Source organism: Lynx rufus, unplaced genomic scaffold, assembly GCF_022079265.1.
Source record: "Lynx rufus isolate CCGP_SWC_20201006 ecotype Redwood Valley unplaced genomic scaffold, mLynRuf1.p SCAF_8, whole genome shotgun sequence".
Taxonomy (NCBI): Eukaryota; Metazoa; Chordata; class Mammalia; order Carnivora; family Felidae; genus Lynx; species Lynx rufus.
The window spans coordinates 67,838,606-67,982,784 of record NW_025814896.1 but is presented as its reverse complement, the minus strand read 5'-3'; the positions used below and the strand labels follow the sequence as shown (position 1 = coordinate 67,982,784).

Genomic DNA, 144,179 nt, shown 5'->3' with positions numbered 1-144,179 from the left:
TCTTGGTGCAAAAAGCCATATGTTTTCCATCTTAGCATACATTTGAAAATCAAGAACTTCTTTCAAGCTTCAAAGCTCTATCTTTTGAAATCCTACATTCTATTCATAATAACCTGCTGTATGTAGCAGCTCCCACAACATTGAAAAACCAGCTAACCCCACCCACATTTCCCCACACAGACGTTAAGATAACTAAGTAACGATTTTCTCTGGTCTAGTTTCACAATTCCCATGGCTCCTCACCCACCACACCTACTACTAAGATAATGAACAACAAAGAGACTGCATGGGTGAATGTAAGGAAAGGACTAAAGAAGGCGACCTTTGGGCCTTTTGTTACAGCACGTTGTCCTTGTGTTTTCTATGTTTTTAATCCAGTGGGAAAATGCATATCACTGTACAGTGAAATTAAAGAAGTGGGGGAGAAAGAAAAGAACTTTCTTCCACTTAATTTTCTCTTGAGCAGCTAGCTCCAAAGTTCAGGTTTTGTAATGAGCACTTAGTGAGGCAAAATCTGAACAGAATCTGATAATTTGCAACTTTGAGGAGCTCTATTAAAAATAGGAATTCTGGACTTTAAGTTTTGCAAGTCTTTCCTTTGGTGGTGCCCTAAGGCTTTGCCTCCCTCAGTCACAGTAAGACAGAAGAAAGACAGAATAAACACAGAACCCTGTGACGTAGCTTGTCCAAAGTTACATGGCAGGCACTGGTAGAATCATGACTAGAATCCAGGTCCTTTGCCTCTATTACAGGCTGTATTTTCTGTAAGGTTAAGTGAGACATCTTTTACTATTTATCTTAAACAATCAGAAGGTGAATGAGTCCTAAATTAGGCGTGAGGATGCCAAAGGGTGCATTATACTCCTTCCTTGGTATTTATTTGGACTTGTGCCTTCATGAAATAGATACCATTGGAGCTCTTTAAAGGGAAGGGGCAGAGGTTGGTCTAAGAATACAGGGGTTTGCACAATAAGAACCACCTCATATCTGTCAGAATGGCTAAAATTAACATCTCAGGTAACAACAGATGTTGGCAGGGATGTATAGAAAGAGGAACCCTTTTGCACCGCGGGTGGGAATGCAAACTTGTGCAGCCACTCTGGAAAACAGGGTGGAAGGTCCTCAAAAAATTAAAAATAGAACTATCCTATCATCCAGAAATTATACTACTAGGTATTTATCCAAAGGATACAAAAATGATAATACAAAGGGGCACATGCACCCCAATGTTTATAGCACTGCTATCAACAATAGCCAAAGTATACAAAGAGACCAAATGTCCATTAATCGATGACTGGATAAAGAAGATATGTGGTATATATACAATGTAATATTACTCAGTGATGAAAAAGAATGAAATCTTGCCATTTGCAACAACGTGAATGGAACTAGAGTGTATTATGCTAAGTGAAATAAGCCAGTCAGAGAAAGACAAAAATATTATTTCACTCATCTGTGGAATTTAAGAAACAAAACAGATGAACATAGTTGAAGGGAAGCAAAAACAAGATAAAAACAGAGAGGGAGACAAACCATAAGAGACTCTTAAATACAGAGAACTGAGGGTTGCTGGAGGGGTGTTGGGAAGGGGGATGGACTAAATGGGGGGATGGGCATTAAGAAGGGCACTTGTTGGGATGAGCACTGGGTGTTTCATGTCAGTGATGAATCACTAAATTCTACTCCTGAAACCATTACTACACTATACGTTAACTAACTTGGATTTAAATTTAAAAAATTAATTTAAAAAATAATAAAGAAGAAGAAAGAGACAACCTCTGCTCTTAGAATTAAATTCTTAATTATGTAAAAAAAAATAATAATGCAGGGGTTTGTTTCATAATCCAAGGACAAAGTCTGGGGGCAGGGAAGGTAGCAGAAACATTTTACTTCTCATTCCTTATATCACCCCTGCTCCCCTGTATCTTGGCTTCATTATTGTTTTTTCCCTTCTCTTTTTTAAAAAAAATTTTTTTTTACGTTTATTCATTTTTGAAAGACAGAGACACAGTGCGAGCAAGGGAGGGTCAGAGAGAGAGGGACACACAGAATCTGAAGCAGGCTCCAGGCTCCGAGCTGTCAGCACAGAGCCCAACACGGGGCTCAAACCCACAAACCGTGAGATCATGACCTGAGCCAAAGCCGGATGCTTAACCGACTAAGTCACCTAGGCACCCCTTTCCCTTCTGTTAAGACTGGTTTTCTCCTTGTCCGAGTCTGATGGGAGGAAATGGTCACAAACACCCAGATTTCTATAAATTAACCTACTACATCTTTTTTAAGTTCGTGACTTTTTATTATGGACAGTTTTACAAACACATACGAAAGAAGAGAGGATAATATAATGAGCTCCCATGTATCTATAACATAGCTTTAACAATGATCGACTCTGGCCTACAACCCCATCCATGTTCTCCCACCCCACTTGATTAACTTGAAACAAATCCCATTCATCGTATTATTTATGCCTAATGTTTCATTATGTACCTCTAAAAGACTCCTTAGTTTACATTATTATTAACGAAAGTGCGTACTTTATTAGTATTCTTAGTCTTTACTAATGTTCTGTTTTTGTTTGTTTGTTTGGGGTTCATATAATAACTTTTTATTTACTCTTCCAGATGGAGAGTTTTCAAATTCAAACACAAATCTTTTTGTTTTTTTTTTTTTTTTCATTGAAGTATAGGTGACACAATGTTACATTACTTTCAGGTGTAGGACATACTGACTCAGCAAGTCTATGCATCCTGCTCTGCTCCCACCAAGAGTAGCTTCCATCTCCTGATGTCCATTTTCTGGTCCTCTTGGCTGTAACAGTTTCTTGGGCTTTCCTTGTTTTTGATGACCTGGACAGTTTTGAGTAGTACTCCTCAGGTATTTGGTAGAGTGTGCCTCAATTGGGATTTATCTAATGTTTTCTCATAATTAGACTGGAGTTGGCTAGGTTTTTGGAAAGAAGACCAAAGAGGTAAAGTGCCATTCTTAGTGCCATATCATAGATCACATCAAGGGCAATACAAGCAACATGGTAATCTTGATCATCATGATAACCTACTAGGTGTTAATCTCAATCATCTATTAGACTTTGGCATTAGGGAGTTCCATTTACTTAAGCAAGGAGCCTCTTCTTTCTCCATTCTTCTGCCTTTAAATTCTGATTTTGCTCTTTCTCTGGAGTGTTGGCCCATACACTGGCTGTAAAACAAAGGATATATGTTGAGGGACAATAGGTGATAAAACCAGATATGGGAAAGCAGGATGTACTGACCTTTTTCATTTTGTTTTTTGAGTAACTTCTATGCCCACCTTGGGGCTCGAACTCATGACCCTGAGATCAAGAGTTGCATGCTCTACCATCTGAGCCAGCCAAGTGCCTCACATATTAGCTTTAACAAGTTTGTCCTTGGGGCGCCTGGGTGGCGCAGTCGGTTAAGCGTCCGACTTCAGCCAGGTCACGATCTTGCAGTCCGGGAGTTCGAGCCCCGCGTCAGGCTCTGGGCTGATGGCTCAGAGCCTGGAGCCTGTTTCCGATTCTGTGTCTCCCTCTCTCTCTGCCCCTCCCCCGTTCATGCTCTGTCTCTCTCTGTCCCAAAAATAAATAAACGTTGAAAAAAAAAAAAAGTTTGTCCTTTTGGCAAGGGATGGAGGGGAGGTAGAAGAGATGGAGAGTAAAGATTTAGCTTTTACATTTTTCAAAGTCCACTCCTGAATTCAGTAGTATGGGCATGCTCAGTGTGTGTGTGTGTGTGTGTGTGTGTGTGTGTGTGGTGGTCATGGTGGTGGTGGTAGTAGAGTAGAACACACATCACATAAAATTTATAATTTTAACCATTTTTAGGTGCACATTCAGTGGCATTAAATATACTCATATTTTTGTGCAACACCATCCAGCTCCAGAACTTTTTCATCTTTCCAAACTGAAATTCCATATTGTTTTAGTATATGTGCTGCCGAAGCGAGCACATGAAATTCCATATTGTTAAACCCTAACCCCACACTTCCTTCTCCTCCCAGGCACTGGCAACCACCAGGCTATTTTCTTTTCCTATGAATTTGACTACTATAACATCTCGTGTAAGTGGAATTCTACAACCCTTGTCCTTTTGTGCCTGGCTTATTTTACTTAGCATATGATCTATGTTGGAGCATGTGTCCAAATTTCATTCCATTTTAAGACTGAATAATACACTACATCCTATTTATCCATTCATGCATAAATAAACATTTTTTAATTAATAGCCATCCTAATGGGCATCAAGCAGTATCTCACTGCGGTTTTGATTTGCATTTTCCTAATGATTGTGATGCTGAATATCCTTTCATGTGCTTATTGGCATCCTTAATTTTTAAAGATGCTTTACCCTTGCTTATTGTTTATTTGCATACTGCACTGCAAATTTCACCATCTTGCTCCTTGCCAGTGTCACACAGAGGGGCAGAGTAAGGACACAAGCCTCTCTGACTCTGTAAGTGGCCCTTTGGGGACAGATTTGAACTGCCTTTCTCTACAGCTCTACAAATAGTACCAATCGGCAGGCCTCAGCTGAAGCAACGGGCTACCTAAAAATGGCCTCCAAACTGTCCTCTCTGACTCTAGCCCACCCTCCTTGTTGCCATAGATTGCTAGCTTCACAGATTAGGAACGGTTTCCTATTCCCATAGGAAAACACCTAATCCTTAGGCCCTGCCCACCTTTCCCACACTGCTTCACTGCTCGTGATTTTCTTTTCTTTCTTTCTTTCTTTCTTTCTTTCTTTCTTTCTTTCTTTCTTTCTCTCTTTAGTGTTTATTTTAGTTTTGAGAGTGAGAGACAGAGTGTGAGCAGGGGAGGAGCAGAGAGAGAGGGAGACACAGAATCTGAGGCAGGCTCCAGGCTCTGAGCTGTCAGCACAGAGCCCGACTTGGGGCTTGAACTACGAATCATGACCTGAACTGAAGTGGGATGCTTAACTGACTGAGCCACCAAATTCCCTTCAATGCTTGTGATTTTCAATCTGCCTCCTCAACACCCTTCCGCCTGTGTGTGCACCCCTTCTCTTGCTCTAAATGGCTTCCCTGCTCCCCGCCATCTGGACAAATACTTCACCATAGTAACTCCTCCTCCTTCTCAGTTATCCTTTCTCTGAAGTCCTTTAGCACTTTAAAAATCTGGACTATTATTGGCATTTCTTTTCTTTACATTATTATTATACCACGTTTTAAGACATGTGCCCTCAACTAAACTGCAAAGCTTTAGGACAAGAACTGTATCTTACTCAGAATTTTACATTCAGTGATGCCTGGAAATAAACACATGTCCAAGTTTGCCCCCAGATGTGCCTGCAGCACCTGGAGGGGTGTGGGGGGCAGTCCATCATCAGAGGGAAAGCAGTCTCATCATGCTCCCACAAACACAAAATGCCTCCTTACTCTACCCATTGCATTTCTCCCGGTTAGACTTGTCTTGGATGGGTTCCCAGTTTTGTCCTCCTGCTCTGAGCCGTCTTCTTCTCCTCTCCTTCCTCCACCGCTCCTCCTCCACATTTCCACACTTTCTCCTCTGCACAGCTCTTGGTTCCATGACAGAGGTCCATCCTCCATTCCATGAGCTCAGTGGAGTCTTTTGGCCTGTCAGAATCTTCAGAGCAGAGTACATACAAGGCAATCTATTTTTTCTTTATTTAAGAAAAAATTGCTTATGTTGAATGCATCCCAAAACATAACTTGAGTGCTTGTTGGGCTACCAAGTCTCTGTCTCTTTTCTTTTCCTTGCCAAGAATTCCCCCTCTCCACCAATGGCACAGGAAAAAAAAAAAAAAAAAAAAAAAACCCTGACTTGCCACATACAGAGTACATATATTTATATAGCCTTGCATTTCAAGAAAAAAGATTGTTATACGCTATGTCCTTTCCAAGCCAATCCGTTAGCAGGACCCAAATCTCTCCACTATTTCCCATCTCCATTGCTGTCATCTCTTGTCTAGATGCCTGAAAAAGCTTCCCAGCTGGTCTTCCTGCTTCCATGCTTGCCCAACTACAATCTTTTCTCCACACAGCTTCCAGAATGATCTTTTATTTACTTTTTTAATTGTTTTTAACGTTTAGTTGTTATTGAGAGACAGAGAGAGACAGAGCATGAGCATGGGAGGGGCAGAGAGAGGGGGAGACACAGAATGTGAAGCAAGCTCCAGGCTCTGAGCTGTCAGCACAGAGCCTGACGTGGGGCTCGCACTCACAAACCGTGAGATTGTGACCTGAGCCGAAGTTGGATGCTTAACCGGCTGAGCCACCCAGGAGCCCCTGGAGTGATCTTTTAAAACATACCACTCTTCTGGGGCGCCTGGGTGGCTTGGTTGGCTGAGCGTCCAACTTCGGCTCAGGTCATGATCTCACGGTCCGTGAATTCGAGCCCCGCGTCGGGCTCTGTGCTGACAGCTCAGAGCCTGGAGCCTGTTTCGGATTCTGTGTCTCCCTCTCTCTCTGCCCCTCCCCTGTTCATGCTCTGTCTCTCTCTGTCTCAAAAATAAATAAATGCGGGGCGCCTGGGTGGCGCAGTCGGTTAAGTGTCCGACTTCAGCCAGGTCACGATCTCGCGGTCCGTGAGTTTGAGCCCCGCGTCAGGCTCTGCGCTGATGGCTCAGAGCCTGGAGCCTGTTTCCGATTCTGTGTCTCCCTCTCTCTCTGCTCCTCCCCCGTTCATGCTCTGTCTCTCTCTGTCCCAAAAATAAATAAAAAATAAATAAATAAATAAATAAATGTTAAAAAAAAAATTTTTTTTAAATAAAACATACCACTCTAATTAAAACCCTCATGATTTCCCAGAGCACTTAGAACAAAATTCAAATTCCTTACCGTGCTAATAAGCCTTTATGTGATCTTGTTCCTGTGACTTCCCCATTTCATGTAACAGTTATCCATTGCTGCATAACACAACACCTCAAAACTTGGTGACTTACAACAGTAATGCTTTATTATTTCTCATGAGTCTGTAGGTTTTTCTGCTGGTCTCTCCTAAGACCACAGTTGCAGTCACATTGATGGTGCAACAGTGGCCAGTGGGTCCAAATGCCTCATTTACCTGTCAGGAAAGTGATGTTTACTATTGACTGGGCTCCTCAGTTCTCCCCTTGTGGCCTCTTAGTAAGCTAATAAGCTTAGTGAGCTTCTTCACAGCACAGAAAGGTTCCAAGAGCATGATGGCAAAGCCTCAAGTCTCCTTAAGGTCCAGGCTCTAGAATTTGTACATCACTTTTGCCATAAGCTATTGATCAAAGTAAGTTACACAACCAGAGCATATTCATGGGGTGGAGAAAGACACACTACCTCTCGATGGAAGGAACAGGAACATTCATTGCAAAGGAACGTGGACAAAGGGAAGCCTGATCCACTGGGGGCCAATATTAGAGCAATCTACTGCCCCTCCTACACTGCTCTCTTTCTGTTTCTCAAAACATGCCAATCTTCAGAAACTTTTACTTTTTTTTCCTCCAGTGGCATGCTATGTCTCTGTAGGAAGAATGTATGAGGATAGATGTGGTTGAAAGAGGGAACTGGATAGGAGACTTATTTCAAGTTGAGTCTGAACAGTGAACACATTGTATTTATTTGGGGTAGTTTGAGTATGCTAACCCCTGATCCCCCACCAGCTCTTCCTTGGTTCTGCTGTTCATTGTACATGGCCAGCCTTTCCCAGATCTGGGCACGGTGGCCTCCTTCTCATCATTCAGGTCTTAGCCCCATACTTTACCTTTTCAGAGAGACATTCTATGACCACCTACTAAAATACCTGCCTTCATCTCTCTCTGCTTTATTGTTATATTTCCTTTATAACACTTACTGCCACCTGAAATTACTGGAAGCAAATTAGTAGCTTTCATGAAATCCACCTTGTATCTCACCTTCTAGGGCTCTAAGCACCTTCTCCGGCGGGCCTCTAGGGCTGCAATCTGTTCAGAGCTAGCTGCCAATATCTCTCAACATCCCTGCGCTAGACAGAATAATGGCCTCCCAGATGTCCACATTCTAGTTTCTGGCACTTATGTATACGTTGGGTTACATAGCAAAGGAAAATTGAGGCTGCTAATCAGCTAGCCAAAGACAGAACCAGAAAGATGGCAGTGTGACAAGGCACTGGCCCAACACTGCTGGCTTTGCAGATGGAGGAAGGTGGTCACAAATCAGGGAATGCAGGTGGCCTCTAGAAGCTGGAGAAAGGAGAAAAAAGATTCTCCTTGGGGCCTCCAAAAGGAACACAGCTCAGGGTGCCTGGGTGGCTCAGTCAGTTGAATGTCCGACTTCAGCTTAGGTCATGATCTCAAGGCTCATGGGTTTGAGCCCTGTGTCTGTCTCTGTGCTGACAGCTTGGAGCCTGGAGCCTTCAGATTCTGGATCTCCCTCTCTCTGCCCCTCCCCTGCTCGCACTCTCTCTTTCTAAAAAATAAATAAACATTAAAAAATTAAAAGTAAAAAGGAACACAGTTCTGCTAAACCATTGAATTTAGTTCAGTGAAACCCCTCTCTGACTTCTGACCTCCAGAACAGTGAGATAATAAATTTGTGTTATTTTAAACCACTTAGCTTGGAGTAATTTGTTATACCAGTAACAGGAAATGAAATAACCCCCACTGCTGAGATAAGGAAAGAACTCATAATGCTACACCTAGTTCCTTTCTTCTCCTGTGCCCTGAGTCCATTGACCATCCCAGGCTCAGAGCATCATCAAAGCCATATCATTCCAAGTCCCCAGGCACATATTGTATATCACAATGTCTACACTGCAGTATTACAAAGGGTGAAGCAGTGGTGTGCTAGAGCAGGCTCACACTAACTTGTCAGAGCCGGCTGTTAAATGTTCAGAAATTGTGCAAGCCAGTTATTAAACACAGCCATTATTAAAAATTAAATTATATAAACATATAATTAAATAAGTTATATTACAAAGATAAATACTTAAAACTCATCACTTCTTTATTTCACTGTATTTAACCAGTGTCTGTGCTTTTGAAATTATTTACTCTCATTGTATCTGTATGATGAAGATACCGTATGATGGTGTACAAGGCATAGGTTTGTAAATTCTGCATTCAGCGACCTCATGCAGGTAGCTTGAAACTGGCCACTATGGGAGTATTTACCATTTATGATGGGAAACAGGCAAATACTACTAATCCGGGCTTCCCCCTGACACCAGAGCCAGTTATACATTTGCCACCTGTGCATAGGGGCAGGTGGTGTCTGACTTTAGGGTGTTGCCTCCAACTTCAGCATTTTCCTTGTATGTCTCATCACAAAGTCTGTTAACGTCTGTGCAAGACAAGTCCAGGGAACCACTGAGGCAAAATTCATCTGCTAGGCCCTTTGAGACCTCATGGCATCAGGGTCTAATTTATTTTTGTTTTCCTAAAGGAGTGGGGGCTTAGTAAATGCCAACTGAACACAGAAATCAATCAATGGTTTCGTCAGGGTTAAAGAGTGAAACCTAGAGGGGCCTGGGTGGCTCAGTCAGTTGAGAGCCCTACTCTGGATTTCGGCTCAGGTCACGATCCCAGATCCCAGGGGCGTGGGATGGAGCCCCATATTGGGCTGGGCGCTAGGCATGGAGCCTGCTTAGGATTCTGTCTCTCTTTCCCTCTGCCCCTCTCCCTTCCTCCCTCTCTTTCTCTCTCTCTCTCTCTCTCTCTCTTTCTCTCGAAAAAGTGAAACGTAACTAGAATAAGGCCCCTTGGGTTGCACAATGACTGGCACTATTATTTTCGGTGTAACTATTTACTTATTATGAAAATGAGTTAAATTTCATTATTAGTTCATGAACTTAAATCAATAGGAAATGTTCCTTAAATGTTAGTAACTGTTATCACTACCATTGTTACCCTTTAGCCCACAATCTCTCCAAGTCCATTAACACGTGAGTGTTCCTGTATATCAGGTTTCTGTTTCTCTAAGCAAGGTGAGGGGATTCTTATTTGTATGCTTGGAGCAGTATTTGACTGGGAGAACTTTTCTTGTCTCGGGCTTTTTAAAAGTTTCTAACAATCAATAAGCCAAACTAAAAATTTTCACTAGAAAATTAGAGACAAATAGTTAAGTATTTTTCCTGCCTGTCCTATACAACAGTGAGATAACGTTGTTAAAGGAAGTCTCTTTTTACAGAAGAATTCCATGCAATAAATGTGGAGGGTTGATAGAATTTTTTTAAAAAGCAACATTCTGCAATTCCTAACAAAAATTCAAGGCAAAGATCATTTGAAACCATTAGATGAAGGGCTAATGGGGAGGATCAGGCCACCACCCTCCTGGATCTACTGATCAGTCTTTTTTTTTTTTTTTAATGTTTATTTATATTTTTTTTTTAATTTTTTTAACACTTATTTATTTTTGAGACAGAGAGAGACAGAGCATGAACGGGGGAGGGTCAGAGAGAGGGAGACACAGAATCCGAAACAGGCTCCAGGCTCCGAGCTGTCAGCACAGAGCCCGACGCGGGGCTCGAACTCACGGACCACGAGACCGTGACCTGAGCCGAAGTCGGCCGCTCAACCGACTGAGCCACCCAGGTGCCCCAATGTTTATTTATATTTGAGAGAGAGCGAGAGAGAGAGAGAGAGCGAGAATGAGTGGGGGAGGGGCAGAGAGAGGAAGACACAGAATCTGAAGCCAGTTCCAGGCTCTGTGCTGCAAGCTGTCAGCACAGAACCCAACATGGGGCTGGAACCCACAAACAGGGAGATCATGACCTGAGCCAAAGTCAGATGCTCGACCGACCTAGCCACCCAGGCACCCCTCTACTGATCAGCCTTAATGTCTTAATTAAGAGTGAGGAAACTGTGTCACTTCTGTGCCTTCCAATGAGATGTAAGATGGAGCACACAGTGCCAAATCTGAAGCATTCAGTATTTAAACTGAATCTCATCCAGGTTTTAGACCAAACGTCTAGTTTATAGGCAACCCAGGAGTGAGAGGGACAAGTTAAGTGACACCTTAGGGAAGCTGCTGGGCATATGCAGAATGCAGAACTACTACTACTAGAATGTGGTGAAAAAGGGAGTGCTCAGGGGGAAGAGACTGGGTTTTCTTACAAAGTTAAACACACACATTCATTGTGACAAGTTATTCTACTCCAGGGAAGTTACCCAAGAGAAATGGAAACTTATGTCCACAGAAAGATTGATGCAAACATATTCATAGCAGCTTTTTTTCACAGTAGCTCAGGTTGGAAACAATTCCAATGTCCAGCAACAGGAGTGTGCATAAGCAAATTGTGGTGCATGTGTACAAGGGATGATGAAGTTTTAAGATATGATAATGGTATGTGGTTATTAAACAAAATGCCCAGTTTCTAGAAGTGCATACTGAAATATTTAGAGTAACATGATATCTGGGGCAAAAAGCAACTAGAAAAAATTAATGGAATCTATAAAGTGAGTATGACAAAACCTTGATAGCTCCAGAACCTGGATAATGAGCATATGGGGATTTATTGCTCTTTTCTCTCTATTTTTGCGGATATCTGAAATTTTTTATAATACAAAATTGAGTTGTTCTAAGTAAATAGAGAGTAGAATGCCCACAATGTAAAAGCAGAGAGTTAAAAAAAAAAAAAGCAGAAAATATATGGAAGCCCTCAAAGTTATGTTCTCTTTTGTTAGCAGGCCAGAGATCACTATTTCCCTCTTTTTTGCCTTGGCAGATTTTTTTGCTTTGATTAAAATTCACACCTTCGAAGATCACAATTACGAATAGATTATACTAATCACATTTACTTCATATTTCAATCAATAAATAGCTATTGAGAAATAACATTAATATGCCCTGCTGAGAACATTCCAAAGGCAGCACCTAAGCCCAGCTGTTCTCCTACCCAAGGAAGGGGAAGGAGTCACTTGCTACCCAGAATGATTCTTCTGCCTGGCATAATCGCATGTTACCACCAGGAGGCGCGCCCTCACCGAATTTCCTTCAGGAGAGAGAAAATCAGACCAACAGTCTGAGTAGCCGGTTAGCAGTCTTTTGGCACACCCATGACCAGTGTTTGTAATTGTTTAGGCATGTCTCTGGTGACCTCATCCCACTACACCTGAGCCTTTTTGAGGAAACAATTAGCCTGTTTGAACAGAACAGGTAAGGCAAATTAGTAACTGGAAAATTACTAAGTTGTTCTACAGGACGTGTTGGGACTTCCTGTACTCCCTTGAGGCTTAGAGTTAGGGTGTGGACGCTTCTTCCCCACTTGATGGCTGGGAAAGGAAGAAAATCACTCCTCTCCGCACAGCATAGGCCCTTCATTGTCCTGGAGAGGCTGGGCCAGCAGAGCAGAAATTGAGCCGGACTTTATGGCCAGGGGCTTCACAGAGACAGAGAAGCCTTCCTCCCCACCCCTCCTAGGCTCCCAGCTCTTGAAGCCCAGACATGCAAGTTTCAGAAGCCTCTGCCTGGGGAAGACCCCAGGCTGGAAATTGCTCTAAACTGCCATGTGCTCTACAAATCCTGGGAGCTGAGTCTCCTGGGCCCTTGGTTCTGTCTAGCCATTTGTGGAGAAACCAGTGGGTTCTCGGCCACTTCACTTATATTCGGAATCCAAAAATCAAAACCCTAAACTCATGAAAAAGAGATCAGAGTTGTGGTTAACAGGAGGTGGGGTAATAGGGTGGTTGGAGAAGGTGGTCAAAACGTACAAACTTGTAGTTATAAGATAAATTAATACTGGGGATATAAATTATGACATGATGATTATGGATAACACTGTTATATATGTTTGAAAGTTGTTCAGAGAATAAATCCTGAGAGTTCTCATCACAAGAAAAAAACATTTTTTCTTTTATCTTTTTTGGTATCTATATGAGATTATGGATTTTAACTAATTGTGGTGATCATTTCATAATATATGTAAGTCAATTCATTAGGCTGTACATCTTAAACCTATTCAGTGCTGTATATCAAGTATATCTCAATAAAATGGGAAGAAAAAGAAAAAAAAAAAAAGACCCAAGGAAAGTGGCACCAGAGTGAAGCAAGTATTTGGGAACAAGCCACTGCAGTGGCCCATCATTGCTTTGGACAGTTTTGAGCAGAGGTATGACAGGATCTGACTTTTGTTTTAAGAAGGTCATTCTAGGGGGGCATCTGGGTGGTTCAGTCAGTTAAGCATCCAGATTCTTGATTTTGGTTCAGGTCATGATCTCATGGTCATGGGATCGAGCCTGGGATCGGACTCTGTGCTGACATCTTGGAGCCTGCTTGGGATCCCCTCTCTCCCTCTCTCTGCCCCTCTCCCATGCTCTCTCTCTCTTGCTCTCAAAAATAAACATTAAAAAAAAGAAGAAGAAGGTGACTCTTGCTGTGTTGAGAGCAGGCTGCGGGTGGGTGGGAGGGCAAGGACAGAAGCCAGGGGGAAATTTAGGAAGTTAGTATCATGTTCAAGGTGAGAGACAGTCTCAGAGATTAGCAGTAGTGGAGACAGTAAGTCCTAGACAGATTCTGGGAGTATTCTGAAATAGATATATTGAAATCTTGGCAGAGCGGATGCGGGGTGTGAGAGAAACAAAGCAGTACAGAATGGCTCTGAGGTTTAGTGGAAGATTTGCAAGGGAATATGAGGAAAGGCATTCCAGGCATAGAGAACAGCATGTGAAAACCATGTATGTAAGCACACACTGTATTTAGGACAAAGAAAAAAGGTCATGTGGCCAGTGAGCCAGTTATGTGGGTGGAGGCAGCAAACAGGGCTGGAAAAGAGGCTCCTAGCCAGGTGTACCATGGAGAGGGGCCAGGACCCAGGCTGTGGCCATTGGAGAGCCATTAATGGGGTTTTAGCAGAGAAGTATGTGATTAGGTTCATAATGTGGAGAAGCTGGAGGCAATGAGACCAGCCAGGAAGCTGTATCACTGGTCTAGGAGAGACATCAAGAGTCTCATTGGGACAGTGGTGGTGAGGCTAGAGAGAAGAGGAAGAGGTGAGTCTAAGGGTCATGGCAGGTCATGGCACCAGTTCCAAGGCCAGCCTTGCACCTGGATCATGGAACACAGCAGACACACTGTCCATGTTTTTTTCAATAACTAATCATCCAATTGATGGGAGTCTTGTCCTTAGAGACCTCTTCCCATCCCCCTACTTATCTCCCAATGTGAAATGTCTTTTCCAGAGGACAAATACATTTATTATATAAAAATATGGTTCAAATCCTCATGCCAGTGTGAAGGTCCTGGAAGTGTTCTTACTTCTCAGTCTAGGGGGGTGTTTGCATGGGTGTACCCATGCAAAGTTTCTTCAAGTTGCACAGCACACACTAGTGTACCTCACTGGATGTATGTACATACCTATCGACTGGCCATATTGATTCACTTTACCATGTAAATGACAGAGCACAGAGCCCTTCCTTAGTCCAAGCCCTCATTTCTAGGTAGAGGAAGAGACCTGAAGAAAAAGGAAAGGCGAATAGACAGAAAACAACAACCTGTAAACTTTACCCACCAGTTTGCTGTTGAAAATCCATGTGGCTGGGGGTTATCTGTAACATCCAACCTTTTAACTTAAGTAACACCTTAAAGTGTACGTGATGGGAGTAGGAGGAACCTCATGTTGGTGGCTGCCCAACACAAGACTCACAAATTTTTCTCTTACCAAAGCAATGCAGGACCATCCCAAGACACCATGTTTTATAACACCATATACCTCTGTCATCAGCCACCTGGTCCTTCTCTCCCAGAGGAAGCTGACTTTTTTTGTCCTTTAAATTGCTTCTGATCTCATGAGTGGCTTCTCTTCTCCCCCAAGGCCAGAGCACATGTGTACCTCTTCACAAATCCTTTCTTCACTTGTAGCACAGACCCATAGACTGTTCCAAATGGATCATGAAGTCCAAACTCCAACTACCCTGCAAAATCCAGTTGTCATTCAAATGCAATCTTGGATTGTTGTTCACACTTACGAAGTTTGTGTCCCAAGTTAGCCTGGAAGTGTGAGTTCAGGAGCTGACCTAGGCAGGGCTGGACTCTCAGGGGCACTCAGGGATATTTACTCATCTCACATAATGGACACACCTCAAAGGCAAAAAATAGAAGACTACCTGTTGTGCTCACACTCTGAAGAGAGTATCCATCCATCTCTACCAGTCGGACTGTCTATAAAAGAATCAGAAGAGCGTCTGTGTGAGTGTGTGTGCGCGTGCATGCATGTGTGCCTGTTTATAGCTGTTTTTGAGGGTATAAACATATTAATAAGTATCATTTATTAGATGCCTATTGGGCACCAATAACTTGATACTCTTATTGAACCATCACAACAGCCCGGTGAGGAAAATGTTATTATGGATTCTCCGATGAACAAATCTGTTACAGGTTAGTGATGGGAATAACATGAAACTTTCTGATTCATTTTCTCTTTGTAGCTATTTGATGATTTTTGCAGCGAGGCCATATTATTTTTTACACTTTACCACTTTTATGAGATTACAGTGTGTATAATTCAGACTAAATTATGTGTGATGACCAAGCTTAATAAGAAAAATACTAATGCATTTCTGAATTTAAACATTTTTAATGAATGGTAATAATATTCATGAATAGCTCTAGGTCAAATGATTTCACTGAAAGAAAATGCTTACTTATATAACTGTTAAATATGAGAAAGAAATTTTGAGCAAAAAGCAAAATAATAAAAATAATAATGTCTGTTACAAATGGGTATCCGAGGTGCTTTGGTAAGTTGTCTGCAAATTTCCTTTAAGAATACAAATTATTGGGGCGCCTGGGTGGCGCAGTCGGTTAAGCGTCCGACTTCAGCCAGGTCACGATCTCGCGGTCCAAGAGTTCGAGCCCCGCGTCGGGCTCTGGGCTGATGGCTCGGAGCCTGGAGCCTGTTTCCGATTCTGTGTCTCCCTCTCTCTCTGCCCCTCCCCCGTTCATGCTCGGTTTCTCTCTGTCCCAAAAATAAATAAAAACGTTGAAAAAAAATTAAAAAAAAAAAAAGAATACAAATTATTAAATGCCTCATTTGCTACAATGATACTCAGGGAAGTGAAGAGACTCACCCAAGGTAACTCAAGCTCAGTGTCTTGACTGCCTTTGTCTACCACTTATGGGAAAGAAAAAGTCAGGCAAGAAATGCAGCTGTCTCTGTCTTCAATGTGGGAGTGAACTGGGGCCTGGCTCCTTGCTATTCAGGTTGGAAATCCCCAGGAAACAGTCATCCTAAACCAGCACTAAGCCAGGAGCAAAATGAGAACAAATCTTGTGAGAGGAAATGCTGTTCTAGAGTTCACACTGGCCAATGTTGCTGACCGACCCTCCCTCCCTTTCTGGACCTAAGCACGTTTCACAACAAAGGGTTTTCTAAGAATGAAGATTCCAAAAAGTAGCTAGGAAAGAGGACTGAGAGTCACGGGATGGTCATCAGGTGAATACCTCACTTACCACATCCTCAGAACTGATGACACCTTCAACAGTGTTTGCTTTCTGTTGTCCTGGCAGCAGCCCTCTCTAACCAGTCCCTATCCTGGGCACTTCTGAAAAAAGACTGGTCAAGGACTGGGTCAGGAGGTTTGACCAAGATATCTCCCAGCCTGAAGTAAAATTAGGTTGAGATATCTGGGGAGAAGGTAAAGGATAAGAACCGCACCTCACCGCCCCCCGCCAAGGATTGTTCATATTTGTGTCACACCCCCCCTACTCCTGTGGGTGGGTGAGTGGAGGGTGTGGAGGAAGCAGGCGCAGCCCCAGGAACAATTCTACCCATGAGAGGAGGCATTCAAGCTGCATCTGTGGATCGGATGGGACTGAGTGACAGGATTTTAAGGGGGACTTTTATTTCCTAGGTTGTTTCACAGATGAGGAAACAGACACAGAGAGGTTAAATTCCTTGCCCAGAGTCACAAAGCAGCCTAATCACTGAGCCCAGTCCTACAGCTCCTGACTGTCATCTGCTCCAGCGATCTTCCCAGGAAGATCCCATTCACCCTCTGGTTTGCACAGGGCTCTCTGTCCCCCAGCTTTGCCTGGGCCAAGCTCCACAGGAGACACTGCTGCTTTGTGTCACCCTCCTTGGCACAAGATGAAATCAGGTGGTCCCTATTCTTCCTGTTCCACTCTGCCAAATCCAACCGCACACACTTCCTGTGCACAAAGCCAGCTCGCCAATTATCTGCTCCAATTAAGGAGTGTGAGATGTAGTTAATTCAGTCACTCCAGAGCAGTGACCACGGCCAACGGTGGGCTGCCCATGCTGGCTGCAGGTCCCCTCAGTGGTCCTGGCCGTGCTGTTTCCCCTGGCACTCTTCCCCTACCCCCAGATGGCCACTGTGCTTTCTTTACCTCTCCTCTCTCTCCTCTCTGAGTCCCTGGAGTTCTAGAACTGTATCTTGCTCTCCCTCCCTTTCTGTCAACAGAGAGTTCTGTCCTAATTCTGTGTCTTCTGATAAACTAATGTGTACAGAGTTGTTGGTGGTGGATCATGGATTAACACTCAACTCTCTCAGAGATAATTGGCTCTTAAATGGCAATGTTGCATGATACATCTTCTGCACTTATGCCTAAAGCCAGGCTTGTCACAGACAAACGTAAAACACATGCCTGTTTCGCTTGACGTGCAGACCCCAAACACTCAGCTCTCTACTGCCGGTCCTTTCTGCTTCTTCACGCTAAAGCAAAGAAGGCAGATGGAGGCTGAGTGTGTAGGAGTCTCATCAGTGAGGACAACAAGCACTGTCAAGACCAGTTCCCTCCTCCCCACTTATTGGAACGCACCTTATGATCCTGATGTGAAATGTATAGATACTATGACCTTCTCAAAAGTAAAATTGGCATAATGCCTTGACTGGAAAGGTTCAAAGGGAAATAAAAAGGAGGTTATTTGTAATAAATTAATATGCATTTCAGCATGGAAATGCTTGGGCCCAACTACTTTAGAAGATAAAACAAAGGAGCCAGTGCTGTAATTATTCGTACATTCACCATGAATGGGACAACTATAAACTTAGATCAATATCATGTGTTACATTGCATGCAATGAGTGTTGCTATTGGTGATGTAATTTTGCAAATAGTGAACAAATCTTTGCAAAGTTCAAAAAACCAGTACAAAACTCTTATTTTACATGGCAGTTGCATTCCTGGAAAATTGGGCATGTCAGAAACCATGCAAAAAATACATTTTATTTATTTGTAAAATATAATTATGTTTAAGGTGCAGGTAATTATAAACATTTTATTGTTGTTGTTTTAAATCTACATGAATACCTGGGACAAGACATGTCAGGCTCTTGTCTACTAAATACAAGTAGTGCCATTTATTGTGACAATAAAAAATATATCCCCAAATTTCCAAAACGCTCCTATGGGGTACTACTGTGCCCTTCACCCCATAGAAAGTCATTCCACTGACAATTACCTTTGGCCTCTAGTGAAGAGTCCTCAAGTGACAGTATCGGGGTTCGCTTCTCTCTAAAGTAAAATAAATTTGGAAGCAGGCAGTCTTGGGCTGGTCTGTCCAAGTCTCCTACCCTTTCTGCTTTAACATCCTCAAGCAAAACGGCTGCTGGAGCTCCAGTTATTGTGTCTGTGATCTGGGTATGAAGAAGAAAGAAGGGAGGAAGTCAGGAAGATGGATAAGTCTCCTTTAGGAATGTTGCTAGAAGTCCCACCCAGCAACTCCCTTTATATCTCACTGGCTACCCTTGTCCTCAAAGCAGGCCTGGAAATGTAGTTTTTTAGCTAGGTGCTTTGCTGTCTCCAATAATATTGGGTTCTACAGTAGAAAGCAGGAGTGAATAAACATTGGGTAGGCAGCCAGCCGTTTCTACCATATTGCTTTACCCATTGACAGTATCCAGGGAACCTACCAAATGCACATTCAACACACAGGTCCTAGGAGAGGTATTCAACCTTTTGATTTGTTTGGCTCAAGGTCTCAAGCTTTTAATGGCTTCCATTTTTGTTTGCTATTTCACACAAGGGAGCAGAGTGAAGCTTCATTATGATGATCAGTTCTGACTAGACCCTAGTACTGAACAAATCTGGGGACAGCAGATCAATCTGAGAAAGGGCTCAGAACCCAAAATCTTCCTGAGCTTCTAGTATGAGAGCTCAAGATGACAGTGGTTTAGTGTCTCACATTTGATATTAGTTATTCAAGTGTATGTGTGTAAGTTTGTTTTCCAAAGTTTGTGCCAATCCCTCTAGAATTTTCCTAGGAGAGTTTTGTTCAGTTTCACAAACATGTACTGCATCTACTGCCTTTCTCCTGCTGTGTGCCAGGGATGCAAGATGAAGTCAACAAACATTCTTCCCAGGAGAGCTTATAGTCCAGGCATGGGGGACAGTGGGAGGGGGCGGGAGGGTGGCAGAGCCAGGCCACTGCACTCCAAAGTGGTCAGTGCAGTGCCATACTTAGTAGGTGCTCAATAAATAGTTGTATTTTGACTTGTAATTCTTCACTGTGATGCTTGGAGACGAATCTGTTCTCTTCCAAGCTGAGGCTTCCTGGGCTGAGGAGTTACTCACCACGCTTCTACTGGCAAATGCTCTGTTTTTCCTTCCATTTCACTCAGTCAACTATGCCCTAGAATAAGTTCCTGAAATATGTTTTTATTTTCAACCTTGAAGAAACTCTTCTTGTGTTGAAGCCATGCCAAAACTCTTGGAACTGGGAAATATCCAGAGATATGCAAAGATTAAAAAAAAAAAAAAATCTCTGTACTTGGAAATTCCTAGTTCTTCCTTAGCCTCAAAATCCCTCCAGAGGGCAATTTGGCAACAATTTTCAAAGTTTTAATGAAACATTTATACCCTTTGACCCTGTAATTCCTCTTCTAAGAATTTATACCAAGAAAATAAGTAAGGATCTACACAAAGATACAAAACTAAGGATAATTGTGAGAGGCTAGTTTATAACCATGAAAGACTGGAAAATACCTAGATGTGGTCGTTTCCAATGTTTTCTAACCAATAATAAAAGATCAGTAACTATAGTACATTCCATGCAACAACACTGCAGACACTTGAAATAATTCATTTAGCAATTATGTATTGATTATTTGCTATGTGCCAGGCACTGTTGTAAATAGAAGGATACATTAGTGAATAAACAGACAATGCAGATCTCACAGTCTGGTAATTGTATTTATTGATGTGAAAATATATTTAGGATACCATTAAATGAAAAAAGGAAGGTTAAAAATCACTATTATTAATAATAATAGATAATACATTAATGCATTTATTATGTACTAGGAGCTCTACATGTATTAGTCATTTTATTTATATAAGAACCCAATAAGATCCAATGATTATTTAAAAATGATTTTTAGGGGTACCTGGGTGGCTCAGTCAATTAAGCGTCCAACTCTTGATTTTAGCTCAGGTCATGATCTCATGGGTTTGTGGGTTTGAGCCCCATGCTGACAGTGCAGAGCCTGCTTAGAATTCTCTCCCTCTGCCCCTCACCCACTTGCACTCTATCTCTCACAATAAATAAATAAATAAATAAATAAATATACTTAAAAAATAATCTTCATGTTCATTACTATTTTGTTGAACAACATGGGCACAAGTGCAATAATAAAGCAACTGTGTTCTTTCTCCCACATTTACTTCAAACCTGCTCTCTGGATTTGTCCTTTTGTGGCCCATGGATGAAATTTCATGGAGGTCTCAAAGTTTTTCTGGGTCCTTTCAGTCAGTTGGGCAGTCTTACTTCAGTAATTAAAGCATCCAGTGCAATCTGAACTTCTCTCTAGTGGAAGGGAAACTTCTCCAGGCAGAGCTGCTGTGAGCTTGGAATTCTGGAAGGGTTAGTCGTGTCTTCCTTCTCATAGCCGCTCCTCTTCCCTTTGCCTTCCACCCCTCCAAGGCTGAGCCCCTGGGATGGGACTGTGGAAAGGGCAGTCCTCAATGGCAGGCACAGTCCTGGACCGACACTGGCTCCTGTGGGTGTGCCACATGCACCTTTGCAGCCTCTTTCTCTGGCAGGTGCTTTTGCAGGCTGTTCCCAAGATTCTTTGTGGAGCATGCCACCTCTCTCGCAGCTGGAAGCTTCCAGTTCTTCCCTCAGCCCATGTGGTCTCCAGCAGCTAACTAGCCATGCTAACTTTCTCCTTTGGACCCTTTTCCCTCCCACTCAGGAGTCCCGTGGTGTTGTTCCCTTTTAAAACAACCCAGGCCAGCTCCCTCCTCACATTCCATGGCGCCTGGTGATGCTCACATATCTTTGCCTGCTACTGAGGAAGGGCAGTCCTTTCTCCTTTCTGTTGGGCAGACTTAGGCTTAGCTACAAGCTATAATCTCTTACCTATGGGCATCTCTAGGTAAAAGGCAGATACCAGTCCCTAAACTCTAAGAGGCACACATTTAGCTCTCTGAGTTCTCTGAGTGGGTCTCCAGAAGGGTCTTTCACTTGGCTTGGGATGAAGGGATGCACTCCTCTCCCCCTGGGAGGGGTGGCATGGGACCCAGGCCACCAACAAGGCTCTCCATGGAATTTTCTCTCACTGCAGTTCAGCCCTCACTGTTACAAGCTAGTAGAGTGATTGCTCAATCTGGCAGAACCTGCTTCATAATCTCTCTGTCTACCCTGTATCAGTTGAATAGGAGCCACAGCATCTCAGTTAGGATATTTGGGATATGTGGTCCTTGGGCGTCTATTGTATTGTTACCAGCATTTAGGGCTTCAGTCAAAAGTAAGTACAAAGAGCCCCATTTTAACATCCTGTTACATTCATACATGTGCGCACATGTCTGAAGGTTTCACTTCAAAATGGTATCAGTTATCTTCAGATATTTCTTCTTTTGCTTATCTATACTTCATCTGTACCTTCATTGAACATATAAAACTATCTTAAAAGGAAAATATTTTCCACATGCAAAACACACACACACACACACCAAAAAACCCTAGAAATAGATAACATGCTTTTCACAAAAATTAACTCAAAATGGGTCACAGGCCCAAATGTAAAACACAAAGCTGTAAAACTCCTAGAAGAAAACACAGGAGAAAACCTGGATGGCCTTGGGTACAGTGATGACTTTTAGATACAACCCCATGAAAGAAATCATTAACAAGCTGAACTTCATTAAAATTAACACCTTCTGTTCCGCAAAAGACAGTGTTAAAAAGAATGAGAAGACAAGCTACAGACAGGGAGAAAATAGGCAAACGATACATCTGATAAAGGATTGTTATCCAAAATATACAGAAAACTCCAGCCAAGATGGCAGAACAGCATGGAAGTTTTTTGGTTTTTTTTTTTTTTTTTTTTTTTTTTTTGCCTCTCTGGTCTCTGAAATGCAGCCAGATCAACACTAAACCATCTTGCACACCGAGAAAACTGATTTGAGGATTAACACCACAATCTGCACAACCTGAACCACAGAACTCATCAGGTACATGGCGCAGAGAGGGAAAGTGGAGGAGAGAGGAGCCATGGAGGGCAGGGAGCTGTTTTTGTATGTGGAGAGAAGATGGAGACAGGGGGTTAGTACGGGAAAAACACTCCCCGCCAAAAAAAAAAAAAAAAAAAAAGCAGCTGGAGAGAAAGTGGAAAAGTGGAAACAGACACAGGAACTGAACAAAAAAGGGAGAAAGGAGAAAGGAGAAGGTTTAAATTCCATTAAGACTCTATAAACAGGGGGAGCACAGAGTCTGAAACTCTGCAACTTGATACCTGGTGGTTCTCTGGTGGGAAGGGTGAATCCCCAAGAGCAGAGATTGAGGTCTGAGGGATCCAAGGGCCACACGGGGAGAGGCAGTTCTCTGCTGGGAGTACATTTGGTGGAGGCTGTGCAGCCACCCCATAGGCAAAGGTCCCAGCAGACCCTGGAAAACAACCACATTCACTGGTGCTGGAACAAGGACGTGAAGAGGGAAGCCTGGTGCCGGATGCGTGTTGTGATTTTCCATAAACCCTGGAATGCTGCTGGTACAAGATCGTGTGAACTTTTTCTGGGGCGGGCTGGCACCCAGCTGCTGTCTCTGGGCATCAACAGCAGCACAGTCTGGTGAACTGTTCTTGGTGCTGGGCCAGCACCTGACCATTGCTCAGCAAGACCCTCCCCAAGAGGGTCTGAATGGGTCAAAGACATAGTCCCTCAGAAGTGAGGGGTTGGGAAACACAGCCACATCTGAGATAAAACTCAGGAGGAAGGTGCCGCCTAATGGCTTGGTCACAGACAGTGTAGAAGTGGGGAGTGGACGGAAGCTGGAGACAAAGGAGGGGTGCTTGAGTGCCAGTCGTGGAGAGCACAGAGTTCCGATACTAGAGACTGGGTAGCTGGGTGATGCCATTTTCACTCGTCCCACACACGTGCATACATGCCTACATGTGCCACAGCAATCCACCCCAGTAAGCTAAGCAGCACCACCTAGTGGAGAACAGAGTGTTACACTAGACTCTGCCCAACTGTGCCAATAACACTCTTGACAAACACAAGTCTCTCCACCTGCTTAGTTTACAGACTAAAATGCTTCATATTTTGACTTCTATGGGAAACCAGACGTAATTTCAATCATACTTCATTCTGTTTTCTCCCCTTTTTATCCAAATTTTCTTCTTTTTTTTTCTTTTCTTATTCTTGAATGCAGAAAGAAAAAAATCTATTTTTATTTTCCATTTTTATTAAAAAGATTTTTCTTTAATTTTTTCTACTGTATTTTTTCTTTTTTGTAAATTTCTAAAATCCTATTTTACTTTCATCATTTCATTTTATTCTATTTTATTGTATTCATTTTTTCAAATTTTCAAATGTTTTCCCTTTTTTTTCTTTTTCTTTTCTTATCTTTCCCTTTTTTCTCTAATCTGTCAAGCTTCTTTCAACAACCACACCAAAACACACCTAGGATCTAGTATATTTTATTTTATTTCCTTGTGTTGTTTTTAATTTTTTAATTAAAAAAAATTTTTTTTTACTTTATTAATTCCTTTTCTTCCTCTAAAAGGATGAAACAAAGGAATTTTCCCCAAAAGAGAGAACAAGAAGAAATGACAGCCAGGGACTTAATCAACACAGATATAAGCAAGATGTCTGAACCAGAATTTAGAATTACGATAATAAGAATCACAGCTGGGGTTGAAAATAGATTAGAATCCCTTTTTGTGGAGATAAAAGAAGTAAAACTTAGTCTGGATGAAATAAAAAATGCTAGAACTGAGCTGCAATCTTGAATGGATGCCATAGCAGCAAGGATGCATAAGGCAGAGCAGCGAATCAGTGATATAGAGGACAAACTTAGGCGGAATAATGAAGCAGAAAAAAAGAGGGAGACTAAGGCAAAAGAGCATGAAATAAATATCAGAGAACTCAGTGACTCATTAAAAAGGAATAACATCAGAATCATAGGGGTCCCAGAAGATGAAGAGAGAGAAAAAGGGGTAGAAAATTTATATGAGGAAATTATAGCAGAAAACTTTCCTAACCTGGAGAAAGACACAGACATCATACTCCAGGAAGCACAGAGGACTCCCATTAGATTCAACAAAAACCAACAATCAACAAGGCATATCATAGTCAAATTCACAAAATACTCAGGCAAGGAAAGAATCATGAAAGCAGCAAGGGAAAAAAAGTCCTTAACCTATAAGGGAAGACAGATCAGGTTTGCAGCAGACCTATCTACAGAAACTTGTCAGGTCAGAAAAAAAGCGAAGGATATATTCAATGTGCTGAATCAGAAAACTATGCAGCCAAGAATTCTTTATCCAGCAAGGCTGTCATTCAAAATAGAAGGAGCGATAAAAAGTTTCCCAGACAAATAAAAATTAAAGGACTTCATGAGCGCTAGACAAGCCCTGCAAGAAATTATAAGGGGGACTCTCTGAGGGGAGAAAAGATGGAAAAAAAAACCCCAAAACCTAAAAAGACTAAGCGCAACAAAGACTAGAAAGGACCAGATAACACCAGCAGAAACTCCAACTCTACAGGCAACATAATGGCAATAAGTTCGTATCTTTCAGTACTCACTCTAAACGTCAATGGTCTAAACACTCTAATCAAAAGACATAAGGTAACAGAATGGATAAGAAAATGCTGTTTACAAGACACCCATTTTAGACCCAAAGACACCTTCAGATTGAAAATAAGGGGATGGAGAACCATCTATCAAGCTAATGGTTGCCAAAAGAAAGCCAGAGTAGCCACACTTATAACAAACAATCTAGATTTTAAAATAAAGACTGTAACAAGAGATGAAGAAGGGCATTATATCATAATTAAAAGGTCTATCCACAAAGAAGACCTAACAATTAAAGACACTTATGATCCAAACGTGGTACACCCAAATATATAAATCAATTAATCACAAACATAAAGAAAGTCATTGATAACAATACCATAATAGTAGGGGACTACAACACCCCACTCACAGCAATGGACAGATCATCTAATCAAAAAATCAACAAGGAAACAATGGCTTTGAATGACACACTGGACCGAATAGACTTAACAGATATATTCAGAACATTTCATCCTAAAGCAGCAGTATACACGTTCTTCTCGAGTGCACATGGAACATTCTCCAGAATAGATCACATACTGGGACACAAATCAGCCATCAACAACTACAAAAAGATCAAGATCATACTGTGCATATTTTCAGACCACAACTCTATGAAACTCCAAGTCAACCACAAGAAAAAATTTGGAAAGATAACAAATACTTGGAGACTAAAGAACATCCCACTAAAGAATGAATGGGCTAACCAAAAAGTCAAAGAGGAAATTAAAAAGTACATGGATAACACCACAGCCCAAAACCTTTGGGATGCACCAAAGATGGTCATAAGAGGGAAGTATATAGAAATCCAGGCCTTCCTAAAGAAGGAAGAAAGGTCTCAGATACACAACTTAATCTTAGACCTCAAAGAACTAGAAAAAAGAACAGCAAATAAAACCCAAAACTAGCAGAAGACAGGAAATAATAAAGATTAGAGCAAAAATGCTCTAATCAAAATCTAATCTAAAAATGCTATCAAAACTAAACAAACAGTAGAACAGATCAATGAAACTAGAAGCTGATTCTTTGAAAGAATTAGCAAAACTGATAAACCCCTAGCCAGTTTGATCAAAAGAAAAAGGAAAGGACCCAAATAAATAAAATCAATGATGAAAGAGGAGAGATCACAACCAACTCAGCAAAAATAATAAAAGAACATTATGAGCAATTATACACCAATAAAATGGGCAATCTGGAAGAAATGGACAAATTCCTAGAAACATATGAACTATCAAAACTGAAACAATGAGAAATAGAAAATTTGAACAGACCCATAACCAGTAAAGAAATTGAATTAGTAATCAAAAATCTCCCCAAAACAAGAGCCCAGGACCAGATGGCTTTACAGGGGAATTCTACCAAACATTTAAAACAGAGTTAACACCTATTCTCTTGAAGCTGTTCCATAAAATAGAAATAGAAGGAAAACTTCCAAACTCTTTCTATGAAGCCAGCATTACCTTGATTCCAAAACCAGACAGAGACCCCACTAAAAAGGAGAACCATGGACCAATTTCCCTGATGAACATGGATGCAAAAATCCTCAACAAGATACTAGCCAACTGGATTCAACAGTACATTAAAAAAATTATTCACCACGGCCTAGTGGGATTTATATCTGGGATGCAGGGCTGGTTCAATATACACAAAACAATTAATGTGATTCATCACATCAATAAAAGAAAGGACAAGAACCACATGATCCTCTCAATAGATGCGGAGAAAACATTTGACAAAATACAGCATCCTTTCTTGATAAAAACCCTCAAGAAAGTTAGTATAGAAGGATCGTACCTCAAGATCATAAAAGCCATATATGAAAGACCCACTGCTAATATCATCCCTCAATGGGGAAAAACTGAGAACTTTCTCCCTAAGGTCAGGAACATGACAGGGATGTCCACTCTTGCCACTGTTATTCAACATAGTATTGGAAGTCTTAGCCTCAGCAATCAGATAACACAAAGGAATAAAAGGCATCCAAATCAGCCAGGAGGAAGTCATACTTCCACTCTTTGCAAATGACATGATACTCTACGTGGAAAATCCAAAAGATTCCACCAAAAAACTGCTAGAACTGATTTATGAATTCAGCAAAGTCACAGAATATAAAATCAATACACAGAAATTGGTTGCATTCCTATACACTAATAATGAAGCAACAGAAAGAGAAATCAAGGAATCGATCCCATTTACAATTGCACCAAAAACCATAAAATACCTAGGAGTAAACATAACCAAAGAGGTGAAAAATCTATACACTGAGAACTATAGAAAGCTTATGAAAGAAATTGAAGAAGACACAAAAAAATGGAAAAATATTCCATGCTCCTGAATAGGAAGAACAAATATTATTAAAATGTCAATACTACCCAAAGCAATCTACATATTCAATGCAATCCCTATCAAAATAATGCCAGCATTCTTCACAGAGCTATAACAAACAATCCTAAAATTTGTATGGAGTCAGAAAAGACCCCGAATAACCAAAGCAATCCTGAAAAACAAAACTGAAGCTGGAGGCATCACAATCCCGTGCTTCAAGATATATTACAAAGCTGTAATCATCAAGACAGTATGGTACAAGCACAAGAACAGACACTCAAATCAATGGAACAGAATGAAGAACCCAGAAATGGACCCACAGACGTATGGCCAACTAATTTGACAAAGCAGGAAAGAATATCCAATGGAAAAAAGACAGTCTCTTCAGTAAATGGTGCTGGGAAAACTGGACAGTGACATGCAGAAAAAAGAACCTAGACCACTTTCTTACACCATACACAAAAATAAACTCAAAATGGATGAAAGATCTAAATGTAAGACAGGAAGCCATCAAAATCCTAGAAGAGAAAGCAGGAAAAAACCTCTTTGAACTTGGCCGCTGCAACTTCTTACTCAACACGTCTCCAGAGGCAAGGGAAACAAAAGCAAAAATTAACTACTGGGACCTCATCAAAATAAAAAAACTTCTGCACAGCGAAGGAACAGTCAGCAAAACTAAAAGGCAACCGACAGAATGAGAGAAGATATTTGCAAATGACATATGAGATAAAGGGTTAGTATCCAAAATCTACAAAGAACTTATCAAACTCAACACCCAAAAAACAAATAATCCAGTGAAGGAATGGACAAAAGACATGAATAGACACTTCTCCAAAGAAGACATCCAGATGGCCAACTGACACATGAAAAAATGCTCCATATCACTCATCATCAGGGAAATACAAATCAAAACCACGTTGAGGTACCTCCTCACACTTGTCAGAATGATAACATTAACAACTCAGGCAACAACAGAACAGATGTTGGTGAGGATGTGGAGAAAGAGGATCTCTTTCACACTGCTGGTGGGAATGCAAACTGGTGCAGTCACTCTTGAAAACAGTATGGAGGTTCCTCAAAAAATTACAAATAGAACTACCCTATGACCCAGCAATTGCACTACTAGGTATTTATCCAAGGGGTACAGGTGTGCTGTTTCAAAGGGGCACATGCACCCCAACGTTTATAGTAGCACTATCAACAATAGTCAAAGTATGGAAAGAGCCCAAATGTCCATCGACAGATGAATGGATAAAGAAGATGTCGTACATATATATACAATGAAGTATTACTTGGCAATCAAAAAGAATGAAATCTTGCCATTTGCAACTACGTGGATGGAACTAGAGGGTATTAGGCTAAGTGAAATTAGTCGGAGAAAGACAAACATCATATGACTTCACTCGTGAGGAATTTAAGATACAAAACAGATGAACACAAGGGAAGGGAAGCAAAAATAATATAAAAACAGGGAGGGGGACAAAGCATAAAACACTTTTTAATATAGAGAACAAACAAAGGGTTGCTGGAGGTGTTGTTGGGGGGGGGATGGGCTAAATGGGTAAGGGGGATTAAGGAATCTACTCCTGAAATCATTGTTGCACCATATGCCAACTAACTTGGATGTAAATTAAACAATAAATAAATTATAAATAAATAAATAAATAAAAATAAAAATATGTCAATAGTAGGCCAATAGATATTATCTCATATTGTCTTAAACAGGTGGATAAAATATTAACTTTTAATCAAAATATAAATAATGTGCAAAAAAATACAGAGAAAACTCTTAAAATTTAGTAAGAATGCAAACAACCTATTAAAAAAATGGGCCAAAGACCTTAACAGCCACCTCCTCCAAGAAGATTGCAAATAAGTATATGAAAAGAGGCTCAACATCATGTGACATCAGGAAATGCAAATTAAAACAGTGAGATACTGGCAGCCCTGAGCTGATTCCAGTGTGGCACTAGGGTGCTGCCCTCCGTGCCCAGTGGAGGTGGTTGTGGTGGTGGCCATGGCCATGTGGTGGCTGCTGGCTTGTGCCCGGGCGCCATTCATGTGAGCACCACTGTCAGATTCTTGAGCAGCTCCGCCTGCCTGTGCTGGCCTAAAGACCCTGCTCCTGGTGCCAACTTTTAAGGATGTTTCCATTCCTGAAAAGCTCATGCTTAGATTTGTTGAAAGGGCACCCCTGTGCCAAAAATGAGAAGAGAACCCAAATACTCGAGTGACATATGGGGACCTTCTATTGAAGCTACTGAATTCACAGAAGGCATTTTTGCAATCTTGGCACTGGGTGGTGGTTACCTCCACTGGGGGCATTTTGAAATGATGCACCTGACAATCAACCACTCTCTGGACCCCAAGAACACAGTTTGCCTTATAGAGAGTACCAGCCCCTTTCAAGCCCACCACCCACAAGGGTATGGGACAACGCATGGGGGGATCACTGCATGACTCTGTGAAGGCTGGCCGTCTCACAGTAGAAATGGGTGGGTGTTGTGGATTCAAAGAGGTACAAGCTTTCCTCAACCAGGTTGGCCACAAGCTGCCCTTCCCAGCACAGGCCATGAGCCATGAGACTCTAGAGAGGATCCAAAAAGATCAAGAGGAACCAGAACAGAACAACTAAAACCCCGGGACCTTTGAGCACATAGCCACTGCCAGCATGCAGGGGAGACAGAAAGGCCTGAGCCCAGATGACTTGATCCAGAAGAGGCAGTACTGGGGCAAGGCTTATAGGCCTGAATGTGTAGGAAGAATGGGAGAAATAAATGTAAAAAGGCTACTGAGAGAGAAAGAATCTACCTTTTTTCCCCTTCAGTCTACCCTTAAAGTTTTTGGGTAGTTCTGAAATCTAACCGAGGAGCAGCATATGAGTAAATGATTTCTGAAAAATTGTACAGTATCTTGATTTTTTAAAGTACATTATATTTACATTAAAGTTTGAGTATTACCTGTAAAATAAAACAAAACAAAACCAAAAACAATGAGATACCACTACCCCCCTATTAGAATGACCAAATCTGGAACACTGACAACAGCAAATGCTGGTGAGGATGTGGAACAACAGGAACTCTCATACATTGCTGGTGGGAATACAAAATGGGACAGCAACTTCAGAAGACAGGGGGTTTCTTACCAAACTAAACATACTTGCCCCATATGATCTTACACTTGAGCTCCTTGGTATTTACCCACAGAAGATAGAAACTTATATCCACACAAAAAACCTGCATATGAATGTTAATAGTAGCTTTACTTATGATTGCCAAAACTTGGAAGCAACCAAGATGTCCTTCAGCAGGTGAATGGGTGAGTAAACAATGGAATATCATTCAGCACCAAAAAGAATGATCTGTCAACCCTTGAAAAGACATGGAAGAAGCTTAAATGTGTATTAGCAAGGGAAAGGAGCACAGAAAAAGCTATATACTGTATGATTCCAACAACAGTACATTCTGGAAAAGGCAAAACTATGGACACAGTAAAAAGATCAAAGGTTTCCAGGGATTAGGTGGGAGAGAGGGGTTAATAAGCAGGGCACAGAGGATTTGGGGAGGCAGTGAAGATACTCTGCATGATACTATAATGATGGCAACATGTCGTCATGAACTTATCCAAACCTATAGAAGGTAACCAAGAGGGAGCCCTAATGTAAACTATGGACTTTGGGTGTTTTTGACGTATTAATGTAGGTCAACAGTTGTCACAAATGTCTGCTGCTGGGGGTTTGGTGATAATGGGGGAGGCTGTGCATGTGTGGGGGCGGAGAGCATATGGGAAATCTCTGGCACTTCCTCTCAATTCTGCTGTGAACCTAAAACTGCTCTAACAAAATACTCTTCCAGAAAAAATGTTTATGTACACACACATATTTTCTATTTTCTACTTGAGTCAGTTTCAGTAATTTTTGTCTTTCTAGGGAAGTTTCCATGTCATCTAAGTTACCTAATTTATTGGCATACATTGTTCAAATATTTCCTTATAATTCTTTTAATTGCTGTGAGGTTGGTAGCGATGTTCCTATTTCATTCCTGATTTCAGTCATTTCTGTCTTCTCTCTTTTTTTTCTTGGTCAAGGTAAAAGTTTGTCTATTTTCTTGATGTTTTCATAGAAACAATTTTTCACTTTGTTACATTTTTCTATTGGTTTTCTATATTATTTTCACTCTTATCTTTATTATTCCATTTCTCCCACTTCCTTTGGGTTTAGTTCACTTTTCCTTTTCTAGTTTCTTAAGGTGGAAGTTAAGTAATTGATTTGATCTTTCTTCTTTTCTAATATAGGCATTTAGCTAGTCCTACCCTGCTCACCTTGGCAGTCCTACCCTGCTGTGATATTTTGACTGTCCAGGCTCCCCTTGGGATTGGTTTAAACACTGGGTGCGGTTTGACACCACACAAATTAGACAATTGGTCAGTTACTTTCCATATAATATCCAAGGGTGAAAAGTTTCATTTAGACATTTTCATAAGTAATCTCAACATTACACAGCTATACAAAGGATATCACATTCAGACTCATTGGTACACTAATTTACAATAGTTAAATGCAAACAATGGGGCCTATGCAGCAGAAAACAGGCCACTATGTCACAGTGTGATAGTGCCATGTCAGGGTGTTAAGGGAGCACACAAGAGGGACACCTAGTAGAGTTCTGGGGTCAGAGAGGAAATGACATCTATTAAGATCTGAATGTTGCTTACAAGTCAGCTCCTGGAAGAGGCCATGGGTATGCAGAATCCTCCCACATACCACAAGAAGTGTCACCCAGAGACAGAGCCCAGTTCAGCAACTAGACTTACCTAGGAAATACAGATGCTATTTGAGAAGCTCACACAATTGAACACATTTAAGACCCTGACCTTACAGTACTGCTACCCTTACCTCATAATCTCTGGAACTCCTGCCTACAGGTTCATCTGCACTATGTACTCTGGAGCCACCATCCAAGGCCAAGACAAGGTGAGCAGGAGCCCTGGGTCTGACTGATTCAATGTGAAGTAGGCCTGGAAGGTTTCTTTTCTTTAATTCTGTACTCCATGTTTCCTTGTGACCTAGTTCTTGTCTGATAAATGCTGTATCGTACAGCTCTTCAGCCCCTGCTCTGCAATAATCCCTTGTACAATCCAGTTCCTGATTCATGCTAGCAGGTTCTTCCAGATGTTTTTAGCACTTAGATCTTGGCTAATTGCTTGCCTATTGATCCTCTAACAACCACTGATCCTGATTCTGCTACGGCAGACTGTCAGTCCTTATCTGGACCTGCACCTTTTTGTGGAGATGAGCACAGGAAGAGCCATGGCCTTCAACAAAAGATAGTCCTTAGAGGACAGTTTGGATGATTCCTGTATCTTGTTAATCCTATCTGTAAGTCAACTGATTACTAATTTCATTTGGGTGAATTGACAGACACATTGCCACATGTCTGTCCATGTCTCAACTAACTATCCCTGCATGTCTGTCTAGATTCCCAGTCTTCACCTTCCCCATTCTGACCCACCCTCCCAACCCTCTACCCTGGTTCTGACAGGTCCTGAATCATCTAACAGGAGCCAGTTTTACCACAGGATCCCAAGAGCCCGCTTGGGATTCTCTCTCCCTCTCTCTCTCTCTCTCTCATTCTACCACTCCTCCACTTGCACACTCTCTCTCCCTTTCTCAAAATAAAAATAAATAAATATTTAAAAAATGAAAGAAAGAGAGGCACCTGGATAGCTCAGTAGGGTAAGTGTCCATCTTTGGCCCAGGTCATGATCTCACAGTGCGTACGTTCGAGCTCCACATCAGACTCTGTGCTGACAGCTCAGAGCCTGAAGCCTGCTTCGGATTCTGTGTCCCTCTCTCTCTGCCCCTCCCCTGCCCACGCTCTGTCTCTCTCTCTGAAAAACAAATCAATGTTAAAAATTTTTTTTAAAAAAAGAAAGAAAGAAAGAAAGAAAGAGACCAGTGTTTCTGAAGTTTCCATTTGTGTACATCTGGATGCAAAGGAAAGTGAAAGTACTCATGTCCCAGGAGAATTTGGGGGACATAGTGTGAAGTAGTCCCCATACAATAATGATCTTTGAGTTTCTTATTTTATTTCGAAAATGGAGACAGATCTTATATTCTGCTAAATTGACATTTATTTTAAATGCAAAAAGTTTTGAATTACTTGGGCAGAGGCAGGAAACAATTCTTACTTTTGCCTTCATATTATTTTGTTGTTCTTTCTACCTTCTTTATTTCAACATTTCGTGTTTACTAATAAAGACATTTAATTTTATGAATTTCCTGTGAATACATCTTTTACTGTGTATTTTCATGTATTAATGTCTAAATTATAATATCATTTTTGATTTCCTCTTTCATTTAAATTTGCATGAATATTTTGGGGCACCTGGGTGGCTCAGTCGACTGAGCGTCCGACTTTGACTCAGGTCATGATCTCGCAGTCCATGAGTTCAAGCCCAGTGTTGGGCTCTGTGCTGACAGCTCCAAGCCTGGAGCCTGCTTCAGATTTTGTGTCTCCCTCGCTCTCAGCCCCTCCCCCACTCTCACTCTGTCTCTTTCTCTCTCTTTTTGTCTCAAAAATAAACATTAAAAAAAATTTAATTTGTATGAATATTTGTAAGTAATTTAATTTGATGGGAGGAAAGTTTTTTCTTCTTAATTTCTTGTTTTATTTCACTGTGGTCAGAAACTGACAGTGTAATTTTTACCTTTCAAATCTCTACTTGACAAGAATAGAGGTTTTTGTTGCATACAAAGTCCTACGTATATCTATTAATTCAAGCTTTCTAACTATATGTAATCCAGACTTCATCTCATTTTGTTCTTTGTATTGTATAAATACAGAAGAATATTAAAATGTCCATTATAAGTGCAGTTTTGTCAAATTCTTTATGTATTTCTAACAATTTTTGCTTTATATATTTTGTCCACAAATATTTATAACCTATTATAACATCTTGGTGGACTATACATTTGTAAAAATAAAATATCCCTCTTTATCCTACCTTTTTGCCTCAAATTCTGTCTTCTCTGATACTGATCTTATCACCTTACTTTTTTGTTTTTGTTTTTTTGTTTTTTGTTTGTTTGTTTGTTTGATATGTTTGCCCAGCTCTTTATTTTTAGTGTTTTTATTTTTATTTAAGGATGTCTTGCTAGGGTGTCTGGCTGGCTCAGTCAGTAGAGCATATGATTCTCAATTTTAGGGCCATGAGTTCAAGCCCCACATTAGGCATGAAACCTACTTAATAAATAAATAAATAAATAAATAAATAAATAAATAAATAAATAAATAACGGATGTCTTGTTAACAACCTATGTAAAAAAAAACTATCAATGTAATTTTGCTCTTTTCAAAAAATTATTTGAAAGTCTTCAATAAGGAATTGAATATGTTCACAGTTACTGTGGTCATTGTTTATACTACATTATAGGGATCTCCCTGCACACAGGGGTCTTCTAACTGAAGAGATGAATAAATAATGCAGATGATTTTAGCTCATAGAATGTTCACCTTCAGAATTTATCTAATCCAATGTGCTCTAGGACAGGTGAGGAAACACAGCCGGGCAAGTTACACTGTTTAGTAACAAAGATCAGATCAGTGGCTAAATTTGAACACAAGACTGTAATATCTAATATAATTCATGGGGGGGGTGGTTATTAGAATCAGATGAACTCAGCTGCAGTCAGCAGTGACTTTTCTCCTTTTGGACAATCCATAGCATTGTTTAGAGCTTTCCTATATTTAATATCTTTGCCCATCTAAAAACATGTAATGTTAAAAAAAAAAAACATGTAATATTTTCCAAAGAGTGGTACAACTATCACTGAAGTCTTGATATAATTTTAGGTGGCACACAGATAAGTATTTTTTCTATTTAAATAGTTACATATTTATTTTAATGTAAATTAGGAAAAATACATATCTAATATACCCTTTAATCTCATGGATATATTAGAATAATACTAAGATTAAAAAGTGGAGTCAGGCACTGGGCTGGCTCAGTTGGAAGAGTATGCAAATCCAGACCTCGGGGCATGAGTTCAAGCCCCACATTGGGTGTAGAGATTACTAAAAAATATAAATAAATGAACTTAAAAAAAAAAAACCCTGAGGACAATTTGAAGAAAAATGTCAAAGAAATCGTAGTACAGGTGACACCCAGATATGAAAAATATGAATGACTAATGTTCAGGAAATAATGATTTTAGGATAAGAAAAGTTTTGATAGTCAGATAACAGTGGGTTCATATCCTGGATCTGCCTCTTGTGAAGATTAAACAAGATAAGATTTATAAGACACTTGGCTTAGTAAATCTTTGGCTGTGTTATTTCTCTAATTTATCATGTTTTAGGCCTGTCTCCTTAATTAGATTGTAAAAGCCTTCAGTGACAAAAAACAAACAAACAAACAAACAAACAAACCCAAACACTTGGCAAAGTGAAAAAGCTGATACTAGATAAAGCATATAGTAAGGTCAGTGAAAATGATATTTTTTCTCTACATATTTATAATCTAAATTAGTCTCCAGTGAACCATAAGAGACTCTTAAATATACAGAACAAACTGAGGGTTGACAGAGGGGAGGTGGGTGGGGGGATGAGCTAAATGGATGATGGGCATTAAGGAGGGCACTTGTTAGGATGAGCACTGGGTGTTATATGCAAGTGATGAATCACTAAATTCTACTCCTGAAATCATTACTATTAGTTAATATATGTTAATTAGTCTTCACATTGACCTAATTATAGAGAAACCTGGCTATGCTTTTAGCTAGATATGTTAATTGATTAGTTATTTGGATCTCAATTTCCTCAACTGCAAAATACGTGTTGTACTAGATAATGTGTAAGGTGTCTGACACCTTAATTTTAACATATATAACTCTCCTGTTGGATTTCCCCCAAGTGAATATCATTAACTAATTAATCAATTAAACAATTCATTCATTCATGCAAAGGTATATGTGCATTTACTATGTGCCAGACACTGTTAGAGAAAACATGGTACCTGCTGTCCTCTAGAAGCTCGCTTAAAAAGTGTCTGCTGTACCTTTTGTTCCTGTGACTTCCCCATTCCATAATGGGACGCCTGTGTATCCCAGTCCCTTCACCCATCTGGGCCATGTCCCCACCACCTCCCCTCTGGCACAGGAATAAAAGGCACAGCATAGGGATATAGTGAATGGTATCATAATAGCCTTGTATGGTGACAGATGGTAGCTACACTTGTGGTGAGTATAGCATAGTGTATAGAATTGTTGAATTACTATGTTGTATACCTGAAACAGATGTAACATTGTGTGTCAACTATACGAAAAAAAAAAACCCTCAAAAAAACCACAACTATACTCAAAAACAAAACACAAAAGGTGCAATAATAAACTATAGCCAAAAACCAACCAACCAAACAAACCAAACACTTTCTAATTGATTTATTATCTGGCTAAAAGAAAAAGAAAAAAAAAAAAGGATCTCTCTTCTCGAGGAAATCATTATACTACATAACTGTTGGGGTACAGAAAATATATGAAACTATTAGATCTTTCAAATCAATACAAAATTATCTTTATGATAAAAAATTAAAATTTTTCTCAAACAAACTAAAACAATCATCTGAGGGAGATGATAATGGAAATCCAGTTTGGAAACAATACCACCAGGCTACACGTGGGTCTGTCCAGCCCTGTGCTAAATTGTCTAACAGGGTCAAGTGAAAGAGGGACAATCCTACAGAACTTTCTGACTGGTTGGAACAATACTATGGTACTTGTAGGCAACCCCCAAGAGCTCATACAGCAACTTGGTGCAATTTGGCAAAAGCAACCCATCTAGGCAGACAAATTACAACACGGTGCCCCCATCAAGGCAACAAATCTGGAAAAAAAAAAAAAAAAAAAAACCTTTCTGGATCCGGCCTGAAGAAGAGTGCATCTTGGCGAATGGAGCACAGGCTGATTTGAGCTCCACTCCGCGCTCCCCCTGTCCCTCTCACCCCACCCTCCCCCGTAGTATGACTGTGCAGGGCACAGACTACACATGTGTGTGACAGCCCAGCTTATGGGGAGCAATCCAATAACAGGTCTAAACACACTGAGGAGACCATCATGTGGCTTCAACTGTAACCATTGTGAAAAAGATTAAAAATTTCTAAGTTTAGCAGTCTTTCAAACTGAATAATGTCCATAGTCTAAACAGGAAGTGTCCCTGCATTGCCTCTAGAAACACAGCTTTAGAAAAAAAAAAAGCTGTATTATTCATATTAGGCCTTTTGTCCAGAGATTACTGCCACATCAGCAACAAAAAGCCCTGACAGCGTGAGGGTTAAATGTTTTAAAATTCTCTTCCACTGAAGACTGGATCTTGTTGCCTAGTGACTGCTGCGTTGCTCGCTGCTGTCACTCACCTTGTCTCCAGAGAGTTATCCCCCACTCTCATAAGGAAGGTTATGATTGGACAAAGGTGACATCATAACACATAGAGGAACGGCATCTCTTTGTCAAGACAGCACCAATAAGATGACTCAAGAGTTGGTAGCAAAGTGTTGTGGTTCCTTTGTTTTGTTTCTTTAATACAGAGCTAACGCATTTGATGAAACATCATCTTCATTCTTCATTTCTTGCAGAGCCAATTTTGCAAGGGTTAGTAGGGGATTTTTGCCCATAAAAATATTCCTTGATAATATGAATTAACTGCAAGTCCATTTAATCAACGCCAGCCCAGCCAAAGCCTTTTCCCTCCTAGCACTTGGTCAGCACTTGAGAAGCTGAATGGATTACAGGCAGAAAATGACTATCCTGCAGCTTATTCTCACACCATTGGGTGCAGAGTGGAATTTCACACAAGGTGTTTATCTGAGAAGTACCTAAAGGGGTTCCAAAGCACCAGTTTCCAGGAAGGTCCTATAATAAGACTTTGGGACACATACATAAGGTGTCAAAAGAGTTAAAAAAGATTGATTGAAGTTGAAAGTATATCTACTTCTAAAATCAAGCAGTTGGAGAAATCTCACACTTTGTACGTAACGCACGAACATGAGTTCTTTGATTACTTTTCAAATTCACATCACACGTTTGCCGTGTTGAAAATCAAGCCTGATAGTCTTTATTTTTCACACTGACTTGAGCTACTTGTGTACACTCTTGACTATTTCAGCCACGGAAGACATTAGCTATGTGATTGAAGTGTCAGTTGCAGATTCATTATGCCAGGCTGCTATATTAAATCATCTGTTAAATGCGTTCTTTTCTTGGTAAATATTCAGTATACAGCATAGTCACAGCTGGTATAATTGGATAGTTGCTTTCAGTTAATGCTCTATTTTGAAAGCTACAACTCTTATAAAGCTTATAGTGGAGTTGTAACAAAGGCAATCCCCCTTGGGAAACAGGAGAGAGCAAATTCCTTCCTGCAATTCTACTGGAAAGCAATTAGAGAGAGAGAGTACTCATAAATTATATATGGCCCTGCTTTTTACCTCCACTGACAAAGAACCTGTAGTATGTCAGCTGAAATGTGTAAGTACAACACTGCTTCTTCTAAGAGCTGGCTGTATTTATTTGCATATTGTAATTTCTCATTTGAATAATCAATATTGTTCTTAAAGTGAACTAAAGTGACCATACATTTCCTGGGGAAAATTCATCTCAAAGAAGGGAAAGATAGTGTTTACACAGAATTAAGTTACAAGGAAACACTTATTCTCATAATAATCATCAAACGCATTCAGGAAATACCAATTTCATAAATAATTTCCTTTACGAACTGCGACTGGTGTGCAAGTGAAAGCAGACAGTGGGTGTGAGTTCCTTTAAATGAAATCTTGATACACGGGAGGGGAAGGTTCTGTTGCTGATGTGGTTCTTGTTCATTTGACAAGAAAATACCAAACATGTGGGTTCTTAAAGGCTTTGCTTGCTAGCAGTAAATTATGGTGAGGTACAATCGATAGTACTATAATCTGATCAAGATTCAGTTTTATATTTTCTTTTACTCTATCTATTAAGAGATTTAATGCTATAAACAAGATCTTAAGGGAATGCTCCAATTACTTAATGAAACCTGTTAGCGGTTAATTATAAAATTATTCTTGTCTATTCCCTTCATGCCCTAAAAAACTTGGATGACTTGGGTCCAATTACATGTAAAAGTAATAAATATGTATTTTAATAGACTTTTCAATAATGCAGGCTGACCTTTACACTTAAGAAGAAAAGGTAAGATTTTCACCCTATGAAACAACTTGTACCAGTTTAGAGAAACAACCCCTCCTTTCCTAACTTCCTGGATTATTACATTTCTTGGGTTTGGAGGATTTGGAATTGGCCACAGTGTGCAGGATGTAGTATTTTGTGAGAAGGTATTTGATTATGAACGCGTATTTAGGATTTGCATGAACAATCCCCAAGTGTCAAGGTGGAATGGTGATCGTTTGAAAATGTACATTTGATTCCATTACCCCCCAGTCTTACTCAGTTCTTACCATGGCACTCACAGAGCCTGCCTGACATGGGCCCCGGCATCTTGACACTTCTCAGATTATCTCCTCCAGCCCTCCCTTTGCACACGATGTTACAGGCACAGTAGTGATTCCTCTTGCTGAGGCTGTAAAAACATCGCAGGGTTACAGCGTCTACCTTCTCTGCAGCCTTCCCTGTTCCCTGCCTGGAAGGCCCTTCCTCTGGGTATTTGTAGGTCTCACTCCTGCAGTCAGTCTAATCCCTGCTCAAGGCCACCTGGATGAATGTTCCTCCCTGTCCACCCTTTCTAAAGTAGTGACTGTCACCCCTCTCCTTTCCCTTCCTCACTTTAGTTTTCTTCATAGCACTTACACTTCTGAAATTTAATTTCAAATTTTTATTTTGTTAGCCTTCTCCCACGAGAATGTAAGGTCCTCAAGGGCAGAGATTTTGTCTGTTTCGTCCACTGCCAAACCACCAGGGCCTAGCCCAGTGATGGGCCTTTCACAGGTGCTTAGTGAAGATTTGTGGAATAAATGAATAAAAGGTTAAACTTTCTTCTTGTGCCTGCATATTCCTGTAACCTAAAGGTACTAGAGCCTGGGAATGCAGGCACACATTTAGGACTCAGACTTGTTTTTTGACCATTTACTAGCTCATGTAAATACAGGCAATCTAAGCTCATCTAGTGTGGATTTCTTCATCTATAAATGTAACATTTACCTCATTAACCTCAAAGAGTTGATGTGAAGATTAAGTAAGATAACAACATCTAAATGCTTGGCTTAGTGCTCACCATGCTGTCAGGTAGAAAATCATCAATAAGTAGTAGGTAGAATATTCCAGATGAGACCCATCACAGATTACTAAATCAGCATCAGGTTGTTCGTCATGTAATTTTTTAAATTTTTTTTTTCAACGTTTTATTTTTGGGACAGAGAGAGACAGAGCATGAACGGGGGAGGGGCAGAGAGAGAGGGAGACACAGAATCGGAAACAGGCTCCAGGCTCTGAGCCATCAGCCCAGAGCCCGACGCGGGGCTCGAACTCACGGACCGCGAGATCGTGACCTGGCTGAAGTCGGACGCTTAACCGACTGCGCCACCCAGGCGCCCCCGTCATGTAATTTTTTAAAAAAGCCATTGAACTTCTAGTAACTGGTCCCTCACACCCACCCAACCCTCCCCAGAAACTGTTTTAATATTTCTTTCTCCCCAGTCCATCTCAGAGTCTACGTGGGAGCCATCTGTCTGACTTCAAGGTTTTTCATTCAACTCTCACAAGCTGTTGAATGTATTTCAACTTCTCATCTGTTGCTTACTAACACATTTTTATTATCTCCCTCTTTCTGCAGTTCAAACATGACAAATTATTTTTGTTATGAAAAAAAGAAATTAGAATACCAAGGAGCTTTTCTCTCCTCTGTATTTGTATGGTTCTTAGCCCTCACCCACCTCCACACACACACACACACACACACACACACACACACACACCTCCCACACCTGGGCAGTCAACTGATCTGCCTTCTGTTCCTATAGATTCGGTCGGTATGTCTTTTCCAAAATTTCATGTAAGTGGAATCACATGGTGTGTATTCTTTAAAGACTGGTTTCATTTCAGGGCTCCTGGGTGGCTCAGTCAGCTAAGCGTCCGACTTCTGCTCAGGTCATGATCTTGTGGTTTGTGAGTTTGAACGCCCCATCGGGCTCTGTGCTGGCAGCTCAGAGCCTGGAGCCTGCTTTCAGATTCTGTGTCTCCCTCTCTCTCTGCCCCTCCCATACTCTCTCCTGTTCTCTCCCTCAAAAATAAATAAACATTAAAAACATTTTTTTAGAGACTGGTTTCTTATACGTTGTTACTAGTATCAGCAGTATGTTTCATTTTATTTCCTAAGTAGTGCTCAATTCTATGAATTTACCGCAATGCATTTATTCACCTGTTGATAGGCATTTAAATTGTTTCAATTTTGGAGCCATCTTGAATATTGCTGCTATGAACATTCGGAAACAAATCTTTCATTTCTCCTGGTAAATACCTAAGAGGGAAATTGCTGGGTGTTATGGGCTGATCTGTAAACCCCCTCTCCCAAATTTGTATCTTGAAGGCATAAGCCCCACTATCTCAGAATGTGACTGTATTTGGAGATAGGAGCTTTTAAGAGGAAATTAAGTTAAAATGAGGCCATTTGGAGGGGGTCCTAATCCAATGTGACCTGTGTCCTTGTTAGAAGCACAAACTTGGACAAAAAAAGAGGCACAAGAGAGATGTCAGGGATGCACATACACAAAGGAAGGCCACGTGAGGGCACAGCAAGACAGCCTCTGCAAGCCAAAGAGAGAAGTCTCAGGAGAAACCGAAACCTGCCAACACCTTGATCTTGAGCTTCTAGCCTCCAGAACTGTGAGAAAAGTCACTATGTGTAGCCTCCACTTAGGACAAGGAAAGTCAAGCTCCCCCTCCTTTAGGGTGGAGTATCTGAACAATTTATTTGCAATTCTTCTGTATGGGACATTGGTCTCTTCTCCCTCATTTATTTATTTATTCAATCATTATGTATAGCAATGTGTACTTGTGGCGATTTATTTTATACTTTGGGTTGTAAGCCAATACTATTTTATTTTGTTGCTTACATTGTTCCAGCTTTGGGCACCAGGAGTTCTGGCAGTTGGCAGTTTTCTTGTTTTGTTTTTTGTTTTGCTTTGTTTTTAATTAATAGACTTTACTTTTTAGAGCAGTTTTAGGTTAGAGAGAAGTTAAGCAGAAAGTATACAGAGTCCTGATACACTTGCTTTCAGCCCTATTTTCCCCTACACCAAGTTTCTTCTATTACGGACATCTTACATTAGGGTGGTACATTTATTATGACTTCCGACATTAATATGTCATTATTAACTAAAATCCATAATTCACATTAAGGGGTCACTCTTTACCTTGTACATTCTGTGGATTTTGGTACATGTATAATGACATGCATCCACCATTACAGTAACATACAGAGTAGTTTCACTGCCCTAAAAATCCTCTGTGCTCCACCTATTCGTCTCTGCCTCCCTCTGAAACCCTGGCAACCACTGGTCTTATCACTGTCTCCATAATTTTACTTTTTCCAGGAATCACAGTATGTTGCTTTTTCAGATTGGCTTCTTTTTACTTAGCAATATGCATTTAATATTCTTCCATGTCTGTGTGTGGCTTGATAGCTCATTTCTTCTTCTTTTTTTGTTTCCAGTTGTAATAAGTATGTTCGCGTTGTTGTGCAACCAATCTCTAGAACTCTTTTCATCTCGCAAAACTCAAACTCCATGTTCGTTAAACAACAACTCCCCATTTCCCTCTTCCTACAGCCCCTGGCAACCACCTTTTCACTTTCTATCATTAGATGACTGCAGGTAACTCACTGGAGTGGATTCATATAGTATGTGTTTTCTTATGACTTGTTTATTTCACTTAGCATAATATCCTCAAGGTTCATCTGTGTATTAACATGTGTCAAAACTTCCTTTTTAAGACTGAATAGTATGTCATTGTATGTATAATGGCACATTTTATTTAGCCATTCATCTGTCAGTGGACACCTGAGTTGTTTCCCTTTTTTATATTGTGAATAATGCTGTGATGAAGAACATGGATGTACAAATATGTTGAGACCTTGCTTTTAATTCTTTCAGGTATATGCCTGGAAACACAATTGCTGGATCATATGGTAATTATATTTTTAATTTCTTTAGGAACTTCCGTATACTTTCCATAGCAGCTGCACCATTTTATTTCTACCAACAGTGTACAAGGGGTCCAATTTTTCCATGGCCTTGTCAACACTTGTTACTTTTTTCTTTTAATTTTTAAGTTTTAATTTTAGAGACAGAATGTGAGGAGAGGGGAGAAGGGAGAGGGAAAGGGAGAAGGAGAGGAAGAAGGAGGGGGAGAGGGGAAGAGGGAGAGGGAGAGGGAGAGGGAGAGGGAGAGGGAGAGGGAGAGGGAGAGGGAGAGAGAGAGATTGACAGAGAGAGAATCCTAAGCAGGCCCCACACTCAGCACAGAGCCAGATGCAGGGCTCAACCCCATGACTGTGAGATAATAACCTGAGCCGAAATCAAGAGTCAGCCGCTCAACCGACTGAACTTCCCAGGTGCCCATTTTTTTAAAATAGTAACCATCCTAATGAGTGTGAGGTGGTATCTCATTGTGGTTTTGATTTGAATTTACCTAATAATTAGTGATGTTTAGCACCTTTTCATGTGCTTGTTGTCCATTTTATATCTTCTTTGGAGAAATGTTAATAGCTCATTTCTTTTTATGGCTGAATAATATTCCATTGTATGGATATTACTATTGTTTATATAGATATATGGAGATATACTACAGTTTATCCATTCACATATTGAAGGAATTCTAGGTTGCTTCTAACTTTTGATAATTATGAATAAGTTTTGCATAAGAATTGCACACAGGTTTTTGTGTGGACGTGTTTTCAGCTCATTTGGGTAAATACCAAGGAGCATGCTTGCTGGCTCATACATAAGAATATGTTTAGTTTGTAAGAAACCACCAACCTTTCTTCCATAGTGTCACTACTTTGCATTCCCAGCAGCAATGAGTGAGACTTGCTCCACATTCTTGCCAGCATTTGGTGGTGCCAGTGTTTTGGATTTTAGCCATCTTCATAGGTGTGCAGTGGTATCTTAATGTCCTAATTTCCGTTTCCCTAATGACATGATGTTGAGAGTCTTTGCATATGCTTATATGCCATCTGTTTATCTTCTTTGATAAAGTGTCTGGATATTTTGCTCATTTTTAAATTGGTTTTTTCTTATTACTGATCTTTAAGAGGTTTTTTTTTGTATGTATTTTTGACACCAGTTCTTTATATGTTTTGCAAATATTTTCTCCCAGGCTGTGACTTGTCTTTCCATTCTCCTAACAGTAACCTTCACAGAGCATAAATTTTTAATTTCAGCCAAGTCCGACTTACCAGTTCTTCTCTTTCACAGGTTGTGCTTTTGGAATTGCATCTTGTTGTAAGGCTTTAATTACTAATAGTTATTAATTCAATTACAAATAGGCACAAAGTTATTCAGATTTCTTCTTCTTGATTTAAGTTTTTAAATTTCATCTCAATTGGCGAATTTACTGGCATAAAGTTCTTAGATGTTCTTTTGTTTTTGTTTTGTTATTATCTATAGGATCTGTCCTTATGTCTCATTTCATTTCTGATTTTGCTGATTTGGGTCCTCCTTTTTTCCCATTAGTTAATCTGGCTAGAGATGTATCACTCTTACTGGTCTTGTCAAAAAATGTTTCATGTATTTTGTCCAGTTTTCTAGTTGCTTACAGAAGAGCTTAAGTCTGCACCTGTATCTCAATTATGGCTGCAAGTCAAAGTATCAGGGTAATTTCTTAAAGGGTCTACACCCTTAATGACTTCCCGTAGGTCTTTTTTTTTTTTTTTTTAATGTTTACTTATTTTTGAGAAAAAGAGAATGAGAGACAGAGAGAGAAAGAGAGTGCGCGCGCATGAGTGGGGCAGGGGTGGAGAGAGGGAGGCAGAGGATCCAGAGGGCTCTGCGCTGACAGCAGTGAGCTGGATGCTGGACTCAAACTCACGAACCCCCTGAGTTAATGACCTGAGCTGACTGAGCCACCCGGGCACCCCTTCCCTACAATTGTTAAAAGCCCAAATCCTTGACATACATGGCTTTGCAAGACCTGGCACCAACTGTTTTGCTTTGTAGCCACACAAGCCTTTTAGTTCACCCAAAATTTCATGTTTTCTATCACTGGGATTTGTGACTGCTGTTGCCCTTGCCGAGAACAATATGCTACGCTTTCAGTCCCAATACCTGTTTCTTTCAGATCTCAGCTTAAATCACGTTCTTCAGAGTAGCCTCCCCTAAAACACCAGATTAAATATTATGTTTTCATAGCCCCCTAGCCTTTTCTTTCATGGCAATTATCTCAATTCACAATTGCATTCACATTTTTGAGAGGGATTATCTATTTTTCTTTCTTAGTGCGTATTGTATATCCAACACTTAAAGCTCAGTGCTCAGGATTAATGCACTGATAAATCTAAGTGGAGTTTTTTTTTTTTTCAGTTCCTGATATACAAGATTATCATATACATTTAGCTAAACTGCAGAGCAGAGTACTTTATGCTGACTGCAGTCTCTACTTAAGAATTCTCAACCATTAGGCAACAATTTTGCTTTGGGTTCTAACATCTTCCTTAAGTTAATATTCTCTACAATATCTCCTTTCTGTCCAATTCCTAGTTTCCATTTTTATTAAAATTTCTCCACTAGATTGATTTATAAGTATTTACTTGAGCCTAAATCTCAAGGTTGTGGAATATCTATAATGGAAGTAAATCCACTTACACAAACATTTTGTGTAAGAATCACTTTGTTAAGAAGGGATTGTTGTTTATCCATTACATTATGAAGTAAATAAGCCTTCATAACTTGCCTGCAGTTCACTTAAAAACACCTCTACTTTTCCAAGAATATATTTGTAAACAAACTTTTGGAATACAAACTATTCTTAAACACAAGTGTTACATTCTCTGTGCAGCACATGGCTATTTTAATTTTCAGGTGACAGCTTCTAAACAGTCGTCTATTTAAAATTTCATGAAGCAGGTACACCTGGGTAGCTCAGTTGGTTAAGCGCCCAACTTTTGATTTTGGCTCAGATCATGATCAATTTGTGAAATCAAGCCTCATGCTGGGCTCTAAGAGGCTGACAGGGAGGAGCCTGCTTGGGATTCGCTCTATCTCTCTCTGTCCTTCCCCCACTCACCTGTGCATACACGTGCACTCTTTCTCAAAATAAATATACTTTTAAAAAATTCATGAATAACGCTATTACTAAGATTAATAATTATTTTCATTCTTAAAGATTTTCAACAGTTTCACATCTAAGTTTTTGCACAACTTTTGCAACCTCTATTTCCAATTAAAAAATTAGTATGTCCCGAAGTTCTTGAGGAAAAGACTAAACGTGTTTTAACCCATATTTTAGGAAGTTATTTTTCTAAAAATGGTGTGTAAATATTTCTTCCCCCTTCAGAACTACTATGAGCTCAAAGATTAATGCAACAGTGAAAATAAAGGTTTTAGGGAACAAATACTTGGCTCCCAAATGGCTATGCTTTGTAAGTGATTTTGCGTATCAGAGATGCTTTGAAAGGAGAGAGGGCTTAGAGATCATGGTAGTTTAAAATCAATATGGCTGTCTCAACTCATTTTAAATAAAAAACTCTACATAGATAATACCATTTAAATTACTAGCACAGAACTTCAAAGGGAAGCAGGAGTTAGGGGGATTAAAATTAAGATGTTGGTTGTAGATTGCTTCATTTTATAATGGATGCCCAATTTTTAAACACATGACATTACTGGATATTGTTGAAGTAACACTACTGTATTTATATATTTTTTAATGTTTTATTTAGTTTTGAGAGAGAGAGAGTGGGGAAGTGGCTGAGAGAGGGAGACAGAGCAGACAGCAGAGAGCCTGATGCAGGGCTTGACCTCACGAACTGTGAGATCGTGATCTGAGCCGAAGTCGGATGCTTAACTGAATGAGCCACCCAGGCACTCCATAACACTACTGGATTTAGAAATAATCTTAATAATTTCGCATTCTACTCAATTTTTCCTGTTTTTCAAACTATCTCATACATATGCATATGTACAGGAAAAGAAGTTCAATTTCAGGAAGTGAATAATTTTTTTTTAAGTTTATTTAGTTTTGAGAGAGTATGTGTATGTGCCAGAGTGGGGGAGGGGTAGAGAGAGAATCCAAAGCAGGGTCTGAGCTAAGGGCTCTATCTCACAAACCTTGAGATCACGATCTGAGCTGAAATCAAGTGTCAGGTGCTTAACCTAAACCAACTGAGCCACCCAGGCACCCCAGGGAGGGAATAATTTAATTAACACTATTTTAGCTTTCAAAATGCTTAAGATGGCCTGTAAACACTAGGAAAAAAAAAGACTTAAAAATTCTGAATTTGAAATTTTATTTTTCATTTGTATGACCTTCAACTTTATAACACCAAAATGGAAAGGGTGTGTGTATGCAGAAGTATGACCACTTACAACTACACTACCCACCCCTAAAAAACAGAGAAAGCAAAAATGTTATAAAACAAGGTTTATTCTGCAATACTTTATCATAATGAATTGCATCTCTTTGGTAAAAATAAACTTTATAAACATTTTAATAATCAGAGATTAGATACAAAAACTAAACATCTGTTAAGTTGCTTTTAATATGAGCAAAGACTGGCAACTGAGAAGTGGTTCATTTGTGACTGGTCATCTACTGGCAGTTATAACTCAAACTCAGGGCAATTTTTATGCTACATTAGAAAAGAGGATAAGGAAATCAGTTCAATAACTCAAATTTCTTGAATGAGAAAGCATTCTTATACTTTCATTGAAAAATAAATAATAGTTACACTGAATTGGCAATTATACATTTTTATACACTATAGGATGGCAACATAATACTTTAAAATTAAGCACTTAGTTTAATAAGAAATGTACAACAATTTTAAAAACAAATTTGATAATGGCACTGGCAGTTAAATGCAAAAAAAAATGTGCTTTAAGAAAAAGATGGCAGGTAGAACATTAAAATACTCTAAATTTGTCTTTCAATAAATATTTTGAGTACATCATTAACATAGTGAAGTAAACTTTGTTTAAATCAAAGCTTACACATTTTGAACTAACAACAACAACAAAATAAACTATAAAGTATATGTAAACCAGAAAGCCTCAAAGTTTCTGAATTAAATGCTATAGTCTTCACAAAAGGTTGTTAACTTACTGTAGTATTTAAGACAAAAGTCTTTACAGCTTTGTGAAGTATTCACATCTGTTGCTTAAATTGCTGGGAAAGGCCTCCTGATCTACCAAGACACACACATTCCCTCCTTAACACTTTTCTCTAGCTTTGAATTCGTCCTAACATATATTTAACTGACCGCCTCCTATGAACCCTTTACATAATGCCTCAGAAAGTAGCAGAAGAAAATTTATATTCTAAACCTTATTATATACAAGGGGATCTAAGTTAAGAGAAGTCATGCTGGCTATAGGGAGGAAAGGAAAGGCTCAAAGGTGGAACAAGGAGATGATCCACCAATAATTCTTTCCATGAATACAAGTAATGTTTTCTTTCTCTGAATCTGAAAGGTAAAATAAAATATTAATGAATTTAATAATATATTGCACAAATAAATTTCAAAAATCTATATTCAAGAAACACTGATTCTATTTGGGATGTGAAGGACGAAGATTAATTGTGCTGAGTCAAAACTTTTACTAGAAATCTATTATAAATGGGAATTGGTTGTAACAATTTATATCAATATAAGGCAAATTATGTTAGCTTAATTCACAGTCTTAAAGTATGCTGGAATATATATAACCTCTCTGAAATTGCCAGATTTTTGCTATTACAGTAAAATTTCTTATGAATATATTAGAAATATAATTTCTAGTACATAGGACTGGAAATTACTTTCTTTAATTGGGTGGTGATTAGCCATGTTTTTATCTCAACACATCTGAGGAATGGGATCATAATACCTATGAAAGTAATAATGGGAGAACCATAATTAAAAAGGTACTTTCTCTTTAAAATAACTGTCTTGGTAAATCAGCAAATGGAGTGATGCAATGAATTCTGTTTAAGAATTAAGTGTAAAATATTGTGTGACTTCTTCCTATTCACTTGTAGTACAAAAGTGTTTATTGTCCTTGCTAGTGAAGTTAAATTTAACTTTTAAATTTGCAGGAAGAGCACATGAAGAGGGAGAGAAAATCAAGTTTAAAGTACTACTGTTATTTATATTAAACCAAAATAATTCTGAAGATCCCTCTTAAAGTAGGGACAACTCAACTCTCCCCCTCCTTAGATCATTTTCCTCTGCTTTTGAAGAGTAATTACAAATGGACAGGAACCAGAGAGATTATCTGTGGTACAGAATTTCAGTAGGACACAATACACTGGAACCAGATCACTGAAACACTGTTACTAAGGTCTATGCAGAACAGTTTCAAGATATTGTTAGAATGATATTGATAATCTGTGTACTATTTATACTGTGTAAAGCATTTTTTGTGTGTTATATTCATTGTCTACAGTAAAAGGTGATAACTTGAATTAGCCATTTTCTGTAGGTGTGACATATATGAAGAACAAAAACTGCAAATATCTCATCCTGCATACTTGAGGACTATTTTTTGTTATCAACAAATTTAAAAATTACTATATTTCAACAGCACCAATTCTATTAATGTGGCTATCCAGGTTCAATTACAATTAACATGGAAACAGGACAGATAATAGTAATGTTGTTATCCCTGGCTTAAAGTTTTGCCAACTGAAAAAGATGTTTTCATTAGGCTTCTCATTTGACAGTTTTGCCCAAATAAAACTTACAAGTCAAAATAAAAATATTTGTCTCTTAAAACACACACACACACACACACACACACACACACACACACACACACAATCCAAGAAAATGCTTTAGTCATAGAAATAGCTGAAAGTAACCATCCCAAATCATGAGCCTATGCATGTACGTATGTATGTGTGTGTGTGTGTGTGTGTGTGTGTGTGTACGTACATGTATATGAAATTATCAGAAAGTGAAAACAAGGTCATTGTTATAAAACAGAATGTATGTATCATGAGATAAATTGAACTTTTGGAAAGTTGCTTCCACCACTGTAAAAAAATATATATAATAAAGTTTAGTTTTATTAGTATCTTGTGTTCTTTCTAAATAATATATAAACTATAAAAATGATATGAAAAAAATGTCTTGTAGAAGCAGATTTGATCAAATACTTAAAATGCCTTAGTCAATGCACATTTGGAACAGCAATATAAAATCTTTTAGCATGGAATAAATGGCACATAATATGTATTATACGGTCTCCCCCAAAAGATGTACTGTATAAGATTAATTTTGTATAAATTTTAAAACCCCTGAATGTACACTGTCTCTACAGTTTTGTTAAATCCTTTCAATTTCAATTACAAATACATACAAATTTAATTCATACAAACCCTGGAGAGAAGTTTTTTCCTAAAGGATCTACTACCTTTATTTATGACGACATATGTAGTAACTATTCAAAATGTTTTTATTAGATTACACTCCATTCCTACTACAAAATTCTCAGAATGCACTCCACTTAACAAGCAAATAAAAGATACTCTTATTGCAAAAAGTGTGTCGAAATGAGTGTTAACTCCATAACACACTTTATGGCTATATCCTCTGATTGGATTGTTTCTACTCAACAAATATAGCTAGTGGCTAAAATTCAAACAATGGTTACAAAGCACTTTGGGAACAAACAAAAGGCCCCAATAAATGTTATGCAATATTTGAGAAGTAAAAAAAATAAATCAAAGATAACACTGTAATAGGAATTGGAGTGTTCTTAGATGAAATTATGCCACAAACCTGCCTTTTCTAAATCTCAGAACTCTTTGCTGTACTTTCTGCCTATGTAAACAAAAGGAACTTTCTAGACATCTAGGACCTTTTCCAATTTATACTCAACTTTGTCCATGCTTCAACAAAAAGTAATTAAAAACCAACATTAAGACAAAAAAAAAAAATCCAAATCTCATTCTACTGGACTGCATGTGTCCAGAGAGAAGTACATGAGAAAGACATCAGCAAAAATTTTAGCTGGATCAGCAACTACAGTTAATTACAGATTGGAAAAGAAAATGAAAAAAAGTCACAGAGTTGCCAATTCTTCCACTTTAACATATTAACAAAATAAAAGATTTTTCCTTCAAGTTTTAAGACAGAGGTTGTGGATTTTCTTATACAAAAATTTCCAAATCTTGGAGACACTTATCACAAAAATTATGCTTTTAGGACTTGGCATCGTATCTATGATTGGGCATGTTCCTAACAGCAATTATTTAATAGAAATTAAAACAAACATTTTGAAATAAACAATTAGCACCCCTCCCAACCCTCAAACAAAAGAAGTCCACTATGGCTTTGATATCCCTTATAAAGAATTAAGTAGATGAGTATTGCCACACTTTAAAATAATTTCACACTAATAAGTATTTCTATTTTCTCCGCTGCTTTTGATTTTGTGTCTTTGCAGTACTTATTAGGGAACCCAGACAGGTACGAATTCCAGCAAGGTGGAGCAGAGATCCAGCTGCCTCTTTGAGCTCCTCATCAATTTCTTGACATAACTGTTTACGCATCTTTTTGCCTGGCTGCCCTTTATCAGAGGTATCAGCACAAGCCTGTGACGCATAGCCACTGTCTCCAAGAGGATCATCTTCATAATCAACATCTGTATCTTCTTCACTGTGAAATCCTTCACTGCCATCACTTCCCACATGGTTACTCTTTGGGATAAATTCATATGACTCATCCACAGAGGACAGAGAAGACACGCTAGACCTGGATGCACAGCGCTGTGCTGCCATGCTACTTGCACTGTAATTGTGGTCTTCTTTTGGATCAATGCTTGTGGCTAAAGAATGACTCTCTTGCAGTCGCATAGTACTGGGATGACCGAATGCATTGCTGTAACTCCTCTTTTTTTGCATTGCTGTTTTAAGAGGAAGAGGCTTCTCACCTGTTGTAAAGAAAACATCTATCGATATAGGTCAAATGCATTTGATTGCAAGAACAGGCCATTTAAACTACTGTATCATTCCTGAATAGTAAGTGCTTTAAGTTAGTAATGTTTTATAGGTTTTTGTTTGCTTGTTTCTTTTTTTATGCAGACCATATCATCCTGTAGGTATTAAGTTGAAACATTTATTTTATACAATTTTTTAATATTTATTTTTAAGAGATACAGCGAGAGCAAGAGCATGAGCGGGGTGGGGAGCGCACACACACAGACACAGAGAGAGAGAGAGAGAGAGAGAGAGAGAGAGACGGAGAGAGAGAGAGAGAGAGAGACAGAGACAGAGACAGAGACAGAGAGAGAGAGAGAGAGAGAGAGAGAGAGAGAGATGCAGATTCAGAAGCAGGCTCCAGGCTCTGAGCTGTCAGCACAGAGCCCAATGCAGGGCTCGAACTCATGAACTGGGAGATCATGACCTGAGACGAAGTCAGATGTTTGACTGAGCCACCCAGGTGCCCCTAATTTGAAACATTTTAAAATCACTTAATGAAATGTCTTGACCTTTCCATCAAAAACATAATTATTTTGAGCTGCTTGTACAGAATGCCTCAATAAGAATGTATCACGCTGTTTAGCTAACCATTTCCTTATTGATATTTAGGTTTTCCCAATTTTTCACCACTATGAAGAACTGCAATGAAAATCCTTCTGATGCTTTTTCTTACACGTATGCAAATATTTTTCTAGGATACTAAGAAACAGAACTGTTAAGTAAGAGAATACACACATTTCAAGTTATTATTAGTATTTTTTTAATTGAAGTATTATAGTTGACACACAATATTAGTTTTAGGAGTACAACATAGTGATTTGACAATTCTATACATTCCGTAATGCTCACTGTAAGTGTAGTCACCTATAGAAAGTTAATACATTATTGACTATATTCTCTATGCTGTACTTTTCACCCCCCTCTTATTTATAACTGGAAATTTGAAACTTCTTAACTCCCTCAATTAATTTCATCCATCCCCCCACCCTCCTTCTCTCTGGCAACCACCAGTTTGTTCTCTGTATTTATAAGTGTTTGTTTTTTGTTTGTTCATTTGTTTGTTTTTTAGATTCCACATATAAGTGAAATCATATGGAATCTTTCTGTCTGGCTTATTTCACTTAACATAAAGCCCTCTAGGTTCCTTTAGGTTGTCAAGAATGGCAAGATTTCATTCTTTTTTATAGGTGGATAACATTTCATTGTATATATCTATCACATCTTTATCCATTCTTATATCGATGGACACAAGTTGCTTCCTTATTTTGGCTATGAAAATAATGCTACAATAAACACAGGGATGCATGTATCTTTTAGAATTAGCATTTTTGTTTTCTTTGGGTAAATACCCAGAAGTGGAATTACTGGATAGTATGGTTTTAGTTTTTTGGTTTTTTTTTAGTGTTTATTTATTTATTTTGAGAGACCAAGAGAGACCAGGGAAGGGACAGAGAGAGAGAATCCAAGGCAGGCTCTACACAGTCAGCACAGAGTCCGACGCAGGGCTCAATCTCAGGAACTGCATGATCATGACCTTAGCTGAAATCAAGAGTGGAACGCTCAGCCAACTGGGCCACCTAAGCACCCCTATTTTTAGGTCTTTGAGGAACCTCCATACCGTTTTCCATAGTGGCTGTACCAATTTGCATTCTCACCAACAGTAGGTTCCCTTTTCTCTACATTCTCATCAATACTTGTTAGTTCTTATCTTTTTGGTACTAGACATTCTGGTATGAGATCTCACTGTGGTTTTGATTGGCATTTGTGATTGGGATTTTCAAACTGTCCTCTAAAATGGTTTTACGAATTTACATCCTACAGTGTGTGACAATATTCAGTTCCTACAATTAACACCTGATATTATCATGGACAAGAACGTAGTATACCAATATTGTTGCATTTTGCATTTCCCTGACTTTTAGACAAGTTGCTTATCTTTTCAAATGTGTATTGTCCACTTTATTTCCTTCTTTGAGACTTACCTAATTCATATTATTTTCTTGGCTTTTCTGTTGGGCTTTTTACTTCTTACTTGTAGAATCCTTTTATATACATATACTCAATATTAACCCTTTGTTATATACATAGTAAAAAAAAAATGTCCTCTCAGTGTTTTGCTTGAGTGACTTTTCTTACAGCTATCTTTTGTTGTCAGAACTTCAATTTTTTTTTAATTTTTTTTTTTTAACATTTATTCATTTTTGAAAGACAGAGAGACAGAGCGCAAACAGGGGAGGGCTAGAAAGGGAGTCACAGAATGCAAAGCAGGCTCCAGGCTCCGAGCTGTCAGCACAGAGCCTGACGCGGGGCTCGAACTCATGGACCGCGAGATCATGACCTGAGCCAAAGTTGGCTGCTTAACCGACTGAGCCACCCAGGAGCCCCATTCAAAATTTTGACATTTAGTTAAATTTACTCACATTTTCTTTTATGGATTTTGCACTTGTATCTCAAGGGTTTTCTTATTTCTAGGTTATAAACATACCTTCCTATATTTTCTTATCTATGGCTTTCATTTTTACTTTTAAATCTTCAAGTTTAATTTTTATACATGCTGTTAATTTCTTCATTTCTTGGTCCATGTAAAAAAGATCTATCACAATATTAAACTCAATCTCATAATTTGCTCACATAAATTAATTAAAATATGATAAGACAGAAAGTAATTCAGATGAAAACATAATTTAGTTGGAAAAAAACAATTTTGCCTATAACATTTAAATACTTTGCATTCTAAAATTTTTTTTTTTTTTCAACGTTTATTTATTTTTGGGACAGAGAGAGACAGAGCATGAACGGGGGAGGGGCAGAGAGAGAGGGAGACACAGAATCGGAAACAGGCTCCAGGCTCTGAGCCATCAGCCCAGAGCCCGACGCGGGGCTCGAACTCACGGACCGCGAGATCGTGACCTGGCTGAAGTCGGACGCTTAACCGACTGCGCCACCCAGGCGCCCCAAAATACTTTGCATTCTAAATTACATTTGAAAAAGCACTCACAAAAATGTATTTTAAGAAGAAAAACAGGATTGCTTACATTCTAAAATTCCTTGTTCTATAGAAGTATTTAAAAGCATCATTGCAGTGGCAGCATCAATATCAGATTCTGAAAAAGGAAACCAGTAACAATATTAATGTTCTTTATAAAAGAGAAGCTATTTTAAGTATTTGCAAAGGTAACCAAAATTCAGATGTGGTGCATATTCTTTTGCTTAAATACACACACACATACACATACACATTAAACAAAATGAGACACATTATTCTGCAATTTGTTTTTGTTCACTTAAAATTATGAACAGTTTTATGAACAGTATTGAATGAAGGAAAACTGCAAGGTACTAGAGATCATAAAATTCTTTATGATTTTAATAACTTTTTCTTTCCTCTAGCTTACTTTACTATAAGACAGTAATAACTCATAACACACAAAATACGTGTTCATCGACTGTTTATGTTATCAGTAAGGCTTCCAGTCAACAGTAGACTATTAGTAGTTACATTTTTAGGAAATCAAGTTATACATGGATTTTCAACTGCATAGAGGAAGGAGGCAGGGGTCAGCACCCCTAATCTACACATTTTCAAAGGCCAACTGTAATTAACTAAAAATGTACACAAAGACATTACTTTTTAGCATTTAAAAAATATCCTTACCTGTGCATATGTGCAGTTATGAAGTAATGCATTAATTGCATGCTAGTTACAGGAGTTAAAAGTATATGTACTTGGTCAGTCTAGATCATGTGAATCTACAAATGCTAAATGAATAATTATTGCTGGCACAAAAGTATTAAGTAATGTTTTTAATCATTATATATGAGCCTACAAGTACTATAGATTTGTATAATACATATGAGGGCAAAAATAATTATAGATATTCCATAAGAAAAATAGGCTTAAAAGGTTGAGAAAATCAGCAGATCTACTCCAGATAAAGTCATTATGCTCTCATATCTACTTTTCTATTGAAAGTTCCTCTCCATCTTGGTGATCTATTATTCTGAATAACTATAATTAAATAAAAGTGAAATGATACAATCTAAACGTGAAGAAAAAGTTAGAAAATATTTAGAAATTTTAAATTATAAAGGATGTTTAAAATAAGATTTGGATTTGAAACTTCCCATTTCTACCTCAAAGTCGGAAAACTTCTGTTAACCCAAAGTTTTCCATTTTATTTGTAATATCTAATTATAGAGTTATTCTAGATAATAAGGTCATCAAGGTATTGACTTGTCTTCTCCCCAACCTGACTATAAACTTAGTGAAGGCAGAAAAGGTTATTGTTATGGACTTTACCAAACAGACTTAGGTAAATCAGAAGATGGTTGTTACAAGGGAGCACACAATACTGTAGTTCTTTCCCCTTGAATAAACTGTGACTTTGTGAAACACAAGTCTCTATATGAACGCCTCCCCAGTTAGACTGCCAGCTTAAGGTAGGAACCCATCTTACCCTCTATGTTCCACAATGCCTGTAACAATAGTAGGTCCTTGATAAGTGTGTAAATAATAAAGTATAAGACCTCTTTATCCTCCTTTCTTTAGATTAAGCTACTACCTACCACCAAATTACTAACGTTATCAATGGGCTTAGCATGCTCTAGGCATTAGTAACTCATCTAATTCTCACAACTTTATAATGTGGGCACTATTAGTATATTTCCATCTTAAAAATGAAAAAAAAAAAAAAAGAAAAAGACACAGAGGGGTTCTAGGAATGATAGAGATGGGACTTGAACCTCAATAGTCTATTTCTAGAATCCAGGCCTTCAATCTGTACTCTATCATTAATCCTTAATACTTACTAAGTATCCGTGACTAGAGTAGGATTCTGCAGAAATTTACAGAAGATACTGGAAATTCTCTATTCTGTTACTCACTCAATAAGTTGAGTGCCCTGTTATGAGCCAGACATCATTCCAGGTTGTGGGAACACAGCAAAAAAACAAAACAGGAAAATCCCTAACCTCTCAGAGCACAAAGGAATAATTAAAACACAGTATGTCACAAGGTGATAAACACTAGGGAGAAAAATTAAGAGGAAAGGGAGATAGAGAGTGTTGAGAAAGGTGGTTGCAATTTTAAAAACAGAGGTTAGAGAAGGTCTCAACAAGAGGCAACAGTTGAGCAAAGAGGGGAGGGGAGAAAAAGAAGCCATTTAGATATCTGAGGGAAAAGTATTTCAAGACAGAAAAAACACTAAGTAAAAAAAAATTTTAATCAGTAATTCCCATATCATAGCCAAAAGGATAGCAAAACGAAGCTCTCTCAATTCTCGTCTTTTAAAATGAGACCTGACTACAATTTGATAGAGCTCAGTATTCTAACATGTCCCTGAAGAAAAAAAAGTGCAGACTCTAGCCCATATTGTATCTCTGTGTGAACTGGAAAAAAGCAACTCTGCCTCCAGGTGAATGCTTCCCTGTATGAAGGCACACAGCTTGAAGACTGGAGTGTGGGTTGAATTTCAGACCCCACTTACTGTCTCAGCCAGATGTCCTTGGGCAGGGCACATCATGAATGGCACTATGCAAAAGCCCTACAGAGAGATTCCTGCTACATGAAATAATTTTTCTTTTAATAAAAAAAAGGTCTATCTCATTTCCAATTTTATTAAAAAGAGGCGGGGAAGGGGGAGGTGGTGGTGAGGGAGAATCTAGCACTGAAATACATTATGATGAGGAAACAATTTCAGGACATTTATAATCTTATAAATGAAGTACCTGTAAAATCTTATCAAAAAAAATTAGTGTATCTCTAGCTTAACCTCCCATAGTAAACTTCCATTAGAATTCAAGGAGTCATATTTCTGAAATATAATACCTAAAATAAAGAAAATTGATGAGGCTTATCCTGACAACATAAGAAAATTGCATGAACACCACATTTCTTTTCTCAGTTTCCAAATATTTAAAAATGGTAACAAAACTAGGTATTATTTCTGTACAGTAGGACAGGAAATGTGTTCCTTAAATACATTTATTTCTTGTATAAATTACAGCCAAATTAATTTGAACTCTCCCACATGAAATTAACTTTATGAAACCAGAAACTTCTTTGCAAAAGGATTTTATCTGTATCTGGTTTGGTTTAGAACATTTGTAAGTGTGCTTACCATAATGCCTTGCCAATTAATTCTGGAAAAAAAAGTCTAACTGCAAGAGAAATGACCCAAAACACTCAGTAAACAAGAATACCTGATTATCAATGATTTGTCCAAGGTACATTCTTGGAACAAAAACAACAAAAACACTTTACAAATTTTACAAAAACTTTACAATTTTAATTTGGAGTACCCAATCTGTTTTGCTATTAACATTAAACTGAAGACTTACTTATTGTCACAATTAAAAACACTTCACAATGTTACTTTTTCACTGACAATACTTCACACCATTTAAAAGGTAGCTGTGTTTTTAAAAAACATACTATTAGCTAGGTTATCTAACATGTCCAGTTCATAAAGAATAAAAATCTGGTGCTCCTATAAGGTCTTTTGTTTATATTTTCTGGCAGTATTTAGATTAAGCAAATAATTAACTTCTAGTTGAAAGTCATTTGTCATTAGTCATGACAGCTATCCAAACAGTGATTAAAAAAAAAAAAAAAAAAACTTAGTTCAAAGTCTTATTATTTCTTTTTTCCTTCATAGTTCTGACTGGAGTTCAAAACCTGCTACTGATTTAACAACTGGTTCAAATAAATTTCCATCATAAGTGTTAATTTGTATGTCCTGGCTTATATTTCATTAGGTTTGATGCTGGGAAATTATGAATGATCATTCAGAAAAAAATTAAAAGACACTAGGTTCAGCTATGTGAAAGTGAGGGTTTTTGAGAGAGAGGGAGAGAGAGAATCCCAAGCAGACTCCATACCGCGAGTGCAGAGCCCAACGTGGCGCTCAAACTCATGAACCAGGAGATCATGACCTGAGCTGAAACCAAGAGTCGGACGCTTAACCGACTGAGCCACCAACATGCCCCGAAGTGAGGGTTATAACACATTTCTGTTCTAACAGACTAACACATTTCTGTTATCTGATTCTCAATTCATTTGCTTAAGGAATGCTATGAGAACAAAACAGGCAGAATTTAAATATTTACAAGCTCAGTAATAACTATAAGGACTTATTGCCTCTATCAAAACTAATATACACATTTAAAGAGCATCCAGAGAAGTTGTCTCTTGTGATTCTTTAATAGAAGAGAGCAATTTTGATAAGTTGCTGATACTTTAAGCTGCTTGGGCCACTGGTTTACTTTCATTTCTATTAAGATACAAATTATGCTGATTTGCGACCTTAAATTTGCCCTTAGATTTGCACTTAGCCCGTAATATCATCATTAACTGCCTAAAGTTTGTATTTTCTTGTAGTATACTACTGCTTAAGTAGAAATACTAAAACTTACTAACTAGAATGTGAGTTCCATTTTTGTCGTCTTTGTTCACTAATGTATCCTTGGTACCTAGTACATAAGTGTGCTCAATATTTAAGTGGATGAATTTATTCCAAACCCACACCAAACCAAAATACTGAGAAAAACAGGTTTTGAGATCTCAGTATGAGATTCTTATGTCTCCTGCCGCGTTATACAATCCTGTAAACATAAATATTGGCACATAAAATTAGTCATTGAAAGGTGAGCAAGAGATACTTTAAACAAACTGCTGCACCTACTCTGGATGACAGTGACTGTTTCTCAAATTCCTATGCCTAAATAAGTTCTTCTGTTGCTCTTACATATTTTAAAGGTAGCTATAATATAATTATTAGTAAAGTTGATTCTATGAAGTGATAGATGAATATAATATTGGATTCTAATACTGGAACTCAATGACACCAAAGTGATCTTTACAAAACACAATACTGACAATGTTGCCTCATTCTTTAAAGCCCTTCAGCAGCAACTCAGGCACCTCACACATGGTAGGAGTGCAGGTTCTGAAATCAGAGTTTCTGAGTTCTTTGTATGCCATTTACTAGTCGTGTGGCCTTGAGAAAGTTACTTACTCTCTTCAAACTTCAATCTCTGTATTTGCAAAAGGAAGTAACAATACCTCAAAGAGTTGGAAGGATTAAATGAGATGACACATTCAAAGCATCATAGTAAGAAACTCAGTGCTAACTAATGTTATAATTATAGGAAGGAGTTCAAACTCCTTACTCTAAGTAAGTTCTCCTTGATTTGGCTAATGCTTGCTTAAACTTCTTCATTTGCCTTGCCCATGCTAAGTGATCACATCTACAGCTACTGGACCAAGGCTATCCAATCCTCTTTTATACTCCTAGGCTTCAGCCAAACTCATCAGCCTGTGGTTCCCAGCAGATACCCTCCAACAAGGTCAAGTATTCCCCCAACTTTTCAGGTCTGGCTCAAGCACCACACTTTGTTTTCTAAGAGGCCTTTCCTAACCTACCTCTAAGCTTAATTTGCCACTCACTCCCTTTTTGTCCCAGTGTACTCTGCATAATTCTTATCAACCTTCTTCAATTAAACTGTATGGTTTTTTTTTTTATTTTTTATTTTTTAAAAAAAAATTTTTTTTTTCAACGTTTTTTATTTATTTTTGGGACAGAGAGAGACAGAGCATGAACGGGGGAGGGGCAGAGAGAGAGGGAGACAGAGAATTGGAAACAGGCTCCAGGCTCCGAGCCATCAGCCCAGAGCCTGACGCGGGGCTCGAACTCACGGACCGCGATATCGTGACCTGGCTGAAGTCGGACGCTTTACCGACTGCGCCACCCAGGCGCCCCTAAACTGTATGGTTTTTCAGAGCAGGGCCTGGGTCTCTTTCAACTCTGCATATCTCAAAGCACCCATACATTGCTTGGCACCATGTGGGAATTCCACAATTACTTATAGAATAAACAGTTGAATGTTTAGTCCCTTTACCACTGTGTTTTTTCAAACTTTTCCCTAAAAATGATATCAAGATAGAAAAAAATGCAAATTTCCTCAACAGTCTATCAAACTACCCTAAAGCAACCTGATTTATATATGAATTTTCTCAAGTTTTTGTTTGGTCTTATGTTTTCCTCTTAAAACTCATAAGAACTGTACATTCTATTCCAGGACAGACCTGCATTTGTTTCAACCTAGAACACCAAGCACCCTTCCCACCAAGTCTATTATTACCAGGCCTAAGACTCACCAGTATAGAAATGGAGGGAAGTAAGCTGTTAGCAGCACTGAAGAAATGATGAACCATATGTATAAGTCGTTAGACGAAGGAGAAGTGCCTATGCTCCAGTTATGAAAAACTGGCTAAAACTAGCAAGAGAAAATTGTGGAAGTGTCTGCTCCCCAAAGGAAGAAGCAGAGTTAGGATGGGATGGCATAAGAGCAAGAAGAGATTCTAAATAAACCCAGAATTCACAAAGAAAATGTTCTCAAAATTTGCATATGAACTGAGCTTGAAAGACTAAAGGTCAGAACTTATTGAGATAATAAAAAGATGCAGTTTTAGCAATGCCTACATGTAAAGAGAAAGCACATTTGTCCATGCAGGGAATGAGAAAACAGATACTTGCCTTATGTTAAGTCAGAACATTATCTGAAGCAAACATGTAACTTCCTTGCAGAGTTCTCTTGAGCTTTTTCATACTCTTTCCCTTCCTTATTTTTACAGACCATCTTCACACTGCTTCCTAGGCTTGGTTTAGTGTAGTTCCAAAGAGCCAAAATGTGTCTGATACACAGAAGGGCTTTTGGTCTGAGGATTTCTGTTTTTGAATGTCATAGAAATGTCTCTAGGCCCCAAAGCAACAATGCTAGAAAACCTTATGTTAATACATCACTAATTTATAATATTAACTATGAGTAGAGGAAAAAACTACTACCTCAGAATTTTGATATACTTCTAAAAAGTCATCTACAAAATTCTGAAAGTTAACTTGTTACCTTCTTAAAGTTCTTTCCATTTAACCTATAAATGAAAAATTTTGAACTATATTCTAATCCAGGGGTTGGCAAACTTTTTCTGTTAAGGGTAATCAAATAAATAATTTAGGTTTTGCCAGCAAAGAGGAAAAACCAAGGATACAATACAGAGATCTCTGTGGCAACTATTTAACTCTGCTCGTGACAAATTTTCATATGCCTTGAAATATTATTTTTATTATTTTTCAATTATTTACAAATATAAACTCAGAGGTTATACCTAAATAGGTGGTGGGCCGGATAGGGCGCAAAGGCCAAGGGCCCAAAGGCCAAAGGCCACCTCTTTTGAAGTCTAAGACAGACCTGAAAATACTGATAGTATGACTAAGAAACATTTTCCTTTTTTTTTTTTTAATGCTTATTTTTTGAGAGAGAAAGAGAGAGAGAGAGAAAGGGAGGAGGGGAGAGGCAGAGAGAGAGGGAGACACAGGATCTGAAACAGGCTCTAGGCTCTGAGCTGTCAGCACAGAGCCCAACAGGGGATTCAAACCCATGGACCTTGAGATCATGACCTGATCCAAAGTCAGACACTTGATTGATGGAGACACTCAGGCACCCTGCAAAGTATTTTCGTATTTCCTTCCTTCCTTCCTTCCTTCCTTCCTTCCTTCCTTCCTTCCTTCCTTTAATATGAAATTTATTGGCATATTGGTTTCCATACAACATCCAGTGCTTATCCTATCTTCCTATTTTCAAGAAAAAATATACATAAAAGGAAATGAAAAAAAGAGATATACAACAGTATACACAGTATGAGCCTAGCATTTGGAGAAAAAGTATGTGTGTATGTGTGTGCATGCATACATACATATCTACTCATACATAAGGGCAAACAAAGAACCAAAGTAATTAAAACAAAATGTTGACTATAGAATAAAGAGTAAGTTTTAGTTTCTTTTTTATAAGTGTTTTTATTTTCCAAATCTTCTACAACAAGCATATAATATACTTTTATGGTTAGAAAAAAAAAATCCTTATTTTTGACCTGAGTTTTTCGGATTTAAAATAATGTTCTTTCACATACCTTTGAGGGTTCGCACCTGGTTCTGCTTGAGTACAGAGCTTAAGAAGTGAGGTGATAAAGAGCCACTGAAAAATAGAGATAAGACAAATATGCTTATAAAAATCTTTATTTCACTTTTTATAGAACTTAGTCACAAATACAACTAATTTATACAATAAAAAACACAAACTATTTTTACCTTGTTTTCTTTGCTAATACTATTCAGTTTAGGAAGAATCTGCCAAAGCAGAAAGAGCATTAGATCCAAGATTAAATCACAACTATTTGGATGTTCTTAGGCAAAATAATTAATTTCTTAGTTTCTTCATCTGTAAAATAGGAATAATTAAACCTCCCACACAGGGTTGCTGTGATGATTAAATAATAATAATGCATTTAAAATGCCTGTAACAATAGATAATACATAATAGTTACTATTTGGTTTTGTATTGGATGCTTAAGTTTGATGATATTAATATAGGTGTTACCACAGAAATGAAAGCATTTATCAAAACAAATGTGTAAATAGAACTATATGGTTCCTGATTTTATTAATAAATATCAATATCAAACTAATCTTGCTATATTCATAAAAACACCAGCAGTTTGGGCTTTTTTAATTCCAAAAATTAAAGCATTTTGGGGACACACTATTCCTGTTCTTTGGAATTTGTGATAGCATAAAAAAATCTGTTTTGCTGGGGTGCCTGGGTGGCTCACTTGGTTAAGTGTCCAACTCCTGATTTTGGCTCAGGTCAAGATCTCACTGTTATGAGTTTGAGCCCTACATTAGACTCTGTATGTAGCCTGCTTCTCTCTCTCTCTCTCTCTCTCTCTCTCCCTCCCTCTCTCAAAAAAATTATCTGTTTTGCTAAGTAAATTATAAGTCTATTTTCTACTCACAGTTTCACATACACTTTATTTCATTGTCTTCCTCAACTCACCAATTATGACATGAAAGGGCTACACAAAGGCGTATCAGATGGAACCATCATTTTGCCAACAATGAAAAAGAAAATGTTTCTAAAAATATTAAGATAATGTTTTAAAGTAAAAAGTTAGAATCTTTATGTGTCATTTATGTATTTGTTTTTAAACCACAAATCATTTTTATTTAACATCTAAACATATGATAAAGCTAAAAAGTACAAACATGAAAATGCAACATATCAAAGGCACAGTAAAGTGCATATTTGATGGTAGAGTGTCAATTCTCTCATTTAATCTTTAATTAAAAAAAAAGCAGAGCTAAATAACACACACAAATGACCAAAAGCAGAACTTACCATTAGTTTCCAAATTAATTTTTTTAACTAGTATACCTCATAAGCACCAACATTAACTAATAAAGAGAAGATACTAAGTCCCAAATAAGCACCAACATTAACTAATAAAGAAGATACCAAGTTCCAAACAAGGCTATAAACTCTGATGACTTCTTTTCTAGGTTTCATTTCATACAGACAAACTACTCAATAATTCTTGTGACAATAATCCTTCTAATCTACTAGTATAGTAAATAAACTTAAAATCTCAGTGAGTATATAAATATATTACTGATTGCAACTTTAGCCTTACTAATTTTTTACTGTATTTTGGGTACAACAAGGTCTCTAAGTTAATTAATAATAGTTCAGGAAATTAAACATTGCATTAAATACTGATTAATTGTAGCTTTCTCCCTCCTTTTGTGTATGTTTGAAATTTTCCATTTAGTCTTTTATTAAAAAGCCTCTAAAATTTTCCAAAAAAGAAATTAACCATTGTTAGGCTACCCTCAAAAGTAACTCAACGAAGTCTGGCATTTTCAATTCAAATGAATGTACATAATAGAATTAAAAAAACAGATTCTTTAGGAAAAGGGAACAAAACCAGATTTGAGGTACCATTTTCAGCTTTGACTTAAATGGGAAAGCTATAAGATCAATAGGAGTCACTGAGTTTGAAAACAAAACCCAAGGAAATACATTACAATTATATTCACCAGCAAAAACGAAATGAATAAAAAAACTCAAAGCATTATTCGGCTTGTCAGACATTTTAAAATTTGAGACTCTAAACATAATTTTCAAAATAGTAAATGTGGTGTGAAAGAAAACCAAACTTAAAATAGAAAAGAAATATAAATATACATATAAAACTGTTACAGTGACAAACCATTAATCACCTTACTTTAGGAAGTTTATATATACTTTTAATTTGTCTTGTCTTTAGTATGCATTTGTATTGCAGACAATTAAAATAATTTAAACCTTTTGTACCTAGAATCATATTATAACTTTCTTTACATACCCAGCAGGGTGTATTTTCCAGAATTTATGTTCTTACCTATCAAATATCCTATTTCCTAATAACAAAAAGTTAGACATAAGTGAAAATGCCTTAGGCTAATGTCTTACCCCATATATTGGTCTCCATACAATAAAAAAAACCACACAGAAAACCTTACAACTTTGTTAAGTTTTTGTATCTCACACAATGAAATCTTATAAATCACCACTGACACTTTTATGGAAGATCCTGTACCTTTGTGGAGATGCAGGAGGGGTGTAGAATGTTAATGCTGAGGAAAAAGGTTGCTTCTTCAGTGCCTGCATAAGGTTGGGTTTATATTCTGGATCAACACACCATAAGGAACCTTTCCCATTAACCTAAAATAAAATACACAAGAATTATTTACCTGGAATCTTTAAGACCTACACAATCAGTGCCTGGATGTTTTTACTAAATGTGTGGGGGCAAAAAACCCTACAGTACCTTTTGAGTAGAATGTAAAGGTTGAAATAAGCTTGCTATAAATGCATTGTGTGATTAAAAGCCCTAGAGGCAGATCTCCAGCTCTGCCATTTACCTGCTACGTGACCTTAGGAAAGTTAACCAACTCCTATCTCTCCAAGACACCTCCATTCCTTCATTTGGAAGGTAGGGATGATAACACGACCTACTTTATAGGACTGTTATAGATTAAATTATGCATAAGGGGCAGTACACAGTGCCTGGCACAGAGAGCCACAGGACATGCCAATCACTTCATTGTCTGTGAGAATGGTACAACCCCAAGAAGTACAGTGAAGAGCACGAAGGACTATACAATGTGGTCCTCCACATGCTAAGTTGTAACAAATGGAAGCCATTATAGGAAAAACAGAAAGAAAAGGAAAAATTAAGCTTTCTATGCAGCATCATTTCCCCAAAAGTAATAAGCAGTATATCAAATGATACATCAAAAAATAATTCTCATTTTTAATGGTATTAACAGGAATATTTAAGTTAGCATTTAAAGTAAAATTTAGGGGTGCCTGGGTGGCTCAGTCGGTTAAGCATCTGACTTCAGCTCAGGTCATGAGCTCATGAGTTTGAGTTTGAGCCCCATGTCAGGCTCTGTGCTGGCAGCTCAGAGCCTGGAGCCTGGATTCTGTGTCTCCCTCCCTCTCTCTGCCCCTCCCTTGCTCGCACTCTGTCTTTTTCTCTTTCTCAAAAATAAACATAAAAAAATAAAGTAAAATTTAAATTTAAAATGCAAATGATTTAATGAAAAGCACAGTAGAAGCCTCAGGGTGGCAAATCAACAACTGAGTATGGAAAAGACTCCTATAAAAGATAATGAAGAGGAAGGAAGCATTATTAGCCCTTAGAGGATTTAAGTTACAACATTTGAGGGACTTTTAGATAATATGGCAATGAACATATGAACCCAGATGCCACTGAAATAATCAACAGAATCTAAAAATTATGTAATTTGTATGATTACTAGAAACTGAAGAAACCATAAACAAAAGTGCCTGCTAAATTTCAAATGGGAGCTGCCTGAAGGAAGGGCTTGAGTGATCCACAGTTGGCCCCATGTGAAGGACCAGCTTAGAGGAAGGTAGGTGGACCTGATACCTGAAAAACCTCACTAATATTATCTAACATACAGAGAAAAGGCTAGGCTATGGGATAATTCCTTCAAATAGGTTTGAAAAATACTACACATTTTATTTCTCTCCTTCTTAGAAGGTCACACTACATATGACCTTCATATAACCTTAGCAGGTTAAGGGATCTAAATATTTCTGTCATTAAGCCAGTTTTATATGGTTTCCTAAAATTATCCAACACAGAACTTCCTTCTCTCAGGTAATATTTGAGGAAGCTTGTGTTCTGTGGAACACCTATGAGAAAAATTGATGTAATTAGTGTATTTTTATAGACTACACTTTCAAAATATTAATGGAAAAAACTATATAAACATTGATTAGGCCATTAAGAATAATAAATTTCCTTTTAAAGATCACAATTTTAGGAGCACCTGGGTGGCTAAGTGAGTTAAGTGTCTGATTCTTGATTTGGGCTCAGGTTATGATCTCATGTTTTGTGAGATGGAGCCCTGCATTGGGCTCTGTGCTGGTGGCATGGAGCCTGCTTGGGATTCTTTCTCCCTCTCTCTGTCCCTCCCCTGCCCATGTGCACTCTTTGTCTCAAAATAAATTGAAATATCTGAAACCAGCTTTTATCATATCTGGGGAGGGGGGTATTATTATCATGTTATATAATATAAATAATGAAAATAAAATTGATAAATTGATAACTAAAAATTAGGAAAATAAGGGAACTGACAAATCAACAGAGTATTCTAAAAAACCATCAAAATATTATACATCCTAGTTGAGGTAGTCAAAGGAAATAAATGAAGGACTTTAGGAGCTGTGAGATCACCTGCTAACTCTTCCTTCAGGATAAATCTTTACTACTTCCTTTTTTTTTTTTAATTTTTTTCTTTTCTTTTTTTTTTTTTTTTGAGAGAGAGAGAGAGAGAGAGAGAGAGAGACAAAGCACAAGCGGAAGAGGGGCAGGAAGAGAGGGAGACACAATAAGAAGCAGGCTCTGTGCTATCAGCAGAGAGCCCGACACAGGGCTCAAACCCACAAACTGTTGAGATCATGACCTGAGCCAAAGTTGGACACCCAACCAACTGAGCCATCGGCGCCCCTATCCTTTCCTATTTCCTTAGCTGAACATCCCTAACTGCACATCCTGAACAGTAGCTAGATGATAAATATATCCATACACATGTCCCGCATCCACACATAGCCTTTACACAAAACTCCACAGCCATGCAAAAAGAAGATCCAAATTCAACCTCATCCCACTTCCCCAGAGCTAAACACTACTTGTACAGTGGTTAAGAGTATAAGCCTTGGAACCATTCTGCTTCCTTTGGAATCCTGGTTTTGTCACTTAAGAGCTGTGTAATCTTCAGAAAAATGTCTATGTTCAAAATATAACTATATAAAACATAGTACCTATTTCAAGAATTACTGTATTGTGAGAGTTAATTCACATAAAGTGCTTAGAACACTGTCAGACAATAAGTACTCATTAAACATTGGCTACTGCTATTGATATATGTTCATTTTCTTTGTAGTGTTTTAAATTTTTTTTTAAATGTTTATTATTTTTGAGAGAGAGACAGAGCGTGAGTAGGGGAGGGGCAGAGAGAGAGGGAGACACAGAATCCAAAGCAGACTCCAGGCTCTGAGCTGTCAGCACAGAGCGCAGTGCAGGGCTTGAACTCACGGACTGCGAGATCATGACCTGAGTGGTGGCTGGATGCTTAACCAACAGAGCCACCCAGACACCACTCTCTTTGTAGTTTTAAAAACTGTTCCTGTTTCCTCTAGTCTAATAGCATGCAAGTTTGTTTTTCTGTTTCTATTCTACTAGATATTGGCATTAAATTTTAACAAATATTTTTGAAGATTTTTTCTCTACAAGTGTTGAAAATCAACCATAAGGTATATAATCTTCTCTTCTCCCACCATGTGACGTTCAAAACTTCCTTAGAACTCATAAGATTAGTGAGTTTCAAACTGTTAAATTTTTTTTCATATTATACCTTTCTATTTCAAAAGCCCTTTGTTAAAATTTGAATTACACTTCATAATTAAATTAACAATTACTTGGACAACAATAAAATTTATGCGTGTTCTAGCCCCCTGTCTCCTTTTTGTTTATACAAAATCCTATATGATAGAAGCTGTTATGATTGCTGAAGATTTTACATGATGAATTCCAGAGTGTTTCCATGTCCCAAATTCTTTGTCAAGATAATATTCTATTACTGAGGCTCTTTTATCTTCTGAACATCATGTCATAATTATTAGAGTAGAATGGCATAATATAAGAACACTGTTCCACGGGTATAAATAGTAAGGTCTTAATCATTGCTTATTGATTGGCAATGTGATATTGGACAAAACATTTAATCTCTAAGAGTCAGTCGTCTTACTCATATTTTATTCATAAAATAAAAAACCAGGCCACTTTACTGAGTTGTGAGGAGATTCGAATAAGGTAATTTATATGTGACACAGAGCTGGAAAATAAGTGAATACTTATTTCTAGGGGTTATTCTGAAATTGGCATAAAGTAAGAGTTTATATGGTTTAGTAACAGTATATTCCTCTAAGAGGGAGTTAAAAAAATCAACAATAAGAACAAAAATCAATTAGTTCTGAGTAAGACAGTAAAGGTAGTAAAGAACAAGGAATAAACTAAATTTAGAAGGGAAAATAGCTCTTGTCTTAGAAAAACTATGAGTGTTAGGCAGTTTTTAACATCCTAGCAACCCAGATGTATAGGAAAAGAAAAACCATGGGTGTCATACCATACTGTAATACAGAAAGAAACATACCATACTATTAGATGAAACTTTTCCTGGTCGTCAGCAGCAAAATACCACATGGACTATATATTAAGTATTTGAAATCTTGATTTGTTTTTCAAAGGAAGTCAAATTTTATATATGTATTTTTGGATTAAGTGACGAAATTTCTTAAATATATTTTCAGTCACTTGGCCCAAATTATAAATATGTTTCAATGATAGGGAAATAAAACTTTAAAACATTATCACCCACAACATCCTTTGCCCCAACCCACTTCAGTTTCATATAGAAAAGATATGTCTGGATTATTTTTCATATATTGACTAAGACAATTATGTTAAGAATGTTAGTCATGTTCTATCTTGGTATTCCTGAGATTACACTCTTAGAAACTGTTTTGTTCAATAATCTACTTTTCAAATTCAATCGTGAGAATTACAAATTGTTTTGAACATAGCAGAATTGCTATTTCCTTGAAATAGTAAATTGGAAGAACTGGTACTGAAAACCTGCAGTTCAGGGCAGTTAAGTATCTTGAGTAAGGTCTCCAAATAACAGTCTGGTTTATGTTACCATGGCAGCATTTCCTTTCACTGGGTCTGTTCACAAACTATCAGTAACAAGAGATAAAACTATGTATTTGCTTAACATTATGTTTTAAGATCTTCAGGAAAGAAAAATTTATTTTAAACTCTTACTTAAAAACCTTGCCCTTTTATTACTGTGCTTAGAAGACAGAACACAAATGATAAAGAGTTTCAGATGTTAAGTATTATTTTAAACTAAATTTGCCTATAACAAAATAAATCTTCTGTGCAATGGAAACAGGAAATGTGCATTCTCTCATTTACTATTTTGCATTGTGGAACTCTAAGGCGTCTGGACTTACTTGTTAAAGAACCACTGAAGGTGCTGAAGACATAAGGAAAATACTAAGAAATGAACTTCAAAAAGATCTAAATGTTAGTTGTAATGAAGAGTTTGGGAGAAAAGGCAATGTTCACTATTTCTGAAATGTTTTTATGTACTTGCCCTGTGCATTTTAATAGACTCCCCTCAACTACCTTTTCTGTGGTTAAAAAAAAAAAAAAAAAATTAAAAAGAATTAACTAATTAAAAAGGGCATTCATAACTCTTGTTTATAGCTTCTAGTATGAACTTTTATAGTGGTTGGCATGACTTCTTTCCTGGAATTCAGCTATTGAAGGGAGTCATCACTATGCAAATCTACAGACTAAAATTGTACTAAACCAGGCAAAATTTCTAACTTCATGTTTCCCAGCTAAAATTCCAGTTACAGTATTTTAGTTTGGCTTTATAAAAATTTAGGAAAGTAGATATAAGACCTAGATATTTACATATTTAAAACATGAAACCTAAACCCAAGCAAAAAAAAATGTATCACGTTTAACTTTTATAAATACTGAGGCAGATAAATACCAAGCCAAGATTTTTAGACCTCTCTATTGAGAGCAGTAACTATGGTATGGATGACAGTGAAGGAAAGCTAATCAGCAGCTATCCAGCTGGTTGAGTATCATTTCCACTTTGTAGTTTGACCCAGACCTTGCCATCTTGCCTTTTTTCTGAGATTATCATCTATAGATAAGAGATATTCATCAGAAAAGTGCTGTCAAGGTCGCCAAATTCAATTCCAACATTTACTGGAAGTAAGTATAATTTACTTGCCTTCTGCATATTACAAGAGAAACAGTCATTTTGAAACACTAATTCAAGAAGTATTTCATACATTAAAAAAAAAAAAAAAATCCACAAGCATTCCCAATCCTACTTGAATGTATCACACTTTCTGTCCAAATTTCAGACATTTAAGCAGGCTACTGATTTTTGAGAAGACCATCACCTGCCTTTCTCTCCTCTCACCCTGACCTCAGTTGTGACAGCTTGCTAATTTTTGTCCCAATATATTACAATTTCTCTATTTATCCTCATATTCTTTATTATCTCATAAGATGATTTATTTCTCTTTGTCACACTCTCCTTGTACTCTGTAATACTCTTCCTTCTTTCTTTCTCTGAGAACTCAAAAATGTTCAGGTTAATTATGTAAATAACACACACATTTACAAATTATGGTCAAGAACAAGTCCCTTTTGATCACTACCACAAATCAAACCACACTGGACATATTATTTTGCAACTTTTATTACAAACAATACCATAGTGAATATCATATACATCTCCTTGCATGCAAGTATGAATGTTACTCTAGGGAAGAAATCAGAATCTAATCCACTACATCAAAATATATGCACATTTCTAATTTTAATAATTGTAGTCAACTTGCCCACAAAAATGGCCATACTCATTTATACTCATATCAGTAGTGTGAAAATATTATTGTTTCCCCTATCCTTATCTAATTTGATATTACCAAACGTTTAAAATTTTTGCATTCTAATGGGTATAAATTACTTTTGGGGTTATTTTAGTTTGTATGTCCCTGACAACTTGTGAGGATGAATATCTTTGCCTGCTTATTGACTATTTATATTTCCTCCTCTGTTAATTGCCTGTTCATATTCTTGTCCATTTTTCTATTAGTTTTCTTTTTCTTATTGAATTAGATGAGTTCGTTACACACAGTGGTGTGCTGCTCACTGTAAACATCTCCCATCAACATCACATTTAATGACATAATACTGGTAGCTTGAAACTGGCCATGATGGAAATATTTATACCATGAAAATTTAGAGAACCTACATCCCCACCTACTCAATCCTTCAACATTTACCAGCACGCCATATTTTGAATCCTAATCTGTTGGCTGCTACTTGTCTCAATCACATCTTAGCAATCATTTTCAAGTTTTTGCAACATTTGATATTGTTGCTCATTCACACTTAAACTTACCCTCTTTAGATTCCATTACAACACACTTTTCCTAGATTTTTCTACTGAAAATCATTGCGCTGATGACTTCAAAATTTAAAGCTTCAATCCCACATTACCACTATTCCTGTACCATACTTCTAAGTACTTAGTAGACATTTCCCCTCTTATGTCCCACCATAAGTATAAACACAATAGTCTAAAACTAGTAAATAATTAAGTGATACAATTCAAAATAAAATCTAACAATGCACGTTGGAACGAACATATCCAACATTTCTAAAACTTTTAGTCATCTGAAAGGAAAGTTTGACTGAGAACTGGGGGAATTTGCCTCCAAGATGGCTCACTCACATGGCTGTTGGCAAGAGGCTGCTTAAATGTTCTTATGATATGGCAGCTGGGTTCCCCCACAGCTTGTTATCTAAGAGCGCAAGATGGAAGCCATAGTGGCATTTATGACCTAGCCTCAAAAGGCATGCTCCAGCATTTCCACAATATCCTCTTAGTTACACAACTCAGCCCTATTCATTATTGGCAGAAACTCTACCAGGGCATGAATACTGGAAGGTAGGGCTCATTTGGGGTTCTCTATGACAGAGATTGATCCTTTGAAATTACTGAAGCTTTTTCAATGGCCTAACACATAGTTGGTCTTCATAAATATTCCATATGTAGATGTGTTAGATAGCAACATGTTACAAAAGATAACTAATACAACCTCCTTTAAGTTAGCTGTAAGATGATGATGTGTCCTGATGTCTTGCTACTCACGGACTAATGGCACCAGGATCAACGGGGAACTAAGGGTACAAGACAAGTGAAAGAACTGAACTCTAAAGTATGACAAAGTCCTATGAGGAGAGATTGAACATATGCAACGTTTTATCTTTGGGAGAGCACAAATAAAGTGGTGGTCATAAAATAAGGTTAAAAAATAAAACTACTCAAATTTTAACAAATTCTTTTTTTTAAAAAAAATTTTATTTTGAGAAAGAGAGAAAGAGACAGTGTGAGAGAGCAGGGGAGGGGAAGAGAGAGAGAGAGAGACAGACAGACAGACAGACACCCAAGCAGGTTCTGTATGTACAGCATGGAGCCTGATGCAGGGCTTGATCTAATGAACTGTGATATCATGACCCGAGATGGATGCTTAATCAACTGAGCCATTCAGGCACCCCGATTTTAACAAATTCTTTTTGAGAAGAGTTGGATGCTTAACCAACTGAGCCATTCAGGCACCTTGATTTTAACAAATTCTTAAAAGCCAAGAATGAGCTAGCAAGATAACTGAGCATCCTGGGATATCTACTCGCCAGAATTTTTCTATGAGTCTCCATCCAGTGCTCCAGAGGAAGACTGGAGGCAGTGACAAAAACCCTTGGAGATGATGATGGGATGTGCAGAACATACTAAGGTTTAAGCCTGGAGCAAGAATATCAGGCAAAGCTCATCCATGTTCCACGCCCTAAATGAGCACAAGATGAGATGAGGTGTCACTGTGGGACAGGCACAAAAACTGGACAAAACTCCACTATGAAGCCACAGCTGCCTGCCACTAAGAGAGAGGCAAAACACCCTTTTCATCCCAGTCCCAGACAAAGGATGACTGCTGCTGGGAGAGAAATACAAAACTCAGCTATCTTCACACTTTACTGACACTAGGCAATGGCCATGTGTCATTAGGTAATGGGCAGGAAATCTGCTCATGCCCAGATGATACAAAGCAGAGATATACTTCCACTGAGAAAGGAAATGGTCACTCACTTATACCCAGGACCGTCCACTGATAGTAGGCAGAGTTTATTTACCATGATAGGAATGAGCAGGAAATTGGCCTGAGCTCTGAACAGTGCTATCCAATAGGACTTTCTACAGTGACAGAAATATCATATATCTGTACTGTCCAATATGCCAACCACTAGCCACATGTAGATAACTGGCTACTGATAAGTGCGGCCCTAGATTCTTCTCTGAGTAGATGGGAGAGACTGTCTGCTCCCAGGGGAGGCAAGCAAGGTTCTACTTTTGAGACAGGCATAAGAGCCTGCTTAATACTAAAACTAGAACAGAAGAATCAAGAAACTCATGTTCCCACCCCAAGAGCCTCATACCAAGTAACAAGCAATTGTTATGGGAGGGAAAAGAGCACAGACAGAAATAACTAACTCTCCTCCTGCCCCCAAACGTATCACAAGCTGAAAGATGAAGGTAGAGCAAAAATGCTAAGGAACGTCATCTAACACTCCAGGACTTTCACTAAGCACAAAGTATTAGCAGTCCATTTCTACATGAATTCGAAGCCTGTGGTATTCTGAAGGTAATTATGACAACCACAAAACCCAAACCCAGCCCAATTATTTACAAAGATTGACCAACACCTGTTTCACACTAACAGACAAAAGTAGAGGCATGTCTATTTCTGAATAGAAATATTATTTGCCTCAGTCTCTACCATTCTTTTATAAATAATGTTTGACATTTAATCCAAAATTAGGAAACACACACAGAAACAGGAGATAAAACACTCAACAAAACCAAACACAGAGATGGATGAGATAATGAAATTATCAGACAGACACCATATCTATAATTAATATGTTTATGGATCTAGTGGGAAATTTTAGCAGAAAGATGGGAGACTAATTTTATTGTTATTTTTTAAATGCTTATTTATTTTTCAGATAGCACAAGCAGCATAGGGGCAGAGACAGAGAGAGAGAGAGAGAGAGAGAGAGAGAGAGAATCCCAAGCAGGCTCCATAGTATCAGTGCACAGTCCAACACAGAGTTCGAACTCATAAACTTTGAGATCACGACCTGAGCTAAAATCAAGTTGGCTGCTTAACTGACTGAGCCACTGAGTCTCCAAGATGGAGACTACTTTTAAAAAGGCAAATAGAAGGGGGCACCTGGGTGGCTCAGTCAGTTGGGCATCAGACTTTGGTTCAGGTCATGATCTCACAGTTCATGAGTTCAAGCCCCGCATTGGGCTCTGTGCCAACTGCTCAGAGCCTGGAGACTGCTTCGGATTCTGCGTCTCCCTTCCTCTCCACCCCTCCCCCACTCATGCTGTCTCTTCCTCTCTCTGAAAAAAAAAAATTTAAAAAATTAAAAATAAAAAAATAATAAGGCAAATAGAAATGCTAGAAATGAAAAATATGCACAAGTCCTTTATCAGGCTTATCGACAGAATGAACACAACAGAGGGAAGACAGAATCTACAGAAAGATAAAAATTATCCAAACTGAAACAAAGAGAGAAAAGAGTAGGAACTGGGGCAAAGTAACCATGAGGTAAGAAAGAGCAAATGGTCTAATATATTTTTACTTGGAAGCCCAGAAGTGGGAAGTGAGCCACAAGAAATATTTAGATATAATGAACAAAACTTTCATAAATTTAACACATGACAGATCTGATAATGACAATATCCAATAACAAATCACAGATCCAAGAACCTTTGAAAAACCAAAGGCAGGATACAAAAAAAACCAAACAAAACAAAAACCACACCTAGGTGCATCATAGTCAAACAGTGATATAAAGAAAAAAGTCCTTGTGGGAGGGGAGATGGACTAAATGGGTAAGGGGTATTAAGGAATTTACTACTGAAATCATTGTTGCACCATGTGCTAACTAACTTGGATGTAAATTATAAAAAAAAAAAAAAGAAAAGAAAAGAACTATTACAAAGGAACAAAGAATGGCAGCAGACTTCCCATCAGAAACTATATAAGCCAGAAGATAGGAGAGTAACATCTTTAGAGTACTTAAAGAAAACAAAAAAACAAACACACCTGTTAACCTAGAATACCCATCTTCCACAAAAAGATTTTTATAAATTCAATGCTATAAGAAATGTTAAATAAACTTCTCCAGGAAAAAAGAACTAATCCAGATAAGCATCAGGATTGGTCAACTTCTCTGTGAAAGGCCAGATATTAAGTGGTATAATGGTAATATGATTTGAAGGTAGACTGTGATAAATTAAAGACACATACTGATAAGTGTGTAACAACCCACCCCTAAAAAAAGAATAGCTGATAAGCCAATAGTAGAGATAAAACTGAATCATAAAAAAAATACTCAATCCTTAAAAAAAAACAGGAAAAATGGGGGGAAAGAACAGAGCAAATAGAAAACAAACAGCATGATCATAGATTTAAATCCAACCATATCAATTACATTAATGTAAATAGTCTACATTCCAATTATAAGGCAGAGACTGCCGTATTGAATAAATTAAGAGTAATATACTGATACAGTTGACAGGAACAGTATAGAAACTAAGAATAGAAAATTAGAATATTAGAAAACTGATTTATGTACCTATAGTAGACTGAAATTCTGTTAGATTTATATAAATATTTAAGAAATTTAAAAACATCTCAAATGAAAGCAAATGAATATAATTAAGCTCAAACTTAAGTAATCATGAGTTGACTATTTTTTGCCTTCCTTTAATTTCCCCATATTTTAAGGTCTCTATGTTAATTTTCCCCCACCTGCCCAAATATAGCAATGTTCATAAACACTGACCTTGCCATGGCTTCTTTCCACTTTCTGAAAACATTTATTCAGGGACAGATTATGTCGAACAGAATTCTTCCAGCCTGTTGGTGCAGTGGCAAAATATGGGAAGCGGTCCAAAATCCAGCTATAAATTTCTTTGACAGGCAAACATTTATTTGGAGAGTGTTCAATAGCCATGTAAATGAGAAGACTAAAGGAATATGGGGGCTTTGAAGTTGCTGATTTTTTTTCTGGGTTCGGATAGCAAGATGGTCCTAAGGATGGCACATCATCTCCCTCTATGTCATACAATGGACTAACAATTGGAAGACCCTCACTTCCGAAGCTGAAGTTTGTTAGAAGATTAGTACTTTCATGAAGCCAGTTCAAGTTTGTGAGTTCATCATCTGCTGACTCACTGTCCACTAGAGTGGCCTTAGGCCTGGCAGCATCAACAGCTTCAGGCAAGCTTCCCATTTTGTAAATCTGGCTTAATCCTGCAACCTTTTCAGCTCCTGGAGTTTCAGCTCTCTTTTCTGGAGTCATTCCAATTACTGGACCCATTTACTCTTACAGTTCTGCAATAAAGGAAACAACTGTCAATCAATATAATACTTAAGATTTTTAAGCTCATGGAAAAAGAAAATACATATTTAAATATCACCAAAATCAGAAATTTTTCAATCAATTATACCACATAATATTTAAGCACAATATTTGTGTAACAAAGACATTAAGGTTACAATACAAGGAACAGAGCTTATTTCATGGTATTAGAAATGACTGTAAATAAAATATAGTATTAAAACACCATATGTATGAGTGACATTAAGAAAATTAAATAATTGTGAATACTTACTAAAGTCCCTAGCCCACAGTTATAGCCTAATGGTAATGCTTATTATTAAAAATGAGCAGACTTTCTTTGAATTGTAAGACTTTATAATCTATGCATTTTAAGGATCTATGACCTATTGTAATAGTCATACATATGGCTCGATACAGAAAATAACCAAATTTAAAACATTGCTTAAATAATAATTCCAAATAAACCCTTTCCTCAAATATGAAATAATTATAAAGAGATAAACAGTTTCTAATATTTTTATAGTATATCATACTAAAAAGATAACATTTCTTATTCACTAAATTCATTATCACCAAAATTAAATTTACTATAAATTTATTATTTCTTCTGTACATTCTAACATTTTTTTTTTAATTTTTTTTTTTCAATGTTTATTTATTTTTGGGACAGAGAGAGACAGAGCATGAATGGGGGAGGGGCAGAGAGAGAGGGAGACACAGAATCGGAAACAGGCTCCAGGCTCTGAGCAGTCAGCACAGAGCCCGACACGGGGCTCGAACTCACGGACCGCGAGATCGTGACCTGGCTGAAGTCGGACGCTTAACCGACTGCGCCACCCAGGCGCCCCATGTACATTCTAACATTTTTAATTGAATTCTGTATCATCTCATCAAGTACTGACACTGAAAGGCTGACATTCTTGAAGTAAAATTTGAATTGTAACTATTTTCAAGAAGAAAGAAAGATATTTCTAAACTACCCTTTTTTATTTCTATTTTCTCAAATGTCTTTTGTTTTGCTTTTGGAACATACTTCAATACAAAAAACTTATGATGGGAGAATAACTGACCAAAGAGAAAAGTAATAGACCTAAGGTGCTATTTAATTCATTTTCAATGGTTCATAAAAGTACCCTACTTACGAATTCAGTGAAAAACCTTCCATGTCTTCCTATTCTATCTACTTATGCTTATATAACTGAAATAAGAGAAGTATCTCCAGAGTTTTACTTTACTTAGAACAAAGCTGGCAGGTTACGCTAAGAATTATGAAAAAGATTTTATATGTATAACACTCCTATCTGGATTCTGGTAGCTACTAATAGATGTAGTCTCAAAGCACTTAATTATCAACAGCATCAGCTAATATTTTGGGGGCCAGATGTTGTGCTAAACACCACAAACTATATCTCAATTAACCATCAATTAAACTCTCTATATAAAGTAGGCACAATTATTAACCCAATTTTATAAATGAGGAAAATGACTCAGAGGTTAAGCATCCTGTTTTAGCTTACCTGATCAGTAAATGGAAACAACAGAATTTAAACCCAGAAAGACTGAGTTCTGAACCAAAATTAACTACTACATTATCCTGGTATCAATGCATACACATCACCTGTGAATACCAATGACTCAATCCTATCCATCTTAAATCTCATTATTGTTCTCTCCATATCAAGTTCCTATCTTTCTTACTTACACCTGTATCTATAACTTGACATATTAAGACACTTTAAAAACAAAAAGATCAAACTGTAACAAATATGGTTTCTATTTCAATCAATTATGCAAACCACACATTCATAAACATACACACATCTGTGCATACATGCACACACTATATTTCAGATGACATTCTGTCCAATGTAGCTGACCAAATTATTCACTTTACCACCTAAGTCTCTCTACCCATAGAGAATTCCAAAAATGTGAATGAGAATTCAATGGCTGAAGAATGTCTTGCTTCCTTAAACAAACAAAAAAACTCTCAGTGCTCAACGTTCAAAGAAAAGAATGACTAATTTCCAATGTTCTAACTTTTACGTCTCACCTATATCTCCATTTATTTTCATTTACATATAGAAATCAGAGAGTAGCACGTATCAGTAGCTAACATTTACTGAGATTTTACTATACTACAGATACTATGCTATGGACTTTATAATCTCTACTTACTCTGCATGGCTATTCAGTTCTGTGTATGGCCCTTTCAGCCATGAATTCTGTAATATGTAATTTTTTTACTTTTGTATTCCTAATGAATCTTAACAAAATGTTCAGCATGAATAGGCATTCAAATTATAATTATTTCAAACTGAAATGAACATATAGTCAACATATATGTTTATTCTGTATTTGCCTTTAAGAATTATTTTACTTTAGGAAGAACAAATATTGTTAAAATGTTAATACTACCCAAAGCAATCTACTTATTCAATGCAATACATATCAAAATAACACCAGCATTCTTCACAGAATGAACAAACAATCCTAAAATTTGTATGGAACCAGAAAAGACCCTGAATAGCCAAAGCAATCTTGAAAAAGAAAACCAAACCAGGAGGCATCACAATCCCGGACTTCAAGCTGTATTACAAAGCTGTAATCATCCAGACAGTATGGTACTGACACAAAAACAGATATTCAGATCAACAGAACAGAATAGAGAACCCAGAAATGGACCCACAAACGTATGGCCAACTAATCTTTGACAAAGCACGAAAGAACATCCAATGGAATAAAGACAGTCTCTTCGGCAAGTGGTGCTGGGAAAACCGGACAGCAACATGCAGAAAAATGAACCTGGACCACTCTCTTACACCATACACAAAAATAAACTCAAAATGGATGAAAGACCTAAACATAAGACAGGAAGCCATCAAAATCCTAGAGGAGAAAGCAGGAAAAAACCTCTTTGACCTCAACCACAGCAACTTCTTACTCAACATGTCTCCAGAGGCAAGGGAAACAAAAGCAAAAATGAACTATTGGGACCTCATCAAAATAAAAAACTTCTGCACAGCGAAGGAAACAATCAGCAAAACTAAAAGGCAATCGACAGAATGGGAGAAGATATTTGCAAATGACATATCAGATATAGGGTTAATATCCAAAATCTATAAAGAACTTATCAAACTCAACACCCAAAAAGCAAATAATCCAGTGAAGAAATGGGCAAAAGACATGAATAGACACTTCTCCAAAGAAGACATCCAGATGGCCAACCGACACATGAAAATATGCCCAACATCACTCACCATCAGGGAAATACAAATCAAAACCACAATGACCTACCACCTCACACCTGTCAGAATGGCTAACATTAACAACTCAGGCAACAACAGATGTTGGCGAGGATGCGGAGAAAGAGGACCCCTTTTGCACTGCTGGTGGGAATGCAAACTGGTGCAGCCACTCCGGAAAACACTATAGAGGTTCCTCAAAAAATTAAAAATAGAACTACCCTATGACTCAGCAATTGCACTACTGGGTATTTATCCAAGGGATACAGGTATGCTGTTTCGAAGGGACACATGCACCCCAATGTTTATAGAAGCACTATCGACAATAGCCAAAGTATGGAAAGAGCCCAAATGTCCATCAATAGATGAATGGGTAAAGAAGATGTGGCATATATATACAATGGAGTATTACTCAGCAATCAAAAAGAATGAAATCTTACCATTTGCAACTACGTGGATGGAACTAGAGGGTACTATGCTAAGTGAAATTAGTCAGAGAAAGACAAATATCATATGACTTCACTCATATGAGGACTTTAAGAGACAAAACAGATGAACAAAAGGGAAGGGAAGCAAAAATAACATAAAAATAGGGAGGGGGACAAAATATAAGAGACTCTTAAATATGGAGAACAAACAAAGGGTTACTGGAGGGGTTGTGGGAGAGGGGATGGGCTAAATGGGTAAGGGGCATTAAGGAATCTACTCCTGAGATCATTGTTGCACTATATGATAATTAACTTGAATGTAAATTTTAAAAATAAATTAAATTTAAAAAAAAGATTTATTTTACAGGTGCCTGGGTGGCTCAGTTGGTTAAGCAAAAGATTTCAGCTCAGGTTATGATCTCACAGTTCGTGGGTTCTAGCCCCACATCAGGCTCTGTGCTCACAGCTCGGAGACTGGAGCCTGCTTTAGATTCTGTGTCTCCCTCTCTCTCTGCCCCTCCCCCGCTCACACTCTGTCTCTCAAAAATAAATGAATGTTAAAAAATTTTAAGAATTATTTTATTTTAGAAGAAATCCTTAATGCTAGAAAACATCGTAACTAGTAACAATCATAAAACTGAAATTCACTGTTACTATTAAGGAAATGGGAGTGAGGTAAGCCATTTGCCTAAGGTTCTAAAACTAGTAAACAGTAAAGCCAAAATCATAAACTGGGCTAAGTTCAATATTCAAGTTTTTTGTCTAGTAGAGTACACTCAATCTCTTAAGGAACTTACATTTTTAGCAGTACTACTTAAAACAAATACTGTTGACAGAATAAGATATATATTCCCCTCTGAAACTAATTCAAATGTTTGCAAATATATGTTATTCCTCTGAATTACAAGTTTAGAATAAAGTCTCATTACTTTAAGATGTAAAGCAATATTATGACAGCATATATGCCAAAGATTACACAAACTGTACAGCCAAGCAAAGTTAAAAAATCAAGTACTGACTGAAAGGTTGACATTCTCTTCATAACGTTTCAACGGTGACTGTATTTTCAAGGAGGGAAAAAGAGCTGTTTCTGAACTATCCTTTTAGAATACTTCAGGACATCATCCATTTAGAATACTAAGTCCTGGGGCGCCTGGGTGGCTCAGTCGGTTAAGCATCTGACTTCGGCTCAGGTCATGATCTTGAAGTTCATGAGTTTGAGCCCCGCATCGGGCTCTGTGCTGACAGCTTGGAGCCTGGAGCCTGCTTCAGATTCTGTGTCTCCCTCTCTCGGCCCCTTCCCCGCTCATACTCTGTCTCTCTCTGTCTCTCAAAAGTGAATAAAATCGTTAAAAAAAAATAAAAAAAAACAAAGAATACTAAGTCCACCACAAAAACAGACAAAGGATCTTTTCCCACAAGTCAAATAAAGATATAACTATATAGCAAACATATTAGAAAATACCAAACTTTGCCAATAAAGAAACACAAAGCAATTGATAACACATATGGTATGATAACGTATTTAGCACAATGGTTGGTATACAGTAAGCACAAATATTAGACATAAAAATATCAACTTTTGCCCAAATTGGCAATGGTTTAAAAAAATATTTAATACATGATTTTGGGCAAGGACCTAGTGCATTTTAGAATGCTAAATGGTAGTGTGTACCAAGAATCATTTAAAATGTCATACTCTTTGACCCAATAATTCATAGATTAATGAAACAGAATTGAGAACCCAGCAATAAACCCACAAGTATATGGTCAATTAATCTAAGATAAAGGAGACAAGAACAACGAGGAAAAGACAGCCTCTTCGACAAATGGTGCTGGGAAAACTGGACAGCTACAAGCAAAAGAATGAAACTGGACCACTTTCTTAAAGCATTCACAAAAATAAACTCAAAATGGATTAAAAACGTAAATGTTAAGACCTGAAACCAGAAAACTAAAAGAAAAAGTCAGCAATCTCTTGGACAGCAACTACAGCAATATTTTTCTAGATCTGTCTCCTCAGGCAAGGGAAACAGAAGCAAAAATAAACAACTGGTACTGTACCAACCTAAAAAGCTTTTGCACACAAAGGAAACCATAAACAAGATGAAAAGGCAATCCACTGAAAGGAAGAAAATATTTGCAAATGATATATACATTAAGGGGTTAAATATCCAAAATCTATAAAGAACTCTTACAACTCAACACCAAAAAACCCCTAAATAATCCAATTAAAAATGGGCAGATGACCTGAACATTTTTCCAAAGACATACAGATGGACAACAGACACATGAAAAAATGCCCAACATCACTAACCACAAGGAAAATGCAAATCAGAACCAGAATGAGAGGGGCACCTGGTGGCTCAGTCAGTTAAGCATCAGACTTCAGCTCAGGTCATGATCTCACAGTTTGTGAGTTCAAGCCCCACATCAGGCTCTCTGCTGTCAGGGCAGAGCCTGCTTTGGGTCCTCTGTCTCCCTCTCTGTCTGCCCCTCCCCGGCTCTCTCAGAAATAAATAAACATTAAAAAAAGAGAGAGAGAGAAAGAGAGAGAGAGAGAGAGAGAGAGAACCAGAATGAGGTATCACCTTATACCACCCAGAATGGCTAGTATCAGAAAGATAAGAAATAACAAGTATTGGTGAGGACACGGAGAAAAGGGAATAGGGAACTCTCATGAACTACTGATGAAATATAAATCAGTACAGCCACAGTGGAAAATAGTATGGAGATTTCTCAAAAAATTAAAAATAGAAGTATCATACAATGGATAAATAAATAAATAAATAAGATATGGTATATATATGCAATATTGCTCAGCCATAAAAAGGAATGAAATCTTGCCATTCGTGACAACATGAATGGACCTAGAGGATATTACGCTAAGTGAAATAGGCCAGACAGAGAAAGACAAATACCATATGATTTTACTTACATGTGGAATCTAAAAAACAAAACAAACAACATCAATAAAGAGAGAAGCAGACTCACAAATATGAAGAATTGGTAGTATTAAAGGGAAGAGTATGGGAGGGATGGGTAAAATGTGTAAAAGGGATGAAAAAATACAAACTTCCAATTATAAATAAATAAGTCACAGAGATGAAAAGTACAGCACAGGGAATATAGTCAATAATATTGAAATCTACTTATTGTGATGAGCATTTTATAATGTATCACTTGAATCACTGTGTTGTATACCTGAAACTAGCTTAATATTATATGTCAACTATACTTCAATGAAAAAGTCATACTTTGACCCAATAATTCCACTTATGAGTCATTTCAGTGAAATAATCCCACATAGGAAAAAAGATTCTCTCCCTCTCCTCCTCCTCTTACACACACACACACACACACACACGTACACACGTTCACTGAAGAACTATTAAAGACAATAGAAAAGTATAAACAACTTACACATTTTATTATAAAGAAATAGCTACACTGAAATACATCTACTCAATCTAATATTTCGTCATTAAAAACGATTTTCTTGAAGGCTATGAAGTAAAACAAAAAACTTATTAAAAACATGAAAAAGTAAAAATACATAAAAAGCTAACAGTGGTTTGTAGTAGTAACTCGGTAATTGTTTTCTTTTTTCCAGTTTTTTTAATGCGTTTATTACTTTTATATTAAAAAATTAAAATACACTCAAAGGGGAAAAGGTTGTGCTAGATTATTTTTAGTTATAGTATTTCTACTTCACAAAGAATCAAATCACAAAAAGGTCACGGACATATCAAAGGCTTCAAGTCAAAAACAGAAGTTACCTCTTAAATTCAGTACAGCCTATTCTATTGCCAAGCTTTTCTGTAAAACAAATTAGCTCACTGGTAAATAGGGGAAAGATTTTAGTACAATGTGAAAATCACACTGGTTTATAAGTGATCTTTTATAAGCCTACGATTTTGCAGTACTGAGAAATAACAGCTGAACCCAAAATAGGCTAACATAGTAGAAAGCTGCAAACTGCTGAGAATGCAGTATTGTACACAATTCTCATTCAACCCATGTTTTTCCTCCCAGCACAGTTTGGCCACATGCATTTTCTTGGAAGTGTTAACGAGCTCCTCTCTCCAAATTTTTATGCATTTTACCCTGGCCTCCATAACCCTGTAGCTTCTACCCTTCCTTGCATGCCTTTCCATCAGGCTATTTTCATCTTTTTTTTTTTTTAATCCTATTTTGTAGTGTTTATTTGTAGTAAGTTTAATATATCTTTAAAAATATCTAACATACTTATTAAGATTTATTTTTGTTAGTGTTCTGATTATAAAACTTCACACTTTTAGGTGAATTGGCACAATATTTAGTGTTTTCACAAATTCATAGTATATAATATTACAACAGAAAGACCTATGTATTTCACACCCAAAAATTTTTTTAAAGCTTTTAGTTTTGTTTGGATAATTCTAGTTTTATGAGAAAGTGCTTCTTAAAATGAACTGAAACCATTCAGTAACAGGTCATTAATAATGAGCATGGAAGTTTGCTTTTTAAAGCAGAACAAGTAAAGAAATACAAGGAAATCTGGGCTAGTGATGTAACGTTTCCTTTTATTAATAAAAATAATACCTCAACAAACCACACATAACTGTTACACATAATACATGTCACTCAAAAAAGCATTTAGGGGGGCGTCTGGGTGGCTCAGTCGGTTAAGTGTCTGACTTCAGCTCAGGTCATGATCCCATGGATCATGGGTTTGAGCCCCACATCAGGCTCTGTGCTGACAGCTCAGAGCCTGCAGCCTGCTTCAGATTTTCTGTCTCCCTCTCTCTCTGCCCCTCCCCTGCTTGTGCGCTCTCTCTCTCTCTCAAAAATAAATAAACATTAAAAAAGCAATTTAGGGCCAAGAGACCAAGATGTGGGGTTTGAAAAATGTACTCTAATTTCTCAGGACTGTAACTAGCATAACCCAAGTAATAAATACATCCACTAATAAACCAATTCCTAAAAGACACTGCTACAAAAAAAGTAGGTAAATGTACAAGACAATTTTGCAAATTACACATTTGTATTAAGACTCCAAATCTTCTACGTTTCAGGAAAAAATTGCGTATCTTTAGCGAAGAATTTAAAAGTGGAGTTCAAACAAGCCCATTACAATCACTCTGCAACCTCTGCCTAAAGGTTCACTGTATAAGGCCATGGCAGGATCTCAAGAAGAGGGCTCAGGATTAAAAGGTATAATTTTTTCACATTGTACAGTTCATTCATTTCTCAAAGATGACTAATAGATACCTGTATGTTTCCATGTTATGTTCAATATTACAGTGATATTCTACTCTGGAACAAGAAAAATAAAACTCCATATTGGAATTCTTGGATCATTTCCCAAAAGGTTAGAGGAGAGCACTTTTTTTAGGTCAGTATTAACAATGGTCTGAGAGAAAAGGCTTGACAGAGCCTAGAGAAGGGAAATCAAGGTACAGAATTTTGAGTATTACCCTGGTATTAGGGGTGCTATACTGATAGCTCTTTTGCCCAAAATAACTAAGAAACCTCCTAAATACAAAATGTTAGTTATTATCATACAGCTTTTTTTGACATTTGTCCATGTTTTTATTTTTTTTTTAATTTTTTTTTTCAACGTTTTTTATTTATTTTTGGGACAGAGAGAGACAGAGCATGAACCGGGAGGGGCAGAGAGAGAGGGAGACACAGAATCGGAAACAGGCTCCAGGCTCCGAGCCGTCAGCCCAGAGCCTGACGCGGGGCTCGAACTCACGGACCGCGAGATCGTGACCTGGCTGAAGTCGGACGCCTAACCGACTGCGCCACCCAGGCGCCCCTGTCCATGTTTTTAATTGACTGTATCACAGACTAGGCAAACAAAAACATTTTTTTTTCATAGTTTTACCATGTTAGGATCCCTAAATATTATTTTAGCCCTCTATGTTCTTTAAACATCATGTAAAACTTAATTGTACTGAAACTTGTTCTCCCCCCCACCACCAAATTCATTAACCTTATAGCAGCAGTAATTCATTTTTACAGATGACTGGTATTCTACTTTATGAATATACCAAAATTTATTATACTCTTGAGGACAATTATTTATGTTTGAGGCTATTACAAGTAGCATTGCTATGGATATCCTTGTTCACATCTCCTGGAATACAACTGCCAAGAACTTTTCTGGGGTACACAACTAAAAGCAGAATATATTGAGTAGAATTGTTGGGTTACAGAATATTCTTCTCTTCAACTTTCACTGGACAAATTGCTACCAGCAAGATAGGTGTACTCTGCTCCATACACCCATTAAAAATTTTTTTTGCCAACCTGATGACTATGAAATTTCATCTCCTTGTGTTTTAATTTGCATTTCCCAGATTAATAATGGAAGCTGAGTATGCAGGTATTCCTCACTTTTCAAAATTCTTATTCCACCACTTTGATTCTACAAAAGACCTACATTAGTACCTGTCAAAGAGGACTTTCGCTTTTAGGAAAAGGCAAAAAGTGAAAACAGCATTCAGTGTTTGTTTTGAAGTGTGCATTAGAGAGATGGCCCACACCTCCAGCATGGAGAGTGGTACTGGCAAGCTGCTTCCCTAGGGGAAGGAACTATACTTAGCACCTCAGCATCAAGCTGCCATAGCTTTGAAATGTACCTGTGGGCTTCTGTGCTTTCTCTGGATTTATTTTGTGCATCCCTTGGCAATATGTGTCCTAAGGCATCAAAAAAGCCTACGAGAGGTTATTTTTGGGGTTTAGGAATGTTCAAAATTTTTCCATATAAATTAATGGTAATTGCTCCTTCATTTTACACCATTTTGGCTTCCTTTCTTATAACTGTTGTACTTGGTAGCAAGAGAAACCTGTATGTAAGAAACTTCTAATTGTCTAACTCATTTATACTGTTTGTGCACTAATCCTTATGTGTGATGCAAATATCTTTCCTTAGTAGATGGTTTGTCTTTTTAGTCTATTTATTAGTTGTCTATAAACGAAAAAGTTCTTACTTTAATATGGTAGAATTTATTAACCCTTTCCTTTATGGTTACAGTTTCTCATTTAAGAACTCCTTCCCTACATTAAATTCATGTAAGTTTTATCCTATATTGTCTTCTAAAAGTTTTATAATTTTTGCCTTTCACATTTAAGTCTTCAATTCACCCAAAATGTATCTCTGTATTTTTATTCAACTTTTACATATGGATACACAATTGTTCCAAGTATAATTTATTAAAAAATTTTATCCTTCCTGTTGGGGGAACCAATCTGGCATTGGCATCCCTGAACATTTTTACTGGATATGTGGAGAATGAAAGGTCTTAAGTGGGCCATTTCTCAGGGTTTGTGTTTGCTACAAGCACACTTGAGGGATGACCTAACATCTCCCAAAGAGCAGTTCAAATTCTACTAACATTTCTTCTTTCATTCATGAGTTATTTAGAAGATTGTTTCTTAATTGCCATATGATTTTTTTCTCTTACTGATTTCTAACTTAAATGGACTTTAGGATACTAATCCTTTGAAATTTGTTGAAACTCGTTTGGCCCAGTATGTGGTTGATTTTTATAATGATTTGGCTGATGTTTCCAGTGATTAGATGAAAGAGATGTCCACTGGATTAAGCTTGTTAATTACTTGTTAAAATTTTCTATATTTGTACCAACTGGGGTGGTGGGGGGCTGCTTTATCAAATACGAAGGAAGATATATTACAATATCCCATTATGCTGGTGAAATTACTCCATTTTTCCTGGTAGTTGTTAATTTAGCTTTTTTTGTGGTTACAGTTATTAATTAGTTGCATACAAATTTAAAGCTATTATTCTTGCAAAAATGAAACATTTACCATTTCACATCAATTCTTTTCCTTTAGTAATTCTACTAGTTTTAACATCTATTTCAAATGATATGCCAGCTTTCTTTCCACTCGTATTTACCTGGTATATCTTTTTCCATCATTTTACTTCCAACATTTTTTTCCTTTTGTTTCCTTGTAGTCTGTTTTAAACCCCACAGAGCTGAACATTTTAAATATAAGGTGTAGATATACTTGTATTTACTTCTAACACCTTATTTAGTGTTCTCTAGGTTTCTCTCTCTCTTTTTTTTTTTTTTTTTTTTTTGCTTTATTTTTTTCCCTGGTTCTACTTTTTACCATCTATTAGTTTGGAAGTTATATATTTATTTCTATTACTAAATTGTTACCTTAAAATTTTTACCATGAACACTTACCAAAATCCAAAGTCACCTTTAATTTTCTTCTGAGTAATAAAAAGATCTTTTGAATACTAGCTTTAATCACCTCCTCCTGGTTTACAAAATAACTGGTATTTAGTAAGTAACTAAAATAACTGATACTTTAGTTCTAGTTTTTATTATTTATAGTCAATAATACTGATAAATTATATTACTTATAATTTTTATTAATTTACCCATATACTTACACTCTCTTTGATTATTCCTTCCTGAATCTCATACTTGCTATGACCATTTTCCTTTTATGTAAAAAGTGGTCTGCTTTTGAACTTTCATATTTTATTTATCTGAGCATGTCTTTATTTTGTCCTTGTTTAAGAATTCTAGGTCATAGTGTTAGATTTATTTAAACTGAGTATATCATTTCATGGCCTTCTGCTTCCATTATTATTATTGAAACCTGATATTCCTTTAAAGGTGTTCTGTTTTCTCTTAAAAATTTGCCCTTTATTAACCTCTTCTATATTTTCCATTTTTTTATCTCTCTGTTGCATCCTGGATTTCTTCAGATGTATATCTTTCATTGTATCAATTTTTCTTCAATGGGATCTCCTTACTCTAATCTATCTTTTGAATTTTAATTTCAATTACTACATATTTTTATTTCTAGAGCCAGTGATTCTTTACAAGATGTTTGCTCTTTTCCTCATTTAACCTGTCATTGAACACATTAAATGTACTAATTTTATATTTTACATCCAATAATTCCAAGCTGTGAGCTACTAACAAGTCTGATTCTGCCTATTTTATATTACACTTTGTTTCCTTAGATGGTTTGTAAATTTTTATTAAAAGCCACTCATTTTCATTAGAACTTCATCAAAAGCAACTCTTTGATGATGATGACTTGTGTTGCTTCTGTCCGACTCCTGGGAATAGTAACAATACAGTATCATTTAAAATTCTTAGCTTGAGATTTAGTGTGCATTCAGGCTGCAAACCCGTGTGATAGCTAGTTTGTGGTTACCAAATTTTCAGTAGAGATATTATTTTCCTGTTAGCATCAACACTCTAGAAAATAATTATCTTTGTCGTCTCTAACGACACGAAGGGAAAGAATCCCTAGACCACTTTTGCATTTGGAGGGTATAGCCCTTTGGGGCTCCACAGTAATGGAGAACACTGTTTCCTCCTAGGTGTTTTAACTTGGCTGGATCTGGCTTTGCTTCCACAAGGGTAAGAAAACATAAAGTCACTTGATTTGGTAAATACCCTCAAGGCAATAGCCAACTTCAGCACTCAGCTTACCTCACTAGGTTTCCAATTAGTGCTCAGTCTAAAAATTCTTTACTTTTGTGCCAGAGCACCGATGCATTTTAGCCAGCATTTTAAGTTGTCAGCAGAAAGGCTGGTCCCCTGGACTTACTTTGCCCCCAACCTTATTTTGCCATGCCAAGGTCCCCAACCTTACTTTGCCATGCTGTTGGAAACAGAGGTTTATATTAGTTCCTGATGGCAATATCACTAAACTACATTATCCTGTATCTTAGAGCACTGTTTTAAATTCCTTCTGCCTCAACACACTTGAAGAATCTGACTCACTCTTCTATCAATAAGAATTGCTCACTGTGACAGTGATTCCCTTCTAGAAGTAAGTAGAAGACATTTCCCAGGAGGTGGAAGGTAGTTATCAAAAATTGTGCACGTTTTTTTTTTTTTTTGGAGGGTGGTTCTTCTCATCCCTTTTAAAAATCATATTCTTTAAAGACAGGATGGAGTGCCTAGGTAGCTCAGTTGGTTGATCATCTGACTCTTGATTCTGGCTCAGGTCATGATCACATGGCTGTGGGATTGAGCTCCATGTTGGCCTCTGTGCTGAGTGTGGAGCCTACTTGGGATTCTTTCTCTCTCCCTCTGCCCCTCTCCCCTAGTCACACACACTCTCTCTCTAAAAAATAAAAATAAGTAAAAAATAAAATAAAAATAAATATAGGAAAGATATCTTAACCCTTTAACTATGATTCAGGTTCATCATTATAAACAGACTTGGTAAAGAATATTTATAGGGCTGTTCAAGTACATAGGACTATTTGCCACTTTATCAGTGTTTCTCAAATCAAGGTGTCCGATGGATATATTCCAGGGGCCCAAAGTTTTGCAAATTTTCATTCTGTGCTTTTATTTCAGAGTATAAAAATGTATTTTAACCATTTTCAAAGGGAAAAATGAAAGACTTATTTAAAAAAAACTACTTCAGGAAATGATGTCAGTGATTCTTAAAATAGGATCTATAATTTTTTCTTTAAGGGATCCACATATTAGTCAATTTGAGAAACACTGCTCCACGCTAAAAGGCTTCACCTTGCTATGCTTGAGTTACTAGATTAATCTTCTTAGTTCTATATCCTCATTCTCATTTGTACTACACACACTGTACCTGATTGACCTCTTATCTAAAATCCTTGAGGGCAGATATATTTGAGAATTCAGAATATTTTGGAGTTTAGAAAGGAACTACAATGCAAATATGATATGTTGTATGATGTGTCAGTGAGGTCTGAGGCAGTACCCCATAACAAACATGTGGATATTTCTGTAGCAAAATGTAGATTCACATTGAGAGCAATTAAAGACTATCAGTAGTCTTACATCAGTTCACATCATGTTTTGCTACCAAATGGGCCAAGAGAAAACTTTGGTTTTCAAAGCATTTTGGATTTCCTAAATCATTAATATGGAATTATAGTACCATTGTCAACTATAGACTAGAAAGCCAAAATATTCTTTTTAATTTAATTTTTTTTTAACATTTATTCATTTTTGAGAGACAGAGAGAATAAAACATGAGCAGGGGAGGGGCAAAGAGAGGGAGACAGAATCCAAAGCAGGTTCCAGGCTCTGAGCTGTCAGCACAGAACCCAACGTGGGGCTCGAACTCATTGACTGCGAGATCATGACCTGAGCCACAGTCAGACACTCAACTGACTGAGCCACCCAGGCGCCCCCAAAATATTTTTATTACAATTTCATATAAGATCACAGTAAGATCAATAAGTGTAAAGAGTTCACCATAAAGTGCATGAATTTAATGCATAAACTTTGTAATTTTCCCCCCAACTATTTAAGAATCACTTTTTGTCTATTTGTGGTTTAATAGTTGAGGATACAAAATAAGTAACTTCCTGTTAACAGGAAATACATATATTACGAATTGTAAAATGTCAGAAGTACCTAATCATATATAGGAATTTAAATACATTCCAAAGCTAATGTATTAGCTATACTGGATTATAATTACAAGATCTCTACATCTAGCAATGTGGATAAAAGGAAGAGAAAGAGAACTGTAAGATACACGGTATTCAGAATAACCTCTCCTGGTCCTTTTTGAAGAAGTTTTAAAAAGGAAAACAAAACAAAACAAAACCCTTTTACTCCTACTATATTCACAGCTCTGTTGCCATAGTTGTTCACTATTTTACCGTAGAATCTAACAACCATGGCACAAGTGTAAAATGAAAGACTTCTTCCTTGAGAAAGGAATTAATACATGTAATACTAGGAGATATTTAACCAAAACTTGAGGTGGCAGCATATCTGAAGTTAAAATTGTGAAGGATAAGCAATTTCATATTCTAAAAAAATAGTAAAATCTAAATCACTATATTATTCTTGATATTATAATCACATCTGGCAGTAAAGCAGAGTTAAGAGCATAAGCTGTGAAGAGATACTGTCTTGGTTCAAATCCCAGCTCTGTCACTCCATAGGATACAAATCACATGAAAATATAAAAAGAATATAAAAGAGAATATATTTTATATATAAAATATAAAAAAGAATATAAAACATACAAACATATAAGTACACAATGAATACTAGCTACAGAGATGGTAAGCATTGTTACTGTTGTTAATTTTTTAAATTATTATTAGTTTTCTTTCTAGGGTAGATTTATAAATGGTACTCTTTCAAATACAAAAAAATAGGGTACAAAATCAGTAACAATACTTTATGTTTTGAAATTTGGAAATAAAAAAAAACATGCTAATATTACAGAGGGATCTTCTACCACTCACTGGACTTCTCAGAAGAGTGCTGCAATAAGTTTCATCATGTTCTTTTGCGACTTTCACTTCCTTATTCTATTTGTATCCTTGCACTTCATATGTTATATCAGTATTTTACCAACTGTGCTACATGACAAAACTCTTCTTCAAATCTTTCTAGTTTAATCTAAAAGATCCTAAACTATGTAAACTTTTAGAACACTTTAGTATTTTGTTATTAATGGCCTCCAAAAACTCTTAAGTTCCTTTAGTAACAGCTCTGCCTGATGCTAACATTTTCGCACACCAAAAAAAGAATTAAAAAATAATAACTACACTACCTCTGAAGTAAAAAAAAAAAAAAAAAAAGTTGAGTTTTCACTAGTAATGATGTTCTCAAAACAAAATGAAAAAATAGTAGTGGCAAATATGCTATAATCAAAGCAAAACAGAAATATAAATATCTACATATATAGTACATTCATTTGTATCCAACTACTTCAGAATCTACTATCCTGTTACAGAATTCTTACCAAGTTAAAATATTCAAAATAATCTCTTCTTTGAAGATTATTACTTACAGAATTATGATTTTAGCATATTTATAATCCTTTAAAAATATGGGTTCATAAAAAGTGGGTTCATGAATATATTTACTCAAAACCCCCCAAATCAATCTCGCAGTCCAGCAATTCTCATGAATATGAAAGTTTTTTTAGTGTATACTTTAGTAATACAGATCTACAACAAATAAGGAATAATTGCAGTTAACTCAGTTCTATTAATGATGTGCTTAATACTTCTAAAAAGTGCTTTTCTTTTTTTAAGTTTTATTTATTTATTTTGGGGGATAGGGTGGGGAAAGACAGACAGGCAGAGGGAGAGAATCCCAAACAGGCTCCATGCTGTGAGCACAGAGCCAGATGCAGGGTTCCATTTCACTAACTGTGAGATCATGACCTGAGCCAAAATCAAGAGTCAGAAGCTTAATCTGCCACCCAGACAGCCCAAAAGTGCTTTTCAATTATATTATTGAATCTCCTCATGTTACATTTTTTGATTTTAATTTTTTATTTTATATATACTATAGTTCTTCAAGCCCTAAATCTAAGATACTATTTGCAAAATAATTTATTAATTATTAAGATTTATTTTTAATCCATTATATTACCTAGGAATTCTCATTAGGAAATAAAGAAAAGCACCAAAATATACTCAGATCAAAATAAAATATGATAGTCAATTCTTGATATCCCAAAGCAAATGTATTCTGATTTTTTTCCTTGCACCCCCCCCCCAGCTGATCATTGAATATTTCTTTTCCTAGCATATTTCCTAGATTTATTCAACAGCATAGTAAGATTATAACAAGATCAACATAAAATATTTTAGCAGTTTACAAACACTAATTACTTTCTAAATCTCAAGAGTTTCTCATTTTAAAAAAAGGAAAACCCAAAAAGGGTAATGAGGAAAATCAATTTTGCTATTAAAAGCTTTTACTCTACTAGAGTGAGAAGGGGAACCATGCCATCTGTTAACTGGGAAGAAGATGAAACCAACACTTGAGCAATTGTACAGAGAAACCCTGATGAAGACTTGCAGTCAGTCCTATGCTTAAAACAAGCGTCTGGCCTACAGATAAAGTTGTTTCTCACCATTTTCACTCTTCTAGTCTAGCTTCCTACTTAAAATCAGTCTCATTATAAACACTTTAAACATGTGAATTCATAAGGCATGTGGCAAATGAATATCATTTTTAAGTTATATTTAATTAAATGCATAATTTCTAATTCTCTTTTTACATGGCCTTAAATACATTTGGAAAGTTTATTATTATTGACTTGCCTTCTTTCTTCCAACCAGTAACTTAATGTCATCAGTAAATCTAACACTCTTGCAAATGTCAAAAGAGCAATCAAAGAGTAGGCCCCATCTTTCTCATCCAATCACTTTAAAGTAACAATATAAAAAAATACTTGATTTGAGCTAAGACAACAACCTTAGCAAAGGGAAATGAAAACAAATCTACCACAGAGATATGCCATAGCATAGAATACAAAATGTTTGTGATTTTATTAGCATGTCCTGGCAATGACCTCAATTTTTCACTGTAACTTAAACTTTGTCTCTGATGAAGATAAATACATAAAAAAAGGTTTGATTCCATTTCCTTTTCCTTTCCTCACCTCCAATGTCCTTGGGAGTAAACTACTGCCATTAATTAATAGTAATAAAATAACTTTTCTCAATGTTGTAAGTCATACCATTATATTTCCTGGATTTATTCAACAGTATAATAAGACTATAATAAGCTCAATATAAAATATTTTAGCGGCTTACAGATACTAATTATTTCCTAAATCCTAAGAGTTCTTCATTTTTAAAAAAGGAAAACAATTTTATTCCTGTTCATTTATCACATTGGGAGCAAAAATTAAGTGTAACATTTATTGAGCACATACTATTTGAGCACATGTAACAAATAACAAACACTAGAATTTTAACGACATTCCATTAACTCAAAATACCTGATAACATTGGTAACCCTCAGGTAAGAAAAAAATTAGACATATAAAAGGAAGGAACTCACAATCCTTCCTATTAAATAATAAAACCTTCATTTTGAATAAGATTCTCTATTATAAATACTGTCCATCCCATAAAATCCAATACTGAGATTAAAAGGTAGATTAAAATACCAAATGTACTGCAAAAAAGATGTGTGTTTGATTATAATGCTACATGATGTCATGTATCCAGGACAACTGAAGCATTATGGTCTCTCAGGGATAAAACTGCCTCTTGGTCATAGATTTAGGTGACACAGCATGTGATCCATTGTCTCTACACAAAAAATGTGTGCAGCTGCATTTTCCAGTCAAGAAAGAGCAGGAAGGGGGGAGGGGGGGGGTTGGATACAGAATACAAAAGGGTCAAAGATTTGTCTCATAGGGAAACTGTTTTTCAAATAGGGGTAAAAAAATAAAATTGAGTGGAGGAAAAGACCTTCCTCCAACTCATGCAGAAAGGAGAAAACACTAAAATCTGGGGGAACAAATTCTGTTGTAACCTTCCACTGAATCCACTCTTCTTCCCTAACTTGCCCAGGTACACAGTGTAACCCATGGTTTAAATACAATTTCTATCTAAATAATTTTATGCTATTTGTACTCAGTATATAAAATTGTCCTACACATTGTTGCAGTACTTGTCTCTTAAAGTGTCTGTTGTTCATCAGTTTCTTGGGGAAGTTAAAATGAAGCAATTGCTTTATAAGAAAAAAAAACACACACAACACATTTGCTTCTAACCAATAAACAAACCTGGTATTTTCCATATAAAGAACAAACGTTTTTCTTTAAAAAATGAATGCTAGTACCTAACCCTACCTTTCACACACAGAAATGCTGATCCAAAAATCAGTACCACAAAAGATCTAAATTCAGTGAAAATTGTTTTCTCTGATAAGGAAAATGGCTGGTTCTCGTAAACATTTTTTTAAAAAGTTGATAACGTGGGGCGCCTGGGTGGCTCAGTCGGTTGAGCATCCCGCTTTGGCTCAGGTCATGATTTCACAGGTTCCTAGGTTTGAAGCCCCGTGTTGGGCTCTGTGCTGACAGCTCAGAGCCTGGAGCCGGCTTTGGATTCTGTGTCTCCCTCTCTCTCTGCCCCTCCCTCACTCACATTATCCCTCTCAAAAATAAATAAAATGTAAAAAAAAAAGTTGATAACAAAATGACATGAAAAACTTCTATTACTATCTAAAACATACCACTAATTTAATTTACATGTTACTGAATATGATAGGGAAATTTAAAAATGCAGTACTAGCTCTTAGAATAAATCTAGCTTAAAAAACCCATCTTTTCTCAACCTTTGGTACTACAATCAATGTGGTGTCCAAGGAAAATATGTTAAAGGCTGGAAAACACTAACAACACATAAATAAAAAAATAAAAGTAATCATTAAAGGAGGGAAATATCCTTGCCATATAGAATTAGAAGTAATATCACCTATGTTACAAACTATATAGTGACCAGTTAGCCAAACAGCACTTTGGTTCTTTGACAGTCCTGTACTGACAGCACTGAAAAAGTAACGTTGACAGGAACAAAGTTACAGAAACCTGAAAGTCAACAGATTTAATGTCCTAAAGGACCAGGGTAAATTTGGTTGGCATTTGAATACAAACAGCAGGGGCGCCTGGGTGGCGCAGTCGGTTAAGTGTCCGACTTCAGCCAGGTCACGATCTCGCGGTCCGTGAGTTCGAGCCCCGCGTCGGGCTCTGGGCTGATGGCTCGGAGCCTGGAGCCTGTTTCCGATTCTGTGTCTCCCTCTCTCTCTGCCCCTCGCCTGTTCATGCTCTGTCTCTCTCTGTCCCAAAAATAAGTAAACGTTGAAAAAAAAAAAATTTGAATACAAACAGCAAATATACTGTCATCGAAATTTACTTATGTAGAAATGATTTTCAATGCCTCAGTCATGCAATAAATCTACTACAGCCAATTAAATGGTTCCACTGAAAATAAGCATTTTTTAAAAGTACATCCATGATCAGAAATAAATTTAATACAGGCAGAAAATATCTTACCTTACTAATAGCCCCTTACGTCAAATTTGGAAAGCAAAACTTAGGACTCTATACCTAATAAATTTAATATACTGATTTGAAAAAATTTTTTAATGTTTTATTTTTGAGAGAGAAAGAAAGCGAGGGAGGGGCTGAGAGAGAGAGAGAGAGAGGGAGGCACAGAATCCAAAGCAGGCTCCAGGCTCTGAGTTGCCAGCACAGAGCCTGACGCGGGGCTTGAACCCACAAACGTGATATCATGACCTGAGCTGAAGTTGGACGCTCAACTGACTGAGCCACCCAGGTGCCCCTAATATACTGATTTGATAGGTCATTCTAAAAACAACACAATGGCACAAAAACAGACACACAGACCAATGGAATAGAATAGAAACCCCAGAACTAGACCCACAAACATATGGCCAACTCATCTTTGACAAAGCAGGAAAGAACATCCAATGGAAAAAAGACAGCCTCTTTAACAAATGGTGCTGGGAGAACTGGACAGCAACATGCAGAAGGTTGAAACTAGACCACTTTCTCACACCATTTACAAAAATAAACTCAAAATGGATAAAGGACCTAAATGTGAGACAGGAAACCATCAGAACCTTAGAGGAGAAAGCAGGAAAAGACCTCTCTGACCTCAGCCGTAGCAATCTCTTACTCGACACATCCCCAAAGGCAAGGGAATTAAAAGCAAAAGTGAATTACTGGGACCTTATGAAGATAAAAAGCTTCTGCACAGCAAAGGAAACAACCAACAAAACTAAAAGACAACCAACGGAATGGGAAAAGATATTTGCAAATGACATATCGGACAAAGGGCTAGTATCTAAAATCTATAAAGAGCTCACCAAACTCCACACCCGAAAAACAAATAACCCAGTGAAGAAATGGGCAGAAAACATGAATAGACACTTCTCTAAAGAAGACATCCAGATGGCCAACAGGCACATGAAAAGATGTTCAGCGTCGCTCCTTATCAGGGAAATACAAATCAAAACCACACTCAGGTATCACCTCACGCCAGTCAGAGTGGCCAAAATGAACAAATCAGGAGACTATAGATGCTGGAGAGGATGTGGAGAAACGGGAACCCTCTTGCACTGTTGGTGGGAATGCAAATTGGTGCAGCCGCTCTGGAAAGCAGTGTGGAGGTTCCTCAGAAAATTAAAAATAGACCTACCCTATGACCCAGCAATAGCACTGCTAGGAATCTACCCAAGGGATACAGGAGTACTGATGCATAGGGGCACTTGTACCCCAATGTTCATAGCAGCACTCTCAACAATAGCCAAATTATGGAAAGAGCCTAAATGTCCATCAACTGATGAATGGATAAAGAAATTGTGGTTTATATACACAATGGAATACTACGTGGCAATGAGAAAAAATGAAATATGGCCTTTTGTAGCAACGTGGATGGAACTGGAGAGTGTGATGCTAAGTGAAATAAGCCATACAGAGAAAGACAGATACCATATGGTTTCACTCTTATGTGGATCCTGAGAAACTCAACAGGAACCCATGGGGGAGGGGAAGGGAGAAAAAAAAAAAGACGTTAGAGTGGGAGAGAGCCAAAGCATAAGAGACTGTTAAAAACTGAGAACAAACTGAGGGTTGATGGGGGGTGGGAGGGAGGGGCGGGTGGGTGATGGGTAGTGAGGAGGGCACCTTTTGGGATGAGCACTGGGTGTTGTATGGAAACCAATTTGTCAATAAACTTCATAAAAAAAAAAAAATAAAAAAAATAAAAACAACACAAAAGTATGATTAATTAAAAGTAAGTACAGTTTTTTTTTTTTAATGTTTATTTATTTTTGAGAGAGAGAGAGAGAGAAAGAGCATGAGCAGGGGAGGGGCAGAGAGAGAGGGAGACACAGAATCTGAAGCAGGCTCCAGCGCTGCAAGTGCTGATGCTCAGAGCCTGACTCGGGGCTCGAACTGTGAGATCATGACCTGAGCTGAAGTCTGACTCAATCAACTGAGCCACTCAGGGGCCCCTAGAGGTAAGTACATTTTAAGTAAGACTCAACTAACCCTCTGGGGCACCTGGATGGCACCTGGGCTCACTGCTGTCAGTGCAGAGCCTGCTTGGGATCTTTTGTCCCTCCTCTCTACCCCTCCCCTGCTTGTACTCTCTCAAAAATAAATTTAAAAAAGGTTAACAAAAGACTCAACTAACCCTCTATGTGTAGTTACTGAAATAAAATATATTTATGCTAAAAATTATTAAAGATATCTTGGGCCACCTGGGTGGCTCAGTCATTAAGCGTCCGACTTCGGCTCAGGTCATGATCTTGCGGTCTGTGAGTTCGAGCCCCGTGTCGGGCTCTGTGCTGACAGCTCAGAGCCTGAAGCCTGCTTCAGATTCTGTGTCTCCCTCTCTCTCTGACCCTCCCCTGTTCATGCTCTGTCTCTCCCTGTCTCAAAAATAAATAAAACGTCAAAAAAAAATTAAAAAAAAAAGATATCTATGTTATTAAATAGACTATCTCCAGGACATTTTAGAAAGTAACACTTAACCTAATAAACATTCAAGTTCCTAAATAAGCTTACATGGAATATAACCTAAATTCTTAATAGCCAAATCAACTGTAGCTATACATAGCTAAGAAGTCCAGATGTCACTACTAGTAGATAGGATCAGCCACTGAATGGATGTTAGTTCCATTTGATAATACAGAGAATATTGACAGCAAAGTGGCTGCTTTTCTTCCTGGAGGCAGATCAGTGTTTGTGGTGGTGTGTGTGTGTGTGTTTGTTTTGACCTGTTGCATTTGGCTTGTGAGATATTCAAATAGAATGGTCATTTGGGATATATGTGATCTGAAGTTCAGAAGAGAGATCTGGTCTGGGGATAGATTTTGGAGAAATAGTTAAATCTGAAATCTGCCCATCTTTCTCCACCTTCATAGTCACGACAGTAGTGCGGAGCAATATTTCATTTCTCATCTAGGTTACTATAACAGTAATCTATATGAATGGTACCCCTCATAACTGTGTTCTGCACAAACATATGCAGTGGCTCTGACAATATGTTTTTATTTTATTTTTGTTTTATTTTAGAAAGAGAGAGCTCGAGTGAGGGAGAGGGGCAAAGGGAGAGAGAGAATCTCCAGCAGGTTCCATGCCCAATGCAGAGCCCTACACGGGTGGGGCTCAATCCCACAATCATGACTTGAGTCAAAATCAAGAGTCAGACACTCAATTGATTGAGCCACCCAGGCATCCAGACAATATCCTTATAATTAGTCTCCCTGCATCTATGCCTGATCCTCTCTCAATCTGCTCTCTACAATACAGAGTAATCTTATAAAATGCAAATCTGACAAGGTCTCTTTCTTGCTTTAGCCATCAATGGGGCTCTTAAATCCAAATGCAAAGTCCTTTACATGGTATATAAGATCTGGCATGACAGCCCCTATCTAACTTCTTTGACCACATCTTTAGCCACTCTTTCCCTGGTTCTCCCCACTTTAGATGTCTAAATAGGCCATGCTTTCTCCTCCCTCAGCGCCTTTACAAACGTTACTTCCTTTGCCTGATATACTCTTCATTTCACCTAGCCCTGGCTGCTATTTATCATTCACAGTTCAGCTTTAAAATCTTAAGGGAGGGGCGCCTGGGTGGTTCAGGCAATCTGAGCATTCTAGCCTCAGACTCTTGATTTTGGCTCAGGTCATGATCTCACAGTTGGGAGATGGAGTTCCATGTTGGGCTCCGTGCTGGGCATGCAGCATGCTTGGGATTCTCTTCCCCTCCCAGCCCCCCCACCCCCACTGCATACATGCTCTCATCAAATAAAATAAAATGAAATGAAATGAAATGAAATGAAATGAAATGAAATGAAATGAAATAAAATAAAATAAAATAAAATAAAATAAAATAAAATCATAAGGGAAACCTTCTCCACATCCCAAACTAGAGGGGGCCTTAAGTTCTGTCTTTCCATAATATCCTATACTTTTTGATAACATTTATCTTGAGATGGCTTAATACATATCTTTCCTAACTGACTGAAAGCTGCATAATGGCAGAGCTGGTTGTCTGGTTTGTTTAATGCTCAAATATTTGTTGTCTGTCAGATCTGGGTTCTAGCTCTGCAACCACTTAACTTGGACATCTATAAAATGAGACGGTTGGATTTTTGTTCTATACTAATCTAAATGTTATTAAAAATGGAAATTCAAGTATTAATAGCTTTCCTGTAGATACATACATGGTAAGACCTATATATATATATATATATCCTACCCATATGTATACTTCCTATGTGTGTTTGTATAAATCACGTACACATGATTTATGTAAATGAGAGCTAATACTTTCTTATATGAAAACATTTACTGAATGTTTATGATACCAGGAATTGTTTTAAACTTCACAACAACTCTACCAGGCAGATTAGTGTCCATTTTATATAATACGGAAACATATAAAGAGAGATAAAAGGTATGTCCATAATCACAAACTCTGAAGGGAGTATAGCTCCAGAGCTCATACTCTTCACTACTTCACTAGCTGCCACCCTGCCCAGACTGCTCCATTAACTACAAAAGATTTTTAAAAAAGTACAAACTGTCATCAATATATCTGACTCAATATCTGTACCCTCAAGCTTATTCTTCTCTCCTGGAAGTTAGTCCAAACTAGACTATTCCTGCCCAAATACTTTCTGTGCATTTCTCTATTTTGATTATTGCTTCAGCTATTCTAACACCTGGATTGTCTAGCTTCCCTAACACCATTCAGCCAAAACCCTAATGACAATTCCTCCATGTAATTACCACCTGAACTACTTTTAAAGATGTTTATCTCTCCTATGTTCCAACTGCATTTATTCCTCCTTTTTTTACTATGGTTATTTCTGTCAGTAGCTCAAAGCAAACAACAGAAATGAAACCACTTTATAAACACTAAAGTTCTATACCTTATAAAGGACTTAAGGCTAAAACAAACAAACAAGCCCAAAAAGAATAGAAAACAATGGGCACAACAACCCTAAGTAATTTAAGCAAGTATAACCTGGCTGTCACTTGCTGCCAACCACATTAGACATGCAAAGCCCAAATTATATCATATTATTCATTTTTTTCAACTAAACAAAGGAGATATTTTTATCAAACTATATGGAACAAAAATTTGAAAGGTGAAATATGATATTCATTAAAAAATATTTACTGAGCAATCGACATTCAAGCACAGAAAACAATGCGAGATACCATGTTTTCCATTCTGCTTGGCCAGCCTTTCACTTAAATTTTAGTTCTCCACGTAGGAAGTATTTGCAAAACAGTATCAGAAAACTTTTTAAGCATTAATTATTTTAATTCCATCTGAACAACATGCTATTTTGAGGTAGTAAATGAAGGAAGTCTATAGTAAAACTATTTATATGAAGCACTGCTAACAGAAAAGTTTACAAAAACAAATAGAGATAATGAGTTTATTAACAGTAATGATACACCATTAGTAAACTTCCATTGTAACTAAAAAATTCACCTCACCTAATCCCACTCCTTGGGGAAAGTTGGTTCCTAATCTCTGTGTTTCCACAGTACTCTTGAATCTATGTCTAGAAGGGTATGTCTCACACTGTAATTATTTACTTACACACATCTGATTCCTAATGTACATTAAGCATTTGCTAATTATTAAATGAGTATCTTCAGCTTGCACAAATTATTTAAATCTTTTTGTTCTTCTAAACATCAAGGAATATCCCATTAAGCTTTCTGATTATTTCATATTTCTGAATTACTATCTTTATATAAAGGAACATCAACAAGTAAGTTCTCAAAACTAACCATTTTTTTCTCCATAACGTAAGAACGCCCTAGGTACAAATAATGTAGGTTAGCTTTTAAATATTGGAAAGAGCTAAAGCATTAAGTGTCAAAGCACTAACACTTGTGTATTTGCAACAGAAAGATAGTCTCAAGACCCTTTCACAATTTCCCAAAGGATCTTTAAGAGACTTTTAAATGCTCTCTCAACTAAGAAGAAATAATCAGGGCAAAACAACAGGTTCAGAGTGCTATGACACGTAAAATCAGTGGACAGCATCATGTGGCAACAATTTTAGAAGTTAAGTTTTTTGCCAAAATTTTAGGGGGGGAAAATATATAACCACTCCCCAAATTACAATTATCAGGAAGAGGATTATGGAAAATGGCAGCTGTGGTGGCAGCAAATTTTTAAGTCCTTCTGAATTTTTACATAAAACACAGAGCAACTAGAGAGCAAACCCAAAAACCATGGGTAATTTTTAGAAGAAAACTATTTGATAGTCTCACCACAAACCCTATAATACAAAAGACTGAAACAAACCACCAACAGCCCCAACCTTCTTTCCCCCCACTCTGCTCCCAATCTGTTTTCTACTGGTGTCTAAGTGAAAGAAAGCAGAGGGAAGCAATGAAGTGTCTGAGGAACTTGAGAACAGAAGCACAAAATAGCCAAAAGGTATTCAGTGGCAAGCACTGAGAGACAATTTGTGAGAAGCTAAAATTACTCTAGCATTGAGTAGGTGCAAGTGGTTCACAGTAAGGCCTACAGGCCTACAGCAGTCTAGTCCCCTTAGGTTATTTGAAACTGACACTTGGGGCTGTCTTCCGAGACAGACCTTACCCTTAAGAGAAAGTCCTGGGAATGAAAACAAAATTGAGCAGGTTAAGGACAAACAAGATAAAGAAAAGAGAAGGTCCAAATAGAAGTGTCAGAGCAGAACAGAGCCAGGAAATCTCAGAAAGCCGTCTACCATTCTTTTTAACGATGCACAAAAACAATAAAAGAGAACTCTGAAGTTAGAAGAACTAAGCCTCCTCCTAAAACTTCAAGAAAACTATTTTCATATAAAGAAACAAGTCAAAGTATTGAGGTTGGATATCATACAAAGTTACAATAAGAAAAAAGAAACAGGAAAACAGTTAAACTCAGAAGCAAGGGAGAGGGGGGAAATGGGAGTTGTTCAATGGATATAAAGTTTCCATTACGCAAGATGAGTAAGTCCTAGAGGTCTGTTGTACAACATAGTGCCTCCAGTTAACAATATTGTATTGTACACTTAAAAATTTTTTAACAGGGCAGATCTCATGTTAAGTGTACTTACCATACCACACACAAAAAGTAATAAATAAAAGAAAAAAGGGAATAAAATAACATCCTACAGACAATGAAAGCATGCCAGAGATGCTCACAGAAGAGATAAAAATGAGCTTCTATTTCAAAATGAACTTAAAAAATTATGTAAGACAGGAAAGAAAAAATATATATCAAAATTTAAAAAGCTCAGGAAAAAATGACAAAATTCAGGAAAGAATCCAAAATAAAAGGGAAAAATCATTTCAGGAATGAAGACTTAAGTTCAAGAAATATAAGAAAAAAACATAAAAGATAAAGTCTTAAGAAAAACAGAAGGTGAAAAGAAAACAAAAAAAATCAAAAAGAAGGAAGGGTGCATGCAAGCTTAAGTATAGTGTCTAGGGAAACATAGTAATAAAACAAAAAAGAAATTCAATTAAGCAGTTTCCAAAAAAATCAGGTTATTAGTTATTTTTTGAAGGAAAGGAGTTATGTTTGGGAAAAGGCATACATGGAAGGGCTTCTAAGGTAGCTGGCAAAATTCTCTCCCTTTACCTGGAAGATGGTTACATGGGTGTCGGTCTCCTAATTCACTAAATTACACATTTGTTTTCTCTTCTACATTTTACTTTACAGTAAAAAAGGATAAAAAAAGGAATTTAGGAAAATCAAAAACCACAGATACTAATTTAAAACTACTTCTACATATCAATGGAAAACAGTAACAAAAAGCTTTTGGAATAATCTTCAAACCAACGTAATAGAATTATGCAGCAAACCGAGAGACCAATTTTCCCACAATATTTCGCCCTTATATTTGGCAAACAGGATGATGAATTAAAAGTCTACTATCTTAAGGGCACCTGGGTGGCCCAATCCATTAAGCATCCGACTCTTGATTTCAGCTGAGGGCATCCGACTCTTGATTTCAGCTGAGGTGATGATCTCATGATTTGTGCAATAGAACCTTGTCTCTGGCTCTGCACTGACAGCACCAGAGCCTGTTTAAGGTTCTTTATCTCCCTCACTCTCTGCCCCTCCCCCTGCTCCTGCCTTCTCTCTGTCTCCCTCTCTCTCAAAACAAATAAACGTTAGAAAAATATAAAACTCTATCTTATTATAAAGTACCTACCTGTTCTGTTTCTCGCATACTTTAAAACGTATTTGACACTTACTGATTCTTAGAATAAACTGCAATATTTAAAATGCATAAAAGATTTTTTTCAGTAGAGATACTCTAAAACTGCCAAGAAAATTCATCTTTGTGACAAATATGGTAGTCTTCAAAATAAATATAATTAAATTCAACAAGCACTTATCCAGCACATATTTTCTATGAGGTATTTACACTTTAGACTGAAGAGATAATTAACAACTATAATAGAAAGCTATATATAGTAAATGCTTTGAGAAAGGTACAAGGTACTGCAGGTTCGGAAGAAAAAAAGGGCATTTCACCTGCCCTATTGCATTAAAATTCTAACCACACCCTTCTCATATTCCTTCAATCTGTATTCTCCAGTATGGCAGAATGATCTTTCAAACACCAAAATCCCCCTTTAAAAACTCTTTACAAAGTACAGTACAGTACATAGGCAATTTAAATGCCTTACAAGGACAAGGTAGACAACAAGTGGGTGAAGCTGGTTTGATGTAAGACAACAAAGAATGATGGAACCTACCAGCAAGAAGGAAGCTACTCACAAGCTTTAGGCAATTACCACCATGTAGGAACATGAAACCAATGTTGCTATAATGTTCAATTTTTTCAAGAGATGACAGAACTCTAGTCATTTCATGTGAAATGTACCAATATTTAAATGTTGGCAAATAATTCAAAATGTAAAAAAACCAAACCAAACCAAACCAAAAAAAACCCACAAGCCAAACAAAAAAACAGCTGTAGGTAAAGTTTGCCAACTCTGCCTTCAGAAATGTGCCTGATATTAATATTCCAGTAGCTGGCTCCTGAGTGTCCTCAGAACTGAAAAAAGACTGTCTTCCTAATTCAAAGCAAAGGGAACAACTTTCTCTCTTATAACGTTTTTCTCTTAAAATTTTCGGACCTGCTACCATTAGTACGCCAGCAAAAGCCAGCAGTTGACAAAACACAAGAAAAAATAGAAAAGTAACATTTATTTGATAGTCACCTCAAAGTTGCTTAACCAATTTTTGGTTGTTATTGTTTTTATGAACAGTTATGTTCATGGTCACCATTTTACACTACATACACGTTATATGGTCAAATTTTCTATTGCTAAAACTGTTTCTAGATTATATGATACAATCAAATGTATCCATGTATTTTTTGTTCTTTAACAAAAGAACACCATGAGACTCCAGAAAACCGTTGGCCTAGTAAGCTCCCTGAACAATCTGGCTCCTGTGTGCCACTGCTTCACACCACTTCAAGTTTCCTGAATATACTATGCTCTTTCACTCCTTTCGGTCTTTAGATGTATTTAAGGCTCTCTACCCCATTTGTCAGAACTGCTCAGAGTCAGCAAAGCCTTAGTAGTAGTAGTCAGAAGAGACTTCCTTGAATTACTTTTTTTCCCATCCTGCTTGCTTAGCATCCTATATAGAACCTTATTATAGAACTTACTTGCTATTTACGACATTTTTGTAGAGATCCATGATACACATATATAACTGAAACAAAGTGAAATCATACTTTTACACTTAACCACACATAACACACTGAAATTTTCTATTCAATTTTTTATTTAAAAAAATATTTTTAATGTTTATTTATTTTTGAGAGAAAGACAGACAGAGCGTGAGTGGGGGAGGAGCAGAGAGAGAGAGAGAAATCCAAAGCAGGCTCCAGGCTCTGAGCTGTCAGCTCAGAGCCCGTTGTGGGGCTTGAACCCACAAGCTGTAAGATCATGACCTGAGCAGAAGTCGGATGCTCAACTTACCGAGCCACCCAGGTACCTCTTCTATTCAATCTTTTAAAAGAAATGCTGATTACAATTTACCACATAGGTTCTATCATCCACTTAAGAAATACTGCACTAGAATATAAATCCTTGCAAGCAGCACTCAATATATTCATTTTCATGCTGTAGTACAGACCGCTTAGTAAGCAAATATTTAAATAAAAGAATAAATATAGCAGTACCCTGTACTAGAAGAGTCAAAGAGCAAGGCAGACCCATCAGCCAACAAACTTCTATATATACAACCTCTGACAAATGACTTAACCTCCTTGAATCCCAAGGAGTTAACACCATTTACTTAACTCATTACAACAATAAAGTAGTAGCACTGCTGCCACAGATTAGGCATTCTATAAATGAGGCATCAAATGAGGGAAGATGGTCTGGAAATATCAGTTTCTTCTCCCTACCATGTATTTTTCCCTACTCCTTCCAGGAGACAAATCAAGATTCAAGTGTCTCATCCTGGCAAATACCCATTTCTTAAAGACTTTAGGTCACAGTACAAAGAGTATGCATTTTGAAAATTTTAACGACTTGGTTTCAAATACCCAGCACTGCATTTACATAACTGCTCATTATCTTTCTCTATCAATAAGAATAAAATACTTCCTGTAGGGTTAAGAGGAATTAATATATACTATATTATACTCTATATATCATATAACTACATGTCCAGTATAATACCATGCCAGAATATAGTAGGTGATCAATAAAAGATAGTGATTATTGCTAGGACTACTACTGAATGTTGTTCAATCAGCATACAACAGGTAGCATTTAAACTGAACTTTTTTTTAAAAAAAAATTTTTTTTTCAACGTTTATTTATTTTTGGGACAGAGAGAGACAGAGCATGAACAGGGGAGGGGCAGAGAGAGAGGGAGACACAGAATTGGAAGCAGGCTCCAGGCTCTGAGCCATCAGCCCAGAGCCCGACGCGGGGCTCGAACTCACGGACCGCGAGATCGTGACCTGGCTGAAGTCGGACGCTTAACCGACTGCGCCACCCAGGTGCCCCTAAACTGAACTTTTAAGGATGGAGGAGCTGGACAAAGGCGTGGGACAAACAACAGGAACAGCAAAATCTTAACTTACAAGAAATCTCTTCTTTTTTTGTTATTTCCTCTTTTAAGATAAAGAAACCATCAGGATGTAAGTTTATCAATTTCCTCAATTCTCTACCTCTAAGGTTATGAATAAAACTCAAAAGTACTATGTTAACTCTCTCAAAATTCTAACTTAAGGGGCGCCTGGGTGGCTCAATTGGTTAAGCCTCTGACTTCAGCTCAGGTCATGATCTCGTGGTTCGTAAGTTCAAGCCCCACATCAGGCTCTCTGCTCTCAGCACAGAGCCTGCTTCAAATCCTGTCTCCCTCTCTCTCTGCTCCTCTCCCATTCTCTCTCTAAAAAACAAAAATAAACATGAAAAAAATTCTAACTTAAATATTAAATTATGCTCAGTGGGCTGTAAAATATAGTGTGAAAGGTATAAATGTATTAAATACATTTTAGAAAAAAATTCAGTTAAGGGTTCAAAGTAAGAGCACTTTGTAGTTAACCTAGTTAGCTAGAAAAAATTAACTGAAATGTTCATTCAAGAAGACTTTAAACAAAAATTGTATTCTCCAATAAAATTGACACTGTTTTATTAATAATATTCTCAATAACATTCCCAATGTTACAATGGCATCACTCTTCTACTAAGTATACAGTGTCTTCCCTCCAACAAAGTTCATCATCACTTTCAAAACGTTAATGTTTATTTTCTTCAACTGCATTTTCTTTTCCATAAATAAATAATTATAGCCTTTCACAAAGAGAAAAGCACAGGGTCTGTTCTTTTTTCCCAGTATGTTTTCCCCAATATATCTTTCAGACCACTTCTAAGTGGCAAAAGCACCAAATAACTATTAAAGTACAATCAAGAAGCCAAGAATTTTCTGGGGCGCCTGGGTGGCTCAGTGGGTTAAGCACCCAATTGTTGATTTCAGCTCAGGCCATGATCTTTCAGTTTGTGAGTTCCAGCCTTGTCTTCAGCTCTGCTCAGACAGTGCAGAGCCTGCTTGGGATTCTCTCTCTCTGCCCCTCCCCCCGTGTATGCTTCAAATCAATATTTAATTGATTTCTTTAAATAAATATTTAAAGAAAAAAAAAGCCAAGAATTTTCTTATACAACCTGTAGACTTTATAGGATCTGAGGATAATTAATGGTAATTAAACTATCCTGGTAATTTAACAGGAATACATCTATTTGGGGAGAATCAAAGTAATTTTTTGTTACCTGTGTTGGTACAAAAGGCAGTTAACCTTTATGATAATAAGCATATCTTCTACATGACTACTTAAGTAAAGAGATTTATTTAGCCTTTTAGGCCATAGTAATATTATGTTTATAACCTTCAGTGAAACCAAGATCTATGTGAGGGGATAAATTCCATTTTACATTTATAACAGGCAGATTCTAGGAAAGTAGAATTCTCTTGCTCACCACTATATTCTTAGCACATAAATACAGTAGATGCTCAATAAATATCTATCCAACTTTAAATATTTATAGAAAAGCAAATTAGGTTGAGGGAAATAAAAAAATATATGAATCAAAATTAGGTTAAGGCTTTGAGCATGGGATATGCTTTGCAACTTGCTTTCAAAGAGTAGAGTATGGAAGGAAAGGGGGTGGAAACCTGGCAAACAAAGCCCTCAAAGAGTGATCAAGATTATCATCAATTTTATCATATTGTTATTATGTGCCCTTAGAGTAATGTGATGAGAATGGCACTTCACCTCTGTTGTCTTCCTCCCTAAAACCTATATGACTCCAGTCTAATCATCAAGAATCATTTATCCCCTCACATATTAGGCAAATCTCAACCGAGGGACATGCTCTAATATCTCTGACTAGTACTCCCGAAAACTGTCACAGTCATCAAAAACAAGAAAAGTTTGAGAATTTGCAATTCTGGAATAGAAAAAGAACACTAGGGAAAAACTAGTGAAATCTGAAGAAAGTGCATAGTTATTAGAAATGTAGCAATTTCGTTTCCTTAGTTATATAAGCAGTTCACAATAATGAAAACTGAGTGAGGTATACTCTGTGTACTACCTTGCAACTTTTCTGTAAATGTAAAACTATTCTAAAATAAAAAGGTTACTTAAATGAAAACAGAGTAAGGAAAATAAGGAATACAAGAATCAAAATCCCTTGGAAACAAATCATGATAAACCTTCTTTTCGTCCCTCTATGTTTGGTAGTAAGACAAAGATAGTATTCTCCTATAGTGGAAATAAAGTTATTAATAAACAATACTGTAGGCATTGTACAAGTCTATAGTATTAATTATGAAGTTACATATGATCAAAGCAAATCCCTTTGAATTTTAGTTTCCCAAAGTATCATTCTTCATCTTCAACATTTCATTAACTCTGTGACAAAAATTCATAACATTTGCTGTCACTTCTATATTGAAGTGATTATCCCACATCTTTAATCTTTAGTCACTAAAGGTCATATTCCCCTTGCTTTCTCCCACGCATCTTACACTCAACTAAACTCACCATCTTCTTGATGATGCTTCCCTTCCAAACTTCCCTCTCAAAGTTATTAATTTTTTTTCAGTAGATCTCTCTCCTTCCTATGCCTCCCATTCCCGCAGTTAATAATTACTATTAACACTGCTGTCAAATGAACCTTCCTCAAATAAGGATTTTATTATATTCCTAGGTTCAAATGTCATCTCTTTTTTTTGTACTAAACCATATTTAAATTCAGAAGTGATACCTTTAAGGCCATCCATAATTGGTTATGTTTTTGTACCCTTCACTTGTAAAGATCTTTCCGTCCATCTTTCTACCTCATTCCATAAGTCTTGCCTTTCCTTTATTCAGAAAATAATTCAATCCTCACAAAGCATATCACATATACACAGGAAAATAAGACTCTTCTGGGTGGTCAAAGACTTTATAATTTTCTTAGGGTGATAAAACCTAAAAAGATGAGGGGTGCCTGGGTGGCTCAGTCAGTTAAGTGACTGACTTCGGCTCAGGTCATGATCTCATGGTCTGTGAGTTCGAGCTCCGCGTCAGGCTATGCGCTGACAGCTCAGAGCCTGGAGCCTGCTTCAGATTTTGTGCCCCCGCTCTCTCTCTGCCCCTCTCCGGCTCATGCTCTGCCTTGTTCTGTCTCTCAAAAATAAATAAATGTGAAAAAAAAATTAAAAAAAAAAACACTTAAAAAAATGACTAAAAAAGAACATTGGAGGGACACCTGGGTGGCTCAGCTCAGGATCTCACAATCTCACATTTTGTAAAATCAAGCCATGCATCACACTCTGCGCACACAGTGGAGAGCCTACCTGGGATTCTCTCTCTTTTCCTCTCTCTCTCTCTCAAAATAAATAAATAAACATTAAAAAAAAAAGAACATAGGAATCTTATTCAAAGCTGTATCCTTAGTTCCTATAACATGAAAAGGGCTCAAAAAGTGTTTTTTTAAATTTTTTCTTAATGTTTATTTATTTTTGAGACAGAGAGAGACAGAGCATGAATGGGGGAGGGTCAGAGAAAGAGGGAGACACAGAATCTGAAACAGGACCAGGCTCTGAGCTGTCAGCACAGTGCCCGGCACAGGGCTTGAACTCAGGGACTGCGAGATCATGACCTGAGTCGAAGTCAGACGCTTAACTGACTGAGCCACCCAGGCGCCCCCCTAAAAAGTATTTATTAAGTGAAAACAAGGCAGCATAGAATGCTACAGCCAAAAGAATTACATGCTATTCAAAAAGGTAAAGAATTTTCAGTTGGGGAGGTGAAGGCAGGTCTAAAATTCTATGATTCTAAGGCTCTCAGGGCAGTCGAGACTCAAGCCTGAGTATTTCTTCAGCAGTTAAGAAGATGTGTGCAGGTATATTTCCAACAGAAAAATGCTACACCAGCAAAGATACGTAAAATTGTTATACCACATTGAAGTAGTGAATAAAGAACAGTTCCTGAAGGTTAGTGGAAGATAAGATGGGATTAAACAAGGACCAAAGTTTGAAAAGTCCTGAGAAGAAATTTGGTATTCATACTTGACCTAAGGGTAATACAATTCATGCTTGACATGAGAGTGATACAATTTTCAGAAAGATTAACCCAATGGGAGTAACATGTTAAACTTTAGAAATCAAGAGCCTTATTTCTTGAAGAAGCCTCCCCTAACTACTTAAACCCTCTAGGTTCCTTCTCCTTTTAAGCCTTATACCACTTGCCTGCAGTATACAATTTAACTCCTAATTACATCTTCTCACACAGTAAATTCTTAAATTTTCACTGGTGTTAATCTAGTCTCTTCAATCAAAGAATAAGGATCAAATCAAAGATCTCCATTTCTTCCTAAGAAATCAGCAAAGCATTAGGCCCTTAAAACTTTATTTTTGGAGGACTTTTTGCATTTATGTAAAACCTACTTACTAAAAAGACAACAATCTAAAAGCGACACACACACACACACACACACACACACACACACACACACACACACACACAGTGATAGCTAAGCAATAAGCTACCACAAGAACAAGTCCTGTTTGGATGGCACTTCTTAAAGTTTCATTCGATAGATCCCATAACTAATAATGTCGTTATCTTACAGCATATGTTTTCAGTACTTCCTGTTTTATATAGGCATTTCATCACCACATTTACTTTTCTTTCTCAACTAAGCATTGCTCTCAGTGGTCAGCACATAATAGTCATTTCTCAATCTCATTATCTTTTTGGCACTGAAGCCTTTCCAATCTTTTTATCTATTAACTTCATTGATTGAGAACCACTGTTATGGCATAATTAAATTCTAATAAATAGTGCTGCTATAACTTCTCTACATAATTCTTTTACACATTTTAAATGCTTCCTGTTTAGCAATATTCAAGTAAAACTGATTCAAATAAAAACATATGTTACAGGAATAATTCAAATCCACCAAAGCATTCACAAAATGATGTTAGTATCCATGGATTACACTTAAATTCTAAAATTTTCCAAATTCTACAAAAATTTGGATTTTTAAATGTTCAACCTTTTGACCCTTTACTTTCATATAGTCTCAAAATTAAATTTCACTCCTTAAAATAAAATCTGTTCATGTTAACATTCACATTAAGCGTTCATACTTTTCCAAAAAGAGCTTAAGAAAGTACACATACGAGTACTTATTTCATCCCTAAACAAGTATTTTCACTCATAATTTATCTATATCCTTTCAGGTCACATTTTCATATAAAAAGAAAAAAATAAGACTTTCTAAAACTCAAAAAGAAATACTCCAGAATGTGATTATTTCTGATTGCTTTAGAACCTCTCACTAATGGTTCTTAAATACAAACGATGTTTTTCCAGAGTTGGGAAACTCCATAATGTACTATTCTATTCCCCACCACTCCTTCATTGGTACCTAACACTGCTGAGATTTTACAGATGAATCATCAAACAGCAGAGGAAGGCAAAAACGTCAATATATACCCTACAAGGAAACAGAGATAAGTCTTACAATTCGGATGGAAGAGATAGACGAGATAGACGTGAACAGTTCAGCTTTTTCCACTTCCTCATCTCAGAAAACACAAAAACAAATGTGGATGCAAGGCTACAGCACGATTACAAAGCCCCTGCCTACCAGTGAAGCCACAGACCTAGTGGCGCTAGGGCACTCTATTACAGTCAGCCGGCCACGTGGCTGTCACAATCAGAAGGAAGACAGGAGAAACAGCACAAACTAACCTGGAAATAAATAACCGCCCTCCGCCTTGGAGTTGGGGTAGAAGAAAGACCGTGCCGTTTTTTTGCACGCTAAGACTTTTTTCCTGTAAGGTGAAAACGGAGTACAGGGGCTGCTTTTAAGGAGACTTTAAAGCAGAAATCAGGTCCAAGAAGACCCCGAGAGTGGTACCCCATTGAATTCGCTACTCTCACTCCCGCGAGCTAAGGTGGAAACAGGAATTCTGCAAAGGGGTAAAAGGGGCGGAGTTGAGTAAGAGTGGAGGATGAAGGACTACTCAGAGGGGCCTCCTTCCCCTGACTGCCCCCGTCCTCCGGGGTTTTCAGACTCGCCGCTGCTTTGGTGGGGCGAACCGAGAAGGCTGAAGAGCCTCGCACAGGCCCTCAGTACCTCTCACCCACCCCACCCCCCTCCCCGACAAAAGATACAAGGACAGAGATAACCACGGGCCCGAGAGAAGCAGCCAAAAGGAAGTGTCCATATTGCAGCGCTGAAAACCCTAGAACTCCCACCCTACCAAGACAGCCTCCTCGAGAGGCCCCCAGGGCGCCCGCTGGAGGAGGGGCCAGAGAGTGCCGGGGTCGGCCACCCCTACATCCGGGACCCGCCCCTGTCCCCCAAACGCCCGGCAATCCTGGGGCTTGAAGTTCACTCCAGGCAGCGTCAGGCGCCTCCCTGGGCACTACTTGGCTGGGCCCAGCCAGTCCGTCTGGGGCCGGACCAGGACTCCACGCCCGGCACGTCTCGTTCCACTTCGAGGCGGGGGAGGGGGCGCCGCACACACTCCCGAGGGGCTTGGGGCACTTCCTCTAACAGCAGATGCGCCCTGAGTTGAGCCCTAAGCGTGCCCGGGGCCACCTCCGAACCTGCCCGGAGAGCCGGCACCCCTCGCAGCGGTTTCCACCAGACGACACCCGTTCCCAGGCGGTCATTACCTCTCACGAAAAACTCCTAACTCGACCCTCCTAACACGACCCCCATGGAGCCGCGCTCCCCTCAGTTCGACACCCCCCGGGAACCCACACAGGACTCAAGCCGCGCGCAGGGGAGAACCCCGTGCCGGCGCCAATTCCTCACAGGACAAAAATGTCCGGGCGCGTCACGGGACAGCCGCCTCCGCGCCCCACGCCGGGAGCCGGCCGCACGCGCTGCCTCCGCGCCCGGGAGCTGTGCCGCGGGCCGGGGCGGGGAGCGCGGACGCCCGGCAGCGCCCGCCCAGGAGGGCGCTACTCCGCGGGAACTCACCGTCTGCTCTGCAGCCGCAGCGGGGAGGCAAGGAACGGGCAGGGGAAGACACAATATGGCAGAGCACCACAGCTGCTCCCGGCGGCTTCCAGCAGCCGCCTCCGGGAAGACGCGGCAAAGAGCAGGCAGCGGCAGCTGCGGTGGCGGCCGCGGCAGCACCACATCCCCCTCCCGTTCGCTTCCTCCCCCTCCCTGCACCCTCCCCCGCTGCCATGGCAACGCGGCGCCAAGGAGATTAGCCCCGCCCTTCCCTCCGGTCCCCGCCTCTTGCGGCCACCTCCGGAGGGGGCTCGGCCCGCCTCCCGGTATCTCCTCCCACCTCCTACCTAAGGGCGGGCCCCGGACCTCGCAGGCCGTGCTGAACTGCGGGTGGGAAGGAAGGGAGATGCAGTGTCCGGAAGGGCGGGGTTCGCACGGAAGGCAGGGCGGAGACGTGGTGGGCCAGTGCCGGTTTCGGGCTGAGGAGGGGCTGGGAAGGCGGGAAAAATGGAAAGGCCTCGCCTGTCCCGGCAGGACCTATAGGAGTGTGGCGGAGCGCGGCGCGGCCGCTGAGTGGCCAAGAAGGCGCGGGGGCGGGGCCAGGGTGGCCTTCCCGGCTGGTCGGCTGGAGAAGCCTGTGCTGGGACTGCAGCGACGACCCCCAACAGCCCGAGCTACTGTGGGTTTCCCCAAGAGCTTTCCGCCATGGGTCGGGCTTTGAAAGCGCTGTAGGAAGCGGTAAAGCATTGATATGAACTTAAAGTGATATCACACTCACTTCACTGAAATTTTAAGTGGAAACTGAGCTCAGCGTGTTTGTGGTGAAAAAAAGGACTTTGGAATCAGATCCAAAATTTAATAAGCATCGCATTTCCTGAGCCCTCATTAAGTGCTAGGGACTGAGGTAAGTTCTTTACATGCATTGTCATAACCATAATGCTAAGATACTGTTGCCAAGTAAAATATACAGGAGTGCCCAAAGTCAGAATTTCAGGTAAATGTAGAATAATTTTTTAATAAAAGAATGTTCCATTTGGGAACTTCCTGATTTTTGTTTTGTTTTTTGCTAAATTTACAAACCCTGTCCTAACTCTTAGAAATTCCCACTTTACAGAGAAGGAAGCCAAGGCTTAGAAAAATAATCTGACAGAAATAAGAGGCAGAACTAAGGCTCCATTTTACTAAAATTATGATCCTGATCACTAAATTTCTAAATATCTTTATCCACATCTTTAAAAAGTAGAGTAGTGATACCTATATCACAAATGTGCTGAACAGATTAAAAGTAAACGTGTGTGAAAGAGACCTGCGCAGGGACTGATGCATACAAGGTTCATTTTTTTTTCCCCGAACAATGAATGTTAACTGGATATTCGCTGTGTGCGGGCTGTGAGTCAAGTGAGCTGAGCATGAAACAAGCTGCCTACTGACAATAAAGCAAGTCAAGCTCCGGGGATGACAGAGACACAGAATTAATTATAGGCATCATTCCGCAGATGAAAATACTGTGTCTATATGATTTGTCCAAAATCCTCTGCTAGTTCCATTTGTTTCTCATTACACTGTCTGAAAGGCCTCATAACTGCACTTAGATTAAGTGGCCACAAGCCAAATGTACTATATGCTTTATAGAAGCAAGAGTTGCTTCATTTTCTCCCTTCAGAGCGATCACTGTTGCCCCCTCATGTGGACAAATTGAAGGAAGTTCCTGGAGGAAGAATGCAGTAGAACGGGAACAAAGAAGGAAGGGAAGATTAAGAGGAGGTGGCTTCTGGAAAGCCATAGTCTCCTCATACCTTTGTCTTGTTTTATATCTGCTGACCATGGTGATCACTAATATAATATGGGTCTTCATCTCCCTACAGATTATTGTAATAGTATCTTATTTGATATATTGAACTTTAGTTTCTAGTTTTCCTTCTCATCTATTTTAAACTCAGGTGACCAAACAGTCCTCCTCAACTCTAGAAGAATCACAGAATTTGAGAGTTGGCATTAATACATACTTTCAAGACATGTCATCTAGGAGCCCAGTTTATCATAGATACAAAAGCAAATCCAGAACAGCTATGTAACTTGTATAAGGTCAAATAATGAAAATACTGCATTGGCATCCACTAACATCTCTCTACTGGTCCTGTCTATGACTGATTCAGTAGACAGGCTGGGCACATTTAAGTAATCTCTGCAGGTAAGGCTCAGGTCTCTTAGGAAGTCTATCACACTTAGTTCAGAGTCCAGGGATACTTGCATACTTAAAGGCTATTTTAGAGGACTTTGAACACCTCTCAAGAAAAAGCTGTGATTAAAACTAATGATGATTCAGAGTGAGTAGCTTTACCCAGGAGTTTACAAGAGTAAAAAGGCTGTGAAACCAGAGCTTAACTCTTTAGGAAAAAGAGGATCCTGGCATTTAAGATCTCCTGTGAAGTTTGTATTGTTCATTCTCCAAAATACTTAAAAAAAATTTTTTTTTTAGTTTGTTTATTTTGAGAGAGAGAAAGAGAGAACCAGTGGGGGAGGGGCAAAGAGAGAAGGGGACAGAAGATCAAAAGAGAGCTCTGTGCAGACAGCAGAGAGCCCAATGCAGGTCTCAAACTCACAGACCATGAGATCATGACCTAAGCCAAAGTCAGACAGTCAACCAACTGGGCCACCCAGGCACCCCTCTCCAAAATACTTTTGTACTTTAAACTTTACTGGAAGACAAATACATTAGAAAACATATTGTTTGAAATGCCCTCATATTTAGACAGAAAAGTGATAGGAACTCAAATATACACATTTACATTTTAAATGTATTTATTATTGTATTACATATATTTAACAAAGACTCTTTGATCATGACTTGATGATTCTAAAAATAACCAGTTTGCCAATAAAGAATGTAGACTTCAAGACCCTTGAAGTCAGTGCCCATATCTTTTTCATTCTTATAGTCTAATTGCTTAGAACAGTTTTGGGACCGAGGTGATGGCCAATAATATTTGTTAATGGGGCACCCAGGTGGCTCAGTCAGTTGAGTGCCTGACTCTTGATCTTGGCTCAGGTCATGTGAGATCAAGTTTGTGAGATCAAGCCCTACATCGGGCTTTGTGCTGACAGCATGGAACCTGCTTGGGATTCTGTCTCTCCCTCTCTCTCTGCCCCTCCCCTGCTTGCTTACTCTCATTCTCTTCCTCTCCAAGTAAATAAATATTTAAAAAATAATAATAATGTAGGGGCCCCTGGGTGGTCAGTTGGTTGGGTGTCCAACTTCAGCTCAGGTCATGATCTCATAGCCCATGAGTTGGAGCCCCACATTGGCCTTTGTCTGACAGCTCAGAGCCTGGAGCCTGCTTTGGATTCTTGTGTCTCCTTCTCTCTCTGCCCCTCCCCCACTCATGCTCTGTCTCTCTCTCTCTCTCTCTCTCTCTCTCTCTCTCTCTCTCCCCCCTTCAAAAATAAATAAATATTAAAAAAGTTAAAAAAAATAATGTTTGTTGATAAAAGAAGTAACTTTTCTCAAATCACAAGATACCGGGACTAAGATACAACAGCCCTATAAGTACTGGTCTGTTACTTGGGGCTAAAAAGATGGAACTGCAGATGACAGTCTAGTTTTGTTTTGTTTTTTCCTTTGAGGATCTTTTTCAACGTACCTCTAAGAACAACTAGATATATTTAATAGTACCTACATTTCTGTAAGTCCTGGTATTGGCAATAATTTGGACCAATCCTTCTACTAACAACACTGGAAGAACTTAACAAAATATTAAAATTATCAGCTCAAAGGTATTAGAGAGCTAACAAGATAGAAATTACCAACCCAAGATCTGAGGGTTGCTGAGAGTATGAATAGGAATGGGGGATAGTGATTAGAGTTCAGAATGTTCAAAGGGGGAAGGAGGATGACTTGGTTGAACTTGCTTTAGACAGGGAATCCAAATGGCTACATCCTAGATGTAAAGGGTCATCATCTCCATTTCAAATCATCTCAACCCTAAGATTGGATTAGGGTAGTTCCTTTAAGTCAATGCCCCCAAAACCCTTGGCAGAAGCAAACTGAAATTTTCTTTGGAGTAAAGTAATATTATTCTATGCCTCAAATCATTTGTATAATTTTGCAAAAACTATGTCTAGTACACAATCAAAAATAATCAGTCACACAAAGAAATAAGAAAAACAACAGAAACAACAAATAACAAAAAATGGAACTAAAGGGGTTCAGAGAGTGAAATTATCAGACACAGATTTAAAAATAACAATGCTTTCAGGGAGCCTAGGTGGCTCAGTCAGTTAAGCATCTGACTTCGGCTCAGGTCATGATCTCGCCGTGGGTTCGAGCCCCGCATCCTGCTCTGTGCTGACAGCTCACAGCCTGGAGCCTGCTTTAGATTCTGTGTCTCCCTCTCTGCCCCTCCTCTGCTTGAGCTCTGTCTCTCTGTCTCTCAAAAATAAAATAAAAATAAAATAAAATAAAGTAAAATAAATAAAAATAATGATTTCTATGTATAAGTAAATAGAACAAGATTAAAATTTAGACAGATAACTAGAAACTTGAAAATAAGGATCAGATGAAAATTTTAGAACCAAAAAATTCACTAACTGAAAATAAGGACTATTGGCTATAACAGCCATAACTGAAAATAAGGACTGATGGCTATAACAGCATATTAGACACAGATAAAGATAGAATTTGTGAACTAGATGATAAGTGAGAAGAAATTATGCAAAATGAGTCAGAAGAAAAAGGGTGGAAAATATAGAACACAGGGAAGGCACATAGAAGATACAATGATAAAGTTTAATATGCACATAGATGGAATTTCAGAATGAAAGGAAAGACAGTATTGGGCAGAAATAATATGTGAATTAATGAACCCCTGGAGGATTCATGTATATATACATATATATATTTCTAATCCATACAGTTGACACATCAATACGTCATGAAAAAATTGCTAAAACCCAAAGACGAAGAGAAAAATATTAAGAATAACTAGAGAAAACAAGAGTTGATCTTTAAAGAAACAATAATCAGACTTACAACTGACTTTATAAAGAATAGTTTGAAGCCAAAAAATGATGGCTCAATAACTTAAAAAATTTTTTTTGTTAACGTTTATTTATATTGAAAAACAGAGAGAGACGGAGCATGAGCATGGGAGGGGCAGAGAGGAGGGGAGACATAGAATCCCAAGCAGGCTCCAGGCTCTGAGCTGTTAGCACAGAGCCCGATGCCAGACTTGAACTCAGAAACCACGAGATCAATACCTGAGCTGAAGTCAGATGCTTAACTGACTGAGCCACCCAGGCGCCCCATGGCTCAATAACTTTAAAAGATTAAAAGCAAATATTTTAAGAATGAAGGTGAAATTAATACGTTTTTAGTCGCTGGGGCACCTGGGTGGCTCAGTTGGTTAAGTGTCTGACTTCGGCTCAGGTCATGATCTAGCGGTTTGTGAGTTTGAGCCCCGCATTGGGCTCTGTGCTGACAGCTCAGAGCCTGGAGCCTGCTTAGGATTCTGTGTCACTCCATCTCTCGGCCCCTCCCCTGCTCACGCTCTGTGTCTCTCAATAATAAATAAATGTTAAAAAAAATTTTTTTTAAAAAAGAAATTTTCAAACAAACAAAATAGAGTATTTGTCACCAGCAGATTCACACTGGCATTCTTTGAGCAGAAGGAAAATGATCCCAGTTGTAATAAGGTTAGAGATACATGAGGAAATTAAGATCAATTAAAATGACAAATTTGTGGGTAATGAGGTGCCTGGGTGGCTCAGTTGGTTAGGTGTCTCAGTTGGTTAGGTGGTTAGGTGTCTTAATCTCAGCTGAGGTCTTGAACTCAGGGTCATGAGTTCAAGCCCCATGTTGGGCTGCACTGAGTGTGAAGCATACTTAAGAAAAAAAGATAAATAATGTGGGTAAATCTAAATGAATGTTGACATTGATTATATAGTCCAATAATAGTAATGTCTTTTGTATTTAAAAATGCATGATAGGGGCGCCTGGGTGGCGCAGTCGGTTTAGCGTCCGACTTCAGCCAGGTGACTATCTCGCGGTCCTGAGTTCGAGCTCCGCGTCAGGCTCTGGGCTGATGGCTCAGAGCCTGGAGCCTGTTTCCGATTCTGTGTCTCCCTCTCTCTCTGCCCCTCCCCCATTCATGCTCTGTCTCTCTCTGTCCCAAAAATAAATAAACGTTAAAAATGTATGATAATGGTGTATATGTTAGGAGAAGGTAAATGGAATCACGTATTCTAAAATCTGTTCATCATCTACGAGGATGGAAAAAAGTTACAATTAATAGTAGACTCTGATAAGTCAAGAATGTATCTTGTGATCTCTAGAATAATCACTAAGAGAATAGTATGACTATGGTTATTGGTCAAGGTTCTCCAGAGGAACAGCATGAACAGGATGTATACACACACACACACACACACACACACACACACACACACACACAAAGAAAGACACTTTTTTAAGAAATTAGCTCAGGTGATTGTGGAGGCTTGATAAATCCAAAATCTGCAGGATAGACTTGCAGGTTGACCTAGGGTAGAGTTCCAGTTCAAGATCAAAGGCAGTCTGCTGGTAGAATTCTTTCTTGCTCAGGGAAGGTCAATCTTTGTTCTCCTAAGGCCTTCAACTGATTGAATGAGCCCACTCACATTATGGAGTGGCTTACACAAACTGCTTTACACAGAGTTCACCAGTTAAATTGTAGATTTCATCCAAAAGCACCTTCACAGAAACATCTAGAATAATGTTCGAACAAATATCCGGACACTGTGGTTTAGCCAAATTGACACATAAAATTAACCATCACCCTATGCAGTTTCCAATCTAAAAGGAACAAGGGAATGGAGAATCAAAAGTAATTATCCTAAATGCAAGATAGGAAAAATAAAAGGGCATACAATAGATAAGACAAAAATAGAAAGTACTTAATAAGATGATAGACTTAAACCCAAATATATCACTGATTACATTAAGTAAAAAAAATCCTAATTTAATGAAAAAATTTGTTTTAGTTGCCTATTGCTATTTAACAATCTACCCCTAATTTAGTAACTTTAAACTATGACCATTTTATTATATATCATGATTCCGTGGGTCAGGAATTTGGGTAGGATCCAAAGGGAATGGCTCATCTCATCTCTGGGTGATGTCTGCTGGGGCTGAAACATCCCAGATAGCTGCTTCACTCTCGTGGCTGGCACCTCAGCTAGGATGGCTCCAATAGCTGGAGATTAGCTGGACCAGCTTTACTGAGCTCATACGTATGGGGCCTTGGTTCTCACTGTTAATTGAATTCTTTGGTTTTTGTGTAAGTAGTTCCATGACTTCTTCCTCTCCACATAGTCTCTCCAGGGGAATAGGCAAACTTCTTATGCACAAGCTTGAGTCTTCCAGAAGGATTAGACTTGGAACTAGCATATTGTCACTTCTGCCACATTCTTTTGAATAAAGCAAATTATAAGCCAATCCCAGAGTCAAGGGGAGGGAACTACAGAAGAATGTAAGTATTATTAGCTGTTGATAAATCTGGGGTCACCAGTTGATGTAACGAGCTAGCATAGATTGTCATACTGGACAAAAAAATCAAAAACTACATGCTGTTTACAAAGGATATATCTAGAATATAAAAATGCAGAAAGGTTGAAAGAAAAGGGATAGAAACAAACTAAACCATACAATACTTGAAAGAAAACTTGAATAGCTATATTAATATCAGATTAAGTAGACTATAACACAAAAAACAATAATAGAGGTAAAGGGAGACTTCATAATGATAATGATTTAATTTGCCAGGAAGATTTTTAAAAATCTAAGTTATATTCCCCTAATAACATGTCATAGCACACACAGCAATAATTACAGAACTATAAGGAAGAATAAAAAGGTCAACAATTTTAGTGGGAGATGTTAACATATTCAGCTGCTGATAAAATAGACAAAAAATTCAGTGAGAACATATGTTTGAACAATACTATTAGCAAAGTTGAGTAGAAAAGCATATTGAGTATATTTCTATAGTCTTTTACATCTTAATGAATTTATCAGTTTATATTATTTCTCTTTTGGCTCATGAAGCTGCAAGGGGTATCTGAGGATCCTGAGCCTTCAGGGTGTTTAGAACCTATCCCTGTGTTAGAGATATATTTACCATTGTGTACCTTTACATCTGTATTAAGTTCTTGCTATGTACCAGGCCCTGTACCTAGCATAGAGATGAAAGCTATAGTTATAACTATAGACAAGCAAATCAGAAAATGTAATGTGGCATTAAAAGTACAGTGATAGAGTTTTACATAAGGAGCAATGGGAACCAAGTCCTAATTCAGCCACAGGCGATAATGCCTGAGCAAAATGTGCAGAAAGAAAAATACATGGAGAAGTGGCAGTGTTGGGGTGGGGAGTAGAAACACCTCGCAAACCCTCAGTTGTGTGAGAGCATGACTGTTCATGTCAGAGAACTATCTGTCATTTGGAATGTCTGGAGTATAAAAGGTTGCTCGACTTAGGGGTTATCTGGTTGCAAGAAACAGAAACTCATACCAGCTGGCTAAAGTAAAGGAGGAACAAATATAAAAATAGGCAGGGATTATATGAGACAAAACTGTGGGAAGCACAGCCAACATTACAAGAACTTTCCTTCACCCTTTCTCATCTTCTGGTCTCTAGTCTGAGCTTTTCTTTGTATGTCTGCTTCATTTCCCCTGCAAACTGGCTTCTCTGCTTACTTGTCTGCCGGCACGTTATGATGGCTGCCCCAAATAGTGGCCCCAGTTCTTCATCTCTGGGCTCCACCCAGTTTGCCCAACTTTCCTGCTTAGCAACTCATAGTTATTACTTAACTCAGTTTCCCAGTCCCAATTCCAAATTCCCAGGAGCTGTAATCTGACTGGCTCAGTTTCAACTTGCATGTAGATCATGGGTCAGCAAACTTGTGGCCTTGGAGGTGGGGGAGGGGGTGGGTGGCAAATCTGGCCTGCCTTCCACTTTTGTAAATAAAGTTTTAACAGAACACAGCCACACACATTCATTTACATATTGTCTTTGGCTGCTTTGACATTACAGGGAAGAGTTGAGTAGTTGCAACAGAGAACCTATGGACCACAGAGCTGAAAATATTTACTATCTAGACCTTTAAGAGAAAGATTGCTGACCCCTGCGTTGGATAGTTGGATGTGGAGACATAGGGCTATGTAGAGGCTTAGGGAAAGACAGCTCTGGTAATCGAAGCTCTTCCCCCTCTGCAGAAAAAGGATAATGTGGGGAAAAGCCAGCTGAGGAAGTATTTTGAGAAAGGAAATGTTTGAAGTCTCTAACACAGGAAAGAAAATAATCAGTCTCAAGTATGTACTAAATTTTTCACACAAAGGGTGGAAGAGTGCAAGACAGTTACTCCTTAATCTGGAGAAGTTCATTAAGATGCTAAATTTAGAAGAGAATGTCACCATAACTACCTTTAAATAACTCACTTGTGGCAAATTTCCCAGACCATCCATAGTTAGCTCTTGCTGAGATGAACTGGCTGAGGCACAATGTTCACTGTATGTAGAAAGATATTTAAATTTGTGTCCAAAAAGTTAAATATTTACGTTTCAAAAGAGAGAGAGAAGAGAAGCACTGAGAGAATGAGACAGATATTTAGAAAGACAAAGTCAGGCAGACTAAAACTTGGGGAGTAGGAGAAGATGAAATCTAGAATTTACCATTTTGGTAAACTTAAGATCATACTGAGGAAAATAAGCAAGGAGTCTTTTTGGTTGAGTAGAGTTTTTAAAGCTCTAGAGATCATTTTTGTCCTTGCTATATTCAGGCCCAGCATACTGGCAGCATTGGCATCACCAGGAGTTAGAAATGCAGAATCCCTGGCCCTACCCCAGACTCACTGAATAAGAATCTGCATTTTTTTTATGTTTATTTTTATTTTTTAGAGAGAGAGAGAGGGGTGTGTGTATGTGAGAGAGAGAGAGAGAGAGCAGGGGAGGGACAGAGAGAGAGGGAGACAGAATCTGAAGCAGGCTTCAGGCTCTGAGCTGTCAGCCCAGAGCTCACCGCGGGGCTGGAACTTACAAACCACGAGATCATGACCTGAGCCGAAGTTAGAGGCTTGACTGACTGAACCACCCAGGCACCCCAGACTCTGCATTTTTAAAGATCCCAAAGTGGTTCATATGCACATTAAAGTATAAGAAACAATTAGAATGGCAGTTTCAGACAACTCAAAGTAGAACTGTGGGGTTTTGTTTTATTTGAATGAAATCTTAACATGGAACCCAACTCTATAAAATAGATCAGAGTGAACCTATTCTGGTTGAAAATGGGCTGATGGGGACTCAGTGAGTCTCAGTGAGTGAGTGAGTGACTCACTGAGTGAGTCTCAGTGGCTCAGTTGGTTAAGCATCTGCCTCTTGATATTGACTCGCGATCTCGTCGTGAGTTCAAGCCCTGCATCAGGCTCTGTGCTGACAGCTTAGAGCTGGAGCCTGCTTGGGATTCTCTCTCCCTCTCTCTCTGCCCTTACCCCACTCGCACTCTCTCTCAAAATAAATAAATAAACTTAAAAAAGAAAAAAGAAAAGAAAATGGGCTGATGCTGATAAACAGAGAAGTACTGGAAAAGCCCAGGCATTTTCATCCAGCGTTCCTCTGGGAACACAGTTTGAAAACCACTGATCTAGTGGAAGGAGCAGAAGTACTATCAGAACCTTTAGGGCCAGGCTCTGCCAAACTTCCAGGCTCTCTTTAACTTCTACCTCATTGAGAACTTCTACAATGAATCCCTGATAGTGATAGGATATGTCTTGCCTTGAGAGAGTTGAAATTTTTAAAGACCTGGAAATCCTCAGTCTAGATCCCTTACCTCAAAGATGGGGAAACTAAGGCTTAGAATGTGACCAATGAAACTCAGTTAAAACATAGGCATATTGAAAACTATACTGATCACTAACAAAAGAGGCTGCTATAGATTGTTATATCCCCCTTAATGCCCAGTATGGTGATATTAGGATGTGGGACTTTGGGATATGATTAGGTTGTGATAGTGAAGCCCAATGGAATAGGATTAGTGCCTTTACAAAAGAGAGGCCACCAGACTTCCTTACCCCTTCCATCATGGGAAGTTACAGTGAGAAGATGGGTGACTACGAACCAGGAATTGGGTTCTCACAAGACACCAAATGGTGGAACTTCCCAGCCTCTACAATTGTGAGAAATAGGTATTTGTTATTTACAAGCCACGTAGCCTTTGGTATTTTGTTACAACAGCCCGAATAGACTAAGATAGAGGAAACCCTAAAGCTTTAATAATTCTTAGGGACAAAATAGTGCTGCAATTCCATACCCCTTCTCTGGTCCCTCCCTACATAACAGTCAAGTAGACAGTTTGTACAGTTTTTAAAAGCTCTAGTCTAGACTTGGGTTAGAATCCTGGCTCTGCTACTAACTAGCCCAGGCAAAATATTTCAACATTTTCTTAACCTCTCCATGTCTAAAATGAAAAAAGTAATTCCAGCCTCAGAGGGGTGCTGTGAGGGCAATGTATGTGAAACAATTCAGTGCATGGCCTGGTGAATAAGTGCTCAGTAAATGCTAGCTGCTGTTAATGTTATTTTTTAAATGAACAACATCTAAAAAGTCAACCTACTTCAATTTTTGAAATTGCCCAAAAGGATTGCACAAGAGAAGCTAGAGAAGCCTGTTTCCTTCTCCACTGCTAAAAGAATAAAACAAATGATAATCTGTAGCAATAGGCCATTTAGCAAATAGAGTTTATTCAAAATTAAACACTACAGTTGTGAAATAAGGTAAATGTTTAGGGAAGGCAGTATTAAGAAGATTCCAAATTATTTTATAGCAAATACAAATTTTTGTTCTACAGTAGTATTGCATTTAGAGTCAGGCATTTTTAGTAACTATGGTCAATTGCTTCACTCTGTCTTTTTGATTGTGCAAGCCCCAAACCTTGGAGTCACCTTTGGCTCCCTTTGTTCCTACCTTTAAAATATGGCTAGGAGTGCCTGGGTGGCTCAGTCGATTAAGTGTGTGACTCTTGATCTTGGCTTAGGTTACGATCTCATGGGGTTCGTGAGTTTGAGCCCCACAGTGGGTTCTGAGCTGACAGCATGGAGCCTGCTTGGAATTCTCTGCCTCCTTCTCTCTCTGCCCCTCCCCTGCTCATGCTTGGTCTCTCTCTCTCTCTCTTTCAAAAATACATAAACATTAAAAAATATATATGGGGGCGCCTGGGTGGCTCAGTTGAATGTCCAACTTCGGCTCAGGTTATGATCTCACAGTTGGTGATTTCGAGCCCCGCGTTGGGCCCTTTGCTGACAGCTCGGAGTCTGGAGCCTGCTTCGGATTCTGTGTCTCCTTCTTTCTCTGCCCCTCCCCAGCTGGCATTCTCTCTCTGTCTCTCTCTCAAAAAGAAATAAACGTTAAAAAATACAAATTAAAAAAAATTAAAAAATAAAAAATATGTCTAGAATCTGACTCCTTCTCCCCACATCTACTGCCACCACCCTGCTCAAAGCCAGGGTCCTGTCTCTCACCTAAATGACTTTAATACTTCCTAATTCCCTGCTTCTCCTCCTTCCCCCAGGCAGTATTTCCTTACCACAGCAGCCAGGATTGATCTTAAAATCTGTCGGTTCATGTTACTCCTCATCTCAAAACTCTTGAATGGCTTCCCCATTTCACTCAAAGCAACACCAAAGTCCTTAAAATAACCCACAGCATTTTATAAGATCTAACCCCACCACCACCATCACTGGCCTCCTTGCTCTTTCTTAACAGTGCCAGGCACACCCAGCCCTGTGACCTTTGCTTTCTGCCTGGAATGTTCGTCCAGATATCTGCTTAGCTAACTCTCTCACTTCCTTTAAGTCTATGCTTAAATTTTACTTTCACAATGAGGCTTGCCTTGACCTCCTTATTTAATACTGCAAATTACCCCCAATCATGTCCCAAGAATCCTAATCCCCTTTCCCTATTGTATTTTATCTTTCCCATAGCAATCATTGCCTTTTAACACACTAGGTAGCTTATTTATTATGTTTTGGTTAAATCTGTCCCCCTGACCAGAATGTAAACTTCACAGGAATAGCAGTCTTTCTTTTGTTCTCTGCTGTGTGCTAAGCATCTAGAACACTGCCTGGCATATATCTCAAAAGATATTTGTCAATTGATTAGTTTTGTGGTTGCTAGTTGTATGTGTGTTTGTTACACACTATTATTTGGACAAAGATTAAACAAATTCACAGTAATTTAACAAAGCCAATGATTACATGAGTTGGGGGTTTTCCATTTTCTTTGTACTTCTCTTTGCTTCAATTTCTTCTTTGTGCTATGCTAAAACCCCCAAATGTCCTAAATACAACTCTACTTTAAGCTAATGTGTACATTTCCTCAGCTAAGAGTCAATGCTGCCCATGTTGCCATTTCCCATCCCCTGCTAGTCCTCAGCCATACCCAATCTGTTCACAGAGCACAACTTTTATGTCTAACTAGCCATTATTTTTAGGACTGCCTGGTCTTACAAACTGGCTAAGAGACACTCCTCAGGTTGTAGTTCAGGTTGAGACTAATGCAGTAAAGGGAAGAATAGTACTGATGCACAGAAGATTTGGGAGTTGGCTTCTCTATGGAAAATGATGAATCTTTGTTACTCCTCCCACCATGGAACAAGAAAAAGAAGACAAATTAGAGGAGGGCATTAATAAAGTTGTGTGCTATTCACTGTGGTTTATAAAATCTTCCCTTGGCTCCTTTACAAAATCTTCTGTAGAATCTACATTGCTTATAAATATTTGATGGGTAGATTTTCTTTTGAAGGGATTGGAATATGTTCAGATTTTTTCTTCAAGGTTGACACGGGGCAACATTTTAGGTGTGGAGATGACAGTCTTCAGGGGTTGCCTATCTGCCATGGGTTAGGGTGATGAGCCATGCAAAGGGAGGTTGACTTCCTGCCCCTGACCAGGGCACAGCACATAGGTCCTGCCGCTAGCGAGAGGTGACCCTGGAAGCTGGTGGATGGTGAGTGTACACAGTCATGGAATGGGGCCCTGAGGTGCCTGTGAGCAGCTGCCCTCACCCTGAAAATATCCCTGTGCAAGGGATTTAAGTAGCAAATTAAACACACCAAGAAGAGTTGAGAGAAGAAAGACAACGGTTTTATATTTTAGTATCTTTTTAGCATTGCCCTGCATTGGCACTTTTTCTGCTTTTTGAACAAGGCACCATATTTTCATTTTTCACTGGACCCTGCAAATAACGTGGTCGGTCCTGTCTGTAGGCATTTTACTTCTTTTTTCCAAGTAACAGACTATAACATCTGACTGGTGATGTGTCTTCCATTAGTGAAAATAAGCCAATTTTTACAACACATAGTATTATTAATCTTCAGTTACCTTTGATGGGTTTAGCAAAGGGGAAGCAATTTTTTCCTATGCCCATAAGAATCACTCTATCATTAAATTCACTTTATAATATGATTTAAAATGAATAAGCAGGGAAGAAAATTTAGTACTTGTCAGTAAAATTCGATTTTAAATTGCAGTAATTTCTTTTCTGGATGTTCTTGATATCCAGCAATCATGATATAAAATGTTGCTTATGTATAGATATTATGTTACATAGGATAATTTATTTTCAGTTCAGAGCCAGTCAAGTCGACTAAGAATAAAATAAGCATTAAAAATAATTGAAACTTTGAAATATGCATTTCTTACTCATATGATTGCTATCTCTTCTCATATTAGGGAAGTGGTATTGCTTGGTAGAAAGAACTCAGAATTCTGAATTAGAAGAAGAAAATGGGCAAGTTATTTAATTTTTCTAGCTCCCAATTTTATCTTTATTAAAGAAAGACCTTCAACTAACTAGAAAATTTCTCAGTTTTCTTCCAAGCCTGGAGTTTAATGGTATTTGAATCATGCTTTAAACACATACACACATATTCTCTGTATTCTTCCTAATGAATACTACTACTATTAAAGCATCTTTAATAACTATGAGTCTTGGAACATGTTTGCACGAAAGGAATAGAAACCTACTGAATTACTCAAGTAAAAATTACTTTTCCCTTTTGAGAAATTGTGTCTTATAGAACAAGAATGTATAAAATACACATATATCAATATGAAAAAATAACTATAAAGTAACCATCAGCCAGTCTAAGAAATAGAATATTTCCATACCTTAGAAGACCTTTGTTTTCCCCTCTCTGCAAACATCTCCCTCACTCCACTTTAGAGGTAACTGTCATACCGCTTTTTTGGAAATAATCGTTTTTTTGTTATTCTTTATAGATTTTTCCATCTATATGGTTATCATTAAGAATGTTATTTTTAAGAAGTTGCATTATAGGAGCACATGGGTGGCTCATTGGAGTAAGCTTCTGACTCTAGGTTTTGGCTCAGGTCAACAAGATCTCACTGGTTTGTGGGATCAAGCACTGCCTCAGGCTCTGTGCTGAAAGCGCAGAGCCTGCTTGGAATTCGCTCTCTTCCTCTCTGTCTGCCTCTCCCCAGTTTGTGCTCTCTCTCTCCCTCTCTCTTTCAAGATAAATAAATAAACATTTTAAAAAATCATTTAGGGGTGCCTGGGTGGCTCAGTCGGCTAAGCATCAGACTTCTGCTCAGGTCATGATTTCACAGCTGGTACGTTCAAGCCCTGCATCAGGCTCTCTGCTGTCAGCACTAAGCCCACTTCGGTTCCTGTCTCCCTCTCTTTGTCTGCCCCTCCCCAGCTTGTGCTTTCTCCTCTATCTCAAAAATAAGTAAAAATAAAAATTTTTAAAAATCATGTCAAAGGAGTTGCATTATAAAAATACTTTCGTAGTCCACAAAGGAACAGAGAACAACTAAGCCACAAGAAAGAGAGGAATCAATACATTTCAGGACTCTCAGTATCAAGATTTTAGAGATCTTCACTCTAGTGCTCTACCATTAATTTGCCTCAGCCACCAAAGTATTGAGATAGGAAAACTTATTGGTTGAAATGGCTTGTTTCTCCTTGGTCAGATGTCTACCTTTGATCCAATCAGCTGTGGCTGGGAAGAATGCAAATGTGATAGAAATAGGACAGGCAGAAGTACCCAGGATTTGTTGAAAGGTTATGCCTCGTTCAGGTAATAGCTAGATACAATGTATAATTCAGCTAGTGATGGTACCACTTTGAACAAGTCTGAACTACCATTGGATATATTTTCTCATAAGCAAATACTGCATTTCATATTCTTTTGAAAAATATCTTCAGATCTTAACAAGAAAAAAATGACAACTTTAATTCAGTTAATATGACAAATGAATTTTTCCTGTTATTTACTTCAGCATCTGTGTTACCATTTGATGGAGAAGTGTATTGAACATCACTCATTGCTGCTCTGCATTGGGCTTCTGCTCCAGCCACGCCCATATCATACTTTCCCAAACCAATTGAGAAAATCAAGTGCCACATGTTCATTAACAAATGTGATAGAATGAATGCATTCTTTTTATATTTACCACATTATTTAAAACATAAATTGTGTGTCAGAGATGCAGATTGTTGATTTCATCCATCCTCCCCTCTAAAACATTCTGACTTGTCTCCATCATAACAGAGCCTTTCTGGCCTATGTGTACTATGTGACTTCACCCCTGTCCCAGACTCAGGCAAGGAAGCTATGGGTAGATACTTGGCTGGCCCAAAAGAATGTACCCCATTGCACAGCTAGATCAATAAAAATTTCCTTTTTGGGGGTGCCTGGGTGGCTCAATTGGTTGAGTCCGACTTCATTCAACTCAGGTCATGATCTCAACAGTCTGTGGGTTTGAACCCTGTGTTGAGCTTTGTGCTGAGCCTGGAGTTGCTTTTATTCTGTGTGTGTGTGTGTGTGTGTGTGTGTGTGTGTGTGTGTGTGTCTCCTGCCCCTCCCCCACTCATGCTCTGTCTGTCTGTCTCTCTCTTTCTCTCAAAAATAAATGAACATTAAAAACATTTTTTTTTAATTTCCTTTTTGAACATTTGAAAGAGGAGATAGAAACCTAGGGAATGGGCAGCTACCTCACTTTCATAGGGGAACTGAACAAAGTGACTGCCCTGTTCTCACCCTTGCCTCCTTCTTGAATTCTGTGAGGTTATTAATTTTTATAGCATAGATCAAGAGTATAATAAACATGTGAACTAATGTGAGTAGGTTACTTGAAATAAAACTTGCTCTAAAGCAAATATAAAAAAATTTAAATACCATTAATTATTTTTTTCCTTTTTTTTGTCCTTTCTTTAAAAAAAACTAAGTTATTTCCTAAAACTTAGTGGTTCTCAAACTTGAGCACACATCAGAACCAGCGGGAGGCTTGTAAAGTGCCCGCTACTGGGTCCCACCCTAGGCTTTCTCATTCGATATGTCTGGGATGGAACTGGGACATTATATTTCACGTTTCTAAAAAACTCCCTGGTGATGTTGATCTTTCTGGTCCAAGGATCACTCCTTGTGAAACAATGCCCTGGAAATAATGATCTAAAATGACCCTATCTAACATGACTTTTTTTAAAACCTCAAATTAAGATTCTTCAGAAGAGTACAGTGTTTAAGAGTTCATGCCCTGGTTGCAGCCAGATAACCTAGATGCAGATCCTAGCTCAGCCACTTACAGAGTGGGTGAGCTTGGGCAAGATACTTAACATTTCTGTGCCTTTTCATCTGTTGAGTAGAGAATGTAATAAATAATACCAACAAGCAGCCTAGTGCTATATAATTCCAGGCATTCATATAAACTACAACATGAATGGCATCTTCTACAATTGTGCAAAGGGACCACCCTGTTATGAGTACCTACCTTAGGGAGTTGTGACAGTTAAGATCATTGTAAAGATTAAATACAGTGTAATGCATATGAAGGGTTTAGAATAGTGCCTGGCACATGGTAAGGGCTTATTAGATGCTATTAGAAATCGGTCCATATCTTAGCTATGCAAAGAAAATCCTGAAAACATAGTCATGGTGACTATATTATTAGTTAAGAATTAAAGGAATACAGGTACCACTTTGCAGGTATAGTAGATTAAAAATGTTTTTTTTTTTCTAAGAGATATATGCTTTAGAGAATAGGGAAGTAGAAAAAGAGAATATGAGCTTAATTCTCCCAGGGCACAGAACTACCCTTTACCCCATACACGTATCTAGTATAAAATTAAGCAGTGATCACTGTTGTCCCCAAGTTGTTTTTTTATTTTTATTATTTTAATTTTTCTTAAATATTTATTTATTTATTTTGAGAGAGAGAGAGAGAGATTGAGTGTGAGCAGGAGAGGACCAGAGGGAGAGAGACAGAGAGAGAGACAGAGAGAGACAGAGAGACAGAGAGAGAGAGAGAGAGAGAGAGAGAGAGAGAGATTCCCAAGCAGGATCCACGCTGTCAGTGCAGAGCCCAAGGCATGGCTCAGTCCCATGAACTGTGAGATTGTGACCTGAGCTGAAATCAAGAGTTGAACACTTAACCAAATGAGTTGAACACTTAACCAACTGAGCCACCCAGGAGCTCCCCCCAACCCAAGTTATTTTTTAATATCCTGAAATATGAATACTCTGGCTATCAAGAAGTAGTTAGTACTCTGTATAGTTTGAAACCTAATGATTTTTTAATGATTTTCTCCAACATACTGTGTCCTGATTTAAAATATTACTGCAGGGCATAGGTGGTAGATTGTACAATTCTATTTGACAAGGTAAGAAAGTGCTTTAAGTAGGGAAACTATAAGAATAGTACAAGCCAAGTGAAGTTGGTGCTGTAAGAAAAGTCTTTGAGACATGTATATGAATGTTCATTAGCAATATTATTCATATGAGCCCAAACCCAGAAACAATCCAAATGTCCATCAACTAGTAAATGAATAAACAAAATGTGATATGTTATCTATTGCTATGTCCATATCACCCCAAAATGCAGTGGTTAAAAACAACAAATGTTTATTTTCTCACTGTTCCTGTGGGTCAGCAATCTGGACCTTTCTTAGTTGGGTAACTCTAGTTTAGTCCTTCCAAGATTACAGCCAAGGTCTGCTCAGGGCTGCAGTCTCATTTGAAGTCAGACTGCAAGGAGGAGGTATCTGCCTCCATGCTTCCCCATGTTTCTCAGGTTCTCATTAGTTTTGGCCAGAAACATCAGTTCTTTGCCGTATGGATCTTTCCGTAGGGCTGCTTACAACACTGCAGCTTAGAGCAAGGGATTCAAGAGAGAGAGAATAAGAGCCCCCAAGAGGGAAGCTATAGTCTTTTTATAACTTCATCTCAGGAATGACATCCCACCACATTCAGTTCATTAGTAGCAAGTCAATAGGTCCAGCCTGCTGTCAATGGGAAGGAACCACACAAGGGCATGAATGCCAGAAGGTAGGGATTATTGAAGGCCATCTTAGAAGCTGCCCACTAATGTGGTATATCCATACAACAGTACTATTCAACAATAAAGTAGGAACAAACTACCAAGATATGCTATAAATGGATAAACCTGAAAATCATCAGACTCAGTCAAAGAAGTCAGACGTAAAAGACCAGATACAGTACTGTGTAATTCTATTACTTGACATTCTGAAAAGGCAAAACTATTGAGACAGAAAGCAAATAAGTTGTTACCCAGGGCTGGGGGTTTGAGTGGGGAAAGCAGAATTTTGCAGGGATGATGGGCATGTTCTAAAACTGGATTGTAGTGATAGATGCACAACTCTATATATTTACCAGATATCATTAAATTGTATACTTACAAAAAAGATGGCATGGAATACAAAACAGCTGGCCTGTACTTTTCAAAAACTGTCAATATCAGGAATCATGAAAGGCAGAGGAATTATGTCAGATTAAAAGAAATGAAAAAGGCATGACACCAACTGCAGTGCATGATTCTGAATTGAATCCTGAAGGGTGGGAGGGTAGGGCATGGTAGGATGTCATAAGGATATTATTGAGAAATTGGAGAAATTACATAGGGATTGTAGATTAGATAATAGTATCAATGTTAAATTTTCCACATAATTGCCCTGTGGATATGTTGGAGATTGCCCTTGTTCTTAATAAATACATGCTCTTTAGTGGTAAAGTCACATGTTTTCTGCAGCTACCTCTGAGTTAAGGAAAAAAAAAATTATATGTGTATAAAGAATGCAGAGGAGTGATAGAGTAAATGTAGTTAATTGTTAACAATTGGTGAATCAATCTTGGAGAATAGCAACTCAAGTTTAAAATTATTTCAAAATTTAAAAAGTTTAAAAAAAAATAAAAGAAATCTTTGAATTCTCTCTCTTAGCTTCCAGCTAAGATCCAACACGGCTATCATTCATCACATAGAAAAACCAACTACAGATAAAAGGAAACAAATAATTTTTGACCTACTACTTGTCAGGTACTGTTTTTGTTTTAACTAATTCTCGTAACACCCTTAGAGTGCTGGCTGTTGACTTTATCTGCCCATTTCAATCACTTAGGGAGTTTTTAAAAAGTCCCTATCCCCTTGTAACAACCACACAGATAAATTTAGAAGGTCTGGGAGTGGGACTCAGTCATCAGCGTTACTAAAGTTTTCCAGGTAATTCCACTGTGCAGCCAAGTTGGGATCACTGCCTTGGACCTAAAGCTTTATTATCTCCTTTTTCCATTGTCAAAGTTGAGGCCCAGGGAGATTTGGTAACTTACCCATGGCTACATAGCTTGTGGAAGTGTCAGAGGGTGGAGCTGGACATGAGCACACAGATGTGGGATGTGTCAGAGTATCTATGTGACCCCATTTTCAGTCTCTCTCCACCACACTTCCTGGCCTTTTAGGGTCTTCCCTTGGCTTTCTCCAGCCTGCCATGCAGGCAAGGAGATGATCTGGATGCTGGAAAATGTAATCCAACTTGCTTTGGATTTTTAAGGAACTTATAAAATGAACACGAACATTTAAAAGATAATGAATATCTGTAGAAAAACTCTATAAAAGCACAAAGCTATTTTGTGACAAGGTGAAATCAGGCGATGGGTGTAGGTTCAATCCAGAAAGTCTTCTTTGATATGTGGTCAAGAAAGAGAACTGACCTCTCTAAACATTCTTTCTCATGAAAATGTTATCTCCTTTCAACTTTTTTTTTCTTGAAACCCCCAAACCCCATTATTTCCTTTCAATTTTTTTTCTTGACTATAAAAAAGGCTTCTCCTTAAATTTCCTTCAACTAGACAAAACAGACCTAATTTTTAAAAATTGTAAAATAAGGAATTTTGCAAAGACTTCGTTCCAAATCTAGAATAATTAAATGTTTCCCTGAAGCCATCATTCCCATTAACTTACAAATCATTAGGAAGAATTATGTCTCATTTTAGTTTAGTCCTCTCTATTAATTTTTCATACTGCTGAACAGATAACGTTCATGTTATAAACCTTAATTGTTGCTGCTCCTAGGTTTCCCAAACATTTAGAAATAAGCCTTTTCAAGTGCGGTTTAAGCTGAAGAAGGGGAAATTTGACCCACAGTTTATCACTTAGCTCATTAGCATACTAATATGACTAAAATTTGCATTTGACTAGGGGGTTGTTCTTTCACCCCTGTAATCTTGTTGGCAGAATATCACAGTTTTGGATCTATTTTTAAGACAAATTGTATGTCTACACTGGGGAAATAAGGTGGTGTTAATACAAGAAGCTTGGAAGTGAATTAATTGCTTTGAAACAATCCCTTGTTGGTTTAGCCCCTTAGGTGGTGTTATTTGCACAGCTCTCGCAAATGCTAATGATCAATTCACTTTGGCATTTAAACAAAATCAACCCTAAGACATTTCTCACGCCTCCTAATGAATGATTCCTTTTTTCTTAGTCTCAGGTTACCTGGGTCCTGTGGTGATCTAGAATTGCTCCACTTTGATAAGTAAAAGTATGGCTGAGGCTTTCTAATAGTTTTTTTCAAATTAACTAGTTCAGAACGACCCAGGTCTTTTCTAGCCTCCTGTGCAAAACTTTTACCGTGATGTGGATACCCATGGGAAGGAAATTAATGTGGGACTGTATTGATGGCAGTCTTACTGGTAATTGAGATTTTTATTATTAAAAAATGTAATTCAATATTTTAAGTAATAACATGTTTTTCTGAAGTAACTGAAAATATTTAAGAAGGCCTATAGTAAAAAGCACACTCACTGTATAGAGAGGCAGGATATTTCTGATACAATAACACCATTGTTTTCTGTATGTACTATAGACTGAATGTTTGTGTTCTCCCAAAATTCATAGGCTGAAACCTAATCCCCACTGTGATGGTATTTTGGAGATGGGGACTTTGGGAGGGGATTTAGGTCATAAGGGCTCATGGGATTAATGACATAAAAGAAACCCCAGAGGACTGCCTTTCCCTTTCTGCCAAGTGAGGACACAGTGAGAAAACAACCAATCTATGAACCACGAAGTAACTCCTTACCAAACACCGAATTTGCTGGTGCCTTGATCTAGGAATTCCCAGCCTCCAAAACTGTGCAAAATAAATTTCTGTTGTTTAAGCTACCCAGTCTATGGTGTTCTATTATAGCAGCCCAACTGGACTAAGAATGCATACCAGGATAAGGATATACAGATATATGGATATATAGGTATATAAATATGTAATATAGCATATTAAAATATACATTTTACTGGACAATTATTTAATTAGAATAAGTAATTTAATGACAGTAAATAATTGGCCAAGAGAAACATTTGTTTCTTTTTATGGCACATCAAATACTAAGTCCCTCAGCCCAGCTGGTAAGATTGTCCTGGTTAGATGGAAAAGTGTCCTTTTCAGTGCACCTACTATATACCTTGTCAACAGGTTTGCATCAGATTGTTCTGTTGTGGGACAAAGTGCCTAGTAAACTCCCTTACAATGGAGAAGGGACTTACAATACCTATCATTTAGGAGTCCAAAATAATTAATTGGTAGCGGTAGAATTTCTGGAATGCTGACAAAAGGAGAGGTGATTTTTGGTGGGCTGTGAGAACTTACTAAGAAGAGGAATGTAAGAGAAAAGTGAGAGCACGTGTGAGGGAGTTCCTCCAGGTTGTGTACAGAGGAATGAAATTATTGGGGCAACAGGTGGGTGGATCTGCATCTTAACTGGATTATTACCAAAGTGAGGGAGGATAGCTATTCCTAGAAAGTCACTCCAGGAACGTGACCTGACCTCTCCATGGGAGGGAAAGGAAAGTGCCTTCCCTCTATCAACAGCACACCAACATCATTAAGAATCCATTATGAATATGGCACTGGATTCTGGAGGATGGCAATAAATCCTCAGGATGGTTCTTGTTTTCAGCAGTTTGTGTAATATTTTATTTTTTAAACTGTGTAATGGGCACATAGATGCTTATTTTGTCAATCTCTAATATTTTGTATGCCCATAATATTTCAATTTAAAAACATTAGAAGAGGTAAAAAGAAAGCTGAAAAGATACACGGTGAAATGCTTAATAGTATTTATTGGGAATATGGATAAAAATTTATTCTTTATATTCTTCTCCATTTTCCAAAATAAATATAGTATTTTTATTCAAAATTATATAAATAAAAAAATTTTTAAACTACATTACAAAGACATTATATAACATTATTATATTATGTTATATTGCAAGGGCCTAGAATAGTAATTGACATATATTAAAATCTCAATAAATATTTACTGAATGAATGGATGGATGGATGAATGAATAAATGAGACCTTAGGAATACAAACCAGCAGGGAGGAAAATAAAGCTAGGATTGGTACAGGCAGGCCAGTGCCTGGGGCAGATAATTCAATATGGTACAATATCCAGTGGCCATATTCCTGTTTGTAAGGAGAAGAACAACTCAGGTATAATCCGATTCATTTTGGCAGGTGGGATTGGGCAGAGGCAGAAATGTTAACCTGATCACTATTCTCCACCCTCAGCTAACTATTCTCTTCCTTCTCTTTCCTGCCTACCTGTGTTGCTAAGATTCCATCATTCCTAGCACCTAAGCTTGCCCATCACCATCTGTAAGATAAGCAGAAATGTCTATATATATAACTTGGGTTGTGTCTTGACATAGAATAGATAAAAGCTAGTTATATGCACCAGTATTGTCTTACTTAGTTTAGGCTGCCATAACAAATACCATAGACCAGATGGCTTGTAAACAAAAGATCTGTATTTCTCACAGTTCTGGAGGCTGGAATTCCAAGATTAGAGTTTCAGCATGGTTGGGTTCTGGTGAGAGCCCACTTCTGGGTTGCAGATTGCTGACTTTTCATTGTGTCCTCACATGGCAAAAAGAGGGTGAAAGATCTCTCTCGAGTCCCTTTTAGAGGGGCACTAATCCCATTCATAAGGGTCTACCCTTATGACCTAATTATCTCCCAAGGGCCCCACCTCCTAAACACTAGGGGTTAAGATTTCAACATAGAAATTTGGGGTGGAGGGGGCAAAAACATTCGGTTCATAATAAGTATCAACCCCTAAAAATACCATCTCAAACATTTCAGAAAGCTAGGGCTGAGACTCTATAGACCAATTACCATAGTTTCAGTAATACATTCACTTGCTTTATAGGAGTCCATATTTGTATTTATGCCAAAGTTCTTATACACCCAAGCAGAATTATATACCATTTGGTAAGATTCTGCTTATTAAACTGACTAACAAGGTAATTACTTGGGCCTAGGCGATTTGAAGAAGATACAACAAGAATTTGCACAGAAAATAGCAGTAATCTTCTAAATACAGCCAAGTCAATTGTATCTGTTGTGCACTAACAGAAAGACTCCTGGGTTTTAGTAGATAGCCCACTATGTAATCATCCTGGCTGAATAGCCTCAGATACTTTGTTTTGAAGGGAGTGCAGAAATCCTGCAGGTTTAATTGCCAATAAATCAGCATGACCTCCACTCCCTGGCAGTCCTTTCTTACAATGATCTTTTCAACCAGAAAATGAAGAGATGGATTTTACAGTGTGTGCGTACTGCCTAGGGTGAGATAACAGAATTACACTTGCCGTTTTCTCCATTACAGTCCATGCTAGATAATGAAGGACTCTATTAATGACATGTTCTGTTTGCTTTTAGGTTATTTTCGTCTTGTATTATACTTATTTCTTTTTGTTACTATGGAGAGCTGTCTCTCTTTTTTTTTTTTTTAAAAATCATTTGTTAATTCAGTATTTTATCATCACCAGAGATTTTGTTCCCTAGTTAATTCACAAGAATTTGCATTAAAATATTCTGGCTCACTCAACAGGCTATTCACAAACTGATTGAATTGGATGTTACTCTTAGCTGATTTTCAGATTTGTCTTAAAAAGTAGCTATTTTAAATTAATATTTCCTTCATGACTATAACTAATACAGAAATCTTAACACTCATCAATACCCAGATGTAATATCAACCTGCTGCTTGTACTTTTGAACTGTTTGTTTGTTCAAGTTTATTTTAATTTGAATGAACAATATTTTGTGGTATATATTTATATACTTAGATTTTATTGTATGAACACTATAAGAAAACATCAAAATTTAAAACTACTGAACAATAAGTTCCACTTCCTACTTAATTGTGGAGTGCCACTGCTATGTGTTCTGAATTTTGAGTGATGCTTTTCTCGTCTGAAAATAGGGAACTGGACCAGATGACTTCTTGAAGCTCTGTCTAGCTCTAAGATCTCTGATGCAACCTTCCTGGTCAGGAGGGCACCTTCTTCTTCTTTTTTTTAAATTTTTTTTAATGTTTATTCATTTTTGAGAGAGAGAGAGAGCGTGCATGAGCGGGGGAGGGCAGAGAGAGAGATAGGGAAACACAGGATCTGAAGCAGGCTCCAGGCTCTGAGCTGTCAGCACGAGCCTGACACGGGACTCGAACCCACAAACCATGAGATCATGACCTGAGCTGAAGTTGGAAGCTTAACCTACCAAGCCACCCAGTCGCCTCCAGGAGGCCACCTTTTTGTGGGCTGTGTGCTGGACAATACTATCATGCTTTAAATATACATTTAAAAGGTGTTTTAGGATTGAGAAGATTCTGGGATGTTGGCAGCAGTGACCTAGTTTTTTAATCTCTTCAAATCTCTACATAACATAGAGCCACTAGATAGCAAGACCAAAAACATTTACAATAAAATTAGGTGACAGAGTATCCCTAGAAAAACCAAAATACAAGCAAATGAAAACAAGCCACCAAAACCGACAAGTCCTGCCATTTGTGTGGTAGAATGGAGAGGAAAGCAACAGGGTCTCTAATGAACCTGAGAACAGAGCAGAGAAAAATAACCAACAAATATCTACTGGAAAGTGAAAAGACTGATTTGAGAAAAGCAGCTGAAATTGGGAGGTAGTTCCCTTACTCCAATGGCAGATGAATGCAAGAGGTCTCCAATAATGATGGAAGGGACTAGAACATTTTGGTGTCTCTGAACTCATGCAGATGGCCAGCCAGGGCTCTCTTCCAGAATAGAGCCTGACCCGGATTCCTGAGAGTAGACTCAAAATTGATCAGGATAAAGACAATAAAACAAAGGAAAGATAAGAGCCATAGCCAGGAAATCTCAGAATTAACTCTAAAGAGTTAATTTTTTAAACACTTTATGGAAATAAAAGAGGGAGCTCTATAAAGTTAGCCAAGCTACCCTGAACCATACGACCTTCTGAAGATTCAGAAAAACTCTTTTCACATAAAAGTGGGCAATATATCAGTTACTATATGAAAAAAATAGTGAATAAGGAGCACAATGACATCACTTCAGACAGTGAAAGCACATCAGAAACATGTGTCCACGGAACACATCAAGTCTATAACCTTTAATTTCAAAATAATCTGGAAGATATTAAGAAAACTAATCTGAAAGATATCAAGACATGAAAAGAAAAACCATAAATCAGATTTTATCGTAAACTCAGAAATGACATGATAGAACTCAGAGACTAACAATAAAAGAAAAATCGTTTCAGAAATGAAGTCTTTGGGGCGCCTGGGTGGCTTAGTCACTTAAGTGTCTGACTCAGGTCATGATCTCACAGTTTGTGGGTTTGAACCCCACATCAGGCTCTGTGTTGATAGCTTGGATCCTGGAGTCTGCTTCGGTTTCTGTGTCTCCCTCTCTCTCTGCCCCTCTCCTGCTAGCGTTCTCTGTCTCTCAAAAATAAATAAATTAAAAAAAAAAAAAGAAATGAAGTCTTAACTGAAAAGAACACAAGAGGACATACAAATAATATATATATATATATATATATATATATATTTTTTTTTTTTTTAATAAGATCTATACCCAATGGGGCTTGAACTCATGATGATGATGAGTCAAGATCCCAAGTGCTCTACTGACTGAACCAGCCAGGCACCTCTACAAATAATATCTTAGGCAAAAGTTGAAAAGAATAAGAATTTTAAAAATGAAAAATAAGTTAACAAAGATAGAAACAATTCAAGAGAAAGTGACAAATTAAAGGCAAAGAAGCTCCAACATATAGATAATAAGAAGTCCTCAAAAAAAAAAAATCAAAGTCAGGGAACAAAACAAATACTAAAAAAAAACATTAATTCAAGAAAACTTTCCTGAAACAAAAAGAAAAAATAATGTAAATTACATATGGCAAGAGTACACCATGTATCTGAGACTATTCACCCAAAACACCAAAATCAAGACATAATTTAGTAAAATTATTGGACTTTAAAGAAAAAGGGAGATTACTATATTACTATATATAACCATTATATAACTATATATAAC

The 144,179-nt window shown here is 37.9% G+C and overlaps 1 protein-coding gene and 1 pseudogene across 2 annotated transcripts; one reads left to right on the top strand and one right to left on the bottom strand.

Moving 5' to 3' along the window:
* The first annotated feature begins 29,302 nt into the window (after nt 1-29,302).
* LOC124503906 (39S ribosomal protein L16, mitochondrial-like) lies at nt 29,303-32,608 on the top strand (annotated as a pseudogene).
* A 15,276-nt stretch (nt 32,609-47,884) lies between these two features.
* FOXN2 (forkhead box N2) lies at nt 47,885-116,620 on the bottom strand. 2 transcript variants are annotated; one of them, XM_047069507.1, is made up of 6 exons: nt 116,487-116,620; nt 77,430-77,980; nt 65,916-66,040; nt 63,411-63,475; nt 55,477-55,545; nt 47,885-52,392 (listed from the first exon to the last, which is right to left on the bottom strand). In XM_047069507.1, exons 2-6 carry the CDS (start codon nt 77,964-77,966, stop codon nt 51,869-51,871), a joined length of 1,320 nt encoding a protein of 439 aa, XP_046925463.1. In that variant the 5' UTR covers nt 77,967-77,980; nt 116,487-116,620; the 3' UTR covers nt 47,885-51,868. The 2 variants fall into 2 exon arrangements, with proteins under 2 accessions (XP_046925463.1, XP_046925464.1); XM_047069508.1 differs by lacking the exon at nt 116,487-116,620 and adding an exon at nt 115,014-115,149.
* Between the last annotated feature and the right edge of the window lie 27,559 nt (nt 116,621-144,179).

Bases quoted from the DNA above. Each gene is read 5' to 3' on its own strand.
- FOXN2 (XM_047069507.1), bottom strand. From the start codon at position 77,966: ATGGGTCCAGTAATTGGAATGACTCCAGAAAAGAGAGCTGAAACTCCA. The intron at 66,041-77,429 runs GTCAGTGTTTAT...ATTTTATTTTAG, and splicing joins TGGAAAGAAGCCATGGCAAG to GTTAATGGGAAAGGTTCCTT. The intron at 55,546-63,410 runs GTATGTGAAAGA...TTCCTTTTTCAG, and splicing joins CCAGGTGCGAACCCTCAAAG to AATCTGATATTGATGCTGCC.